The following is a 144179-nucleotide window of genomic DNA, read 5'->3' as shown; positions in this document are numbered from 1 at the left end:
TGTTACCTGATTCCTGACTTCCGGCTTGTTCTCTGATTCTGATTGACTGCTGCCTGCCCACGACTCCTGCTTGTTCGACTACGCTTTTGCCTTATCCCTCTGTACCACGCTGATCGTATCCTGCTGACCCGGCCTGTATCTGACTACCGCAGTTCCTGCTACCTACCTGAGTTCCTGTTCTACGGGACGTCTATTCACCAGCCAGTCTCCGCACAAGTGCTTACCTGCTACTGTCAAGTGTCGTTCTCTGTTCCAGCCTGTTGTCTGTGCCAGCTGACCATCTGGACCTTTACCACCTGCCAGGCACTTGTGCCCCCTGAACTGTTGAAGTACCTGTTCCCATCTCCAGGGGTTCAATAGCCAGGGGATACGAGGGGCCGCTCCCTGCATTCCGGGCTCCATCACCAGGTACGTGACAGTACCGGACAGCCATGTCCGAGCCCGCGCAGGGAGCCTCCCCCATGGACGAGCTCTGCCATCATCTGGCCGGCCTTACGCAAGCAGTTAAGAGTTTGCAGGAGGGCTACGGAAGACTGGAGGAACAAGTCCAGGCACTATCTGCTTCAGCACCGGCCGCTCCAGGGGCCCATGCTTCGCCCTCGGTAATTATGTTACCACCGGAACCCAGGGTGCCAACTCCGGAACGATTTACGGGAGTCCGAAGCAAGTTTAGGGCCTTCCGCAATTCCTGCGAGCTGTATTTTGCTTTGCAACCCCGGACCTTTTCTCTGGAAGCGACAAAGGTGGGATTCATCATTTCCTTGCTGACAGATGAACCTCAGACCTGGGCACACCGTCTGTTAGAGCGTAAAGACCCTTCTCTTGACTCCATGGACACCTTCTTTCAGGCCATGTCTAAGCTCTATGAGGACCCCCAATTAGCTGCTACCGCAGAAGCAGCCCTACGTGCCCTGCAGCAGGGTCGTAGACCAGTAGAGGACTACGTCTCGGAATTCCGGCGTTGGAGTGCAGACACGGAATGGAACAACGCGGCCCTGCGTTTTCAGTTCCGCTTGGGCCTTTCCGAGGCCTTGAAAGACGAGTTGGCCCGTGTAGGCATCCCCGGGACATTAGAAGCCCTAATAGACACCTCTATCCAGATCGACAGACGCCTGAGAGAACGCCGCCAGGAACGCTCTTCTTCGGCTACCCGTCCAATCTGGATGCTACCACGGGTGCCTAGTCACCCTACTCCTCCCGTTCCATCTGCATCCACGTTGGACACCCCAGAGCCCATGCAACTGGGCCTCCTGCGCCCGTCTTTGACACCAGAAGAGCGCCAACGTCGCCGGACCAATAACCTGTGCCTGTATTGCGGAGAACCAGGACATTTTGTTCATGCCTGCCCAGCCAAGATACGTAAGTGTCTTCCTGTTCCTCCTGTTCCCGCACCCATGCTGCCTGATAACACTTCTCATCTAGCTGTTCCTGTCCTTTTGCAGCTCCCAGGAAGGACTATCCAAACCCACGCGGTTATTGATTCCGGTGCTTGCAGTGGCTTCCTCGACTCTTCTTTCGCCCGAAGACATAGGATTCCCCTCAGACCAAGGGAAAAGGGACTCTCCGTATACTTGGCTGACGGATCTACCTTAGGCTCAGGACCAGTGACTTTGGAAACTAGTCCTCTATCTGCTGTCATAGCCGGGACTCATCAAGAACTTCTGTGCCTGGATGTTATTCAGTCCCCGCTATTTCCAATCATCCTCGGCATGCCCTGGTTGAAGGCACACAATCCGCGGATTGATTGGACCACCGGGACCATCGAGTTCCTCTCGGACTACTGTCATCTGCATTGCTGCCAGAATCCTGTCGGGGACTCCTCAATTCTCCTCTGTTCCGAATCTGATGATGATGATATTCGACTAGCGGTACCCAAGGAATACCACGCCTTCCTAGATGTTTTCAGTAAAAAGGGTGCAGAGACCCTTCCTCCTCATAGGTCATATGATTGTCCTATAGAACTACTCCCGGGGGCAGAGATCCCCTTCGGAAGAATCTTCCCTCTGTCTGAGACTGAGCTGAGTGCCCTAAAATCTTACCTAGATGACAGTTTGGAGAAGGGGTTTATTCGGCCTTCCACCTCTCCGGCAGGCGCTGGCATCTTCTTTGTCGAAAAGAAAGACCACTCGCTACGCCCTTGTGTGGACTACCGGGCTCTGAATAAGATTACCATCAAAAACCGCTATCCCCTGCCATTGGTACCTGAACTCTTCCAAAGACTGGGATCCGCTAGGTTTTTCTCGAAGTTAGATCTTCGGGGGGCCTATAATCTTGTACGCATCCGGAAGGGTGACGAGTGGAAGACTGCCTTCCGTACCCGCTTTGGGCATTACGAATATTTGGTGATGCCTTTTGGTTTATGCAATGCCCCGGCCACCTTCCAACATTTCGTTAATGATATTTTTAGGGACTATCTAGATTTGTTTGTTATAATTTACTTGGATGATATTCTAATTTTCTCCTCCACTCTAGCCATTCATCGGGAACACGTGAAGAAGGTACTGGCCCGTCTCCGTCTCCACGGTCTGTATGCCAAACCAGAAAAATGTACCTTTGAACAGCAGAGCATTCAGTTCCTTGGCTTGGTCATCTCAGTAAGAGGAGTAGAGATGGACTCCCAGAAGATCTCAGCCATCCAAGATTGGCCTGCCCCCTCAGATAAAAAGGGAGTCCAGCGTTTCATAGGCTTTGCTAATTTTTACCGCAAATTCATTAAGGATTTTTCTGCCATCATTGCTCCCATCACTGGACTGACTAAACAGAACCAAAGGTTCCAGTGGACCCCTGAGGCACAAAAAGCCTTCCAGTCACTGAAGGACCTATTCGTCTCTGCACCAGTCTTGAAACATCCCGATCCTGCTCTGCCATATACCCTTGAGGTGGACGCCTCGGAAATAGCAGTAGGAGCAATACTGTCCCAAAGGCAGGGACCCAAGTCCTTACTTCACCCAGTCGCCTTTTTCTCCCGCAAATTATCTGAGGCTGAGAGAAACTATGATGTTGGAGACCGTGAGCTCTTAGCTATCAAGTCCGCCCTTGAAGAGTGGCGTTATTTACTAGAAGGGGCTACTCATCCAATTTTGATCTACACTGATCATAAAAACCTGGAGTATCTGAAGTCAGCCAAGAGACTCAAGCCTCGTCAGGCCAGGTGGGCACTCTTCTTTTCCCGATTCGTATTCCACATAACGTACCGTCCAGGATCCAAAAACACTAAGCCGGACGCTTTGTCCCGTATGTTCAGTCAACCGGAGAACTCACCTTCTTCTGACACCATTCTCCCGGCGGGGAACTTCCTTCTTCTTCAAGGAGATGTGATCTCTCAGCTCAAGCAGGCGTCCCTAGGCACCATTCCTCCGGCTGGCATTCCGTTATCTTCCAGTGATGGCCTTCTTTGGCATGAAAGCAAGATTTTCGTCCCCCAGACAGCCCGAACTCTGGTTCTGGCCTCCTGTCATGACCACCCCTTGGCTGGCCACTTCGGATCATTCAAGACCCTGGAACTACTTAGACGCACCTTCTGGTGGCCGCGGATGAAGGACGACTGTAAAAAGTACGTACAAGCCTGCACCACTTGCATCCGAAGTAAGGGCGATAAACTAAAGACCTGGGGCCTTCTGAAACCATTACCCGTCCCCGACAGACCATGGAGAATGATCTCCATGGACTTCATTGTGGAACTCCCCCCTTCAGAGAACCATTCCACGATTTTCGTTGTGGTCGACCGACTCACCAAGATGGCGCACTTCTTGCCCATGAAGGGCACCCCTTCAGCCGCGGAGACAGCCAACATTTTTATAAAAGAAATTGTGAGGCTTCACGGCATTCCTGCCAACATCACTTCCGACAGGGGGGTGCAGTTTACCTCAAGATTTTGGAAGGCACTCTGCGAAGCTCTGAAGATTGACCTCCGCCTATCCTCAGCCTACCACCCACAGACCAACGGTCAGACTGAGCGAACAAACCAAACATTGGAACAATATCTTCGCTGCTTTTCGTCCTTCTCCCAGGACGACTGGGCTTCTCTATTACCAATGGCGGAGTTCGCATACAATAATACTGTTCATTCAGCTACCCAGCAATCCCCGTTCTACGCGAACTTTGGATTTCACCCGTTGTTCCTGTCTGGTGACCTTCCCGAGTGTTCCGTACCAGCGGTCCAGAGAAACCTGAACTTCTTCGAGGAGAACAATAAGCTTCTGCAGGAAACCCTGGCCAAGTCACAGGAACATAATAAGGTTGTATTTGATCGCAAAAGAAGAGGGGAGCTGGACCTTAAGGTTGGAGATCGGGTCTGGCTGTCTACCCGGAACCTTAAACTCTCCTGCCCTTCTAAAAAGCTGGGCCCCAAGTTCATAGGTCCTTTTCCAATCAAGAGGAAACTCAACGATGTGGCCTTCGAACTCAAACTCCCGGAGTCCTTCCGAATCCACCCAGTTTTCCATGCCTCTCTCCTCAAACCCACCGTCACGGACCTCTTCACCGACAGAATCTCTAACCCTCCGGAACCCGTACTGGTCAATGGGGAAATGGAGTTCGAGGTAGAGGCTATCCTGGATTGCAGGAAGAGGCAAAACCAGACGCAATTCTTAGTCAAATGGAAAGGGTATGGACCTGAGGAAAACTCCTGGGAGCCGGAGACCAATATCCACGCCAAAAGACTTATCCACGCCTTCAAGAGGTCCTATCCGAATAAGTGGGCTCGTTTAGGCATCCGGAGGCTGCCCCTTGGGGGGGGGCAATGTCACGACCACTCGGGCACTCCGATCGTATTCAAGGGACTCACCTGTAGAGATCCGTCGTGGAGAACTCGTCGTTTTCCGTTGACGCGCGCTAAAGCCAACGAGCGCATCCGCGTCAACACGAACGCACGCGCACACGCACGTAGGTCACGAACGGGGGCACGTCTACGTGTGAGGGCGCGCTGACCCGTCGTACGTCCGCTTGGCGCCCTAAGGCCTATTTAAGTCACCAGTTCCCTTCCACCCGTGCTGTCCGGTCTACAGCGTGTCCGTGATCCATACTATTCGTAAACCTGAACCTGTTACCTGATTCCTGACTTCCGGCTTGTTCTCTGATTCTGATTGACTGCTGCCTGCCCACGACTCCTGCTTGTTCGACTACGCTTTTGCCTTATCCCTCTGTACCACGCTGATCGTATCCTGCTGACCCGGCCTGTATCTGACTACCGCAGTTCCTGCTACCTACCTGAGTTCCTGTTCTACGGGACGTCTATTCACCAGCCAGTCTCCGCACAAGTGCTTACCTGCTACTGTCAAGTGTCGTTCTCTGTTCCAGCCTGTTGTCTGTGCCAGCTGACCATCTGGACCTTTACCACCTGCCAGGCACTTGTGCCCCCTGAACTGTTGAAGTACCTGTTCCCATCTCCAGGGGTTCAATAGCCAGGGGATACGAGGGGCCGCTCCCTGCATTCCGGGCTCCATCACCAGGTACGTGACATGCTTGAAGTTTGGTTGACGCTGGTTCCCTTATCTCAAATGAATTCTTCTAACGCGGGGGATGTAGGGTATAGACGCCATCTTGGCTCCGAACAGAAAGTCAATCTGTATATTACATAATAGGTAAGGAGCATGGGAACATGTATACACATAAGCAAATAGACATTTTCTGATTATCATTATGTACATTGGATTCCTTAACATCATGACACCCGTCATCACTGCCGACCCGAAAAAAAGAAGAAAAAACAAAACCCGCGGTCCTGAAGACAGTTCCTGCCATCTGCCAGCTCCGCTGTCTGACAGCTCTTAAATAACTTAGGGGAGGGGTCACCCAAGTATGTCACCGGATGGCACTATCCCCTTGTGATATCATTAACCCAGCATGCCCTCGGTCAATGACATTTCAAAATGGTGGATTCACCTTGTGACATCACCAAGTGGCTCCTGCTCCTTAGTTAATCAAGAGCTGTTAGATGGTGAGAGCCTTTGTCAGAACCAGAGGGTTTTTTTTACAGTCAGTGGTGACAGCGGGTGTCGTGATTGATGATGGATCTACGCGAGGGGAGATTTTTTTTTATTTTTGATTTTTTAATAAAGGACTTTTCAAAAACAAATGTTATGTTTTTATTTGCTTTTTACTCTTTTGTATAGTAAAGTATATTTTTGTTCTATTTACCGCATACTCATTCCTATAGGGGGCTTCCAGATTCTGATAAGCCCCCTGCCTGTAGACCCCCACAACCAATGTCCAAGGTTATGGAGAATAGTCCCTTCATTTTTTAAAAGTACGTGGAATAAAATTACAACTTCAAAATATTCACCACATCTCCTAAAAATAACTTTGACTGTCTATTTTCCAAAAAGAGGTAATTGTGGGGTTATTTGTACTGTCCTGGCATTTGAGGGCCTCAAGAAATATGTCCTGTTAAGTAAGCCAGCACTTCACCACGGAAAACGTTTATTACAAGACAAGGTAAAACATCACAAGTTCAGTCTGCTTACACATTTCGGCCCACAAAGGGCCTTGCTCAGATGTTTTACTCTGTCTTGCAATAAAAGTTTTTCGTACAGTCCTCTGGTGGAGTGTCGGCTTATTTAATAGGATTTATGTGTCTGTCTCTAAAAAAAATTTGTTTGGGTATAGGGTTGCATGACTGAGCCTGGGCAGGAAGGGGGTGAAAATGTCCAGTCTTGGAGTGGTTAACTTTGTCTGGATTTTACACATTAGTGAATCATAAAAAAAAAAAAAAATAAATAAACAAACCTAATACATCACAATATCATAAAGCCATTTGCTAAACAGAGACAAAATAAATGCATTTTTTAAAAGTTTTTATTAGGAAACAAAAGACAAATATACAGATAATCAATGCTTCACCTAGGCAAATATTAGTGAGTTGCATAAATCGAGAAGAACAAAAACAAGAGATAAATCTTGATACAAAAGACAATATGGGCTTGTCTAAAGAGCTGTATAAACATGAATTCTCGCCTAGTGAGGCTTTAAAAGTCATCCTAGAAAAATACTAGAGTAATATAGATCAAGAAGGAAGAGACTGGATGGATCTGTCTACAAGCCCCTGTTGTTGAAAATGGGAACAGGAGAGGGGTCATAACAGGATCGGCGGGGGAAGGGAGGGGGGGGGCTATTAGTTCCAAAATGTGATGGATCCCGAGGGCGAACAGCCATAGTAAGTCCAGCAGGGATGTAGGGTCAAGGAAAATACCAGTGTCTTTCACAGATCCTTTGAGATTGGCACATCATAAGAAAATGAAAGAAGGTCCAGAGCCGCTAGATCAGCTGTTGAAAGAGCAGAGGAAATGAAAGATTGCCATCTGTAGAAGAAGCAAGCTCTAGATCTGGGGTCATTGAAGTCTGCGAGAAACCGTTCTTTATACAAGAGGTTAAGGCAGTCCTTTTTGAGATTGATGATAGACGGACCTTGAGGGGAAATCCAGTGCCTAAGAATGAGTCTCCTTGCAATAAGTAGGCATAGCCAGATCCAGTCTTTGGAGGAAGGGTTTTTGTTGGTCCCGGAGGAGTTTGAGGCAGCTGGGGACAGAGACCAGGGCAGCAGAAGGGGGTCCCAATAGCCAAAGATTAGGGGGTAAAGTGTCCTTGGGTAGTTTCAGCAGAGTGGTCTTGAGGACGAAGGATATGACTTGGTCCACAAACTTAGATATGAAGGAGCAGGCCCAAAAACGGTGAGAGAGAGGAGGTCTGGGGACCTTGCAAAGAGGGCATGAGGCTCCATCCTTATTGGATGTGGGTGAGAGAAAGGGGATATAAGCCCGGTGGACTATTTTGAGTTGAGTTTATCTCCAGATTTCGTTGGGCGTTAAATGAAGAACCTTCTGTAGACCAAGTAGAATTTTGTCTGTTAGATTGGGGTCTGGGAAATCCGCAGCCCACTTAGCAATGGATGAGGTGGACAATAACGGGGAAAAGGCCCGTAGGAGTGGTTTGTAAATGTCCGAAATTTTGTAGTGACTGCTTTTCAGTAAAAGTTCAGAGAAGCTGGTTTAAAATCCCCGATATTCCTCCTTGCAGGAGTTAGAAAGGAACCTGATGCACTGGTTGTAGTGGAATGCGTGGGAGGGAGGTAGAGAGAACATCCTTGACACATTAGAGAAGGAAATTGGTTTCCCAGTGTTCCCATCCCGCAATGAGGAGAAATTGGATAGGCCTCATTCCTGCCAGACCGAGAATGCTTTGTAATGAAGACTGGGGAGAAAGCTAGGGTTCCCTTGGATTGGTAAATGGGGAGAGATGAAAGGAGGGAGCTTGAGGGTTTTCCTGGCTTCTCTCCAAGCCAGGGCCGTGTCCCGTAGAAATAAATGCATTTTAAACATAGGAGAAAGTGTTTTGAAGGATATATGTCATCCCCTAGAGGCCATTAGGGACCCCCAGAGGTCCAGTGAGCTGACATTTCCCCTCAGAGCTGGATTCTTGTAAAATACACAGACTCCAAACAAAGCCATACTTGCAGCCATAAAGGGAAATTAAAACCTTTAAGCTCTCACCTGTGAGGTCTCTTCTTCTGCAGCTAAAGTTTACTCTTGAGCCCCATACACACTATCAGATTTTCTGCAGATTTACCATAACCATGTAGTGCAAGGGCCTGCCTGATTGCATACAAATTGAAACTCCTAAGGTTCGACCTCATATTATATGGTTTTGATAAATCTTAAGGAAAAAATCTGCAGAAAATCTGATAGTGTGTATGGGGCTTTGGTGCTCCTGTCCAGTGCTTAGCTTCACTACTCGTGGGCAACACCTCCAGCTAAGCAATACAAGCTTTAGGCACCAGCCTTGGGCCAACCTTTGTCCTCCCCAGACAGCAGACCTGGGAGGTCAGTAACAACACCACAGTCTCCCAGGCAGAGTCTGGGAGGCAAGAACCTCCAGAAGGTTCCCCAGAATATTTATACCCTTCAGTATGAACCACTGGCAATAAACCTTCTAATGGTTGGCTGGAGAAATATAAATATTGATATCTTGAACCCTCTTACATTATTGCCGGGGACACTCCTCAGCAGGACGCAGAAGAAAACAATAACCAGAGCTTAATGAAAAATCAACAATAAGCAGAGTTTTAAATCCAGGCTGAGAGTTACTACATCCCAGCAGTACTAAATGTAGAATATGGATGATTCTGCTTTTGGAAAGATTTCTACATGTGAAAAAAAACTTTTATATACTTATCCAAAGGTCAGCTAATAAGCCTGAAACTTGTAACTCAATCAAGTTATGTCCAAACAATCCCAAGGTAGTTCACACTAACATTCGCAGAGAAAGGCATGGGTCACGTAGCTCTAATAATGGCAGGGAAGCAATCAATTCAGAAAATATGAAGCAAAGAAAGAGCACGCCAACCTTGTTTATTACAATAAAGGTACAGTATATTAATGAAATGTATTAAAAATGAACTCAAACAATTCAGAAGAAAATGGCACATCAGTGGCCCAGCAGAGACCTTCTACCTTACAATAGTGAATGGTACAGCTTTCAGCTGGACAGTGCAGGAAAGCTGGGCATCAAAAAACTTGCCATCCTTGGTAAGTTCTCTCTTTTTTCATGCTTGTTCATGTGTGTTTTCAGAATGTCTGTTAATGCATATAGATACGCTCACTGAGAAATTTATTGGGAACAACTATACCCTTTGCAATTATCTAATCAGTCAATCATGTAGCAGAAGTGCAGTGTATACAATCATGAAGATGTAGGTCAGTGATTTTGACTGTGGCATAATTGTTGATGCCAGACTGGCTGGTTTAATTGTTCCTGTAACTGCTGATTTCCTGGGATTCTCATGCACAACAGTTTCTAGAGCTCGCCCAGAGTGCTATGAAAAAAAGAAAACATACAGTGACCAGCAGTTCTATGAGGGGAAACATCTTGTTGGTGGGACAGCTCAGGGGTTGTGGAGAGCAGAAAAGCAAGGTAGAATGCACACAACACATTGAACCTTAAACCTTGAGTTGGCTACAACAGCAGAAGATTACACTGGGCTCCTCTTTTGTCCACCAAGAACAGAAAATGGAGGCTGCAGTGGGCACAGGCTGACCTAAACTGGACAGTAGAATACTGTAAAAAGGTTGATAAATCTACAGAAACTGGTTGTTGTAATCATGTAACATGGACCAGGTTCTCAAAAAATGGTTATGGAATGTGGAATCTACACAATAAACAAGTGAATCTGTTTTGAGAGCAAAGAGAGGTCCTAGACCAGGGGTAGGGAACCTCGGCTCTCCAGCTGTTTTGAAACTACAAGTCATGAGACATTGCAAGACCCTAACAATCACAGGCATGACTCCTAGAGGCAGAGGCATGATGGGATTTGTAGTTTCAAAACAGCTGGAGAGCCAAGGTTCCCTACCCCTGTCCTAGACTATCATCATAGAGATAAAAGTTCTGCCTTCAGAACAGCACACAAAATGGGGTACCCATCCATATTCAAGTAGCAACTTCTTCTTATTACTGCACATGGAACGCATTCCTCTAATCAAAGGTTCACTATGTCCTATTAAATTATTAATTAGAATTCATTCCTGAATTTATTTAATTCCGCATATTACCTTTCTCAGTGCTATCACATCATCCATCCCAATAAAAAGCTGTTTGAAGCCACAGAATATAAATACCGTGTGCAATGTTATATTTCTGAGATTGGCCAGATCAAATCCAGTACCTATCCCAAATAGGACTTTCGGTGCTCCCACTGCTTACACAGAAATCTCACGGTGCCATATGAACAATTAAGGACATGTCAACTTGCAGTGACCATCCATGTCAGTTGTTATAACTCCTACACCCCCCCCCCCCAACTGACTGACAGATTGGCTGTTTCTTTTACATCCACCATGTATTAATCCAATATTTCCAAAGCAGCAGAAAATAAGGTCACCCCCCAAGTCAATTAACTTTCAAGTCAACATCACTCACATATCTAGCACCGTTCAACAGGCACATCAATATGTGCTCTGTCCTCAGGTATATCCCTCTATCCACAAAATTCATGAAGAGTGTTGCAGACACAGATGTTGAAGCTCAGACATTTGTTGTGCGAATGTGCACTGAATCTGAAAGTTCATACAGATATTCTATCCTCAGTGCTCTTGTGCTCCCTGCCCATCACTGAACCTCTCACACAAACAACCCAATGGCTCCTGTATGTATATTGCTCAGCTGGTAATTTTGGACAAACAAGGTCTTCACATTGACATAACACTTACTGTATTTGCTTAACTGAGTTCCAATAGAGCAAACTTTAGTCCATTTCTACCTCTTCAAACAGCCATGTTCATTTCATATATTTGCATTGCTTCAAAAACAACTATAGGAAAATTAAACATTTGTGAATAGAACATAATTTTTGTATTCCTGGCAGTGTTATAGTTTGTATTAACAACTTTATCTGTTACTGTAGCTGGACAGCCAAGCCTGCAAGGAAATGTGGAGAAAGAGCATATAAAGTACAAAAAAAGTAATCGTATATTAAAGAGGATGTACACAAGAGCTGCCAGTCACAGCACACGCTGGGGAAGAAACGGCACAGAGGGCCATTTCTTCACTGCGCATGCGCCGATTACCTTATTGGTGCACTGCAAGGTAAATGCCTCCTAAACGGTGCACATTTAGGAGATATTTTCAGTACATATAAGTAAGCCTTGTTATAGGCTTACCTATATGTAAAAACATCTCAGGGGGTTTACAACCACTTTAAATGCATTAATTATGTGAATTAACTGTATACAGTAGAACTTTTCTTGCAACAGGGGTCATTTTTTTATTGAAATATTTTCAAAATATGTGAAAGGTTTATATACTGTATAATACAAAAAAAGAGTATGACATTAGACACATTATTCTAATAATGGTGTTATTATGATTTTAGCTAGATTTGGGTTTAGTCTTGATTTTTGTTTTGAAGAAATTCACATAATTGTACTTGGTCATCCTCAATGTGATTCATGGGTATCTTCTATGATAGTTCAGGATGTGCTGCTTACCAGTATTAACCAAGTGTTTTTGTTGTGGTTGTTATAAGAACACATATGGGGTTATTTACGAAAGGCAAATCCACTTTGTACTGCAAGTGCGCTTGGAAGTGCAGTCACTCTAAACCTAAGGGGACGATCTGAAATGAGTGGAAGCTCTGATGATTTTATCATCCAATCATGTGCAAGCTAAAATGCTGTTTTTTATTTTCCTTGCATGTCCCCCTCGGATCTACAGAGACTTTACTTCCAAGTGCACTTTCAGTGCAAAGTGGATTAGCCTTTAGTAAATAACCCCCATAGTCACCTCAAAAAGTGAACATTTACTAGTTCTATACGATAAATACAGTAATGTACAAAAATGTGTTCAGTGGTGAAATAAGAGCCCCCACACCCTATACTAAATAATGATGCATAACAATATATCACATGGCTTTAAAACTACATTGCATTTTACAAAGCTGTGTATTTTTGGTTGTGACTCTTAACAAGTGGCATTGTGAAGAAACATATTTTACCACTTTTTCAGTTGACATTTATGTGTGATTATAAAAGTTCTACTAATTAAACAGGAAGGCAAAACTTTTAGTTAATAGGCCCATTTATACTGCACAGTCTAGTTAATTTCTGCTTTGATGACACTTAATGTTCAATATATAATATATGCCATACTTTTATAGATTTTTTTCATGGCACAAAATCACTTTAACATCGTTGCACACTAATAAAGTCATTTACAAAGGCACAGCATATGTTTTTTTCTAGGTTTCGTTTTGACCTTTTCATATTTTAACATTTGCTAACTTTTAGAGCTATTTCATTAAAAGCTCTGTTTTCTATCCCCAATGCATACAATACATACATTGGAGTAGATTATCTTTACAATACTTAACCCTATATTTTTTATGATTTTTAATGAATTTAATGAATTAACTACAAATAAATTTTTTTGTGTAAATTAACTAGCACTGAGTAATATAGCAGCCAGACTGGAGTCTTGGCTTAACGGGAATGTCTTTTTCCCTAAAGATAATAATGTGCACTTCAGCTTCTCTAGAAATGAACAACTCTGACAAATAATGGAATTTTCAGAATATTAAAATTAATCCTATGGTATATAACTTGCCAAGTTTATTTAACTGTTTGTTTTCAGTGCAGCCAAAATTCTTTTGAATTAATGAATACATTTAAAGCAGAAATGAACTGTCCTCTCTGCCTAGGACAGTACCATTTTAGCCCCGATTTGGACCTGCAGTTGCTATAATGCTGCATACACGGCCTGCTATGACACCAGCTACTTAAGGGCTTGAAAAATGGTTGAGGGCTGATATATGATGTCTTGAATGTAGCATGCACTACACATGTGCTATTGGTCTGAATGTAAATGAAAACAATAGGAAAAACAACATTAGTAGGTTTGATTAAGAATTTAAGAGTATTTACCAAACATTTCTGAGTTGAGCTTTCTTTTAGGAAACAGATCAGTGGGTTAGGAATCGCTGCTTGCAGGGAGCAAGGTACTATGGGATATGTAGTCAACAACAGAGGAGAAGCTGCAATACATGCAGGAAATCCAGGAAGTTTTTGAATAACATGAAGGACATTTTTCAAGTAAGCTTACATTGGATTGTCCAAAATATCTGTTTATATCTGGTATTATAATGCTGATGTTATAAAATAAAAGTGCATATTGTGACTATTGATTCCCCCTTAATTTTTCATATAGGCTATTGCAAAAGAATCAGAATGTACAGATTTCTAGGAATACTCCTAGGGGCAAAAGTCTTGATTTCTATACTATATCATCATTTGTCCCTCACTCGATCCTCAGATAAATTACCTCAACTATTCAAATGGGAAGCAGACTGTGATTTACAGATTATCTAAGGTAAATCAGTCCAACTGTACTTGCAAAGTGCACAGTCTATTTGCCGTTAGTAAATCCACCCCTATATTGGAAAATGTAAGAAAATGCACTAAACCCCTTACTAATATGGGTAATATTAGATACGCACTGGTACCTCACTCCCCTAAATTACATTCTATTTATCCAATAATATTTAATTCCTTTTATAGAGGCTGCCCCACACGTGGCTCTCTAGTGCACATCTTTTGGAACTGAAATAAAATTTTACCTATTAAAAAATAACATATTTCTTCTGCTATTGCAGGTCAATTGGTTCTTTTAAATGTAATCAACAGTCTTGTATTTGTTCCAATTTCCAAAGTAACTTTTCCAATAAATGGGATTGTCAGATCTCCAATCATAAATTTTAGATGAATCTCCATGATGATTTCCTATTTATCTCTATCATTCACTTGCAAATGTTTCAGTATAACTGTTTCATGATATCTTTGATCTATGTATTATCGTTGGTAATCATGAACGACACTATGTGATGCTTCATCATTATTGGTTCTTTGTTAAATTATTTTTCTTGTCTGTATAAGATTGTGTATTTGGCAAGGCTTTGCCCTGCCAATATATCTGTTAATTGTATAACACTTCAATAAATCATCTGTAAAAAAATTAAAAAAAGGGATCAGAATTCTATCACTGGACCTATTGTGACCACAAAGAATCTTTTGTGTCCTGGGAACAATTCAAAGTAAAATAGGAAAGTTTCTGCCAGGTATCGGTGGTCAAATAAATTGTGATTCATATTTTGTGTTATCTATGTGTGTATATGTATATATATATATATATATATATATATATATATACCATATTTATCGGGGTATAACACGCACTGGCGTATAACATGCACCCCAAGTTTAGGAGGGCATTTTAAGGAAAAAAGTTTTAGGAGGGAAGTTTAAGGGAAAAAAAACTTACATTTAAATGCCCGTCAATGCAGCCTTATCAGTGTGCATCTGCAGCCTTGTCCATAATTGCAGAATGATCAGTGTCATTTGCAGCTTGCCCATCGCTGTTTGCAGCCTTGCAGAGTGTCATTTGCAGCTTGCCAGTGTCATTTCCAGCTCCCCAGCACTGTTTGCAGCCTTGCCTATGTTTAAATACCCCGCCACCGAGACAGACCGAGCGAGCAGTGCCGAAAAAGACCAAGCGGCGCCGAAAAAGCCCGAGCTGTCTGCTCAGCTCCGCTCGTAGTCCCGCCTCCCTGCTGTTTCTGGAGCGAGCACTGCCGAAAAAGACCGAGCCGACTCTACTGTGTATTCGGCTTGGCTCGGCTCGCAGTCCCACCCAGTATGGGTGGGACTGCAAGCCGAGCCGAGTCGAGCCGAGCCGAGCCGAGTACACAGTAGAGTCGGCTCAGTCTTTTTCAGCAGCGCTCGCTCCAGAAACAGCAGGGAGGCGGGACTACAAGCGGAGCCGAGCAGACGGCTCTGTCTTTTTCGGCGCCGCACGGTCTTTTTCGGCGGCGCTCAGTATTTTAGCCTCACAGACAGTGGGGATCGGCGTATAACACGCACCCACGACTTTCCCCCGATTTTAAGGGGGAAAAAGTGCGTGTTATACGCCGATAAATACGGTATATATATATATATATATATATATATATATATATATATATATATATATATATAATATATATGTTATATACGTTTTTGAGCAGTATTACACATCAAAGTCCCTTTCACAGTGAACAGTTTTTGTTCAGTTTAAAAAAAAGGCAGAAGTAAAATGCATGAAACATTTATTCCTTTAACCGCTTGTAGTGTATTTTATCCTCCTATCAATTTTCAACATAATTGTAGTTTTAATAAAACTATAATAAGTTTATAGTATTTTCATGGGATGAAATGTTTAATTTAGAGTGATGTCATTTGGGTCAATTATAACCATGGGAACCAGCTTTGCTAAGTGAGGAATGGATATCAAATGAATATTATGCGAATCAAACTATGGTAGAGGAGACAAGTTTGTCCAATTAACAAAATTGCCCACCATGAGGTATTTGATTGGCCGACTAGGGGGGGAGGTGACCATTTTCTTGTATATAAGGATGGCTCTTCTAACCGGAAATTAGTTCCTTGATGATGCCCTGTGGGAGAGTGAGACGCGTTGGCGCAATTTTTGGTTTCAAGTCCATACGGTGTCACTTTGTTTTTTTCAGTGGAACGCACACCAGCAGCGGCGCTTCCCATTGCAATCCTTTGCTAAATCCATGTTAAACCTACATTTTGTAGGTACCTTTTTTATCTGCCCAATAAATACCTTTACCAATCAGTACTTCCCTATAGTCCCCTTCCATTATGTCGTTTTGGGCAATATGATTCACACTCGATTGTCATATGCATTGGAGATCTTCCTGGTATCCTGATATGAATTTGCCATCCCTGGCCAGCATTCTAAGCGTGAACGACCCCTAGACTGAAAAGCTGGGGATCCACCATCTGGTGAGTGGGACACATGAGGGAGTGTGGGGCACTTCAAGTTTTGGAGCATGATCACACTTTATAAATTGGAGCACATCATTCACCAATATATAGACATTCATCTACTTATGAATTGATTTTATTGATATATTATTTTACTACTGCGAGCACAGTAATTTATTAATTTTAAGGCATTAAAACTAGCTTCTGTAAGTCCCTCCTTTGAAAATTGAATAGTTTTCCCAGACAGATGGGAACCTATTCTTACTACTTCCAGACACATAGTATAGTGGCATGAAATTTCTTGTATTTCTCCTTTCTGTCCTCTTGACAGTGGTCCCAGGAAAAACAGGGACAAAGACAGGAATTAAACCCTGACAGAGGGTCTAACACCTCACCCTGCAGACAATTGTGGACACCATTTTGTTGGTGGATATATGATGGATACACATGCGGAGAGAGCACAGTGGGACTCGTAATGTGTATAATATTTAGATCAAGATCTACACGGATGCTTGGCACTAATGACTGCCTGTGTGTTGGTAAATCATTTGGCCTTATATGTTTATAGATCAGGTATAATTTGGAAAGGAGTGTGGAGGGTCTTATGCTTCATATACTGTACGCAGATTCTAACTATCCAGTGTCAAAATACTCACGTGGGCTCTTGTGTATATATATATATATATATATATATATATATATATATATACACACAAGAGCCCACGTGAGTATTTTGACACTGAATAGTTAGAATCTGCGTACAGTATATGAAGCATAAGACCCTACACACATATACATACACACACATATATATCTGACATCATCAGAAGGAATCTGATCACTCAGAGCTCAACCTCATGGGAGTGCTAAAGTTTGATAGCTTGGATACTCAGCTGCCCTAATGTTCCTTTTTTTTTAAATCAGGACAATGTTTATTACAATAAACAGACATCACAACAGTCTGAACAGCACAAATTTTCCTTAAAGTGGTTGTAAACCCTTACAACACACTTTGACCTACAGTTAAGCCTAGATTAAGGCTTACCTGTAGGTCCAAGAAATATCTCCTAAACCTACACGGTTTAGGAGATATTTGCCGAAAGACAGGCACCGCTGTCTACAGTGCATCTGCCGTAGACAGCGGCGCGCAGGCACACTGAGCGCGGCACCCGTCAACGGCGATATGCCGCGCGTGGCATCTCCCGTGCGCATGTGCGGGAGTGATGTCATCGCAGCTTCGCCGAATGACAGCGGCGGAGCGGCGAGACCCACCGAGAAGATGGATGCGCCGGACTACAGGGGACAGCAGTGACATTGCTGGCTCCTGTGTCAGGTAAGTGACACATAATGGACTACTATGCGATGCATAGTAGTCCATTATGCTTTACCTTTGCAGGGAATGAAAGAGGAAGTAAACTCATCAGGGTTTACTTCCTCTTTAAAGTGGTTGCAAACCCGAGTCATAGAATGTGAGTAAAGCACATATATTTGAAGTGTTTCCTCATCTCTCTCCAAAGTTCTAAGTGTCATTTCTCTCTGGTGCTTCATTCCTCTGTTATCAGCATGAGTCAATTCTGAGATAAATTTGTACGGGGGGGGGGGGGGTAATGTCTTACTTCCAATAAGCTCTCACACACTGTAACTGCAGACTCTCAGCCCCCTCCTCTGTGCTCCTGACAGATGAAGAAAAATATTAACACTTTTCTGCCCTTTTGAAGGGATGAAGGGAAGGGGAAACTGCATAAACAAGTACAACATATGTAGGAGGATTTGTTTAATCTCTGTTACATAGTTACATAGTTACATAGTTACATAGTTACATAGTTAGTCAGGTTGAAAAAAGACACAAGTCCATCCAGTTCAACCTTAAAAACAAATAAATAAAAGAAATAAATAATCGTACAATCCAAATACCCAATTTTATGCCCACAATTGTTTCAGAGGAAGACGAAAAAAACCCCAGCAGAGCATGCTCCAATTTGCTACAGCAGGGGAAAAAAATTCCTTCCTGATCCCCCAAGAGGCAATCGGATTTTCCCTGGATCAACTTTACCTATGTTAGTACCCAGTTATATTATGTACATTCAGGAAAGTATCCAGGCCTTTCTTAAAGCAATCTACTGAGCTGGCCAGAACCACCTCTGGCGGGAGTCTATTCCACATTTTCGCAGCTCTAACTGTGAAGAAACCTTTCTGTACTTGAAGATGAAATCTCTTTTCCTCTAGACGTAAAGAGTGCCCCCTTGTCCTCTGGGTTGACCGTACAGAGAACAACTCAACACCAAGTTCACTATATGGACCCCTAATATATTTGAATATTTTGATCATATCCCCACCTTATTCTCCTCTTCTCAAGAGTGAATAAATTCAGTTCCTCTAATCTTTCCTCATAGCTGAGTTCCTTCATGCCTCTTATCAGTTTGGTTGCCCTTCTCTGCACTTTCTCCAGTTCCCCGATATCCTTTTTGAGAACTGGTGCCCAAAACTGAACTGCATATTCCAGGTGAGGTCTTACTAATGATTTGAACAGGGGCAAAATGATATCTCTCTCTCTGGAGTCCATACCTCTCTTAATACAAGAAAGGACTTTGCTCGCTTTGGAAACAGCAGCTTGGCATTACATGCTATTATTGAGCTTATGATCTACCAAAACCCCAAGATCCTTCTCCACTATGGATCCCCCCAGTTGTACTCCCCCTAGCATGTATGATGCATGCATATTCTTAGCCCCCAAGTGCATAACTTTACATTTATCAACATTAAACCTCATCTGCCACATAGTCGCCCAATTAGACAGTGTATTGAGGTCGGTTTGTAAATTGGAGACATCCTGTAAGGACATTATTCCACTGCATAGCTTGGTGTCATCTGCAAAGACAGAAATGTTACTTTTGATCCCAGACCCAATATCATTTATAAAGATGTTAAAAAGTAAGGGTCCCAGCACTGAACCTTGGGGTACACCACTGATAACCTTAGACCATTCAGAGTAAGAATCATTAATCACTACTCTGAATTCTGTCTTTTAGCCAATTTTCTATCCATTTACAAACTGATATTTCCAAACCTGTAGACTTTACCTTACACATGAGCCGTGTGTGGGGAACTGTATCGAACGCTTTTGCAAAATCCAAGCATACCACGTCCACCGCCACCCCTCTGTGTATCATCAGAGGCTGTTCACTTCACTGGGTATGTGTGAGGGTTTACATCCACTAAAGGTGGATTTTTATGAAAGACCAAACATGTTCCCTATTGTATATACCCATGGCATTCCACTGTGCTTTAGACTTGCTATTGCACCAGCAGCCAGCTCAGATACCCTCTAAGCCATGTCTATCTTTAACCATGGGGCAATAATTCTCTCTTGTTGAGGAAGGTCCTAAATCACATATGCACATCTCTGCACCATTAGAAGGAGCACCAAATACCTCCCAACATCTATGTCTTTTAATATATAAAAAATAGTCCATTCAGGGTTTCGACTGGGTTCCTACTATATAGTAACACTTCTGTCCCTTTTAACTTTAAATCAGATCTTTTCATCAGTCTACACAGTTTTTACTACTGAATGTGTAATATGAATTTCAATTTAATATGATTAAACTTACAGCATTTTCCTGACCTCTTTATTTCATATAATAGAATAATTACAAGCTTAATATCCATTATTAGTTTATTCTGTGTAATATAATACTTTAATGTAATGTCACTGCTGCTAAATTGTCCCTTTGATACCTTCTAATTGTCCTATAGTGACACCTACTGGGATTAAGGAGACTAGAAAACGTATTCCCTGATGGCACACTAAACCAGTCATTGCAAATATTTGCCTACGCAGAAAAAAGAATGTTCAAATAATTTTTATATATATATATATATATATATATATATATATGAATGAAGCTGGCAAACTATACTTAAAATGTATATAATTGTGAAAAATGTTTACATGTATACAAAATCGGATTCTGTGTATGTTACAATAATTGTTGAGTTAAAAGGACCTGTAAACATTTTCATTTGGTAGAATCAGTCAAATAAGCGTATTTTAGAACATTATCTTAATTTTAATAAGCAATTTATGCTTTTGAATTGTTTTCTTCCCATACTGTAACATATTTTCATTTTTTATTTTCATTTTTTACCTGTTTACCTATCCTTCCCTACATTGTTGTCCTTCAGTCGCTGCCCACATTTTCACATATTGTGAGCTGGCTTTGGTAAAATTTTACAAAAAAGGATGGCTATTGATGTAAATGTAACCTGATAATAATTGCCAGTCATGCATAGTTTATCAGGTCACATTTATATCAGCATTGAAGGTGAACATTTTTTTTTTTTTTTTACAATTATTGTAGCACCCTCCTAGCATAGGATACTAGGCACATTTGTTTTTTGGCTCCTTTTGTAGTCAAGGGAGCAATGATCCTTTGATTTAGTCTGTTTAGGGTTTTACAGGCTGGGAGTTTGATTGCTTCCCCTTTCTCCTGGAAGAATCTTCCAGAGCATAGGGAGGGAGATTTAAATGACTGACCCGTCTGGATATTTATCATGGCCTGGCCAATCCCTGAAGGAGGGTGTCCAGAAGCTGGTTAGCAAGGTGGTAAAAAGCCTTGAGTCCTTGGGAGATTATTCTTTCCAGGGCAAGGAGGGTTCCGTGGGGCTGCTGCTCTATGAGGCAGCCTGAGGATTCTGTAGCTGTTCAGTGAGGACTCAGCTGTGGAAGAGCTGAGGACCTGAAGTAATCTTTCTGAGGAGCTGGCTGTAGGACGTCACTATAAGGCCTCTTTCACGCCACCGGACCAAACAGGTCCACCTGTCCGTTTTTCAGGCGGAACTGATCAGACTATCCTTTGTTCTCTATGAAGTGGCAGATGTCAGTGGAAATGTGTTCACTGACACCCGCTGGCACTCATACCGATCTGGTTCACTTAAAACAGACAGATTGGGATTTGTTTGCCATCCATCTGGCAGAATTGATCAAATGATAGTCGGATGGAAATGGACAAGTAGTCTATTTCCATCCAACATCAATCCAAAAGGTAGTTGGCGCACAAATGAATGGTCCCTTTAAAAAAACGCTTATCTATCTCATGGGATATTCGTTATTTAAGTGAATGTCCTGTGGTTGGTCTCCATGTGCAGCTGTTAACCCATTATGGACTTAGCGGAAATGGATACAGAAAATAAACGATCAAAAACAGCGCATCAAAGAAACTCATAGTGTAATATGAAAAAAACATTTAAAACGTACTTTATTAAATATAAAGAGTAAACAAAGACATCTGATCCTCTCAGGATCTGGAAAGCATAAAGTACATCAATCGTAAAAAATGACGGATGTTTGGTGATGAAAGCCCCTCGGGTCTCTCAGTTGTGACTTCGGGATAGTGAGAACAAAGACAAGTCTGCACTGCTACCAGTTCCCTGTACCTGATAACTATAAACAATCTTTTCTCATAAAGAGGGGGGAACACAAAATGTATGTGAAAACCAGTGCAAATGAATGGAACTGTGTTCCTAGAGTCACTCACTTCATTGATGATCTGTTGGACTGAGGCGCCACCGTGCCGAGCCTGTGGAGTGGAGGGGAGATGTTTAATTCGACTCCATCTGATGCATTCGGCTTTGGGGCAGAGGTGTAATGCACGCTGGATGGTGTGTGTCAAAGTTGAACACCAGGTGGCGTCCGCTTGACGTGATGGAAAGCTTGGAGCGCACCGCACTGCGTGTAACGCCGCTTGTCCGAGCGGCTGTTTGTCACGTGGGGAGCTTGTCACGTGGAGGGCTGCTGGATAGGAAGGGTTGCTATGCCGACTCTCCTGCTTACATGTTTCGCGCGCCTGCGCTTTGCCAAAGTTTGTGTTCCCCCCTCTTTATGAGAAAAGATTGTTTATAGTTATCAGGTACAGGGAACTGGTAGCAGTGCAGACTTGTCTTTGTTCTCACTACCCCGAAGTCACAACTGAGAGACCCGAGTGGCTTTCATCACCAAACATCCGTCATTTTTTACGATTGATGTACTTTATGCTTTCCAGATCCTGAGAGGATCAGATGTCTTTGTTTACTCTTTATATTTAATAAATGAGGTTTTAAATGTTTTTTTCATATTACACTATGAGTTTCTTTGATGCGCTGTTTTTGATCATTTATTTTCTGTATCTATTTCCATCCGACTGCCCCATGCGGAGCAGACACGGACCTATCATCCGGCTGTTTTGCGAGGATCAGCGGAGGGACCCCCCACTGAGCAGTCGGATCCGCTTGACAGATTCTGCTCACTAAAGGGGCCTTAGGGATCGGGTCTGGAGAAGGCCATGTCCGAAGAAAGCTGGAAGGTGTGCAGCTGTCCTAAGGACTTGTGTGTACTGACCCTGATTTAGGATCCCTGGTGACTGTGTGCTTTTGGGAAGTAAGTGCCAGAGGTAGCTATGGACTGGGATGGCTCCCATAGAGTTTCAAAATACTGGCAATTTCCCTGTACTAGAATTCTGGAGTAGGAGCCCAGAAAAGATTGCCCTCTGTTACTGTGCAGCATTTTGGAGTATCCCATGCCCTAACCCCTCTCCTGTTTAAAGTTCTGAAAGCAATACATTTAAAAAAACATCTTCTAGGCTGCATTAGGAGTGCATGGACTGGTGCTTGTGGTGGTGGGCAGTCTCTGTATTATTATGGAATAACTAGCTAATGCCAGAGGCACTTGCAGTGGTAGCACAACATGGGTAATCTAATTTATCATACTGTATGTATTCTTTCTAAACTTGTGATATTTTTTAAAGACTGGACTAGAGGATAAAGTAAATTGTCAAATTTGTCATATTTCAAGTTGTCTGTTCTTTAGCACATGTATGCTTTTTTTTCTCTGACTTGTGTAGGTGAAATTATACTTTAACTTCCTTCACACCACCTGAAATGTGAAATCAGGGTGGCAGAAGTCAGACTTTTAGATGGCATGACCGTTCTTCTGGTGACACCAGGCATATAGAGACAACTAGAGAGGGGGAATATCCCCAGCAGGGACACAAACAGCAATAAAAACCTGACGGAGGCTCTAACTCCTTATCTTTACAAAACAAAAAGGCGAGGGGGGGGGGGGGGTAATCAGGCTTTCAATACACTAAGTAGGTTCTCACACCACATACTTGTTGAAAAAACTATATATAAATCTGAAACAAAACCAGGCCATATTTGACCGGCTTTAGTCTTAGTCAACTAGGAGATTCCTTTTAATTTAAAGCTATAAAAAAAATTTAGAAGAACATATTTGTTCAAGTGAACTAGTGTATGCCATTTTCTAAAAGCATCTGCTTCTTGTTAGCTGTTCGCCTACATAAAGGAATTGTCTGCAGCACATCAATAAAATAGTGAAGTAAAAAATTGAATCTTAATTTGAGGAAGAAGTAAGAGAAGAAATAATGAGGTAAAACGGCCAAGAAAAGGTGTTGAACATTTTGCTTTTCCTTACAGCCTAGAAGGATATGGGAAACTGCATGCTTCCTGTTGACCTCATTCTACGTCTGTTTTGAAATAAACACAATTTCTACAGTGCAGACAAAAACCATAGTTACATAAACTGAATTTGTATCAAGGACAATTACATTAAGGGAAACTTGTCATGACAAAAATATGTAGGCTACTGAGGGGAGGAGCAGGTGACGTGAGACATTTGGATGCATTTGTAACTCTGTGGATCATGAGCCTATATTTTAATACATAAAAGTGTTTTTAAAGGAGAATAGCATTGCTATTACAGGGATCCCATCCACAAGCTGCAGACCCTATAGGATGCACTAGGTGGTCTATTCTATACATCGGTGGTGCACAAGCCTCATGCATCTTCATTGTGAGTGTAATTCCTTTGGAGTTTTTAATTTAATAAATATTTATCAGATGGAAAGCATTACGATAGTTTTTTATTATGTTTTTTTTCTGAACTTTGCCTGTGAAATATCTGGAGCTGTGCAAATTCTTGGCCGATCTAAAGAGGAACTTGTATTAAATCAAATCCAGCAGAAAAAGTGTGTATGGCTTATTTTTCATAGGTCAAGATATAAGCTGAGAGGCTGATGGTGGTGGTATACAGCACAGAGTGTGTGTGAAATTTGATATAAGGACACATTGGGGTTGATTTACTAAAGGCAATTAGACTTTACACTTTGCAAAGTGCAGTTGCACTCCAGGACACAGTAAAAGAGGTACAGTAAAGCTTCACTTTAATACCCAATCACATGTGTAGCACTAACCCCCAAAGGAGCTGCTGGTTATTTTTGGGCTTACAGTTACCTTGTTGCATGTCTAGGGGATGTCCCGTGGTAGATGGCCCAGTAAATTGAGACTGACAATAGATCCACTTGAATGGATTTTATTTGCAAAACTCAGACAATTGAACAGCCTTTCAACTTGGGATCAGAGGGTTGGAAAGGAAGTTCAGCTACGCTTAGTGTCAAAGTCAAAATGTTAAAGAACTTTGACTGCATCCAGAGATTAGCCATTCGCAGCTGGATGGTCACCCAGGTTGGACAGTCCCTCTCCCACAAGGCCTAGCAGCCAACTTGGTGCTTACTTATTCTCTGCCACAGACGTTGTTGTAGAAACGTAAAAGATAATGTCTCTGCTACATACGTTGTTGTAAAACCTATAGGAAAACTAAGCTTTAGAACACTTGTAGCATACCTGGATCTTTCAGCCTGCTTGGCGATATCCACAAGACTGGATTCTCTCGGTTATTTCAGCCCTTCCAGGCTCTTGCTAAGAGAACCAACCCGTATGGCTAAAAATACACTTTAATATTAGTGGCTTGGAAGATTAGCAATTAGAAAGTTTAAAGAGATACTTATTGCTGGCCACCAGTATGTTATGGGTACAAGAAGATTCTATTGTCTAAATACATTCTCAGCTAAGTCTTAAAGTGGCCCTGCCCCCTTGATACTGTTGTTATTGGCTCACTGGCTGTGATTAAGAGCAGCCAATGGCTCCTGCTGTTGTGTGAGCCGATGAGGAGAGAGGGACCTAGGAGAGCAGCTGCTTTCATGCACATCGCTGGATAGAAATGGAGCTATGATAAGTATAAAGGGGGGGATCCGTGGGATAGCGCAGCGCATTAGGCAACCAGTAAGTGAAGCCGCAAAGCCAACATTGCGGGCACCCTGAGCAGGTAAGTGTCCATATGTTAAAAGTCAGTAGCTACAGTATTTGTAGCTGCTGACTTAAAAAAAAAATAAACGCCGTAACTGCACTTTAAGGTAAAAAACATTCTGCCTTTAGAACCACTTTATGATGATTGAAGATTTCAGCCAATTCAGAGTAATCAGATAACATTTTAACAGTGAGTGGAAATGCCGGCTCAGTAAAAAGTTGATTATTCAATTGACTTTTGTTGAAAGTCGAGCCATAAATTGTTGGCCAAACAGCATCTGCAGTCAATCAGCTGCAGTTTTTTGTTTATTCTGACAGACAGCGCTGGCTGCTGTCAGAATACAATAGCCCAGCAGGTGGATTTTGCCCATCTACTACACTTGTGTGGATGTAGTAATATTAAACACTTCTCTTGTTCAGCTCATCGACATTTTTCTGATAATATGCATGCAGATCTCTCCAGTCATTCATAAAATCATCAATCACGATTGCCTTCCTAAGTTTTGTGTTTCTCTTGTTCTCAGACAAATTTACAAGGCGATGTTTCATCAAGGAATGATGAATCCAGGATTCTCTCATTTACCTTTATGACTCTGATCACGACTGGCCCAAGTTCCCATCAGAACTGCTTCGCTTCTCTTATAGGTCAATGGGAATGTAAAGGGTTCTTAAAGTGTAACTAAACCCAGGACCCTGTATTCACTATATCTGGTCTCCTACAGGACACAGGACATGGAAATGCAATTATTTTAATAAATATAAACTGCTAAATACCTTTTATCATCAGCAGTATATAGCAGTCTTGTGATGTATATCAGTTCCTGGTAAAGCTTGTAGGAGGAGTTTTCATACTATAACAAGCTGTTCTATGAGGCTGAAGGGCGCCTTACCCACTGTCTGGACATGTCTGGACAGTGCTGATTGGCCCTGTGCTGATCACATGCACTCTCCCAAGAAAAAAAAAACCTTTCTAGCAATACATACCAAGCTGAGCATGTGTAGCCTGACTCCACAGGCTCTATCTTATCTGGACTTGCCCAGGGGGACAGTGCAGGGAAAGGAGGATCTGTGCATACAAGATCAAGCAGCCTTTTTTCACCATGCAGAGGATTAACCCCTTAGGTTACACTCTGAGTATAACAAGCATGCTTTACTGCATATACAAACTGATTTTACTGTTGTGGGTTTAGTAACACTTTAAAGCTGATTTCCAGCTTTACTGTCACTTTAAATAGTTTGTTTGACCCAAGTGTTGTATGTTGTATAAACTATGTAGCCTCAATTGCATACATTGTTCATCCTTATGCTCTGGATATGGGACATGCACATCCTGTTCCACACCAAGAACAATAAATGAAGATGGGCTGAGCAGCGCTCAGCCATTCATAGGCAGCTTTGTATTCTCTGATTGGCTTCAGCCAATCACAGGAAGTTTTGTATTTATTCAGAGTGCTGATCGCCACGACTCCATTTTTTTGGGTTGTGGAACGATTTATTTGTGTACCACCTGGAACATAAGGCTGTATACTGTAAATAGCTGATGATACATACAGTTTATACAGCATTCTGAGCTCTGATTGGGCAAAGCTTTGCAGGATATAATGAATAGCTGTTTGTTAAGGAGCAGGCCGGGAAGCCAGCCGCAGCGTCCTTAACAATTGATGAGTCATTAGCTGTCAATGGGCTTTTCTGCTGACAGGTGAATAAAAAAAACTTTGCTGACAATAAAAAGTGAAAAAAAATGGTGTGGGGTCCCCTTCCCAGTCCATACCAAGCCCTTCGGGTCTGGTATGGATTTAAACAAAAAAACATTACGACAATTAAAAAGTGGGGAAAAAACACGGGGGTCCCCCCAAATTCATACCAGACACTTATCCGAGCATGCATCCTGGCAGGCCAGGAAAAGGGGACAACAAGAGAGTGCCACCCTGGAACCATACCAGGCCACATGTCCTCAACATGGGGGGGTGGGAGCTTTGGGGTGAGGGGGCTCTGCCTTGTTGATGGGGACAAGGGCCTCATGCCCACAAACCTGGGCTTTGGTTGTGAGGGTCTTCAGTCAGGGCCCCTAGATCCTGTCCCCCTATTCCCCAAAATGTGTCAAAAAGTAATAAAAACACAGTTTTTTGGCAATTCCTTTATAAAAATTTTTTAAAGTGTCCCCTGATGTAGATCCATTGTCAATCACGATGACGATACCACCGCTGACCTGAAAAAAACCCCAAAATACATGGCAACCTGGCAAGTGCTTCATCCCCACAACCCTGGGCTGTGGTTGTGGGGGTCTGCAGTCAGGGGGCTTATCGGAATCATAAGCACCCTTTAACAAGGGGTCCCCCAGATCCCCCTTATGTAAACGAATGTACCATTCACCAAAAGAGTGTCAAAAAGTAATAAAAACAGAGTCATCCTATGTAGATGCCACTGCTGAAAAGAGAAAAAAAAGACTCTGCTGTCAATGAAGGCAAACTACCTGGCTTGCCTTTTGACAGTTCTTATATTGGTAAGGGATGGAGCCACCTGGCAATGTCACAAACCGCCAAATGCCTGGCTTGCCATTTGACAGTTCTTATATAGGTAAGGGGTGGAGCCACCTGGCAGCGTCACCTGGTGTCACCACTCCTTGTGATGTCACAGACTGTTGCATGCTGGGTTGGTGATGTCACAAGTGGGCAGTGCCACCAGGTGACGCCGCCAGGTCGCCCCACCCTTGCCTATATAAGAACTGTCAAACGGCAAGCCAGGAATTCGGTGGTTTGCCTTGTTGAATGGCGGAGCAAATTTTTTTCAGATACAGGGGGCTATGTGATTTACAATGAATTTACCTTGGAGGGCACTGTTTTTTAATTTTTAATTTCTTAATAAAGGAATTTTTAAAAACTGTCTCTGTGGTTTTATTACTTTTTGACACTTTTTTGGTATGTGGGTAGGGGTATGATGTACCCCATACTTATTCACATAGGGGGGCCAGGATCTGGCCTGCTAGGATGCATGCTCAGATAAGAAACTGGTAAACATTGTTTTTGTTTACATTTTGGCATGGGATGGACTGGGGTGGGACCCTACACTGTTTTCTTTTAAACATTTTTCTATTTCCGGAAATGGTATTGTATTGCCAGAAATTTAAATGTCATGTCATGCATTTTATTTCTTTAGAAATTAAATTTTTGCTGCAGCATGTTCTATACATGCTACAGATGCGCCACTTTAAAGGCAATCTTTTTTAAAAAAACTATTTGCATTTATACATGTCCCCCAGGGTAGTACCTGGACCCCCATACATTTTCTATGGCCAGTTACTTGCATATAAGGCCGCGTACACACGCGCGGACTGTTCGCCCAACTTTGTCCGCTGAACAGTGTTTGGGCGGACAGTCCGCTCGTGTGTGGGCTTTCAGCGGACAGTTTCAGCGGACAGTTGGACGGACAAGGTTTTTCGGAAATTCCGTAAAACTGTCCGCTGAAACCTTGTTTCAGCGAACAGTCCGCTCGTGTGTAGGCTTGTTCGTCAAACAAAGTTGCGCGCATGCTCAGAAAGGATTTTCCGAAAGCTATAATGCAGTGTATAGGACGTCGTATTTTTCGTCCCGTCGTACGTGCCGTTCACGTCATCGCGCACGGTTTCAGCAAACTGTTCGTCCGTCGTGTGTGGCCATGTCCGTCCATGCTAAGTTTGAGCGGACTGTTTGCCGAAACTGTTGGACGGACAAAGTTGGGCGAACAGTCCGCGCGTGTGTACGCGGCCTTAGCCTTCAAAATGCTGACTTTTGATTTTTCAACTTTGGCTCCCATAATCTTGAATAGTGTTCGCCGTTCGGGTCAGAACTTTTTTGCTGTTTGGGAGTTCTGGTGCGAACCAAACAGAGGGGGTTTTTGGCCCATCTCTAGTAGGAAATAAAACGACAGTAAAGCAGGGAAATTAGCTTTAAGCAGCATAAAAGGAAGACAAATGCACCTATAATTAAACTGCAGAAGGAGCATCTCAATCTGATCTCAAATGCAAATGAAAGCAATTTGGCTATCGACACAAACCCAAAGCCCTTCAGGACATAAATCAGGTCCTAGATGCACCTCACCCCCAATGTATCTTGCCTAGGCATTAGTTATCCAGTACAACTGCAGTCAGAACTACTTTTTTTTATTGTAACACTGATGCAGCGTACATACGACCTGACTTTCTGGCAGACTAGGTCCGAAGGGATTAGTCCGTTGGACAAGCGGATCGTGTGTGGGCTAGTCTGATCATTAAAAAAAAAAAAAATCAGACGAACCTAGAAATAGAACATGTTTCAAATCTGTACGACGGACTAAAATCGGGAAAACTGTTAGTTTGTGTGCTGGTCCGACGGACCAAATACGATGCAAGGGAAGCAATTGGTTACTGGCTATTGAACTTTCTAATTTAGTCCCGTTTACATCATCACGTTCAAAACGACTTTCGAATAGACTTAGGCTGTTCGTGTGTGGCCAAGTCCATTTGTTCGGAAAGTCCGTCGGGAGTTCACTGAAAGTCAGTCGGGAAGCCCGTCTGACCTAGTCTGCTGGAAAGTCTGGTCATGTGTACACGGCATGACACAGCATGTACACTTCACTTTTTCACTTAATCTAATTAGACAGGTTTACATTAAATAAATAACCCCACCTAAATGTTGTTCTTTCCGCTGTTGTTTTTTGATGTATTTTTTATTATTATTAATATTTTATAGTAATTATTTTACATCTAAGATACAACCTAAAAACAGCATGATGGTCCACAAAAAATAAATAAAAATAAAATACAATAATTTTGCCCTTTTTATCATACTTATATTGTATATACTGTATGTACCTACAGATTGTATCAAAACTCAGCATCATGGACTGTACAATGTGTGTAAAAGCTTTCATTTTTTTAATGTGTTTCAGGTTCTTTTTAATCTAGCTGTTTCAAAAAATATCTGAAATAGGTCAAGGGTTTCTGACAGACTTATGAGAAGGGTTAAAGTTCACAAATATTAATTAAAAAATAGCAGTAAAGAAACTGAAAGCAAAAAGAACCATTGACCTGTGTGCACTGTCTGTTTTCAAAACCCTTTTCATAACATATTTCCAACTTGCATACAATTACATCTTTCATGCTTTTTTTTCTGTGTATTTTCTTTGCATAATAATTGCCAAGCTATGTATAATGTATGATATGCAAATTCAAAACATGACATGTCATTTTGACTTCATCATCTTTTGTAGGCATACTGGTTTTTGTGTATAGCCAAAACTTTTTTTTTTTGGGCTTTAGGACCATTTAAAAATATTTAAGGTCTGCTTGGTCTGCTTGGGTTCTCAGCGGACAGGAACATAATAGCATAGGAGGATATCAATATATACAACCTGTATCCAGTTGTTTTTTTGTTTTTGTTTTTAACTCCCTGTTACTTGGAGGTTCGACATGTTTAGTAGTTGATTTAGTTTTGTTTTAAGTTTTACTGTTCAGGTTAAAAGGAACTTGTCAAAATAAAAACATGGGGGCTGTGGTTACTGACTTGTTCTTAAAGAAGTGTGCTCTGTGGTTGGATACCATGTTGTCATTACTTTACTGCTTATTCAGTAATTCACCTGGAAGAAGCACGTGGATCTGAGGTTCAATGATTGATTTGCACATTTTTTATTTTATTTCAATGACCCACCTTATCAAGAAGGATCAATAAGTTTGTTAGCCGTCTGAACATTCAGAGAATATTTACTAAAGCTGGCCAGAAAAAAACAAAAACAAAGTTACACTTACCAGCAAGGCTTTTTTTCAGCAGGAACATGGGAGAACACAGTTTCGGCACCTCCAGAACTGAATGCAATGGCAAGAGGTGCTGGGGTGTGCTAAAGGGATTCTTGATGCTGGCTGTTGGGGAATCTATTGTTGCTGGAAATTATCTATTTTTGCGAAGGAAAGGGGTTTCTTGTTGCTGGGGAGTTATTCTGTTGGGAGAGAGATATCACCGCTCCAGGTAGGTCAAGTGACCATAGAAAACCTTCTCATCCAGCTTGGAAGCCCAGGTGCCAGCAATGCATATAGCAATCAAAAACAGGAAGAAGATCTGGACAGCCACACTCAAAAAACGTTTTTTTGCCTTTTATTCAAAAATTCTTGTGAACAAAAATACAAGCCAGAACAGGAACAGATAGGAGCTTACGCGGTTCACACTTTAATTTAGTGCTTAGTCATAGCTATGACTCTCCTTTCAAAATTGAAATGGTTTGGTATGGATTTTGAAAGGGTACCCATGCAAAAAACAAGAAAAGATTCATACCAGATCCTTATCTGAGGCTGGCTGGCCTGGCAAACATGCATCTCTCCCCCTGAACTGTACTGGGCCATATGCACTCAACATAAGTTCTCTTCGTTCCTCGCAAGACCTCCTGCTCTCTAGCTCCCTCATCACCTCCTCCCATAATTGCCTCCAGGACTTTTCCAAAGCCTCCCCAATCCTATGGAATGCCCTACCCCAATCTGCCCGCTTATCTCCTACTTTATTAGCTTTTAGACGATCCCTGAAAACACTTCTCTTCAGAGAAGCCTACCCCAACCACACCTAACTGTATTTTCATTTTCTCCATCAGCTCATCCCCCACAGTTATTACCTTTTGTTTCAACTTGACCCTCCCTTCTAGATTGTAAGCTCTAACGAGCAGGGCCTTCTGATCCCTCCTGTATTGATTTGTATTGTAAGTGTACTGTCTGCCCTCATGTTGTAAAGCGCTGCGCAAACTGTTGGCGCTATATAAATCCTGAATAATAATAATAATAATAGTAATAACATAAGGATGCTATCTTGCCAGGAGGGCCCTTCTGGTCAAGCACCTTGTCCCTATGTTGATGGGGGCAAGGGCCTCTTCCCCTCATACTGGGCTCAGTAGATGGGGGGCTGCACAGGGAATTTATCATTGTCTGCAAACCCCTTTAATATAAGGGGCACCCAGATGTCCACCCACCATGTAAATGAATAGAGTTTGAAAGTTTGGTCTGAACATTGCCTGTTCACCCGTTTGGCAAACATCCAAATTTTCAGGTCGTTCAGCGGGCCTAAACATCCTCTGTCCGCCCATTCGATGAACATTTGAATTTGCAGGGTGTTCAGCCTCCCCTCCTGAACCGTGCCAGGCTACATGCCCTCAACACGAGGGGGTGGGTTGTTGTTGCTGCTGGAATCTGGAAGCCCCCTTTATTTATTTTTTTACATTGTTCTATTGCCAGTAGGGATGAGCTTCGTGTTCGAGTCAAACGTACGTTCGACTCGAACATTGGCTGTTTGTCCGTTCGGCGAAATCCGAACATTTTGGTCCGTTCGCGTCAAATTCGCGTGGCGCTCACGGCCCACAATGCACTGCGATGGCGCAGTGCATTGCTGGCTCATGATTGGCCAAGCATGCACTGTGACCCCGCATGCTTGGCCAATCGCAGCGCCAGCAGCGAGGAGAGCCATGATTGGCCACAGGCAGGATGCCTGTGGCCAATCATAGCTCAGGCTGTGTAGTGCACACCCCACACTATATAAGGCCGCCATCGCGGCGGTCTCGTGTAGTGTGTTGGCGTCTGAAGCAGTGGGTGTTCTGTGTGCCTTCAACACAGTACACACCGATCGTTTTCGGACGATTTTCTATCTTGCTGTTGTGTAGTGGTTATTGTCTGCGTGCCCTGACCGCAGTATACACCGCTATATTCACCTCACCTATATAGCTAGTGATCTATCTTTAATAATAGAGCTTGCAGTCAGTAGTGTTAGGAGATAGTGTGTGCTGTCTGCGTGCTCTGTACCCAGTACATACCGCTATATCCACCTACATAGCTGTTCTCTATTTGAGCCCACTTGCCATCTGCAGGAGTTATTGGAAGTTGTGTGTGCCTCCAGCACAGCACAGTATACATCTGTATATACCCCTTTATCTCTGGTGTTCTCTGGTTATTGTCTGCGTGCCCTGACCGCAGTATACACCGCTATATTCACCTCACCTATATAGCTAGTGATTTATCTTTAATAATAGAGCTTGCAGTCAGTAGTGTTAGGAGATAGTGTGTGCTGTCTGCGTGCTCTGTACCCAGTACATACCGCTATATCCACCTACATAGCTGTTCTCTATTTGAGCCCACTTGCCATCTGCAGGAGTTATTGGAAGTTGTATGTGCCTCCAGCACAGCACAGTATACATCTGTATATACCCCTTTATCTCTGGTGTTCTCTGGTTATTGTCTGCGTGCCCTGACCGCAGTATACACCGCTATATTCACCTCACCTATATAGCTAGTGATCTATCTTTAATAATAGAGCTTGCAGTCAGTAGTGTTAGGAGATAGTGTGTGCTGTCTGCGTGCTCTGTACCCAGTACATACCGCTATATCCACCTACATAGCTGTTCTCTATTTGAGCCCACTTGCCATCTGCAGGAGTTATTGGAAGTTGTATGTGCCTCCAGCACAGCACAGTATACATCTGTATATACCCCTTTATCTCTGGTGTTCTCTGGTTATTGTCTGCGTGCCCTGACCGCAGTATACACCGCTATATTCACCTCACCTATATAGCTAGTGATCTATCTTTAATAATAGAGCTTGCAGTCAGTAGTGTTAGGAGATAGTGTGTGCTGTCTGCGTGCTCTGTACCCAGTACATACCGCTATATCCACCTACATAGCTGTTCTCTATTTGAGCCCACTTGCCATCTGCAGGAGTTATTGGAAGTTGTGTGTGCCTCCAGCACAGCACAGTATACATCTGTATATACCCCTTTATCTCTGGTGTTCTCTGGTTATTGTCTGCGTGCCCTGACCGCAGTATACACCGCTATATTCACCTCACCTATATAGCTAGTGATCTATCTTTAATAATAGAGCTTGCAGTCAGTAGTGTTAGGAGATAGTGTGTGCTGTCTGCGTGCTCTGTACCCAGTACATACCGCTATATCTACCTACATAGCTGTTCTCTATTTGAGCCCACTTGCCATCTGCAGGAGTTATTGGAAGTTGTGTGTGCCTCCAGCACAGCACAGTATACATCTGTATATACCCCTTTATCTCTGGTGTTCTCTGGTTATTGTCTGCGTGCCCTGACCGCAGTATACACCGCTATATTCACCTCACCTATATAGCTAGTGATCTATCTTTAATAATAGAGCTTGCAGTCAGTAGTGTTAGGAGATAGTGTGTGCTGTCTGCGTGCTCTGTACCCAGTACATACCGCTATATCCACCTACATAGCTGTTCTCTATTTGAGCCCACTTGCCATCTGCAGGAGTTATTGGAAGTTGTGTGTGCCTCCAGCACAGCACAGTATACATCTGTATATACCCCTTTATCTCTGGTGTTCTCTGGTTATTGTCTGCGTGCCCTGACCGCAGTATACACCGCTATATTCACCTCACCTATATAGCTAGTGATCTATCTTTAATAATAGAGCTTGCAGTCAGTAGTATTAGGAGATAGTGCGTGCTGTCTGCGTGCTCTGTACCCAGTACATACCGCTATATCCACCTACATAGCTGTTCTCTATTTGAGCCCACTTGCCATCTGCAGGAGTTATTGGAAGTTGTGTGTGCCTCCAGCACAGCACAGTATGCATCTGTATATACCCCTTTATCTCTGGTGTTCTATAATAAAGGCATCTGCAGGAGTTAGTGGGTGTTGTGTGCCTCCAGCACAATATAAACTACCCAACTGCTGTTTTACCCAACTCCCTTCAGGCCATTACCATGTCTGGAAGGCCAGCAAGGAGAGGCAGACAGGCGCGAGCCGATAAAAGAGGGCAAGCAGGCTCTGTGTCTAGAGACAACAGTGCTGGTCGTGGACGCGGTGCATTGTCATCAGCACGTGGCCATGGGACATGCTTGTCCTTCTTTTCGGCAGCTGGACATGTTGAACCGCAACATGCCAACGACTTGGTAGAGTGGATGACCAAGCCCTCTTCATCCTCCTCATCCTCTCTCACCCAGTCTCAGGGTAGTAGCAAAGCAGCTGCCAACGCATCGTCTTCCCTCCTCTCAATGTCATCATCAGTGACTCCTTCCCTAGACCCACCACGTCCTCCTGAGGAGTCTCCTGAACTCTTTGAGCACAGTGTTGGGTACATGCTCCAGGAGGATGCCCAGTGTTTTGTGGGCTCTGATGATGACACTCAGCTAGAGGAAGGCAGTAGCGTGAGCGCAGAGAGAGGGGATGCTCAAGAAGGACAGCAATCTGGCAGTCATGTTCCACAAGCTGCAGCATACTGCCAGGTTTGCTACAGTGATGAAGAGGGAGGGGATGATGAGGGCACTGACTCCACGTGGGTGCCTGGAAGGAGGGAGGAGGAGGAGGAGGAGGCACATGTCCAACGAGGCAGGATGCCCTCCGGGGGCCAGCTTAGGGGCAGCACACCGACTGAATCACACCGCAGAGCTCGACCTGTGCAGAGCGCTGCCTCTGCGCGTTATTCTAAAAGTTCTTTGGTGTGGGCCTTTTTTGAGACGAGTGCATCAGATCGCACCGCTGCTATTTGCAACATATGTCTCAAGCGTATCTCACGTGGCCAAAACATCAGCCGCTTGGGCACCACATGCTTGACCAGACATATGTTGACCTGCCATGCAGCTCGTTGGCAAGCGTACCTCAAAGACCCACACCAAAGAACAAAGCGGACCTCTCCTTGCTCCTCATCAGCTGGCATCTCCAACCCCACTAGACCTTCAGTCCTCTCTGAAACCTGCTCTGAGAGGAATGAAGGTGTAGAATTAGGTGTGTCACAGCCAAGTGCTTCCGGGAACTCTGCTAGCGGTACACCCACGTCCCTGCCCCAGCTGCTGGACCGGCGGAAGAAGTTCACTCCCAGCCATCCACATGCCCAGCGGTTGAATGCTAGCTTGGCTAAATTGCTAGCACTTCAACTGCTGCCTTTTCAGTTGGTAGACTCGGCCCCCTTCCGTGAGTTTGTACAATGTGCGGTTCCTCAGTGGCAGGTCCCCAAACGCCACTTTTTCTCACAGGAAGGTGATTCCGGCTCTCTACCGGCATGTGGAAGGCAATGTCCTTGCCTCGCTGGACAGGGCGGTCAGCGGTAAGGTGCATATTACCGCTGACTCATGGTCCAGCAGGCATGGACAGGGACGTTACCTGTCTTTCACGGCCCATTGGGTCACTCTTCTGGCTGCTGGGAAGGATGCAGGACAAGGTGCAGTAGTGTTGGAGGTTGTTCCGCCATCACGCCTCCAAAATGCTACTATTGGTTGTGACACACCTCTCTCCTCCACCCCCTCCTCTTCTTCTTCCTCCATGGCCTCTTCCAGTGCTCTGTCCTCAGAACCAGCGGTGCTCCGTAGGCATTCCAGGGGCTACGCAAGTACGCAGGCAAAACGATGCCATGCCGTGCTTGCGCTGGTTTGTTTGGGGGACAGGAGCCACACTGGGGCGGATGTTTTGTCAGCTCTGCAGGGGCAGGCCGAGAGGTGGTTGACGCCACGCCAGCTTAAGCCAGGAATGGTGGTTTGCGACAATGGCACCAACCTCCTCTCCGCCCTCCGACAGGGACAACTGAACCATGTGCCCTGTGTAGCTCACGTCCTTAACCTGGTGGTGCAGCGGTTCTTGGGCAGGTACCCCGGCTTACAGGATGTCCTGAAGCAGGCCAGGAAAGTCTGTGTGCATTTCCGCCGATCATTTAATGCCTGTGCTCGGCTGGCTGAGCTCCAAAAGGAGTTGAACCTGCCCAAGAACCGCCTTATATGTGACATGCCCACCAGATGGAACTCAACATTGGCCATGCTGCAGCGGCTGCACACGCAGCAGAGGGCCATCAATGAGTACCTGTGCGACTACGGCACCAGGACAGGGTCAGGGGAGCTTGGTTTTTTCTCACCACGCCAGTGGGGCATGATCAGGGATGCATGCACTGTCCTGTCACCGTTTGAGGAGGCCACAAGGATGGTGAGCAGTGACAGTGCATGCATCAGTGACACTGTACCTCTTGTCCACCTATTGGAGCATACGCTGCGTGGAATAATGGACAGGGCACTTGAGGTAGAACAGAGGCAGGAAGAGGAGGACTTCCTTGCCTCTCAAGGCCCCCTTTATCCAGACAGTGTTCCTGCTGTGCCACCCATCACACAGGAAGAGGATGAGGAGGAGGAAGAGGGGGAGGAGGATGATTGTGTCAGCATGGAGGTGGAGGCTGGCACTCAGCATCAGCATCAGCAGCAGCAGCAGTCTTGTAGGGATGATTTACAGTCCCAAGAAACACGTGGACTTGTACGTGGCTGGGAGGAGGTAGCTGCGGATCATGTTGTCCTTAGTGACCCAGAGGACTCCGGACCGAATGCCTCAGCTAACCTACGCTGCATGGCCTCCCTGATCCTGCAAAGCCTGCGGAAGGATCCTCGTATTCTTCGGATCAAGGAGAGGGACCATTACTGGCTGGCCACTCTCCTTGATCCACGGTACAAGGGTAAGGTTGCCGACCTTATCTTGCCATCGCAGAGGGAGCAGAGGATGAGACATCTCCGGGAGGCCTTGCAGAAAGGTCTGTGCAACGCGTTCCCAGAGACTGGGAGGTTACAAACTCCTGGTCCTGGACAACGTGTTGCTGAGGCATCGGTCAGAAGGAGTGGTGGAGAAGGTGGCCGTCTGACTGATGCTTTCAGACAATTTTTTAGTCCGCAGCCCCAAGGTATGATCGGTTCCAGCACCCATCGCCAGCGTCTGATTTACATGGTGCAGGAATACCTAGGGGCAAGGTCAGACTTGGACACCTTTCCCACCGAAAATCCTCTGGCTTACTGGGTCTTGAGGATGGATCACTGGCCAGAGCTTGCACAGTATGCAATTGAGCTACTGGCCTGTCCTGCATCCAGCGTTCTTTCGGAACGCACCTTCAGTGCTGCTGGTGGCTTTGTTACCGATCACAGGGTGCGCCTGTCCACCGAATCAGTTGATCGACTGACCTTCATCAAGATGAATCAGTTTTGGATCACCCACAGCTACCAAGCACCTGAAGCTGATGTAACCGAATAATTTTTTTTGAAATACCACATCCCTTCAAGACTGCCTATGCTGATGCTGAGTGACTGTCCTGTTATGTTGATTGTCTATCCTCTTCCTCCTCCGCTGATATGTTGGAAGAACATTTCTGGTTCTGGTTGATGCCATCAGCCCAATTTTTCTGCCCCTGTTTAACAGGGGCGTTTAAGTACAATTTTTGATGCAATGCTTTGCAGCAGGGCTAATTCCTGCATTAAAACTAGAGTATATGGCAGAGGTTGCAGTGTGGTGGCACCAGCACCAGTGCCTAAGGCCCAATTTTTCTGCCCCTGTTTAACACGGGCGTTTAAGTACAATTTTTGATGCAATGCTTTGCAGCAGGGCTAATTCCTGCAATAAAACTAGAGTATATGGCAGAGGTTGCAGTGTGGTGGCACCAGCACCAGTGCCTAAGGCCCAATTTTTCTGCCCCTGTTTAACAGGGGCGTTTAAGTACAATTTTTGATGCAATGCTTTGCAGCAGGGCTAATTCCTGCAATAAAACTAGAGTATATGGCAGAGGTTGCAGTGTGGTGGCACCAGCACCAGTGCCTAAGGCCCAATTTTTCTGCCCCTGTTTAACAGGGGCGTTTAATTACAATTTTTGATGCAATGCTTTGCAGCAGGGCTAATTCCTGCATTAAAACTAGAGTATATGGCAGAGGTTGCAGTGTGGTGGCACCAGCACCAGTGCCTAAGGCCCAATTTTTCTGCCCCTGTTTAACAGGGGCGTTTAAGTACAATTTTTAAAGGAATGCTTTGCAGCAGGGCTAATTCCTGCAATAAAACTAGAGTACAGTGGGGTGAAAAAGTGTTTGCCCCCTTCCTCATTTCCTGTTCCTTTGCGTGTTTCGTAACATCAAACCAATTTAAACAATAGTCAAGGACAACACAAGTAAACACAAAATGCAATTTGTAAATGAAGGTGTTTATTATTAAAGGTGAAAAAAAATCCAAACCATCATGGCCCTGTGTGAAAAAGTGATTGCCCCCTTGTTAAAACATACTATAACTGTGGTTGTCCACACCTGAGTTCAATTTCTCTAGCCACACCCAGGCCTGATTATTGCCACACCTGTTCACAATCAAGGCATCACTTAAATAGGAGCTGCTTGACACAGTAAGGTCCACCAGAAGATCCTTAAAAGCTACACATCATGCCGAGACCCAAAGAAATTCAGGAACAATTGAGAAAGAAAGTAATTGAGATCTATCAGTCTGGAAAGGGTTATAAAGCCATTTCCAAAGCTTTGGGAATCCAGCGAACCACAGTGAGAGCCATTATCCACAAATGGCGAAGACATGGAACAGTGGTGAACCTTCCCAGGAGTGGCCGGCCGCCCAAAATTACCCCAAGAGCGCAGCGACAACTCATCCAAGAGGTCACAAAAGACCCCACAACAACGTCCAAGGAACTGCAGGCCTCACTTGCCTCAGTTAAGGTCAGCGTTCATGCCTCCACCATCAGGAAAAGACTGGGCAAAAATGGCCTGCATGGCAGAGTTCCAAGGAGAAAACCACTGCTGAGCAAAAAGAACATCAAAGCTCGTCTCAATTTCTCCACAACACATCTTGATGATCCCCAAGACTTTTGGGACAACATTCTGTGGACCGATGAGACAAAAGTGGAACTCTTTGGAAGGTGTGTGTCCAAGTATATCTGGCGTAGAAGGAACACTGCATTTCATAAAAAGAACATTATACCAACCGTAAAATATGGTGGTGGTAGTGTGATGGTCTGGGGCTGTTTTTCTGCTTCAGGACCTGGAAGACTTGCCGTGATAAAAGGAACTATGAATTCTGCTGTCTACCAAGAGATCCTGAAGGAGAATGTCCGACCATCTGTTCGTGTACTCAAGCTGAAACGAACTTGGGTTCTGCAGCAGGACAATGATCCTAAACACACCAGCAAGTCCACCACCGAATGGCTGAAGAAAAACAAAATGAAGACTTTGGAGTGGCCTAGCCAAAGTCCTGACCTGAATCCTATTGAGATGTTGTGGTATGACCTTAAAAAGGCCGTTCATGCTCGAAAACCCTCTAATGTAACTGAATTAGGACAATTCTGCAAAGATGAGTGGGCCAAAATTCCTCCAGGACGCTGTAAAAGCCTCATTGCACGTTATCGCAAACGCTTGGTTGCAGTTGTTGCTGCTAAGGGTGGCCCAACCAGTTATTAGGTTTAGGGGGCAATCACTTTTTCACACATGGCCATGATGGTTTGGATTTTTTTCACCTTTAATAATAAACACCTTCATTTACAAATTGCATTATGTGTTTACTTGTGTTGTCCTTGTCTATTGTTTAAATTGGTTTGATGTTCTGAAACACTTAAGTGTGACAAACATGCAAAGGAACAGGAAATGAGGAAGGGGGCAAACACTTTTTCACACCACTGTATATGGCAGAGGTTGCAGTGTGGTGGCATCAGCACCAGTGCCTAAGGCCCAATTTTTCTGCCCCTGTTTAACAGGGGCGTTCAAGTACAATTTTTTATGCAATGCTTTGCAGCAGGGCTAATTCCTGCAATAAAACTAGAGTATATGGAAGAGGTTGCAGTGTGGTGGCACCAGCAGCAGTGCCTAAGGCCAAATTTTTCTGCCCCTGTTTAACAGGGACATGTAATTACAATTCTTGATATAATATTTCACAGGAGGGCCCCTTCCTGTGCCCACCCAGAGTAACGGTGAGGACTTATAGTGTTGTGGCACCAGCACCACAACCACCAAAGGTCAATTTTTCTACCACTGTTCAACAATGGCATGTAATTACAATTCTTGATATAATCGTTCACAGCAGGGTGCTCCAGCGCCCACCAAGAGTCACTTTGAGGGCTTACAATGTTGTGGCAAAACCAACACCTTGTTCCGCCATTTCTGCAGAGCATATAGGGCAGGCCCCTACTTTCAAACATCCAATTTACAAACATCTCCTACTTGCAAACGGAAGGAGACAACAGCAAGTGAGATGAAAAAAGATGGACGACAAAACAAATTATACATCCCTATGTTTTCCAAAAAGCTTAAAAATAGTTTTTTTGACTGGAGCTACACTTTAAAAATGTACCAGTTGAAAATTACAAACAGATTCAACTTAACACAACAAACCTACACAGTCCCTGTCTTGTTTGCACCGCCTGTATACTGCTGTTCTGAGTATATAGGGCCTGGGGCCACACGCATTTCCTTTTTTTAATATGGGTACGGGGTTCCCCTTAATATGCGACCAAGACCTAAAGGGGCTGTTAATGGGCAGGGAGGGCTATCCATGCCATTTTTCTCAATGATTTTCAACCATATTGCAGGAACCAGATATAACATTAAAACCGCAAGCAGTTTTAAATGGTGTTATTTCCGTTTAATGTCATTTTGTGCAGGGACTGTTCTAAACACGGGAAACACGTGGCACTTCACAGGCATACTACAGACACTCCCCAGGCACCATATTTAAAGGAATATTTCACTTTTTTTTTCACTTTAATCGTCATTAAAATCAGTGCTCCCGCCAAAACGGCTATTTTAAAAAACATTTTAGGCATTGACCCATGTCCCCTGGGGCAGGAGCCAGGTCCCCAAACCCTTTTTAGGACAGTATCTTGCATATTAGCCGTTAAAATTAGCACTTTTCATTTCGAACGTTCGAGTCCCATAGACTTCAATGGGGTTCTAACGTTCGTTCGAATTTGGGGTCCGTTCGAAAGTTCTGGTGCGAACCGAACCGGGGGGTGTTCGGCTCATCCCTAATTGCCAGGAATGATATTGTATTGTCAGCAATTTAAATGTGATTTGACAATTTTTTTCCCTTTAGAAATGTCAGTTTTGCTGCAGTAGGTTATATCCACTGTACAGATACATCACTTTACAGGCAGACTAAGGGGACCCCCCAGGCACTATATTTAAAGGAATTTTCATTTGTATTGTTGCACTTTGAGCATCAATAAAATCAACACTGCTGTAAACTATCATTTTTAAAAACCTTTTTGCATTGATATCCCCAGAGCAGTACCCGTACCCCATACCCTTTTTATGGCCAATTACTTGCATTTAAGCCTTCAAAATGGGGACTTTTTTTTCCAAGTTCAGGTCTCATAGACTTTAATAGAGTTCCCCATTCGGATAAGATCTTTTTCTCTGTTCGGGAGTTTTGGTGTGATATGAACAGGGGGGTGTTTGGCCCATCTCTATAAATTAATAAGGTGTACCCTGCATTACAGCAAACATGAACCTGATCAGCACACTCATGTTCCATTGATAACTACATGTCTTTATGCTGCAGTAGGAGACGGGACTTGTAGTTCATTCATTCATATATCTCTCACACAGCACAACACAATTCAAATATGACAGCTGCTGCAGGGAAGTAGAATCCCTGAACACTGTTAGGGTATGTTGGGGGTAAGGGGGGGGGGTCACCTTGCAACTATGTCATATGTTACACTCTAAATATGGGTGTAACATGTAACAAGGTCTGAAAGATGGAGTTAGCCTTTGACACTCTAGCTAACTCCCAGCTCCTCAGCCCAACCTTCTCTTGACCTAATGCAATAGACACACATGTCTACTGACTCTGATGGCAACACAGTTGACCTTGTCTTCTCCCACCACTGTTTTCCTTGCAACCTCTCCAACACTCCTATTATTCTCTGTGATCACAGTTATATTAACTTCATGCTTTCCCTGTGTTCAACCTCCTGTCCCTCCAGTTAATAAACAGGTATCCATAGAAATCCTCACCACTTTACCACTTCTCTTCTCTAATCTGCAACAGACTACTTATATGACAAAATCTAACCCCTGTCCTGCCACTTGCTTGCTTTCATCATTCCTGGACACATTCCCTCCCCTTACTATACACAAAACTAGGCCTGACCATTACACCTTGACAGACAGCACGCTTGAGCAACTCTGGTGTAAAACAAAATCCTGTCAAGACTTTGTCCTTCATAAATCTGCCCTCCAAAATATATTTGCAGCTTCTACATTGCCAAGTGATATTTATCACTCTCATTAACACCCTCTCATCTAGTCCTCGTCGACTCTTTTCTATCTTTAACTATCTACTTGATCCTGTAATATAATAATAATAATTTTACAGAAAATTCTCAATTGTATTTGGAGCTTACGCAGATCCACATAATCTTAACTGAAATTAATCTACAGTACAAAGGCTGAAAGAGAAATTTTGATCATATTTAGAAGTTTTCTTGTGTATGATTTTCAGCTGCATTCATCTACGGTACAATACCTTATAAAGTAATAAAAAAAATAATGTGATAACTGACAACACAAGGGGGCTGTGATTCACATGACAATCATTTTACCAGGGAACAATAAGGGGTCAAAAGCAAATTTCAATATTCAAAATACTGTCATTTGCTCTGAATTTTTAGAGCAAAAAGAGAGGAATTTGTCCCCACCTTAAATTAGCCTAATTAGTGGGATCCAACATATAAAAATAAGTGATATAGCATAAGTTGTACATTTATAGTCACACCATATGTCTATTTGAAAAACACATTTTATGAAGTACATAGTTTATAATTATGATTTACTGCTTAATGGAATTTTGTTATTTATAATTATACATTCAAATGTGATTTTAGGAGGGACTCCACTAATACAGACATAAAAGACATTAAAGAAGCTCTCTATTCTTGAATATATATTATTACATCTATTTGTAAAAGCAAATCAGGCAAGTGCTTGAGCTTAACTTGGTATCAGCATCTTGCAATTTCTGTACAGAAAAGCTTAGACTGGAAGAGGGAAGTGTAGCACAAGAAACAACAAGTCAGTTGTGTTGCAGGGCTCATGTGTTAAAAAAAAGGAACATGCTGATTAGAGTAAGAGAGAGGTGAGCTTATCAGTCTTCTGTTTCTCTCTTCCAAACCACAGGTCTGATGGTGTACATCGCCTGTAAGGTAATTAACTGCAGCAGACAAAAATCAAGTATTTTTACTTGCCTCAGGTGGGTAATACAGCTCCCATACTCCCATATACTGTATGCATTTCATCTGTGCGTTTAGCTGCCGGATGTTTAGTTTTAATTATACGTGGAGGATAAAATATGTGGAAGCTGGAACCACTTTTATATATTATTTTAGCCATTAGTGCTGTATTACCAGGCACTATAGCCAGTTGCCTAGCTTGGGGGTGTTGCGTACCTTGTGGTGGAGTCTGACTTATAGGAGCAGACCTCTCTTACAGCCCTGGCTCAGGAGGCACTGGAGTGGGAACAGTGGCCTTGAGAATGCAGCGAGTAGTCAGGCAGAGTAGGGCTGTAAGCAGGGGCAGGGTCAGATAAATAGGCAGGGGTTGGCAACAGGATATCAAGCAAGGAAGTCTCTTTAGCAAGGTCAGGCAAGCCAAGGTCAGGATTTGAGATATCAGGTAGGTCAACAGAGCCGGGTCAATACAGATGATCAGATGGCAGGTACAGATATCAGGACTCATAAGCTGCAGCTCAAACAGCACTGCACTTGTGCAGTTACTGTCCTTTTAAAGGCACATTAGCGCCAAACACTGTCTAGAACACACATGCGTCCGGCACATTCCCTCGCACACACGCTGCTAACCAGCTTGTTGAAGGCAGTGAATGAGGCAGTGAATTTTTTTCACTGCTTCATAAATGGACACCTGAATGATCACTCTTACAGACAATCTGAGTAAGAATTCAATGTAACATTTTAAGCCAAAACAAAACAAACACGTATCATAGTAGCTATCTTATCTCCTGGATTCCCTGTCAGACAGATTTGTGAGTGAGAGAGCTGCAGCTGACAGAGTAAAGTGTTTATTGTGAGCACAGGGAGTAGGGATGAGCCGAACAACCATCCCCTCCCCCCAGTTAAGTTCACAGCAGAACATGCGAACAGGCAAAAAAATGTGTTCAACACGCAAACACCATTAAAGTCTATGGGACACAAACGTGAAAAATCAAAAGTGCTAATTTTAAAGGCTTAAACGCGAGTTATTGCCGTAAAAAAGTCTTTGGGGACCTGGGTCCTGCCCCAAGGGACATGTATCAATGCAAAAAAAAAGTTTTAAAAAGGTCAGTTTTTCAGGAAGAGTGATTTTAATAATGCTTAAAGTAAGACAATAAAAATGAAAAATTCCTTTAAATATCACGGCTGGGGTGTGTCCTTAATTTGCCTGTAAAGTAGCAACTTTAGAACAATACCACAGCAAAATGAAATTTTTAAAGGAAAAAATTTAATTTAAAACTATTTGCGGCTGTAATGTATTGTCGGGTCCCGGCAATATAGATGAAAATCATTGCAAAAAACGGCATGGGTCCCCCCCAGTCCATTACCAGGCCCTTTGGGTCTGGTATGGATATTAACCACTTTCAGACCGGACCATTTTGCTGGCTTAAGACCAGACCACTTTTTGCAATTCGGCACTGAGTCGCTTTAACTGACAAAATTGACGTCCTTTTTTTCCCACAAATACAGCTTTTTTTTGATGGGATTAAATCACCCCTGCGGTTTTTATTTTTGGGGTGATAAACAAAAATAGAGCGACAATTTTGAAAAAAAAATCCTTATTTTTTACTTTTTGTTATAAGAGATATATAAAAAATATATAAAAAAAAACATTTTTTTTCCCTCAGTTTAGGCCGATACGTATTCTTCTACATATTTTTGGTTAAAAAAATCCCAATAAGTGATTATTGATTGGTTTGCACAAAATTTATAGCGGTTACAAAATAGGGAATAGTTTTATGGCATTTATTATTTTATTAATATTTTTTTTACTATTAATGGCGGTGATCAGCAATTTTTATTGGGACTGCGACATTATGGCGGACACATTGGACATTTTTGACACATTTTTGGGACCATTGTCATTTATACAGCAATCAGTGCTATACAAATGCACTGATTCCTGTGTAAATGACACTGGCAGTGAAGGGGTTAACCAGGGGGTGGCAGTGTAGGGGTTAAGTGTTCCTAGGGGCGTGTTACTAACTGTGGGGGGCTGGGCTGTGTGTTAGTGAACACTAATCTCTGCTCCAATCACATGGAGCAGAGATCAGTGTCACTTGTTGCTAGGCAGAACGAGGAGATGCTGTTTACAACGGCATCTCCCCGTTCAGCCTTCCTGTGAGATGATCGCGGGTATCCCCGGACTCACGGGGTCCGACTGTCATGTGAGCGCGCTGCCGGCGGCGCACACGCGATGGCAGGGAGGCAAATAGAAATGGACGTACTTGTACACCAATTTGCCTGCCAGTGCCATTCTGCCGACGTGCGCCAGTCGGGAAGTGGTTAAGGGGAACCCCCCACTCAAATAAAAAAAATGGCGTTGGGGTCTCCTGCATTGAAATATTATATCAAAAATTGTAATTACATGCCCCTGAACAAAGCTTCAGCAACACATTGTTCAGCACCAGGAAATTGTAACCTCCCAGGGTCTGGAAATACATGGCACAAACCTTTCTTCAAGTCCTCCTGAAGATGTTTCATCCTCTGCTCCCTCTGCGAAGGCAGGAAGAGTTCTGCAACCTTACCCTTGTAACATGGATCAAGAAGGGTTGCAAGCCAGTAATGATTCCTCTCCTTGATAACATGAATCCTAGGGTCCTTTTGCAAGCTTTTCAGAATCAGGGAGGCCATGCAGCATACGTTTGCAGAGGCATTCACTTCTGAGTCCTCTGGGTCTCTAAGGATCACATGATCTGTAACTACCTCCTCCCAGCCATGTACAACTCCTGGAGTTTCTGGGAACTGAAAACCATCCCTTGAAGACTGCTGCTGAGTGTTATGCTCTACATCCATGCTGACACCATCCTCCTCTTCCTCCTCTTCTTCATGTGTGTTTGGCGGGCCCGCAGGAATGCTATCTGGATAAAGGGAGCCTTAATAGGTAATAAGTCATCCTCTTTCTCCCGCTGTTCTGCCTACACTGTATTAGATACTGTGTACACCACCTGCACTGTATTAGAAACTGCATTATGGCTGCACTGTATTGTGTACTGTGTACGTCACCAGAAGTATATATATATATATATATATATCTCACTCAATATTGAACCCTACGGACTAAGACTTGGATGTCATTAAAGTTCATGTGCGTGTAAAGGCAGGCGTCCCAATACTTCTGGCAATATAGTGTATTTTCAGGCCTCTCCAGTCTTATCAGGCTACACTGATGGGTACTGATAGGCTGCACTGACAGGTACTGATGGGTACTGATAGGTGGCACTGATAGGCAGCACTGATGGGCACTGATAGGCAGCACCGATAGGTGACACTTATGAGTAGGCACTGATAGGCAGCACTGATAGGAGACACTGATCAGTAGGCACTGATTGGCAGCACTGATGATCACTGATTGGCGGCACTCTTGGGACTGCACTGATAATCAGGACATTGATAATCACTGCCCTGATTATCTGTGCCGATGTCCCTTTAATACAAGCCATTTATCAGCTTTCTTCTTTTATTTTTCTTATTTTCTTCTCACACTGACAACAGAGGAAGAGTTGTAAGAAATCACTTAATTGATAGGGATACCAGATTTGTATAGTTTGAAGTGAAGGGGCAGGGGCTTTGTATTTTTATTTTTTTTATTTTACTAAAATAAAACTGCTTCCAATTAGTCTGATCTACTGTATTTCTTGATAGAATAAAACATTAATATCTACTATTTGTTACAGAAGAAATGTGTTCTCACTTGTTAACCTCCCTAGCGGTAATCCCGAGTCTGGCTTGGGTTGGGATTTTAGTACTACGAGCGGTAACCCCGAGCCAGACTCGGGATCGCATCGCTGGATACAGGCAGGACACAGGGAGAAGTTACTTACCTTCTTCCCTGAATCCAGCGATGTCCTCCATGCTGTGTGATCGAGCTGTCCTCCGCTCGATTCACACAGTGCCCGAGTGCCGCTGAGCTCCGTTCCCTGCGACGTTACGGCGCACAGGAGCAGAAATCGGCGCCAAATTAAAAAAAGTAAAAACACACACAGTACTGTAATCTTACAGATTCTTAAAGATTCTTAAAGATCTTAAAGATTACAGTACTGTATAAAAAAAATACACACCCCCTTTGTCCCTAGTGGTCTGTCCGGTGCCCTGCATGCACTTTTATATTATAAATACTGTTTTTTCTGCCTGGAATTTGGAGATTGTCCACAGCAACCAAAAAGTGTCCCTTTATGTCAAAAGTGATTTTAGACCAACTAGAAAACAGCGATAATAAATTAGAATCACTTGCAGAATTGAGCGATAGCGATTTGTGGGGAAATTCGTCATCAAACACTAAATCTAATGACAGCGACAATTCTGCAAATGAGCAAATTTCAGTGTTTTTGGATTTGATTACATTATTGAACAATTTTTATTATTATTTATTATATTATAAACTTTATCATACCCGGGATATCTGCTAGACTCTGGTTTGAACAGATTTAAGAGAGTTATTCCTAAGAATTATAGGACTACAATATAAAACGCCAAATTTCCATGCAAAATAATTGTACCACTTTCAGCACCTAAAACCAGAACTAATCATACCGCCATGGAGGTTAAAGGGGTTGTAAAGGTAAATGTTTTTTCACCTTAATGCATTCTATCTAGCTCCCTCGCATGAACGTGAGAAGCACCTGCAGGAGGAAGCCGAGACAGCCGCCGAGGGACCCCAGAAGACCAGGTTCGGGGCCACTCTGTGCAAAACGAGCTGCACAGTGGAGGTAAGTATAACATGTTTGTTATTTTTTTTTTTTTATTCACTTTACAATCCCTTTAAGCACCAAACAATTTGTTGCATGGCCAACATGACCAATGTCAGCTTTTTAAAATAATTCTGTGTATTATATGATTACTCAGAGTTCATCTTGTCAGTTAATTTGGCTATTTATCTATCTTCTTGATACCAGATGCTTTTCAGTTCCCACTGTACTTTCTATACATTTACCACGTGGAAACCATATGGGGGAAAATAACAGAAACTATTCCAGAGACTCAGTTGTCAATTTGCCACGCACAAGACCTCTGGCATTTCAGCAGCATTTACATAGCTGAATTAAATGACCCACAAAACATTATGTTGCTAATCAATGCTGTAGGGAAAGTGACAGCAGACATATTTGTAACCCCCGAAACATTAATGAATGTACATGACTAAATTAGTCTGTGCCACTCCATCTTTATAAACTGCTGATTCAATATATCACACTGCAGAAACAGCTGAGTAATTACAGGATGGCGCTTCAAGCTGTATTACCTTCATTTGCATATTAACAAGCATTTGTCACAATAATTTCTGTTGCAGTCTACAAAATGCTAAACATGATTAATTCCACAAGCAATCTAGGGTAAATTACGAACAACCCAGTAAAAAGACATTTTAAGGCGACAAATGTAATGTTTCCACATGACAATTAAGCATATGAGAGCAAGAAAAATTATTTTGGTTGTTAAAGTTGGAAGGCACTCAAAGCAGCAAATTAAATTAAAGTTTTGTTACAAACTTTATGTACATAATTATGCATAGCAAACATATTATTTCAGTCTGAATCCAATTAGTAATCTACCTTTATGTTCATCTATAAGATGTCATGATAATGTTGTTGTTCATAGCTCTCAATTATGAATCTGCTTTACTAAAATGACTAACCAATTATACAAGTAAATTCTTTGTGCTAATAATTAAAATTGTGAAGTTAGTAGGGTATGAGCCTACCACATCAAAATCTAATATCACAAAATCTAATAACACAATAGCCTGATTGTCTAGTCTACTCTGGCCACTTTTGTGGGAACAACACTCAAAATAAAAACACAAAACGGGGATTCGCCACACCCAAGTATCTAACCCACTCAGGCCTATAATATAACCTTTATTCTACTTTCAATAAAAAAAATAAAAAAAACATGTATCATCTGTCTACATTGTATTTATAAACTACCATGTGTCTATTTTACTTACAAAGAGAGCACCAAGCCCTATCAAGGATATAGTTTCATATAGCAAAAAGACCTACCATCATGAGGCCACTCCAAAATTTCATCCAAGAAAAGGGATCTTAAAGTGGTTGTAAACCTTTACAAACCACTTTGACCTACAGGTAAGCCTAGATTAAGGCTTACCTGTAGGTCCAAGAAATATCTCCTAAACCTATACGGTTTAGGAGATATTTACCTAAAGACAGCCTGCGCCGTAGATAGCGGTGCGCAGGCGCACTGGGTAAGCTGCAGATCGCGCCGATATGCCGCGAGTGTCGGCTCCCGTGCGCATGCGCGGGAGTGACGTCATCGCTGCTCCGGCGAATCCCAGCGCCGGAGCAGTGGGACCCACGGAGACCCACCAAGAAGATGGACGCTCGGAACTACAGGGGACAGCGGTGACTTTGCTGGCTCCTGTGTCAGGTAAGTGACACATAATGGACTACTATGCGATGCATAGTAGTCCATTATGCTTTACCTTTGCAGGTAATCAAAGAGGAAGTAAACCCATCAGGGTTTACTTAGTCTTTAATTCAGATATGATGACTCTGAGGAAAGAAAAATATTCCCAATATGTGTTAAGAAGTTGTTCAATGGGTCTCCTTCACATATAGGTTATATGACTGAGCTTTACTGAAATCACTATAGTGATAGCTCACTAGTAACTATAAGATTGGACCAAGATATTTCTTGGCAGGTACCAATGCTCTCCCTGATAACTTGATAAAGCCCTATTAAATGTGCAAATATTCTCCCAAATCCAAGATGTTTCACCTCGTATTTAGAGGCTTGATGTCATCACACCCACCAGGTGCATGCACCATTGCATAGTGTTGTGCACGACTACATCACACACACACACGATGGTGTCATAACATCTTCTCTGTGCATGTGCCATTACGTGACACCATCTGGGGCCCCAGATGACGACCGTGGAGTTGGAACGGGTTGGGTGGACCTCCTGTTTGCATCGCTCTTTGTTTTATACATGCTTTTTTCTAATCTTCCAAATATGAATGTTTTATCCAATTTTTAATAAATTGGCTTTTACAAAACAAGTATTTGAAAGGCTTATTACATGAACATAAAAATCAAATGACTATTAGAAAATTAAGTTAAAAACACTCATGAATGATACAGATACAATTGTCATGGGATACAGGTAAAGCATATTCATTGGCCCTAAAGTTCTAACGAGTGTAAATCATGGGTTTTAAATAACCCACAGTTGCTGGAAAGGGGGGGTGTGGAGAGGGTAAACTAGGGACAGGGAAGGAGGAACAACGAAAGTGGTGACAGCGTAACCTTTAATGGATGAAAGACTAAAATCACATATTCCATTGGGATAACTATGAACATCTACTTATGTACTATAATAACGTACAATACAACCTCCTCAAAAAAAAAAATCAAAATTCAAAATAAAGATGACCGTAGGGTCCGCTGTAAAAAAAAAGCAAAATAGAAAAGGAGAAGACTGATGTGAAGCGATACAACCTAACTGTGTATTATAGTAAAAAATGCACCTCTATTTCTTAATTGAGTCACCCTGGTGTGAGGGTATTCAAAGAATATATCCAGTAGGTCTCCTGCTGATATAAACATTTTAAAACGTTCTGCAGCAGGGAGACCCCTGGGAATAGCCTCAATGACCTAGACTTGAAGGTTCAGCAAATTCCGCAGCCAAACATGCGCTGAGTCTGTCTGTAAAATTGTACTGTTCTGTAATACCATGTGCAGCTTTAGGGCATCTCCAAGCATGCTGATTAAAAGACACACATGAAAAGACCCTCTCCCCACTGTGCTGCTTATTTTTTTTGCTTTGTTAAATCTTTCCCATGCACAAAAGGCACACCATTTTTATTGGCAAAACTTTGATTATTAGGCTGGAAATTGGCCAGCATGTAAGATATTCCCACCAGTCTTTAATGGACTTTGAGTCTTAATTCTGGTTTTGTGGACTTTGCACAGGAGAAATTCTCTGTCACAGTTGTTAAAGAAACTCGTGATCCCATTGCAAGAATTCCCCTCTATTCCTGTCATGGTGGCAACTCAAAATTTGACATTTACCCTCACTTCCCAGTGACATTGGTGATTAAGACAATTAGAAAAAGTGAATCTCCCTAATGGAGCCATAGACAGCAATAAAAACTTGATAGTGTTTATTACCATTCACACCACTATATCCACATCTAAAATAAAATATGCCCTTAGGTATGCTTTAATTCCAGGCAAATGTATTTCCTTTGGTGGAGATTTCTCCAGACTTCATGTCCTTAGGACAGAGGTCCTAACAATTCCTTGTAATTTCCAAAACTTAAAAAGAAAAAAGTCCTAGTTTGAACATTTGTTTAGATAGACTGTTATTATGCAATATTATATAATATGGTTATTTTACTAAAGGCAATGAGACTATTCACTTTGCAAGGGAAGTTACATTCTGCATGGGAAATTGCTCCAGAGTTTGGCAAATGAGATGAAGCTGTGCTGACTTCTACCATCCAATCATGTGCAAATAAAAATGTTGTTTTAAAAACAAATTGACTTGCAAATGATTAAGTATTCTTTGCAAAGTGAAATTTAAGCCCTGGGGAAAATTCTCTTGCAAAGTGCAACTTCCCTTGCAAAATGAACCACCTATTTGCCTTTAGTAAATCAACTTCATTAGCACAATGTTATTGATTGGTTAATTTGTTACAATGGTGTTTTTATTTTGGCTCAAACTATGTTTAGTCTGAATTTAGATTTCAATCCACATGTCCCTAGGTCTGCTGTTGTTTATCCTGTTAGTGAAGAATACAAGGGAATATCCATTTTAAAGTATTTGTATGCGGAGTGGGTCAATACTAGATGGTTACTCTGTGTAAGTTGTTTATTCTTGAAAACAAATATAACGCAGAAGAAATTGACAAACGGTTATTGCAACAATGCTGAAAATAATGTTACCAACTTTATTTATTTCTGCAAGTTTTCCACACATCTGTACCAAGTACCCATAAATGGTAATTCATTTCATAAAGGCAGAACACATTTTCTACCAACAGAATTATTTCATGATTAATATAGAAAGGAAATGCTCTACAAGACCATGTTACAGTCTATTATCAATTATTGCAATGAAATGTTAACCCGATTAGCTGCATCCATGTGCTCCCTGTCTGACCTAACCCCAAAATTAGCAAGAATATACTATTTTCATGCACATCAATCTAAAGATAAATTATAGTGTATCTTTAAGGGGGGCCATTTCTTGAGTTATTATTGCATTGTTTACCTGAGGTGGCTATCACACCACACGCTTACTCTTCCATATTTTGCCATTGGACTGTATGTAAAAGTCTGTAGCCATCAAAGAAAAAATAAGAATAATTTGCAATAACTCTGCTTTCCTCTGTAACAACTGTTGAAATGGTGGGGTGATTTGCTAAAAGAGCTGAGAATCTTCATGCAATAACTTAAAACTCATTGTAAATATCCAATCATATGCTGATGAAAGATGAAAAGAAGTAAATAGGAATTAGCTTTTTACATTACTGGATAATCAAATAAATGTTCATTGAATATATTGATCGAAGATTCTCAACTCTTTTGGTAAATCAGCCACACTGAAGGTGGGTCTGATTTACTAAAGGCGAATTGGCTGTTTACTTTGCATGGAAAATTTCTTTTAACCTACTGAATTTAAGGAAAATTGTAATGAACAACTTCTCACATGCAAGAAAAAAAAAACCCTTGCCCTCTGAATGATTTACCCCCCCCCCCCCTTCATGACCAGGCAATTGTTTGCAATACAGCATTACTTTATTTTAACTGACTATTGCGTGGTGGTGTGACGCTGTACTCAAATAAAATTGATGTCTATGGGAAAATTGACTTGAAAAATAAACAGCCTATATGCCTTCAGTAAATCAATTACACATTTCCCAGTAGAATAGTGCCCTTTTACAACAGGCTGGTCTGCTGTGGTGCAGTAAACACTTGCTAGCTTGCATTGTGTTAGGGCTGCCTATTCATTTGAATGGGCTGCCCAACAAGTCACAAATGTACAAACTTTGTGCATGCTGCATTTGCGACAGTGTGGACCATTACAAAGCTTTTGCTGTGCTTCCCATTGCTGGACATTGTATTACATCAATGCACGTAACACACGTTTTTCCACATTACTGCCAAATTATGTTTATGTTCAAAACGCAACATGTTTATCAGTTTCTTTATTTATCTGCTGTCTATCTGCAAAATGTGCATATTCTTTTAACCAGGTTGATGACCACTGCTATAAGCTCTTCTCCAGTTGAGCTGTACTTTTCCTAACTGAACATTCTGTTAAATACAGTCCACCAAAAATGTAACAAATAAAAATGCATATAAAAATTGTATAACATAATTTAGCTTCTGACTAACCAATGGCAAATTGAATATTAAATTGTAGGAGCTCTGTTGTGGACTGAAAAGTCAGCCCCTTCATTTTGGTATGTTTCAGGCTTGTCTATGTAAGGTCAAGCTGAGAGAGATGCAATTACCATATACATTGTTCTATTTACATACTTACTTACTTACTTCTTTGGGCCTTGTTTCATAGTTTCATAGCAGAAAAAATGCTTCCCCCGTAATCATACATTCATTGAGGCATTTATTTATTATACATACATTGTGCATGATCTACATCTAACAGAGTTAATGCCCCTTTCCATTTTTTTGTACACACGCAAGCTCTAAGTGTTTGCAGATCATTGATGAGAACCAGGAATGTTTAAAACATTTTAAAGTAAACAGCTGACTAAAGTAATAAAGTGAGATTCTAAGGTTAGTCAGATAATTGAGAAGGTGAGGATTACAAATGGTCATTTTACTGGCATTATGTGTAAAATACTGTATATGAAAATTGTGTTCTTCTGCTTTAAGGACTATATTATATTTTTGAATATATACAGTATATATATAAACATTGCACATGACACCAAGGGTGGGTCCTGGATGGGTGCTATGTGGCACCGATATTTGGGTTGTGGACCTTTTTAAGTCAGAGGTCTCAAACTGGCGGCCCTCCAGCTGTTGCAAAACTACAAGTTCCACCTTGCCTCTGACTGTGGGAGTCATGCTTGTAACTGTCAGCTGGAGGGCTTCCAGTTTGAGACCCTTGTTTTAAGGGGTTAGGTTGGTGTACTCAGGAGTCTCACCCGTACAGGGTGATGGATTCCAAGACAGGATTCACAGTCCTTTCGGCATTAGTAGTGGCTTATTTGGGACCCAGAATTTTGGAGGCCCCGAGTGACATTCGGGTGGGAAAAGGACCTCCGCAACTGACTTCAGGCACTCTGGTCTATACAGGGTAAAAGCAGAGGTCCGCCCAGCACTGCAAAAATTAAAAGCCAGCGGCTGCACATACTGCAGCTGCTGACTTTTAATAATCAGACACTTACCTGTCCTGGAGTCCAGCGATGTTGGCACCGCAGCTGATGTTTCCATTAGCTGTCGGGTGCATGCCGCTTCCATTGCAAGTAAGGGAACCTGGCAGTGAAGCCTTACGGCTTCACGCCAGGAACCCTGCTGCACATGCCTGAGGCTCCGCTCCTCTCTCCTACTAGCCCGGCAGCCCAGGGAAAGAGGAGGAGGGAGCCTGGACGGTGACATCAATACTCGTGGCTGAGGCTCCCGGAAGTGGGAACAGGATCCTTGTGAAAGACAGGTATCCTGTCCCCCCTCCCCCCGAAAGGTACCAAATGTGGCACCTGAGGGGGAAAGGAGTACAGGAGTGGCAGTCCTACTTTTGGGTAGAACTCCGCTTTAAGCAGCCTCCAAGAAGCAGCACATAAGGCAGGAAACTCCCAGTGTTGGTGGGTGAAGTAGGAGTTGGGAGGAGACCTTGCTCCTGCTGCATGTGTGCTACAAAATGTCTGATGCGGGAAACTGCTAAACCTGGAGTAAAAAACCCTATTTGACTCTTGCATGTTTAACAGCGTGAGTTGTGCTGAAGATAAGCAGACCTTTGTGTTGCATTTCCTGAAGTTTTATTTTGCTGCTCAAAACTCCTTTGTGTCTGCTTAAGAAAAATAAAGTCTTTTATGTTTAAGATAACTGGCTGTTGCACTGTCACAAATGTCACATCTACCTCACTACAGGTGGTCAGACACTATAGCTAGTTACTGTGTGCTTCACCTGTAGCAGCCCCCTTTCCCTACCGGTATTCGATTGCCTCCAGGGCTTATACACAATGCTACAGTGCCTGGCCACCACACTAGAGCATACGCGAGCAGAGCAAACAGCAGGCTACTTGCAGTTTAGCAGATAGCGTGGTTCTAAGACAGTCCAGGTAATAAGGTAGGCTGAGTTCAGGGAATAGTCCAATATCCAATCCAATAACAGTCTAGGTAATAAGGCAGGTTGAGTTCAGGGAATAGTCCAATAGCCGATCCAGGTCATACACTGGGTAATCCAACAGGATAACTGTAACTGTCTCTATCACAAGCAAGTGTTTGGTTTGCTTATATCAGGTGACTGATCAGATCAATCATCTTGCAGGTGAACACAAACAGGGGAAAAGCAACAGCCAACACCCGGGTGCTGGAATAAAGGAACAGGGGCACTAAGTGATCATGACATGCACGTGGTCCCAAGGCTCTAGATTATTATCATTATTATTATTATATAGGATTTATATAGCGCCAACAGTTTGCTCAGCGCTTTGCAACATGAGGGCAGACAGTACAGTTACAATACAATTCAATACAGAGATCCCTGAACTTTAATATATATATATATATATATATATATATATATATATATATATATATATATATATATATATATATATATATATATATATATACCTACAGTGCCTTGAAAAGGTATTCACACCCCTTGAAATTTTCCACATTTAGTCATGTTACAACCAAAAACAAAAATGTATTTTATTGGGATTTTATGTGATAGCCCAACACAAAGTGGCATATAATTGTGAAGTGGAAGGGAATGATCAATGGTTTTCAATTTTTTTTTTTTTACAAATAAATATGTGAAAAGTGTGGTGTGCATTTGTATTCAGCCCCTCTGAGTCAATACTTTGTAGAACCACCTTTCGCTGCAATTACAGCTGCAAGTTATTTTGGGGATGTCTCCACCAGGTTTGCACATCTAGACAGTGACATTTTTGCCTATTCTTCTTTGCAAAATAGATCAAGTTCTGTCAGATTGAATGTGAACAGCAATTTTCAAGTCTTGTCACAGATTCTGAATTGGATTTAGGCCTGGACTTGGACTGTGGCCATTTTAACACAAGAATGTGCTTTGATCTAAACTATTCCATTGTAGCTCGGGTTGTATATTTAGGGTTGTTGTCCTGCTGCAAGGTGAACCTCTGCCCCAGTCTCAAGTCTTTTGCAGACTCAAACAGGTTTTATTCTAAGATTGACCTGTATATGGCCCCATCCATCTTCCCATCAACTCTGACCTGTTTCTTTGTCCCTGTTGAAGAAAATCATCCCCCCAACATGATACTGCTACCACCATGTTTCATGGTGGGGATGGTGTGTTCAGGGTGATGTGCAGTGTTGGTTTTCTGCAACATATAGAATTTAGCTTTTAGACCAAAAGATTACATTTTGGTCTCATCTGACCAGAGCACCTTCTTCCAAATGTTTGTTGTGTCCCCACATGGCTTCTCGTAAACTGCAAATGGGACTTCTTATGACTTTCTTTCAACAATGGCTTTTTTCTTGCCACTCTTCCATAAAGGCGAGATTTGTGGAGTACACGACTAATAGTTGTCCTGTGGACAGATTCTCCCACCTGAGCTGTGGATCTCTGCAGTTCCTCCAGAGTTAATCTGGGCCTCTTGGCTGCTTCTCTGATTAATGTTCTCCTTGCTCGGCCTGTCAGTTTAGATGGACGGCCATGTCTTGGTAGGTGTGCAGTTGTGCCATACTCTTTCGATTTTTGGATGATGGAGTGAACAGTGTTGCGTGAGATGTTCAAAGTTTGGGATTTTTTTTATAACCTAATCCTGCTTTAAACTTCTCCACGACTTTATCCATGACCTGTCTGGTGTGTTCCTTGGTCTTCATGATGCTGTTTGTTTACTAAGGTTCTCTGACAAACCTTTGAGGGCTTCACAGAACTGCTGTATTTATACTGAGATTAAATTACACAGGTGGACTATATTTACTAATTAGGTGATTTTTTTATTTATTTTTTAAAAGATACATTTTTATTGAGTTTACAAACACTACAAAAATCGCATGAAATGCATTGACATATAGTTATACAACAGTCTTGACATACAGAATATCTCTGAAGTATTGCAGCGGAATAAGCATTATGCGTAGGTCGGTGGAGGCAACCTTATGTCGCCACCTTGTGTGATCCCCTCTTGGAGACGGAGCCTGATAGCTCCATCTAAGTTGGGCAGGGTTCTCCTCTCCACCCAGACACCCCTTACGGGATCAATTCTGTGTCCGGGAGGAGAGCAGCCCCCCTGAGGAGTGGCTTGTGACCCCACTAGTTGCGAGAAACATCATGTTTTCAAACCATTTTAAAACCAACTACAACAACTTAACATACTGTAAGTGGAGAGGATATCAACTATCAAGTTGCCTATCAGCAATTAAACAAACAAACCAAGGCGAGGGAGGCTATTTCTCCAATGGTAGATTATTGGTGTTTGCAATCCATGTTGCCCATGGGCTCCATGTTTGGATAGCATGGGTTCTCTTGGTATTGCTACGTGCAATTGTTAGTTCATATACATGGTGTAGATGAGTGGTGCTCACTACTTCTGATAGGGTTGGAGGAGAGGGGTTTTTCCACCGTCTGGTTATGCACAGTCTAGCTGCCATCAGGATATGGGATATGGTGTGTCTCAGTGTTTTCGGGTATTGGTCTAGGTTCAGGGATAGGAGTGCCAATTCAGGATGCAGAGTTATTACAGTGTGGGATATTGCAGATAACAACTGAAATGTTGATTCCCAGAAGGATGTCAGGGTGGGGCAGCTCCAGAAGATGTGGAGCATGTCTCCTTTTTTCCCGCACTGCCTCCAGCAATTCGCGTTATGCTGTTCAGAGAACTTTGACATCCTGTCTGGGGTCAAGTACCACCGTTGAACTATTTTAACGGTCAATTCCCATAACGTAGAGAATCTGGTGTTCTGGTAGGTGGCCTGGATAGCGTTAGCCCATTGTTCAGGAGTGTACGTGTGGCCAAGATCCTTTTCCCATTTAAGCATAGGAGCGGATTTGACAAATATGTTTTTTTGTTGGAGCAGGGTATAGAAGAGGGAGATGACTTTATGTTTGCATGACGGGTTTGTAAGAAAGATCCAAGCTGGGTGGGGGATTTTGCATGACCAGTTAGGGGAGGCATGGAGGTAATGTTTGGTCCTAAGATATAGATAGAGGTCTGAGTCGGGTAATTGATATTCTCTTTGTAGGTCAGGGAAGGATTTGAATTGACCTAATTTGAATAGATTGTCAACATGCGATATACCCTTATCCTGCCATTTTTTAAAGGAAACTAGATCTACTTTCTTTTGAAGAACGAGTAGCGGTGTTTTAAGTGTGGCCCTGTTGTTGTATTTGTTGGTGAGGTGCAGGAATCTGTTCCAGACCCGGAATGTGGCCGTCATCGTAGGGGGGAATTGTGGATTTTTGGTGGGAGGATGAGTAGTGGAGAGTAGCCAGATAAGTAGGTGCTTCTCCGGGGGGGTGTTTCTAACTGTCCCCATAAAGTGTTTTGTGCGGGAACAATCCATTCTCGCATTTGTGTCAGTATGGAGGCCATGTAATAGTCTTGGAAGTCAATATAACCCGCCCCGCCAGCTAGACGAAGTTTGATAAGATGTTTATGCGCACTTCTAGCCTTTTTACCTTGCCATATAAAGGCGGAAAGGATAGTTTGTAATGATCTGAAATAGTTGTGGGGTATGATGATTGGTAGAGTTCTAAAAAGGTACAGTACCTGGGGTAGGTGGAGCATTTTGAAGGCTGCAAGGCGGCCCATCCACAACAGTTCAAAGGTCGCTAGCTTGCGGAGGTCAGTTTGTAGCTTGTTGCGAAGGGGGATGTAGTTGGGGTAGAATAGATCTTCGGTGTTTTTGGTTAGTTGAACCCCTAGGTAAGTAATGCTCTCCTCTGCCCATGGATACGGGAGATGGCTTTGTAGCATGGAGCTGGTGGGGGCATCAAGGCCTAGGTTCAAAATGTATGATTTTGTATCATTTACTTTGTAGAATGACACTCTGCTGAATCTCGCAAGGGTTCTCTGAACTGCCAGGAGGGAGGTGGTGGGATTAGATAACATAAGAATGACGTCATCTGCAAATAGACTTATCTTATGAACGCTCTTGCCTATGGGTATGCCCGTAATTTGATCATTCATTCGAATAGACTGTGCGAGAGGCTCCATTACTAGATTGAAGATTAGGGGGGAAAGGGGACATCCCTGCCTAGTGCCATTGGAGATGTCAAACGGAGATGAGAGCGTATCTGCCGAGTACACTCGGGCGGAGGGGGAAGAGTATAGATCCCATGATAGCACTGTAAATGGGCCCCGTAAAACCAAATTTTCCCAGTACTGCTGAGAGGTACCCCCAATGTACTCTGTCAAATGCTTTTTCAGCATCTAGGGACAGGAGTACAGAGGGGGTACCAGTGTGCGTTGCATGGTGAATGATGTCCACCATACGCCTGGTGGCATCAGAGGCTTGACGGCCTTTTGTGAACCCTGATTGGTCTTTATGTACCAGGTCTGGGATAATATCCAATAATCTATTGGCGATCAGTTTTGCGTATATTTTGATGTTTACATTGAGTAAGGAAATGGGGCGGAAGTTTTGGGGTGAGTTTGGCTCTTTACCGGGTTTTGGCAGAGTTATTACTATTGCGCTAAGCATTTCTTGGGAGAATGTGGAGGACTTCGCTGCCGAATTGTAAACCTTGCAAAGTGCAGGGGCTAACAGTTTATGGAATTTTTTGTAATATTCCCCATTGAATCCATTTGGGCCTGGGGATTTAGCGCTCGGGAGTTTATTTATCGTGTGTTCTATTTCAGGAACCGTGAAGGGCTCGTTGAGGCTATCTAGTTGGGTAGGGGATAGGGCGGGAAGGTCTATTTGAGTGAGGAACTCAAGTATGTCTTCTTGGGTAGGATGGATGGTGTCATTGTCTTTCCTTAAGTTGTAAAGGTCGCTATAGTACACGCTAAATGCATCTGCAATTTCATTAGGTTTTAGAACTTTCACCTTAGTGTGAGGGTGGTATATATAGGGTATTTTGGATTTGGTTCTGTGGCCTTTTACTCTCAGGGCCATTAGTTTACCCGCCTTGTTGCCCGTGGAGTAAGTGGTCGCTTTTAATTTAGTGTATGATTTTTCAAATGACTCTAGTAACAAAGACCGTAACTCGTGGCGGAGTTTAAATATTGTTGTTTGGGTAGCAGGGGAAGGGTTGTGTTTGTTGAGGGATTCAGCAGCCGCGATATCGGCTGTAAGTTTATCTAGATGCTGAGATCTCTTTTTCTTTGCTCTGGCCCCTGCCTGAATGAGGACACCTCTAATAACCACCTTGTGGACGCTCCACACTACCCCCGGGTCAGACACTGACTGTGAATTGATAGAAAAGAAGTCTTCTAAAGCCGCGTACACACGGGCAGACTGTCTGGCCAACTAAGTCCGTCAGACAATCCGACGGACAGTCCGTCCTACTTTTGAATGAACGGACTTGACCACACACGATGAACAGACAGTCCGTTGAAAGCTTGCACGATGACGTGTACAGCACGTACGACGGGACTAGAAATACGACGTCCAATACACTGCAATGCAACCTTCGGCCGTGTAAATCCTTTCTGAGCATGCGCCATACTTAGTCCGTCCAACTTGCCTACTCACGAGCGGACTGTCCGCTGAAACCAAAGTTGGACGGACAATATTACGGAAATTCCGAAAGACTTAGTCCGCCAGACTGTCCGCTGAAAAAGTCAGCTGAAGCCCACACACGAGCGGACTGTCCGCTGAAATGTGTTTCAGCGGACTAAGTTGAACAGACAGTCCGCCCGTGTGTACGCGGCTTAAGTGTTGTTGAATATGCTTGGCTGTGGACGGATCATGAAGGAGGTAGCTATTAAGCCTCCATAAATTGGAGATAGGATGATGCGATTTAGTGTCAATAGTGAGACTAATAGGAGCGTGGTCCGACCAGGTGGTAGTGTGAATCACTGAGGCTGAGATCCTTTGAAGCAAACATTTATCAGTTAGAAACAAGTCAATACGCGAGTAAGTGTTGTGACGTGGTGAGAGATACGTATAATCTCCTTCACTCGCATGGCAACACCTCCATACATCAAACAAGTCATTTGAGAGTAGAAATCCACTTAGTGGCGATGCATGTCTCTTACAATCTGCTGTAGAGTCCATGTGGAAATTTGGGACAAGGTTAAACTCTCCACACCAGAGGACATGCCCCTGTTGGAGGGTCTTAACTTTCTTCCATAGGGACTTGAGAAACGCCATTTGGCAATGATTAGGAGCATACAGGGACACTAAGGTATACACTGTGTTGTTAATCTTGCAAATCAAGATGATGTAGCGACCTTCGGTGTCCGTGATGCATTGCTGAAGTTGAAAGTCAACAGTGTCACATATCGCAATTAATACTCCTCTTTGTTTCTTCGTGAAGGATGATTTAAAAATATGGGGGAATAGCCTATGCTGGCACAGGGGAGGGGAGACTGTGGTAAAGTGCGTTTCTTGCACACAGAGCACATCGCTCTTAAGCGACAGGGCTGTTTTCCATAGGGATGAGCGTTTAGCTGGGTGATTTAAACCCTTTGCATTCAGGGATAGTATTGTAAATGACATGGTAGTGTTTGTCCGTGAGTGGAGTATTTGTTGCACTTACAGTTGGGAGATGTTGGGACCAGCGACCGCTAGATGTTGTTGTACCTTACTCGTATTTGAAGTTGCGAAGATTTTGCAGTTGCGAGGGTCACGGTGGGTTTGTCAGGTTTCTGAGGTTCGGTGCTGGCAGGGTGGAGGATCACCGAGAGTTCGCGTTGCTTCTGGGACCGAATTAACTGAGAGAAAGAAACAAAAGGTATAACCTGGAAAAAAAAATATAGCAAGTGAAGACACAGCCACCAGTGGCTGAGTAACGAGGCAAAAACAGGTCAGCAAATATCCACCGTGAGTGGAAGCTGACTAAACTGGAGGTCTAGGCTCGAGTTGAAGCAATCCTAAGGCCGGACCGGATTATGCGAGGTAGCTCACATTGAGAACGGGCAAGGGCTCTCACTTCGCTTTAGATTGAAGATGACCCCTGTGGCGGCCATGGGGTGGGGAGGTAAGCCTGTTAGGGCCTGGCTGGTTGATCTGAGGTGAGTCCTGAGTTATGCCCCAGGAATGTAGCAATTTTAGTCCACCTTCCAGGGTAGATATTGTATGTGGGATGCCGTTGTACGCCACCATAATAGTGGCCGGGTGTCGCCATTTGTAGATCACTTTATGATTCGTGAGGACTTTTGTAATTGGTTTCAGTTGTCTCCTTAATTGCAGCGTGTATTGCGATAAGTTGGCAAACAACTGTATGTCTGCATAGGGTGCAGGGAGTGTGACCAGCGCCCTAGCTTTTGAAAGGATCTGCTCTTTTGCTTGAAAAAATTGGATCCTTAGGAGCACGTCCCGTGGGACTGAATCCGCCAGGTGTTTTGGCTTGGGGATCCTGTGAATGCGGTCAATAGTCAGTTCTATAGGAGAAAGTTCAGGCAGCATGGCAGCGAACCTGGTGCTAGCAAAGTTGTGGAGATCTGCGGGGGGCACCGTTTCCGGTATTCCGCGTATTTTTACATTGTTGCGGCGAGAGCGGTCCTCGAGGTCCGCTAATTTGGATTTGATCCATTCCGTGTCCTCCTTTTGGGCCATACATGAATCAACTAGGTCATTGACAGTCTCTGTACATTCCTCCATTTTGTCCTCCATACACTGCACCCTGTCTCCCATATGTCTCATATCAGCTGAAAATTTGTGGATCAGTGAGGACAGGTTGGACATGAGGAATGATTGGAGGGATAACAGCATATCTTTCATGGTTGTGTCCAGTACCGGTTGTCCTGATGTGGGAAAGGGCGCTATGGAGGACTGTAGTGAGGATATTGCATGAGCATTATGGAGGTCAGTACTCACTGTGGTTCTGGCCTGGTAAGCCTCATCCAGGCGCATCCGCGCTTTGGCTGGGCTCTGGGAGTTCGGGGTGAGCGGAGGTGAATCCGCCCGGGGTGAGGATGGACATTCTCTGGGTAGTTCCCCCGGATCTCCATCAGGAAGGTCGATGTATGCCGTCGAGTTCCGCGCTGTTGCTCCAGCGGTGCCATCTTGCCTGAGCCCTCCGTGCTGAAAGGAGAGGGCCGTTAGCTTTTGCAGGTTCCATTCGTCCTTGCGCTTGCGGGACGACATACTGGCATGTTGTGTGGATCGTCCGGAGGACGGTTAGGGTAACGATGGGGCTTAAACTTGCCCGTTTAGCGGTGGATGTCCAGTCGGCGTGAGGGAGCTTCAGGCACAAGCCATCCGGATTGCGCGCAAGCCACGCCCCCTAATTAGGTGATTTTTGAAGGCAATTGGTTCCACTAGATTTTAGTTAGGGGTATCAGAGAAACCATTTATCATTTTCCTTCCACTTAACAATTATGTGCCATTTGTGTTGGTCTATCACATAAAATCCAAATAAAATACACACATATATATATATATATATATATATATATATATATATATATATATATATATGTAGATCAACATAACTTTATGACCACTGACAGGTTAAGTGACTGACATTGATTATCTTATTACAATGCCGATATATTACACTGCAAGTAAACGTATTGTCTATGTTTGTTGTGTGTGGGGTTGCATAGCCGCAGATCAGCCAGGGTGCCCATAATGAACCATGTGCCTAGCCAATAGTGTCTACAATGGACATGTGATCATCAGAACTGGATCACAAAGCAATGAGGGAAAGTGGCCTGGTACATTAGTTGGAAGGTTGGGTGCATATGCATCACTTTCCCATAGAAGTGATGGCACTAGGATGCAGTATGGGAAGAAGGTAAGCCAACAGAGGCAACATGATGCTTTGGACGATGTTCTGCTGGGAATCCTTGGTCCTACCTAAACATTGTTGCTGATCAGTTACACCGCTTCATTAAAACAATATTCCCTGGAACTAGACCACCTATATAAAAATACGGACTCATTGTCTTCAGAGTCCACCAGAAATTCTATTAACCAAAAACGCTTAGAATTAGATACCCTCTTATCCACTAAAGTAGAAAAACCCCTCAGATGGTCTAAGGCCAAATTCTTACTGCACAGCAATACTTCCTTGACTTCATTTGCAAGAAAGTAGAACCAGTCTACTCGGCCCCCTCATGTTTACAAACTAACCACTGAGATGGGCCTCACCACTTCACACCCAAAAGAGGTCCTAAAAATTTTTGAACACTTTTACTCGACCTTACTAGCCCCAGAGCAGTCACTACTTACTTCAGACGATGAATCCTGGTTCCAGGATATCCCTTTACCTGCTCTCTCTCCCCTACATCTTGAGAAACTCAATGCCCCCATCGCAATCTCAGAAGTCTTGAATGTAATTAAATCCCTAAAAGTCGGTTCAGCCCCAGGCCCAGACGGCTTCTCTGCTATATATTATAAGAAATGTTCTGCTTCCTTGTCCCCTAGACTGGTTCAACTTTTCAACTGGGTATTGCAGGGTGGTAGTTTCCCCAAGGAGATGCTATTAGCCAATATGTCCCTTATACCAAAACCCAACAAAAACCATACACTTCTTCAGAAATACAGGCCAATTTCTGTTATAAGCAATAATATTTAGCAGAATCCTGGCAGACAGATTAACAGGTATAATTCCTTCCCTGATATCCCCTTTTAAATCTGGCTTCATTCCCCATAGATTCATCACGGATAACATACGCCTAGCGGTAGACGTTATCCAGGACGCCAACCTATCCGCCAAGAAACTCCTCCTGCTTAGCCTAGATATACAAAAGGCTTTCGACAGCATCTCCTGGAGCTATATTTCCTTTCTCCTGCGATGTATGGGATTCCAAGGAGAATTTTTGCAAGCCTTCCAGGCCCTTTATCAAAATCCGAAAACCCAAATTAGGATCCCAGGCTGTAACTCTGACTTCTTTAAGTTAGGAAGGGGTGCTAGACAGGGCTGTCCACTCTCCCCTTTGATTTTCACCCTTGCATTAGAACCCCTAGCTATTGCTATATTAAAGAACCCAAATATATCCAGCTACTTCAAAGGTCCCTCAACCTACAAATTTTGCATGTACGCTGACGATGTTCTAATGTTCATTTCTAACCCCCTAATCTCTCTGCCAAATGTATTGCAGACCCTGTCAAATTTTGCTAGAATCTCCGGAACTCTCGATATTTCAAAATCCAAAGCCCTTCCAATAGGTTTTCTACCTGCCGAACTTAATCACCTTCGATGTAATTATCCCTTCACATGGGCTGAATCCCATCTTCCATATCTGGGCATCAATCTTATGAGCGACTTTGCTAACCTCTTTAAAGCTAATTATCCTCTGATGACAACAAAATTGAAGAAAACCCTCAAACTCTGGTCCCCACTCCACATTCCTTTCATAGGCAGGATTACCGCCCTCAAAATGACTATCCTTCCCAGGTTATTGTACCTGTTCTGTTCCCTTCCAATCGGACTCGCTAAAATGTATCTGCTTAACATACAAGCCCACCTTAACAGATTTATCTGGCAGGATAAGTCCCCGAGATTTGCAAAAGAGGTGTTATACGGCTCATCAAAGAGAGGTGGTTTAGGAGTCCCACAAATATGGCTCTACGATTTAGCCAGTAGATTTACACAACAAGCCCAGTGGAACATTAGGAACTCCAGAGTCCCCTGGGCCAGATTCGAGAGTGAATCTATCACTCCCCTATACCTCCCTGGGCTGATGTGGTCCTCTAACTCATCTAACCCAGAACTCTCCCTCCAAAATCAAGTTGTTGCAACAGGCCTGAAACTGTGGAATCAATATGCATGGGCAGCACAGTGGTGTAGTGGTTAGCACTCTCACCTAGCAGTAAGAAGGGTCACTGGTTCAAATCCCAACCATGACACTACCTGCTTGGAGTTTGCATGTTCTCCCTGTGCCTGCGTGGGTTTCCTCCGGGTACTCTGGTTTCCTCCCACAATCCAAAGACATGCAGGTAGGTTAATTGGCTTCTGTCTAAAATTGTCCCTAGTATATGAATGGGGACCTTGGATTGTGGGCTCCTTGAGGGTAGGGACCAATGTGAGTGTGCAATGTACAGGGATAGGGGCAATTGTAGACACTCACTCAGGTTGAACTGGATGGACTGGTGTCTATATTCAACCTAACAAACTATGAATATACGAGTAAATACAACCTTATTTCCCAAACTCCTTTAGGGGCCTCGTTTCTTGGTGACCCCAGATTCCCCCCATCATTTGATCACCCAGAAACCTTCCGTGTCTGGACTGAATGTAACCTAACCACACTGGAAGATTTTCTGGTGGGATTGAAATTTTCCACATTCTAGACCTGCAGTCTGTCAGGTCACCTTGAGGCGAGGTGACAGATGCACACCGTAGGGATCAGGAGTGCACCGCAAGGTTGTGGACCCTACGGCTGACTGCTGCAGACCGGGGACAGATCCCACTGGGGTTAGAGCGTAAGATTCCCTGGGGCGCGGAGTCTAAGAGCCAGCAGGTGTTCACCAGCGCCTCTAGTGGTGAGGATGGACTTGGCTGCAACTGGCTCCAGGTCGCGACCCCCAGGGTCCCCCAGCTCACACCCACAGTAGGCAACAGGAGGATAGGGATGGTGAGGGACAAAGCCAAGGTCGGGGCCACAAGCAGACAAGAATAGTCGGGGACACGCCAAAAGGTCAGGATCACAGGCAAACAGGGATAGTCAAAAACACGCCAAAGTCGGTAACGGAAAACAGTAGAAGAGCACACGGCAGGAAACAGGAAGCTAACACACAAAGGTATACACAATGGTTGATCAGCACTGATGGCCTGCAGTGCACAGGCTAATATAGGGCTCCCTGATAGGGCCTGGGGTAGAGCCATGCTTAGAGGAGAGGTTATAAAAACCACCAGGTGGAAGTGGCTGGCCTCTAGTCCGAACACATGAGGGGAGGTAAGCAAACACAGGAAGATCACTGCATAACCATGACACAGTCTCGATACCATATACCGGATAGGGAATACTATCAATTTCTACAAATCCGCCACTTTTTCCAACAACACTATTTCGGCCCCCCGTCAGAGTCCAGATAATTTTTTGAAGATCTATGTCACACTTCCCCTCGTCAAAAAGGCTTCATCTCAGGAGTCTATAAGATTTTAGAATCAATCAATGAGAAAGCCTAATTGAATTACAGATCTCATTGGGAACCAGAACTGGGTCTGGGAGAAGAGGACTTGGACTGGGAGAAAGGTTGGCAGAACATGTGCAAATGTACGAAATCTTTAACCATCAAAAAGACTGCCATTAAATTGACGACACGTTGGTATTACACCCCCGTACCCCTCAACAAAATTTTTCCACAAACCTCCCCTAGGTGTTTTAGGGGCTGCACCCACTTAGTCACATATCTACACATATTTTGGGACTGTGAAAAACTGCAACCCGCTTGGAAGGAAGTGCTTGAAATGATTGATAAAATAGCAGGTAGACCCATGGCCTTATCTTATCAGCATTGCCTCCTAGTTAAAGTTCTTCCTGACACCCCCAGACCCATGATGAGATGAATTAATTCAATCTGTATTGCCATGCATTGGACTATTGCGCTACATTGGAAGTCATCCTCGATCCCAGGTTGTGTCACGCATTGACCTTATGATGATTGCAGAATTTTTTTTCCATACTCTACATGATTCCTGCCCCCCATTTGAGGCAAAATGGAACCCTTGGTTTTTGTTAAGACTTCAAGACTGACCATATTTTGTTCTGTTCTTCTGATGTTTTACCCTTTTCTGTTTCCCTTTTATTTCATATTGCTTCCCTTTTGATTAACAAAACTATCCTTCAAGATGCCTTGCACAATCTATATATGACTACGTATTATTGTCAATCTGGACACTACCTTTACTGTTGGTGATTTAGATCTCTGGCAAGATTATATATCATTCATATGCAGCTTGATATTATATTGAAGGATATTGTTTCCTTATTTGTATGTTAATTTCATTAACCTCAATAAAAAAAACTTTTTGAAAACAAAAAAACGATATTTCCTGATGGCAGTGGCCTCTTTCAACAGGATAATGTACCCTGCCACACTGTAAAAATGGTTCAAGAATGGTTTGGGGAATACAACAATGAGCTTGAGATGGTAACTTTGCCTCCAAATTCTCCAGATTTCAGTCCACTTGAGCATCTATGGGATGGGCAAAAAAAAAAGGCTAATCCATGGAGGCCCCATCTCCAATTTATAGAACTTAAAGGATCTGCTACTGACAGATTGGTGCCACCAGATACCACAGCATACATTCATAGGTCTAGTGGCATCCACTACTTGACAGGTCAGGGCTGTTTTCGCAGCAGTAAGGGCTGTTTCAGCATCAAAAGAGGGGCCTACTCAATATTAGGTGGGTGGTCATAAAGTTATGGCTGATAGGTGTACATAATGTATATATATATATATATATATATATATATATATATATATATATATATATATATATATATATATATATATATATATATATATATATATATATATATATATTGTATACTAATTATCAGTATCAGTATAAAAATAAGCTTTTCAGGACCTAAATGAAGCCAGAGAAAAACTGTTCCATTAGTTATCATATTTTCACCCATCTGAACAACTTGTAAAGATATCTATTGTGCACTCTGTTTGAGGATGAACATTAAAGCTCTTTATGGAAATAAAATCTTTGAGACTTCCGCACCATGACAATTCTTTGTTTGTTCAGTGCTTCTCTAAGTGACTCATTCTTCTATGAGATTAAATGAAAATAAGCCTCTGTCATTGATTAAGACAGTAAAAATCACGTCACGGTACAATGATGATATCTTTGTTTCTCTGAATTTATAAAAAGAGGATCATGTAAAATATTGTGCATTTTTTTATATTTTTTCCTTCTGTTCCTTATCTGAATTTATTCATTCCTGTGATAAATATAGTAATAAATTACACATACATTTATGTAAATTATTAAAATAAAATAAAAAACTCTGCACGTGTAGTGGTAATAAGAAAAAGCTGGTCAGAGGCTGCATGATATATCTCTGAACAACTCATACCTTGACCTTATCATGCCTGTTGTCTCAGGCTGGTCAGCACAAGTCATATTTTCAGTGCTCATTATTCCTTATGGCAACCTACAGAAAAATATGACATTTATACAACTTAGATCTCTATTTTTGTTAGAAGCAGATTACACAATTCCTTTTTTATAGTGAGTAGAAGTTGTAGCCGCAACCTAGTCATACAGGCTGATGGAGTAGGAGAGTGCAAAGGTTAATTTGGGTATACAAAGTTTGATGACCCATATCAACAATCAGATTTTTATGTTATTGTAGCCTAAGCAGTAAACAGGCAATGTATTGTATTTCTCATACTATTTTGGGTTGCTTCTGATTCATAGACATTTTACTTTGGACTGGCTTATTTTGTTTATTGCAGAATTATATTATTATTGTTATATTATTGCAGAATTATATACATTTTTTATAAGATCATTTTTACTTCTCATATGTCAGGTGTGATATTTCTTGACCATACTGTTGAATTCCAGGTATATATATAAAACACTAATTGGTTTAGTTATGTATTCATTAACCACTTTCAGACCGGACCATTTTACTGGCTTAAGACCAGACCACTTTTTGCGATTCAGCACTGCGGTGATTTAACTGACAATTGCGCGGTCGTGCGACGTAGCTCCCAAATAAAATTGATGTCCTTTTTTCCCACAAATAGAGCTTTCTTTTGGTGGTATTTGATCACCCTTGCGGCTTTTATTTTTTGCGCTATAAACAAAAAAGAGCGAAAATTTAGAAAAAAACACATTTTTTTTCACTTTTTGCTATAATAAATATCCCCCAAAATATATAAAAAAAAATATGTTTCCTCAGTTTAGGCTGATACATATTCTTCTACATATTTTTGTCAAAAAAAATCACAATAAGCGATTATTGATTGGTTTGTGCAAAATTTATAGCATTTACAAAATAGGGGATAGTTTTATGGCATTTGTATTAATATTTTTTTTTAGTTGTAATGGCGGATGAATTTTTATTGTGATTGCAACATTATGGTGGACGAATTGGACATTTTTGACACATTTTTGGGACCATTGTCATTTATACAGCAATCAGTGCTATAGAAATGCACTAATTCCTGTGTAAATGGCACTGGCAGTGAAGGGGTTAACCAGGAAGTGGCAGTGTAGGGGTTAAGTGTGTCATAGGGGCATGTTACTAACTGTGGGGGGTGTGGCTGTATGTTAGTGAACACTGATCTCTGCTCCAATCACAGGGAGCAGAGATCAGTGTCACTTGTGGCTAGGCAGAACAGGGAGATGCTGTTTACTTCGGCATCTCCCCGTTCAGCCTCTCTGTGAGACAATTGCGGGTATTCCCATGGCGATCGAGTCTGCGGGACCCACGACCGGACTCACAGGGGTCCCGACCAGCACACGTGATGGCATGGCGGCAATTTCAAATGGACGTACCTGTACGCCAATTTGCCTGCCCGTGCCATTCTGCCAAAGTACATCATCGTGCGCCGGTCAGGAAGTGGTTAAAATAGTGATGGCATCTGGGTTTTATTCAAGCAGTGTTTGCCTAAAATTTCTAAAGTTTCCTAAACATTTACTATTACCCAAAGAGGCAAACAAGTGACCTTTTCTGACACAGGCATGACAGTATACGTGTATGGGTACAGGTTCCGCCTCCAGCCAAGCCACAGGACTGGCTATGCTATATAAATGAGTCACTTCCCACCAGAAGGGCATTCTCCTTTTTTTCACTGCTCAGCTGGGTATGGAGCTTTTAAAGCAAGAATTTCTACCCTCACCTTGCCAGATTCATCTTGCCATATCCGCACAGGTTCAGCCTCGCTTGTGGCGAAGCTCTTTCTGTTTGGATGTAAAATACCTCAATGCCGCGTACACGCAGTCGGACTTCCGGCAGAAAAAGTCTGATGGGATCTTTTCATCTGATATTCTGATCGTGTGTGGGCCTCATCAGACTTTTATTTTCAAAAATTCTGACAGACCTAGAAACAGAACATGTGTCATGAAAAGGTCCACCCATTGGTGGCGCTGTTGATCTTTTGAATTGCAGTACCAGTGTCCACCAGCGGGTGCCTTCTAACACCCAGGGCCTGTAATAAGAGGACCTACCTCCTGGTGGCACTATTGGATCCCTGGACTGTAGTACCAGCGCCCACCAACGGGTGTACTCCGGCAGTGTGGAGCAGACAGCATCTGCTGCGATCAGCTGTTACGTGAGGGTAATCAGTAGTCTTATAAATACCCAACAAGCCCTAACATGCTTGTCTTGGTATCACTCTCTCCATGTGCCCTGGAACCTGAACCTTGGGACCTGAACCTTGGGACCTGAACCTTGGGACCTGAACCTTGGAAACCTGAACCTTGGAAACCTGAACCTTGGAACCTGAACCTTGGAACCTGAACCTTGGAACCTGAACCTTGGAACCTGAACCTTGGAACCTGAACCTTGGAACCTGAACCTTGGAACCTGAACCTTGGAACCTGGACTTTGTATCTACCTGACCTGTTCCTTCCAGATTCTGAGCCCATCCTGGACCTGTCCCTCTTGTCTCCTGCTACCTAGATCCCTGCTCTGCAGCCCATCCATCCGTCCTTACCCTTCCACTGATTCCCCGGTGTTTGACCTCGTTCTGGCTTTCGTTGACGTCTCTGGTAGTTCCCATTTATTGTGTGTGTGTATATATATATATATATATATATATATATATATATATATATATATATATATATATATATTACTTGTTGTTGCGGTTGGTAGTGCACTGTTTGTTTTCACTTTCCTTTTAATTATAATAAACACATTGTTATTTCATTCACATGCGTTTTGGGTTTCCTCTGTGCAGTCCACACAGTCTGGTCTAATCACTTCCTGACAACATGTTTTAAATCTTTTTGACAGAATCAATTCCTATCGGGAAAACCGTTCATCTGTATGCTGTTCCCATGGACCAAAAATGATGCATGGGCAGCTATTGGCTACTGGCTATTGAACTTCCTTTTTCTAGCCTCGACGTACGTGTTGTACGTTACCGAGTTCTAGACAATCAGACTTTTGTGTGATTGCGTGTAGGCAAAACCGTTTCAGAGGAACTCCGTCGGAAAAACCGCCAGAGTTTATTCTGACGGAAAAACTAGTTGTCTGTATGTGGCATTAGAAGGAAGCCTACCCCGTGTTCAGGTACTGGGGTTGTAGGATGCTGGTCTCTGGATGCAGGTAAAACAATTCTGCCTTGTTTGCTTGTCGGTGGTGATCCAGTCTCTCCTCCCTGGAGAGTTGTGGCCCCACATACATATTGATTATTCTGGTATTGTGTGTATGTTGCTGTTTCCCTTTCAAGAGCGCTGCCATTGTGTTTGCAGTACTGCTAATGCATGGACTGATATTGCAGGTGTTTGCTGTTGCAGAGTTGAGTCTTTCCTATTAACTCTGCAATGCCTGTCTCTGCAGGTTTAGCTTACTGTGTATAATCCTCTAATGCTTGGTTTGTTGTATTAACCTTTGCAATGCATTTGTCTACTGTAAGATAACCTGACAGTGCTATTTGTCTAATGTCTATTAACTCTTCATTCCTTTGTCTCTAATATATTAACTATTTAGTACTAATGAGAGCTATGTGTTTAATGACTACTATGCATTAACATGTAAGTTCTAATGCCTGAGTGAAGTTCACTGCTCTGCTTAATTCACATTACAGTAGTTTGTCTGTTAGAAATCAATCTGTAATAGCTTCTGTCGGATGTGTCAGACCTCGCTCACACTTGCATATAGGTCTATTTGCTGCTTCAATGTTCTGCAAATGAATGTGTGGATTGCCACTGATACTGTATTAATGCTAATGTCCTGGCCAGTACTTTCAGGTATTCATTATGCTTACAGTCCTTCAACTCAACTATGAGCCAGTAATCGTGAGCTTACCTAGAGACCAACCATAATCATTATAGTCAGGGTCATGTAGGTATTTACTAACCTAAAAAAAGAGTGCATGGGCATAATGGATGGAAAATCTCTCCAGCCCTCAACACCATCCTCACTTCTCAAGAGGAAGGAAGGCAACTTGTTCCTTCAACAGTGACCTGTTCTCTTTAGCCTTGAAGGAACCACTATGCATTTAAGGCACTGTCAGGAAAGGCAGACTAAATGAAGTCTCACTACAGTGATCATCCTGGGCTTGTGGTTAGCTGGCTTGTCTGCCATGATGCTATGCCAAGTTGCATGTCAGAGGCAACAGTGAATAAGGAGGCAAAGAAGGCAGTTGTTTTGACCTTGGTCAGACTGAATGTGAAGATCTATAGTCACTAGTTGTTGTCAGATACTAAGCTTAATCAAACAGCTATGTTTGTTTAAATGCAACCTCTAGGTTACTGTTATGCTACTTACTTTTTTGTCCATATATGGACCAATCTTTGTTAGTATCACTATTCTCCTTCCTGACTAATACTTGAATAAGAAATTATGACCTAAAAGATTAAAAGGGAAAATAAAGTTTGTCTGTTACTTGTTACTTGTCAGAGTCATGGACTCTCATAAATGACCCTTAAGCCCCGTACACACGAGAGGACTTATGTCCGACAGACATCCGAAGGAGTTCTGCCGGAGTTCTGCCGGAGTTCCGACAGAGTTCTGACGGACTTTTCGACTGAGCGGACTTGGCCACACACAATCACACCAAACTCCGACAGATTCGAACGTGATGACGTACGACTGGACTCGAATAAGGAAGTTCATAGCCAGTAGCCAATAGCTGCCCTAGCGTCGGTTTTAGTCCGTCGGAATAGCATACACACGAGCGAATTTTTCGGAGGAACTGGGTCCGGCGGAGTTCCGTCGGAAAAATTTGAAGCATGTTCCATTTTCTAAAGTCCGTCAGACTTTTGCGAATCAAAAGTCCGTTGCAGCCCACACACGATCGAATAGTCTGACGGAATCATTCCGTCGGACTTTGGATGTTGAAAAGTCCGCTCGTGTGTACGGGGCTTAAGAATTCCCAATGATAAAGTTTTACAATTAGGCAACTAACATATTATAGAACAAAATGGAATTACGATTTGATGACACCAAATATGATATGCATCAGATGCATATATCACAAAGGAGATTCAAGTCTCATATATGTAATCAAAGTTTATTAATTGAATTCACTCACACTGGAATCACACAGGAAGGCGTACCTCAAACCTATGTAATTTCATTCTGTCTGGTGTGATTTTGCAGTCCATTTGAAAATGGGCAGAAATCCCACCAGAACATGGAGAAAATAGTAGATGTACTACTTTTAAAAAAATGAATCATACCAAATTACATGGTACTGCAGTACCATGCAAGTTGGTGCCTGCAAATGCACTATGTTTGCAATCTGTGTTTGGGAGGTCATTAAAAATGCATTAGCACCTGCAGTAGATCACAAAGGGAGTGCGTATCCAACACAGTGTGTAAAAAATGCATGGATCACATCTTTGCTACATTGCACTCCGGTGTGAACCAGCCCCCACAGTGTAATGTAAATGATGGGAATTGAATATAATTTGGCTCTAGTATTCCACTGTTAGGTTAAAATAAAACAGACCCTGCTCTGGAAGTGGTTTACAAGCTGGAAAAAAAAACAATTAATTTTGATCTATTTTGATGTTTTGCCTCTAATTTCTTGAGGCCCAAAATTGTCAGGACAGTACAAATATCCCCCAAATTACCCCTTTTTGGGAAGTAGACAGTCAAAGGTATTTACTAAGTGACATGGCAAGTTTTTTGAAGTTGTAATTTTTTTGTCAGAATTTTTCTGAAAAATTAAGGAAAAAAATGCAGGTTTTTTAAAATATTGTCACCAGTGCAATATAGCATAATCATATAACTGGTGCCATGGTGATGAAAAAAACTGACTAGTGACTTTACAGAAAAAAAAAGTTATTTACAAATTTTTTAACACACTGTGACCAGAGAAATATAATGTTACCATAGTAAGATCGATTCAATCAGTTTGTTTTGTTGTCATTAGATGTGATTGGCCACAGCTAATCACATGGTACAGATGAGCTGTGATTCACCCTGTCTGCGCCATGTGGTCACTGTGACCAATCACAGCAAGCATCACAATTGTTCACAATGGATGGCATGAAAGGAAGCCATCCATTGTTTACAATTGTCATGTGATCTGCTGTGATTGGTCAGGAATTTTCTAGGGGTGACCTCACACTTTTTATCCTTGATTTTTTTATGGCACTACCCCTTAAACCAATCAATACCCAAAGAGTCTGGTATTTACATTGGGAGGACTTCATAATGTTTTTTGTGTTTGTTGTCCCCTATAAAATTCATACCAGACCTAAAGGAACTTGCATGAATTGTGGGATGTGGGTGGTCCATGCCTTTTTTTAACTATCTTGGCTCAATTAATTACTTGGCTGGAGATTCCTAGCTAGGGATGAGCCGAACACCCCCCGGTTCGGTTCGCACCAGAGCTCTCGAACGGACCCCGCGTTCGTAACGAACGTTAGAACCCCATTGAAGTCTATGGGACTCGAACGTTTGAAATGGAAAGTGCTAATTTTAACGGCTAATATGCAAGATATTGTCCTAAAAAGGGTTTGGGGACCTGACTCCTGCCTCAGGGGACATGGATCAATGCAAAAAAAAGTTTTAAAAATGCCTGTTTTGGCGGGAGCACTGATTTTAATGACGATTAAAGTGAAAAAAAAAAAGTGAAATATTCCTTTAAATATGGTGCCTGGGGGGTGTCTGTAGTATGCCTGTGAAGTGCCACGTGTTTCCCGTGTTTAGAAATAGTCCCTGCACAAAATGACATTAAACGGAAATAACACCATTTAAAACTGCTTGCGGTTTTAATGTTATATCTGGTTCCTGCAATATGGTTGAAAATCATTCAGAAAAATGGCATGGGTAGCCCTCCCTGCCCATTACCAGCCTATTTGGGTCTTGTACGCATATTAAGGGGAACCCCGTACCCATATTAAAAAAAGGAAATGCGTGTGGCCCCCAGGCCCTATATACTCAGAACAGCAGTATACAGGCGGTGCAAACAAGACAGGGACTGTGTAGGTTTGTTGTGTTAAGTTGAATCTGTTTGTAATTTTCAACTGGTACATTTTTAAAGTGTAGCTCCAGTCAAAAAAACGATTTTTAAGCTTTTTGGAAAACATAGGGAAGGGTTATCACCCCTGTATAATTTGTTTTGTCGTCCATCTTTTTTCATCTCACTTGCTGCTGTCTGATGTTTGTAAGTTGGATGTTTGAAAGTAGGGGCCTGCCCTATATTCTCTGCAGAAATGGCGGAACAAGGTGTTGGTTTTGCCACAACATTGTAAGCCCTCAAAGTGACTCTTGGTGGGCGCTGGAGCGCCCTGCTGTGAACGATTATATCAAGAATTGTAATTACATGCCATTGTTGAACAGTGGTAGAAAAATTTACCTTTGGTGGTTGTGGTGCTGGTGCCACAACACTATAAGTCCTCACCGTTACTCTGGGTGGGCACAGGAAGGGGCCCTCCTGTGAAATATTATATCAAGAATTGTAATTACATGTCCCTGTTAAACAGGGGCAGAAAAATTGGGCCTTAGGCACTGGTGCCATCACACTGCAACCTCTGCCATATACTCTAGTTTTATTGCAGGAATTAGCCCTGCTGCAAAGCATTGCATCAAAAATTGTACTTAAACGCCCCTGTTAAACAGGGGCAGAAAAATTGGGCCTTAGGCACTGGTGCTGGTGCCATCACACTGCAACCTCTGCCATATACTCTAGTTTTATTGCAGGAATTAGCCCTGCTGCAAAGCATTGCATCAAAAATTGTACTTAAACGCCCCTGTTAAACAGGGGCAGAAAAATTGGGCCTTACGCACTGGTGCTATTGCCACCACACTCCAACCTCTGCCATATACTCTAGTTTTATTGCAGGAATTAGCCCTGCTGCAAAGCATTGCATCAAAAATTGTAATTAAACGCCCCTGTTAAACAGGGGCAGAAAAATTGGGCTGCTGGCATCACCCAGAACCAAAAATGTTCTTCCAACATATCAGCGGAGGAGGAAGAGGATAGACAATCAACATAACAGGACAGTCACTCAGCATCAGCATAGGCAGTCTTGAAGGGATGTGGTATTTCAAAAAAAATTATTCGGTTACATCAGCTTCAGGTGCTTGGTAGCTGTGGGTGATCCAAGACTGATTCATCTTGATGAAGGTCAGTCGATCAACTGATTCGGTGGACAGGCGCACCCTGTGATCGGTAACAAAGCCACCAGCAGCACTGAAGGTGCGTTCCGAAAGAACGCTGGATGCAGGACAGGCCAGTAGCTCAATTGCATACTGTGCAAGCTCTGGCCAGTGATTCATCCTCAAGACCCAGTAAGCCAGAGGATTTTCAGTGGGAAAGGTGTCCAAGTCTGACCTTGCCCCTAGGTATTCCTGCACCATGTAAATTAGACGCTGGCGATGGGTGCTGGAACCAATCATACCTTGGGGCTGCGGACTAAAAAATTGTCTGAAAGCATCAGTCAGACGGCCACCTTCTCCACCGCTCCTTCTGACTGATGCCTCAGCAACACGTTGTCCAGGACCAGGAGTTTGTGACCTCCCAGTCTCTTTGAACGCGTTGCACAGAGCTTTCTGCAAGGCCTCCCGGAGCTGTCTCATCCTCTGCTCCCTCTGCGATGGCAAGATAAGGTCGGCAACCTTACCCTTGTACCGTGGATCAAGGAGAGTGGCCAGCCAGTAATGGTCCCTCTCCTTGATCCGAAGAATACGAGGATCCTTACGCAGGCTTTGCAGGATCAGGGAGGCCATGCAGCGTAGGTTAGCTGAGGCATTCGGTCCGGAGTCCTCTGGGTCACTAAGGACAACATGATCCGCAGCTACCTCCTCCCAGCCACGTACAAGTCCACGTGTTTCTTGGGACTGTAAATCATCCCTATAAGACTGCTGCTGCTGATGCTGATGCTGAGTGCCAGCCTCCACCTCCATGCTGACACAATCATCCTTCTCCTCCTCTTCCTCCTCCTCACCCTCTTCCTGTGTGATGGGTGGCACAGCAGGAACACTGTCTGGATAAAGGGGGCCTTGAGAGGCAAGGAAGTCCTCCTCTTCCTGCCTCTGTTCTGCCTCAAGTGCCCTGTCCATTATTCCACGCAGCGTATGCTCCAAGAGGTGGACAAGAGGTACAGTGTCACTGATGCATGCACTGTCACTGCTCACCATCCTTGTGGCCTCCTCAAACGGTGACAGGACAGTGCATGCATCCCTGATCATGCCCCACTGGTGTGGTGAGAAAAAACCAAGCTCCCCTGACCCTGTCCTGGTGCCGTAGTCGCACAGGTACTCATTGTTGGCCCTCTGCTGCGTGTGCAGCCGCTGCAGCATGGCCAATGTTGAGTTCCATCTGGTGGGCATGTCACATATAAGGCGGTTCTTGGGCAGGTTCAACTCCTTTTGGAGCTCAGCCAGCCAAGCACAGGCATTAAATGATCGGCGGAAATGCACACAGACTTTCCTGGCCTGCTTCAGGACATCATGTAAGCCGGGGTACCTGCCCAAGAACCGCTGCACCACCAGGTTAAGGACGTGAGCTACACAGGGCACATGGGTCAGTTGTCCCTGTCGGAGGGCGGAGAGGAGGTTGGTGCCATTGTCGCAAACCACCATTCCTGGCTTAAGCTGGCGTGGCGTCAACCACCTCTCGGCCTGCCCCTGCAGAGCTGACAAAACATCCGCCCCAGTGTGGCTCCTGTCCCCCAAACAAACCAGCGCAAGCACGGCATGGCATCGTTTTGCCTGCGTACTTGCGTAGCCCCTGGAACGCCTACGGAGCACCGCTGGTTCTGAGGACAGAGCACTGGAAGAGGCCATGGAGGAAGAAGAAGAGGAGGGGGTGGAGGAGAGAGGTGTGTCACAACCAATAGTAGCATTTTGGAGGTGTGGTGGCGGAACAACCTCCAACACTACTGCACCTTTTCCTGCATCCTTCCCAGCAGCCAGAAGAGTGACCCAATGGGCCGTGAAAGACAGGTAACGTCCCTGTCCATGCCTGCTGGACCATGAGTCAGCGGTAATATGCACCTTACCGCTGACCACCCTGTCCAGCGAGGCAAGGACATTGCCTTCCACATGCCGGTAGAGAGCCGGAATCGACTTCTGTGAGAAAAAGTGGCGTTTGGGGACCTGCCACTGAGGAACCGCACATTGTACAAACTCACGGAAGGGGGCCGAGTCTACCAACTGAAAAGGCAGCAGTTGAAGTGCTAGCAATTTAGCCAAGCTAGCATTCAACCGCTGGGCATGTGGATGGCTGGGAGTAAATTTCTTCCGCCGGTCCAGCAGCTGGGGCAGGGACATTTGCCTGCTATAATCGGACGTGGATGTACCACTAGCAGAGTTCCTGGAAGCACTTGGCTGTGACACACCTAATTCTACACCTTCATTCCTCTCAGAGCAGGTTTCAGAGAGGACTGAAGGTCTAGTGGGGTTGGAGATGCCAGCTGATGAGGAGCAAGGAGAGGTCCGCTTTGTTCTTTGGTGTGGGTCTTTGAGGTACGCTTGCCAACGAGCTGCATGGTAGGTCAACATATGTCTGGTCAAGCATGTGGTGCCCCAGCGGCTGATGTTTTGGCCACGTGAGATACGCTTGAGACATATGTTGCAAATAGCAGCGGTGCGATCTGATGCACTCGTCTCAAAAAAGGCCCACACCAAAGAACTTTTAGAATAACACGCAGAGGAAGCGCTCTGTGCAGGCGGAGCTCTGCGGTGTGATTCAGTCGGTGTGCTGCCCCTAAGCTGGCCCCCAGAGGGCATCCTGCCTCGTTGGACATGTGCCTCCTCCTCCTCCTCCTCCTCCTCCTCCTCCTCCCTCCTTCCAGGCACCCACGTGGAGTCAGTGCCCTCATCATCCCCTCCCTCTTCATCGCTGTAGCAAACCTGGCAGTATGCTGCAGCTTGTGGAACATGACTGCCAGATTGCTGTGCTTCTTGAGCATCCTCTCTCTCTGCGCTCACGCTACTGCCTTCCTCTAGCTGAGTGTCATCATCAGAGCCCACCAAACACTGGGCATCCTCCTGGAGCATGTACCCAACACTGTGCTCAAAGAGTTCAGGAGACTCCTCAGGAGGACGTGGTGGGTCTAGGGAAGGAGTCACTGATGATGACATTGAGAGGAGGGAAGACGATGCGTTGGCAGCTGCTTTGCTACTACCCTGAGACTGGGTGAGAGAGGATGAGGAGGATGAAGAGGGCTTGGTCATCCACTCTACCAAGTCGTTGGCATGTTGCGGTTCAACATGTCCAGCTGCAGAAAAGAAGGACAAGCATGTCCCATGGCCACGTGCTGATGACAATGCACCGCGTCCACGACCAGCACTGTTGTCTCTAGACACAGAGCCTGCTTGCCCTCTTTTATCGGCTCGCGCCTGTCTGCCTCTCCTTGCTGGCCTTCCAGACATGGTAATGGCCTGAAGGGAGTTGGGTAAAACAGTAGTTGGGTAGTTTATATTGTGCTGTAGGCACACAACACCCACTAACTCCTGCAGATGCCTTTTTTATAGAACAGCAGAGTTAAAGGGGTATATACAGATGTATACTGTGCTGTGCTGGAAGCACACACAACTTCCAATAACTCCTGCAGATGACAATTGGGCCCAAATAGAGAACAGCTATGTAGGTGGATTATAGCGGTATGTACTGGGTACAGAGCACGCAGACAGCACGCACTATCTCCTGAGTGACACTACTGACTGCAAGCGCTATTATTAAAGATGGACCACTAGCTATATAGGTGAGGTGAATATCACGGTGTATACTGCGGTCAGGGCACGCAGACAATAACCAGAAAACAGCAGAGTTAAAGGGGTATATACAGATGTATACTGTGCTGTGCTGGAAGCACACACAACTTCCAATAACTCCTGCAGATGACAATTGGGCCCAAATAGAGAACAGCTATGTAGGTGGATTATAGCGGTATGTACTGGGTACAGAGCACACAGACAGCACGCACTATCTCCTGAGTGACACTACTGACTGCAAGCGCTATTATTAAAGATGGACCACTAGCTATATAGGTGAGGTGAATATCACGGTGTATACTGCGGTCAGGGCACGCAGACAATAACCAGAAAACAGCAGAGTTAAAGGGGTATATACAGATGTATACTGTGCTGTGCTGGAAGCACACACAACTTCCAATAACTCCTGCAGATGACAATTGGGCCCAAATAGAGAACAGTTATGTAGGTGGATTATAGCGGTATGTACTGGGTACAGAGCACACAGACAGCACGCACTATCTCCTGAGTGACACTACTGACTGCAAGCTCTATTGTTAAAGATGGACCACTAGCTATATAGGTGAGGTGAATATCACGGTGTATACTGCGGTCAGGGCACGCAGACAATAACCAGAAAACAGCAGAGTTAAAGGGGTATATACAGATGTATACTGTGCTGTGCTGTGCTGTGCTGGAAGCACACACAACTTCCAATAACTCCTGCAGATGACAATTGGGCCCAAATAGAGAACAGCTATGTAGGTGGATTATAGCGGTATGTACTGGGTAAAGAGCACGCAGACAGCACGCACTATCTCCTGAGTGACACTACTGACTGCAAGCTCTATTGTTAAAGATGGACCACTAGCTATATAGGTGAGGTGAATATCACGGTGTATACTGCGGTCAGGGCACGCAGACAATAACCAGAAAACAGCAGAGTTAAAGGGGTATATACAGATGTATACTGTGCTGTGCTGTGCTGGAAGCACACACAACTTCCAATAACTCCTGCAGATGGCAATTGGGCTCAAATAGAGAACAGCTATGTAGGTGGATATAGTGGTATGTACTGGGTACAGAGCACGCAGACAGCACGCACTAACACTACTGACTGCAAGCTCTATTATTAAAGCTAGATCACTAGCTATATAGGTGAGGTGAATATAGTGGTGTATACTGCGGTCAGGGCACAGACAGTAACCACTACACAAGGGCAAGATAGTAAATCAGCCAAAAACGATTGGTGTGTAACTGTGTTGAAGGCACACAGAACACCCACTGCTTCAGATGCTAACTAACACACTACACGAGGCCGCCTCAAAGGCGGCCTTATTTAGTGTGGGGCGTGCACTACACAGCCTGAGCTATGATTGGCCACAGGCAGGATGCCTGTGGCCAACCATGGCTCTCCTCGCTGCTGGCGCTGCGATTGGCCAAGCATGCGGGGTCACAGTGCATGCTTGGCCAATCGTGAGCCAGCAATGCATTGCGCCATCGCAGTGCATTGTGGGCCACACGAATTTTGCCGTGAACGGCCCAAACGTTCGGAATTTGGCGAACGCACGAACGACCAATGTTCGAGTCGAACTTACGTTTGACTCGAACACGAAGCTCATCCCTATTCCTAGCTATGTGAGTGAATGGAGCCTTTGAAGTCACTGGTTATTAGAAACCAGCTGGTGACCTTGGCAGCTAAAAGTTGTCATGCATAATAGTGGAAGTAATAGCACTATCATACTCTACCCATCAAAAGTTTTAGAACACCAACATTTTTCAAGTTTTTATTGAGATTTAAACAGTTCAAGTTCAGTGAAAAGCAGAAATATTACAATGGTATGTAGTAAACTAACAGAGGTGGAAAAAAGTGTAGGTTACCAAAAACTAAAAAATTATGTATATTTTAGAGATATACAAAGAGGCCTTTACCAGGGAACAAGTAATGGGTTTACAACTCACAGTTGTTCTGCAGCAACTTAAATAAATTAAGCCTTGAAAGTTTATGTAACACTTCCTACATTGAATGTTTCTCCCCTCTTTTGTGTCCCTGCCCTCTTATGTGCCCTCTGGAATGCCTGCTCAGTCTCTAATAAACGTGCCTCTGTCAATTACCTTTTCTACTTCAAGTGTCTCAAATTACTGGCTGCTACTAAAGCCTTGCTCTGGGAATCTGACTCTGCCTCTCCAGTTGCCCTCTCCCATGGTGGACTCCACTGAACTCATTAACCCAGACCCAGTGGATGAAATGGAGTTGGAGAGTTGGAGTCAAAGTTCTCTTTTCCCTGCAAAGTACCTTCCTACACCAACCCTTCTGTCCCTTGGCTCTTTTGAAGGGCACTGTATTCATATTTTCTTCTAGTTAGTCTGAGGACTGTAGTCACTTATTGGCCTCCTGGGTCAGTGTCATGCTTTCTTGATGACTTATCTGCATGCCTACCTTACTTTCCTACCTTTGAAGTACCCACCATCATCCTCCTGAGACTTTAACATTCCAGTTAATGTCACACCTCAGCCACCTTGTATTTCCCCACCTCTGCACTCCCTGCAACTTCTCTAACACCCTTTTTCCTCTCTCTGATCACAACCTTATCAGTTTCACACTCTCCAACTTTCTATGCCGCAAACCATAAAAACCTTCTCCATTTCAACCCTTCCTTTCTTCACTCTGCTATTGACTGCCTTTATGACAATGTTTCACTGCTATCCTGCCCAGACCTGGCCGCTTTTGTCTACAACAGCTTCTCTCATTCTCCCTGGACAAAGTACAGGAGATGTACTTTACATGAAGAGGCAGGCCTCACCATCTATAACCCTTGCATACAGTCAACACCAGAAGTCTCAAAAGACACGTCTGTGCTCTTGAATGAGTGTGGCATAATACAAATCCCCTCAAGACTTCACACACTACAAATCTGTACAAATCTTCTGTTCAGGGAAGGTATGGATTTTAGGTGGGGCCCTGCACAGGCATACTATAGACACCCCCCATGTATTAAATTTAAAGGGATATTTCACTTTTATTGTTTCGCTTTAAGCATTGTTAAAATCACTGCTCCAGAAAAAACTGCAGTTTTTAAAACTTTTTTGCATTGATACATGTCCCCTGGGGCAGGACCCGGGTCCCCAAACACTTTTTATGACAATAGCTTGCATATAAGCCTTTATTCATGTTTGTGTCCCATAGACTTTAACAGTGTTCGTGTGTTCTGCTGAATTTTTTGCCTGTTCTGTATGTTCTGGTGAAAACTGAACCAGGGGCTGTTCAGCCCATCCCTAGTCACCGTTGAGAGGGTTGTCATGTTCCCCCGGTCTTTTTTCCGCATTTGTACACTCCAGCTATCTGATTGGCTGGTGCCACGATGAGGTCACGAATGCATGCAGAAGACCTCAGTTTTGGCACAAAGCTCTGAATTTCTGACAAGGAATGGCAGACCTTCAGAGCATATGCACCAGTGATATCACTGGCTGCATGCAGGTTGAATATCTGTTTAACGGTGCACATTTAAGAGATATTGATTTTACAAATAGGTAAGTCTTATTATAGGCCTTATAGGCTTACCGGTAGGTAAAAATTAACAAACCAGATTTACAAATGCTTTAATAAAAGTTTTCTGATTAATCTAGTGGTAATAACGTGGTATTTCAGGAAAATACTGCGTTATTACCACTAGATTAATCAGAAAACTTATGGCCACATAGCAAATAAAAAAATTGCATAGCATTTTTTTTTTAGAATTGAAACACAAAGAGTTGATGAATATGTTTAAAACTTTAATGAGGGGAAAAAAATGTTAATGCCTAATTTTGCACTTTTGACATGTGTTAGTAAAACAAAATATATCATCACAACTCCTTTGTGTATCCAGGTTGATTATACCTTTTTTCAGGATGAATTTGGCTTTCTTTAGGTAGTAAAGGATAATGGATATCTCCTGATTTATTTTTTGGGGCCAAAATAGTAAAAAAAAATATATACAGAGTATATATTTTTTTAATTTAACTAATGTCTAAAAAATGGGAGCGGTGGACTGTCTGTATTCCCCATGATGCTCACCCAGCCATGCTTTATGGAAAAGGCAATCCAAAATAGAGTGACAATGGTTATCTAGCATTGTATTTTAGGAAAAACAATGTGTGACTGAATATTGAAGTGCAGAATTATTTTTCTTTGGTGTTGTTTGTGTTTTTTAGTGATCACAGCTTAGTTCCTTTTATGCAAAATAAAACCTAACTATAGAGTTTATTCACTATCACACAAATTCAGCCAATTTGCAGATAAAACAATAGAGCACTTAAAGGGGTTGTAAATCCTCGTGTTTTTTCACCTTAATGCATCCTATCTTTGGGGAAAGCGTATGTAGATGGGCCTTTCTCGCATCATTCACATCTGAATCCTCTGTCACACTGAAACGGCTTTGCCCTACGCGATGGTTTTATAGACATGATTCCCTGCTTGCACTTCGTTTTCTAGACAGCATGCAAGCTTTGTCAAAAATAATCCTTCTTTCATCAAAACCAAAAGAAAGAGATGTGACACTGCAATTCTAAAAAAGAAAATGGAATAGTTTGAGTTTGTGCTTCTTGTCGCCCTGCAAACTAAAATCTTAAACCATGTGAATGCAATTTCAAAAGCCTTGCAATCAAAAGACATGGAACTGTATGGAGCAGTGCAGCTCATTCAGAATGCTGTTACAGCCCTTTCCAGCTACATGCATCAGTTAAAGGAAGCCAAAGAAACCGCAGTGACACTTGCAGAAAAGTGGGGGATTGAAGTAAAGTTTTCAAATAAAAGATTTAAAAAAGTAAAGTGCCAGTTTGATGAGCTGTGCATAGATGAAAGATTATCTGATCCAGAGGAACGCTTTAAAACAACTGTATTTTATAGATGTTGGAATATGATTATAAACTAGCTGTCAGACCGATTTACAGGAATGAATTCAGTCCTACATAGATTTGAGATAGTTCAGCCTGCCATTCTTGCTTCTCAATCTCATGATAATCTGATTGCAGCAGCATCAAAACTGCATGAATTTTACAAGAGGATCTATCACAAGATTTTCCTGGGCAGCGTCTTTTATTCCGTTGTTCCACTGTAAATGATCTTGCTCACCTACTACTTGTAGAAAACATTGCACATTGCACATTGTCTTCTACTGTCCAGATATCTGCATAGCAACTGCAGGAAAATATTTTTCAAAATTAAAACTAATTAAAAGTTATTTGAGAAACACATGTCAAAAATAAAGACTCACTGGATTTGCTTTGTTAAAGCGGGAGTAACCCCGCTTACTTTTTTTTTTTTTTTCTTTACACCTGTAAGGGAAAAGGTATAATGAGCTAGTATACACCGCATACTCGCTCATTATGAAATACTTACCTTAGAACGAGGTGTGTCTTCCAGGTATCGCGGCTCCGGAGCTGTGAGTGGCCAGAGCCACAATGTCATCACTCCCGCAGTTTTCTTCCAGACAGGGTCTGGCGTCTGCCAGACTTTCAGCCAAGAATCCCTGAGAATCCCCGGTGTACACGCGCAGCTTCAGCGGCTCATTGCGAGGGGAATATCTTCAAAACCATACAGGCTTAGGAGATATTCTTTTTACCTAAAGGTAAGCCTTATTATAGGCTTACATGTAGATAAAAGTTACAAAAATTACTATACAACCACTTTAAGCATAGAAAATGAGAGAGCGAGAAGACTCAAAATCGAAACTATTGTAGATGACTTTGCTGAAGCAAAAGCGAGGCATCTTAATTTTTAATAACCGTAGTAAGTTTGCATTTATATATGTTCTGTTACAAGTTACACTAAACCATCCTTTCTCAACCATTTTAACCCAGAGGAATGCTTTAACCACTTCACCCCCGGACCATTTGGCTGGCCAAAGACCAGAGCACTTTTTGTGATTCGGCACTGCGTCGCTTTAACTGACAATTGCAGTCGTGCGACGTGGCTCCCAAACAAAACCGATGTCCTTTTTTTCCCACAAATAGAGCTTTCTTTTGGTGGTATTTTATCACCTCTGCGGTTTTTAAATTTTTGCGCTATAAACAAAAAAAGAGCGGGCATTTTGAAAAAAACTCATTATTTTTTACTTTTTGCTATAATAAATATCCCCCAAAAATATATAAAAAAAAATGTCTACATATTTTTGGTAATAAGTGTCTATTGATTGGTTTGCGCAAAAGTTATAGCGTCTACAAAATAGGGGATAGTTTTATGGCATTTTTATTAATAATTATTTTTTTTACTAGTAATGGTGGTGATCAATGATTTTTATCATGACTGTGACATTATGGTGGACACATCGGACAATGACATGCAATGGCATGGTGGCAAATTCAAAGAGACGTACAGGTCAGGTACGCCCATTTGCGCAGCCGTGCCATTCTGTAGACGTATATCTACATGCAGCAGTCGGGAATCGGTTAATATATTTTCAGGTCTTGGGGAACTTTTACTAAAACCTATCTATTAGGGGTCAATAGTAGGGATGAGCCTGAATCGAACATCGGCCGTTCGTCCGTTCGTCGAAACTAGAACTTTGTGGGCCGTTCGCATCAAATCTGCTTGATACGAATGGCCCACAATGCACTGCGCTAGTCGCAGTGCGTTGCTGGCTGATGATTGGCCAAGCATGCACTGTGACCCCGCATGCTTGGCCAATCACAGCGCCGGCAGTGAGGAGAGCCATAATTGGCCACAGGTTGGATGCCTGTGGCCAATTATAGCTCAGGGGGTTTAGTACACGCCCCACACTATATAAGGCCGCCAGCGTGTCGGCCTTGTGTAGTGTGTTGCGGCGTTCATAGAGAGAAGGATAGGCAGGGACAGTGTCAGCTGTGCTTTACTTCTTTAGATAGCTCTGTTACAGTGAGTGTAGTGTTCAGGGAGAGAGCAGGATAGGCAGGGACAGTGTCAGCTTTGCTTTGCTTCCTAACCTAGCGCTGTTACAGTGGGTGTAGTGTGCCTCCTGCACAGCATACACCTGAATCTACCCCCCCCCATTGCTGGTGTTGTGTAGTTGATTTGTGCAACACAGGCATCTGCCTAATATTCAGTCAGTGTAGTGTGTCTCCTGCACAGCATACACCTGAATCTACCCCCTCGTTGCTGGTGTTGTGTAGTTCATTTGTGCAACACAGGCATCTGCCTAACATTAACATAACATATTTTGGGTGCGGGGTTCCCCTTAATATCCACACAAGACCCAAAGGGGCTGGTAATAGGCTGGGGTAGAGGGGGGGATTGATGGGGTAGCCATGCCATTTTTCGCAAAGATTTTCATCCATATTGCCAGGACAAGACATTACATTAACCGGTTCCCAACCAGCGCACACTGATGTACGTCGGCAGAATGGCACGTGCAGGCATATTGGCATACAGGTACGTCCAATCTTCAATGCCGCCCTGCCATCGCGAGCGCGCCGCCGGTCGGGACCCCCGTGAGTCCGGTCGCGGGTCCCGCGGACACGATCGCCGCGGGCATACCCGCGATCGTCTCACGGGACGGCTGAATGGAGGAAATGCAGTGTAAACAGCATTTCTCCATTCTGCCTAGCAACTGGTGACGCTGATCTCTACTCCATGTGATTGGAGCAGAGATCAGTGTTCACTAAATGAAAGCCCAACCCCCCCACAGTTAGTACCGTTTCCCCTAAAATAAGACCTAGCCTGATTGTCGGTGTTGGCTGCAATATAAGCCCTACCACCCAAATAAGCCCTACCCTGTTTCCCCAAAAATAAGCCCTACCCTGAAAAGAAGACCTTCAAGGACTTTAACTAGGGCTTATTTGGGGGGTGGGGCTTTTATTGCAGCTATCACCGACAATCACACTAGGTCTTATTTTAGGGGAAACAGGGTAACACACCCCTAGGAACACTTAACCCCTACACTGCCACCCACTGGTTAACCCCTTCACTGCCAGTGTCATTTACACAGGAATCACTGCATTTATATAGCAGTGATTAATGTATAAATGACAATGGTCCCAAAAATGTGTCAAAAATGTCCGATGTGTCCGCCATAATGTCGCAGTCACAATAAAAATCGCTGATCGCCGCCATTACTAGTAAAAAAAAATAATAAAAAATTATTAATAAAAATGCCATAAAACTATCCCTATTTTGTAAACTTTTGCGCAAACCAATCAATAATCGCTTATTGCGATTTTTTTACCAAAAATATGTAGAAGAATACGTATCGGCCTAAACTGAGGGAAAAAAATGTTTTTAGGGGTGATCAAATACCACCAAAAGAAAGCTCTATTTGTGGGAAAAAAAGAACGTCAATTTTGTTTGGGAGCCACGTCGCACGACCGCGCAATTGTCAGTTAAAGCGACGCAGTGCCGAATCGAAAAAAGTGGTCTGGTCTTTGACCAGCAAAATGGTCCGGTCTGTAAGTGGTTAAAGCCGCGAGCAGTTTTAAATGGCTTTTTTTCCTTTACAAATGTCATTTTGTGCAGGGACTGTTCTAAACATGGGAAACACATGCCACTTCACAGGCATACTTTAGACAGCCCCCAGGTACAATATTTAAAGGAATATTTCACTTTTTTTTTCACTTTATGCATCATTAAAATGACTGCTCCAGAAAAAACGTCAGTTTTTAAAACTTCTTTTTGCATTGATACATGTCCCTTGGGGCAGGACCCAGGTCCCCAAACCCTTTTTAGGACAATGACATGCATATTGGCCGTTATAATTAGCACTTTAGATTTTGAACGTTCGCGTCCATTGTAATTAATAGGGTTCTAACGTTCGTGCAAACTTTCGGTCCATTCGCAGGTTCTGATGTGAACCGAACCGGGGGGTGTTCGGCTCATCCCTAGTCAATAGGAGGAATGAAGCCTACATTGGCGGTCAGTAGGGATGGGTGAACAGTTTGGCCCGAGCATAAGATGAGTTGAATGCATGCTAGTTTCAATAAACCATGCTAATATATATGCATTTCTATTTTACAGGTCTTTCTTCACAGAAACAAAGTTAAATGTATGAAAAAGTTTTAAGTTCTAAAAAAGTTGGAAGTTATTGTTGGCCCGGTTGTGGATCCTTTTTTGAAGATTTTCTCATCATTGTGACCTGTCATGTGACCATGTCCTATTCTGAAGCTTCCTCTCTTGACAGTTACAGTAAGTTAAAATCAGAAACAGAAATGTTTTACTTTGTTGTACAGTGGAAAAAAATATTCATGATTTCTTGCACCAGGGCCCTGAGGTTTCTAGTTATGCCTCTGGTTCAAGAACAAGCCGAGTCAGTAACAGGAGACACAGGAACATTAATATCACAGAGATAACACACTGGAGGAGCTGAAGATCAACCAGCAACTGCAATCACTGACAGGCTTCCTTAAAAGGCCCATGTGAAGTGCTGGTAGAGATGCTGTGTCCTAGACCCCTTCTTCTACTGTTGGTTAGGGATGGGCCAAACACAGCGAAAGTTCGGACCCGAATAATGCACCCCATTAAGTCAGTGGGACCGGAAAGTCAAAAATCAAAAGTGCCCATTTTGAAGGCCTATAAGTCATTGGGCAAACAATAGATATAGGGGTCTGGGTCTTGCCTGGGAGACATGTATCAATAAAAAAAGTTTGTGAAAAAAGAAAATTTTCCCTGCAAGCTGCCTTTATTTTGCTCAGCAACATCTGGGGGCCCAGTGTTTATGATGAGGTCACAATGTAGTGCACTGGGAACAAGATTAGAGATTTTTTGGATACATTCTGGTGTCACTTTGACTTTGGATAGAAGTATAGGGTGCATAAAAATTGGTCTTTGGGTGTCGGTGGCACCTTCCCATCGTAACCCTATAGAGGTAATCTTGATGAAAGCAAGAATTGGCCTTGCTGTAAAAAATTGCAATGATATGCACCTATCAAACAGGTGCTGAAAATGGTCTTTGGGTGTTAATTTTGCCCATGAAATCTATACCAAAAACATTCTTCCAGATGAAATGGTTGAACACCCTCAAAGCTAGGCAGCCTCAAAGTCCTGCAGAGATTCTACATCCTAAAAAGACTTAATCAGTGACATCGGCATCGAGGGCTTCGTAGCTGGTAATCCAGGACTGATTCATTTTTATAAAAGTCAAACGGTCCATGGAGTCTGTGTGGCGTTTTATGATCAGTAAAGAAACTTCCTGCAGCACTGAATGCCTGTTCTGAAAGCATGCTGGATGCAGTGCAGCCCAACAACTCAATAGCATACTGGGCAAGTTCTGGCCAGTGGTTTATTCTCATGACCCAGTAAGTCAGTGGATCGTCAGCTGGAAAGCTCTCCATCTCTGCTTTGGCAATCGTCCACCATGTGATGCAGACACTGTCAATGGAATCTGACATCCCTGGGTGGTGAGGACTAAAAAAATCTGAAATGCCTCACTTAGGCAGACGCCTTCTCCAACGCTCCTTTCTTGAACAACAGAAGACTCAAAACTACGTTTTCCACGACTCTGTAACCTACTGGAGTCAGGAAAAACGTTCAATGAAATCCTCTTTAATGCGTCCTCAAGAGATTTTATTTTCTGCACTCTCTGTGGACCCCCTTCCATTCTTGTTACAGCCGCCTGTCTTCTACCCAATGAAAAGTGTCCAGTGAACAGTGATTATCCCTTTGATTGATAAGGGTGTTATTCAGCAGGGCCTGGTAAGTGGATTACCTACAGGGCTGTGGCACAAGTGGTGTGGTGAAGGAGACTTGGGATCGCTGCTAATATTTTCTTCCACAATCGTCTAGTTTATACTCACCTGCCTTTTCTTAATGGACTTTCACTGAGTGGATCACCATTTGATACTTTGTTTAAGTTGAATCTTAAGCAATTTCATTGATATTTTTTAATATTTGCTATTTTTGGACTGGTGCTGCTAATGTTTTAGAAATATTTCTTTGACATATATTTGATGCCTCTCATTTTAGTATAGCAGCTGCTGACTATTGTTTTATCAATATTTTTTTCTGTGTGTGCTGAGGGAGAGATACTGAACATACTGTAGTTTTTTTATCTCTCATTCTTTGACATATCCAGAAGTTGTCTTTGGGAATTAGATGCATGAGGATTGCCAGCATTGTTGCAAAGGTTGAAGGGGTGGGGGGTCAGCTTGTTAGTGCTCAGACCATACGCCACACGCTGCATCAAATTGATCTGCATGCCTCTCATCCCTGAAGGAAGCCTCTTGTAAAGATGATGCACAAGAAATCACGCAAACAGTTTGCTGAAGTCAAGTGGACTAAGGGCATGGAGTACTGGAACCATGTCCTGTGGTCTGATGAGACCAAGATAAACTTATTTGGTTCAGATGGTGTCAAGAGTGTGTGGCAGCAACTAGGTGAGGTGTACAAAGACAAGTGTGTCCTGCCTACAGTTAAGCATGGGGGTGGGAGTTTCATGGTCTGGGGCTGCATGAGTGCTACCGACACTGGGGAGCTACAGTTCATTGAAGGAACCCTGAATGCCAACATGTACTGTGACATACTAAAGCAAAGCATGATCCCCTCCCTTCAAAGACTGGGCCGCAGGGCAGTATTTCAACATGATACTGACCCCAAACACACCTCAACATGACTGCTAGTTGAAAGATAAACAGTGAGGAGTTTGAGTGGAGAGTGCACAAATCTTGTTTTTTGACTGCTGGGTTGCAATTTTTATTTTTTTGGGGGCTTTTCTTCCTTCAGCCTACTAATTAAGGGGAGTGGTTAATTGCTCACAGGTGCTTGAGGCCTATATAACCTTGTGTATAGTACATCTGAAATTGCCAGACTGCTGGTTGAAAGCTAAACAGTGGGGACCTTGAGTGAGAGTCTTGCTTTTTGACTACTGGTGATTGCTGGGTTGCATTTTTAGGTTCTTTTGGGGCTTTTCCTCGTAGCTTTTTAACACCTTTTTCTGACACTTTTTAAACAGCTTTTTTTTTCTTTGCTTCCTTCAGCTTACTAATTAAGGGGGGTGGTTAAGTGCTCACAGGTGCTTGAGGCCTATATAACCTTGTGTAGAACTCATTGTGAGCCTGCTCATCTTTGAGCTTGCTGGAAGTGGTGGAAGTTAAAAAACAGAGTTTCAAATAGAGGGGTCATAGTACCTGTGTAGTGTGAGTACCCGAGTGTTTAAGTTGTGTGTGTGGATCGTTAGTACTTTTGTATTGTGCACTGTGTACTTGTGTATTGTGAGTGCATGTAGGTCTGCAAGTTCATGTAGTTCTACGAGTGCACATTGATCTACGAGTGCACGTAGTTCTGCAAGTCCATGTAGGTCTGCAAGTGCAGTTAGTTCTGCGAGTGCATGTAGGTCTGTGAGTGCCTGTGTATTGTCTTGTTGAGTGCCTGTATATTTTCTTGTTGAGTATTAGTGTCAGGAAGCTAGTCGTTAGGTAATTTGAACAAGGTTTAATCCCCAATCCTCATTAAATTTAATAGGTACAATACCCGGCGGGTGTGGAGAGGCGACATCTTGCGGCATGTATGCGTTGTTTGCTCATCCGATTGAGGGTGAATACTGCTGTGCAAAATGAAAGTGCATTATTTCCCTGGAAGCCCAGGTTCTGAATCTGGGGAAGCAACTGTCAGCACTGAGAAGTCCCTACTTATTAAAGGAGATCCAGGAATGTACATGGCAGGTGCCGGCAGGGGCCAGCACAGAGGCGGGTGGAGACAAAGAGGTGCAGGTACTAGAAAAGAGTAGATGGGTGACAGTCAGGAAGGGTAGAGGGGGAAGTGACAGGGAGGCCGAACCAGGGCTGGAGCATCCCAATAAGTACACTCCATTGAGAGACATTGGTGAAACCAGTCAGGGACTGCTGGAGCTGAGGGACTCTCCTAGCTGCCGGGGGAAGAACTCCTCCAGCGAGAGTGGGGGGAAAATGAAGGAAAACGAAGGGAAATGAAAGACAGATTCTGGTGGTAGGGGACTGAACTGTATGTTGTCTACCGGGTGCTTGGGTTCAGCACATCATGGATCTGGTGGACAGATTACTGGGAGGGGCTGAGAAAGACCCAGCTGTCATGGTGCATGTTGGCACCAATGACAAAGTCAGAGGCAGAAGGAGTGTCTTAAAGAACTATTTTAGGGACTTGGCAGTTAAATTGAGGAAAAGGACCTCCAAGGTAGTATTCTCTGGGATACTACCAGTACATTGAGCCATACCAGTAAGGCAGAGGGAGACTAGGGAAGTAAACAAGTGACTGAAGAGCTGGTGTTGTTAGGAGGGGTTTGGGTTCCTGGAGGACTGGGCCGACTTCTCAGTCGATAACCAGAACTATAGAAGGGTTGGACTGTATCTAAATAGGGTGTAGATCAGCTGGGAATGAAGATGGACAAAAGGTTAAAGGGGTTTTTAAACTAGGCGATGGGGGGGTCCAGAGGTAGAGATAGTCAGCACGGAACATATTCCAGAGGGTATTATTGGGGGCATTAGTGCTAGGTTGACCAAAGCACATAAGCCCACGGTAAGTATAGTAGCAAGTCCTAGTTGTAATCTCGGAACACCCAATAAGAGGATAATATGCAACCAGTCTAAACTACGTGGCATGTTCGCCAATGCCAGAAGTCTGGCGGACAAAATGGGTGAACTAGAGATACTGTTGTACGAGGAGGATTTGGATTTTGTGGTAATTTAAGAGACCTGGTTCAACAGCTCCCATGATTGGCTGGCAAACATTCAAGGGTATACCCTTTATTGCAAGGATAGGGAGGATAAAAAAGGTACAAGTGAGAATAGAGAAAAAGTGGCAGTAAGGTCCGTTTTGGATAAGGCACCTCATCCCAGAAAATCAGTTCAAGAAATTTTGGAGTAAGGGAAGGGATTATTGCAGTGCCAAGCAATTCACATATGCAACAATATTATAAAAAATGATCAAAACATTATTATACAAAACATTTGGCTCAAAGGACCATTATATGTACCAGGCACCAAGGGCCAACATGGCCTCACTACCTACCCAATAAATTGATAAAAACAAATAGGGAACAGGGGCGCTGAATAGGTGGGTGTCAAGGCAATCAAATGATGGTAGCTTGAGTGTTCCAAAAGGAGGCAAAAAATCGCAAAAATAATAAAAGCACACAGAAAAAACAATAAGAATGAAGCCAGTTAATACAAAAAAATGTATTATATGTATATATATATATATATATATATATATATATATATCAATGTTTGTCTGAAATATGTATTGATATTTTATCTGTATGTTTTTCAATGCTTATTTTCTTTATTCTGTAGAGCTTTCCTTCAATTAACGGTCTGTCCTATTCCCCGGAGGAAGCCAATGGTTTGGTGAAACATGTAGGGAAGACTTGACCTGTAAATTGTACCAAAGGCCGTGTACCAACCTGGCCTTTCATTGTTTGTGTATCGCTCCCTAAAAACTTATTGTTTTTATTATCTTTATTCTGTATTCATTTGTGATGTAATAAAATAAATCATTTTTTATAATATTGTTGTATATGTGAATTGCTTGGCACCGCAATAATCTCTTCCCTTACTCCCAAATTGAATGCACAAGTGAATGTGAGAGATGACATCACTAAAGGAGCTAGGGAGGAGGTGGAATCCTTATGGGTAGAGCTCCAAAGGGATGAAGCTAAGGGGAAAATAATATTGGGAGTATGCTATAGGCCCCCTAACCTGAGGGAGGAAAGGGAGACAGATCCCCTATCACAATTTGGATTAGCAGCAATGATGGGAAGTGTTATCATAATGGGGGATTTTAATTATCCAGACATAGACTGGGCTGAGGGAACCACACATTCATCTAAGGCCGCGTACACACGGGCGGACTGTTCGCCCAACTTTGTCCGCTGAACAGTGTTTCAGCGGACAGTCCGCTCGTGTGTGGGCTTCAGCGGACAGTTTCAGCGGACAGTCTGACGAACAAAGTTTTTCGGAATTCCCGTAAGACAGTCCGCTGAAACTTGGTTTGAGCGGACAGTCCGCTCGTGTGTAGGCTTGTTCGACAAACTAAGTGTCGCGCATGCTCAGAAAGGATTTACACGGCGAAGGTTGCATTGCAGTGTATTGGACTTCGTATTTTTCGACCTGTCGTACGTGCCGTTCACGTCATCGCGCACGGTTTCAGCGGACTGTTCGTTCATCGTGTGTGGTCAAGTCCGCTCATGCAAATTTTGAGCGGACTGTTTGTCGGATTGTTTGACAAACTAAGTTGGGCGAACAGTCCGCCCGTGTGTACGCGGCCTAAGGCTTGCCAGTTCCTAAATGTCTTGCAGATGGTAGGTCAGATGGTAGACGCACCAACTAGAAATAAAGTGTTACTGGATCTACTGATTACAAACAATACAGACCTGATCATGGATGTGGAAATACGGGGCAATTTACATCGATCATAGGTCAATTGGCTTCCGTATAAATCACACAAATAGAAAAAATAAGAGGAAAACAAAGACACAGAATTTCAAAAGAGCCAACTTCCCTAAACTACAAACCTTGCTAGAAGGCATAAATTGGGATACAATCTTATGCCGCGTACACACGATCATACTATCCGGCGGACTTAGTCTGGCAGACAAACCGGCGGAAAGTCCGCCAGACTTTCCGAACGAGCGGACCTGCCCACACACAACCGGACTTTTGAAATCAACGGACTTCCCCACACATGGAGGAAAGTCCTTTCATTTTGGATCGAGGCTCCAGGTAGAATAAAATAATTTAATGCACAGCTCCGGGGGTCTTCTTCTGGACTCCTCCGCTATCTTCTGCTCTTTTGCTATCTCTTTTACTAGCAGAGGAGCCCGGCTTTCTTCTTCGTCGCCGTCCGGGGGGTCTTCTTCCGACTTCGGGGGTCTTGTCCCCCTCTTCAGGGGTCTTGTCCCCCTCTTCGGTTCTTCTTTCCGGGCCTCTGCTTTCTTCCTTTAGCTCTTTTACTAGCGGTGGCCCGGTCTTCTGTCACCGCCGCCTCTTCTTCCGACTTCGGGGGTCTTGTCCCCCTCTTCGATTCTTCTTGCCGGGCCTCTGCTCCTTCTTCCAGCTCTTTTATTAGCGGTGTCCCAATCTTCTGTCGTCACCGCTGCCTTCTCTTCTTCTTCTCTTCTTCTTCTTCTTCTTCTTCTTCTGCCTTGTGATGTTGACTCAACGCTCTCTCTGGCCGCAATGACAGGGACGTAGTGTGCGGCGACTTTTATAGAGACAACGGGTCACCTGTGATGTCCCCGGCCCTTATGATGTCACAGTCCCTGACGTTTTTTCAGGAGCATTGATTTTAATAATGCTTAAAGTGAAACAATAAAAGTTAAATATTCCTTTAAATTTCATACCTAGGGGGTGTGTATAGTATGCCTGTAAAGTAGCACATGTTTCCCATACTTAGAACTGTTCCTGCACAAATTGTCATCTCTGAAGGAAAAAAAGTAATTTAAAAGCAGTCATTGAAACCCTTTAGGTCTGGTATGGATTTTAAGGGGAACTCCACGCCAAATTTAAATAAAATGGCGTGGAGTTCCCCCCAAAAATCCATACCAGACCCTTTATCCGAGCACGCAACCTGGCAGGCCGCAGGAAAAGAGGGGGGGACGAGAGAGCGCTCCCCCTCCTGAACCATACTAGGCCACATGCCCTCAATATTGGGAGGGTGCTTTGGGGGTAGCCCCCCAAAGCACCTTGTCCCCATGCTGATGGGGACAAGGGCCTTATCCCCACAACCCTTGCTCGGTGGTTGTGGGGGTCTGCGGTACCGATAAGCGGTACCGATAAGCTCCTTTTAACAAGGGGACCCCCAGATCCCGCCCCCCCATTTGAAATAGTAATGGCTACATTGTACCCCTAAGCATATAGAAAAAGTGGTTGAAGATCAGTACTCACTATTAGTTACCACAACACTGGGTGTTCACTGGGTGTTCAATATACCCGTGTGGTGTCCCAAAATTTGCAGGCTCACCAATAATAGGTGCGGTCTCTGTGCCTAAATACTATAGAGAGAGAAGGTTTACAGGGGAAGGATTCCCACTGAAAAGAGACACAGACGGACCATTCTCCCTAATAAGGGATACATTTTATTAGAAAAATATATTTAATACAAAACTTGACTCAATCAACCACCCTTCAACAGGGGTTCTTTATGTTAAAAGGGTTTCCAATTAAACCTAGTGACAGGATGGACTTTGTTACGCATTGTGCATGTCACTAAGATCAATAGTCTGATCCACAAATATTACCCACTCTAATTAACAATAGCCTTGTTATAGGTGTGTGCATGCATGGTTGATGCAGCTGCTTTTAAACAGACAACGTTGTCTATTTGTCTATTTTTAAAATGATCTTGGTGTTGGTGGTGAGTACCTGGTCTTGACCTTTTTTGTATTAAATATATTTTTCTAATAAAATGTATCCCTTATTAAGCAGCATGGTCCACCTGTGTCTCTTTTCAATGGGAATTCTTCTCCTGTAAATCTTTAAAAAAAATGTTTGCATTGATACATGTTCCCGGGAGCAGAACCCGGGTCCCCACACACTTTTTTATGACAATAACTTGCATATAAGCCTTTAAAATTAGCACTTTAGATTATTCCCATAGGCTTTTACAGGGTGTTCCATGGATTTTTGAATTTGTTGCGAACACCCCAAATTGTTTTCTGTTTGGCGGACAGGCAATGTTCGAGTCGAAACATGAGTTCGACTCAAACTCAAAGCTCATCCCTGCTAGAGACACTCCCCTGTGTTCCTGTTAAAGACTTGCTTGGCTGACATTCCTACTGACTCCAGATCCTGCTTGCTCTTCTACTACGCTCATCTCTGGCTCCCTGACGTTTCGGCTTGTCTGACTATCCATTCCGATTTCTGAATTCTGGCTATGTTATCACTACATTTACTCTATTTACCTTTTTTATTATTATTAAACAAGTGTGATTTACCTGTACTTCTGTCTCAGTCTGATTCATGGTTTCTGATAAACTGATCCCACAAACTGTAAATGCTACAATAGGTGTGGATATTTTAAGGTACCATGGACCAGTCAGAGCACAGGTATGTGTCTATCTGGTGGGTGTATACTCAACCACACCCCAATTTTATGGTTCACCCAGGAGGATAAAACAATGTGTGTACACATGAAACAAGCCTGTAGTATGGAGGCACCAAGTGCAAGCATTAGGAGTGGCAACAGGGAGAGTAGCAGGAGATCCAGCAAGATGCATTACCATTTCCCAATGAACATACTGCAGATACTTGTCAGTTGCTCAGACTACAAGGCAGGTAGTTACATATAAATTGCCTGTAAATGATCAGGAAATGGTTCACACAATCCGCATGGTAGGAACTGAACACATTTTTTGTATATTAGGAAAATTTTCAGAAAGAAAAAAATAAGGAAAAAAGAGAATTTCTTCCTATAACTTTCATCTATATACTTCCTACGGATTATCCCAAAGGCCAATGTGTTGGAAACCTGATCCTCTTTTTCTAGAGTTTTATTACACTGAAGAAAGGCTTTGTTTGATGTAAATAAAGCTGTATTGAACAATATAAAAGCCAGTGCTGTTAAAATCATATTACTATGCCTCGGAGTAACCTTACAGCATTTACACAATTTTATTTATTATTGTCATTGACCTTTTTTTAAAGCAACAACTTTCTGGACAGCTGAAGGAATGGATGTAGTGAAAACAAATTGTTGAATAAGACTGATGTGGCATCCCTTTCAAAAATACACGCCACAGACTCCTGAAGCAGAAATACAGATACATCAATGAAAAGCACTTAAAGGAGCTATGACAGCATTTAGTGCATTTATAACTGGGAAAATAATGGGGGGCTGTGCTCAAAAGGTACCTTCAAAATCTTCAATACAAACCAGACCTTTGTAGAGATATTAATGTCCTGCCAGGGACGTGTTCCAGGGAAGGCTAATAATGTTACCTGCAGCAAAGCTAAATGATTTTACCAGTCCTGGAATGAATATATATAATATTTTGTCTGGTTCACTTGCAGATTTTTCATTAGCAGATAACAGAAAGGAGTCCATAAAAGCTCTATATTTCCCCTGATTACACAGTGCATGAAGCACTGCACAAAAGACCAAAAACATATATACATCAACAATACAAAATGTTGTATCTTCTTTCCTTTGCATAATCATTATAAGCAATTAAGCCACTAGAAGCCAATAGATAATAATAACAATAATTAGATGAAAGATAATTTCTGCTTGACTGTCTGCTATGAAACACTGATCCATTAGCCATAAAGTAAACCAAAAACCACTCTTTAAAATTGATATTATAATAAACACAATGCAGTGAAGAGAAGAGTACAAAAAGTAAATTTTATTCTCTGGATTTTGTTTTGTTTTTTCCAGTGGTGTTATTTGTTTTTGTTTTTTTTGTATTTAGGAAATGTCTTGTTTATAGTCTAGTCTGGTGCTTCTTTGTTTCCAAGTATTCAAAGAGAGAGATAGATGTCACAGGCACGTCTCCTGTTCTGGAAAGAGGTATTGATGCTCTTGGGAGAAATCAAGTTAAAGAAAGTGATATATGTTTTGTCATTGAGTTTTGACTTGCATTCCTCTTTGTGGCTTGCAATATTGACTATGTTACATCTCAGAACTATTCTGTAAAAAAATGTTTGTATTATTCTCTGTGATTCCATTGGGAAATATTATGTCACTTCTTGTCACTGTGATGGCCATAAGAGAAATGGAGGATGCAGTCTTCACTGAAACAGGAAAGCTAAGAAAGTAATAAAACTATTGTCAGAAGTTCTAACCCTTCCTCATTCTGCTTGTTTTGTGGGTAACTCTCCCAAACAGTGATATGGATGGTAGTAAACCCTTGACAAAGACACTAATCCTCTCATACATTCAATCTCATAAAATGTTACTGGAATTGGGCTGAAAGCTACATAAGCTGTCAATGTAATATGCATGTATGAAAGGAAATCTTTACTTCATGGTATGTAGGAGTTGGGGCCAAATAGATAAATTTACACAACTCCTTATGTTCAATTTAGCATGACTGCTGGCAAGTTGAACTTCTTGAGAACCTTAGTGCTGAGATATTACTATAAAAATATTATAGTAAGTAAATCTCTCTAATGAAGTCTATGAGATGTTAAAAATACTGACAGGTGATAAAAAATACCCTTGCTCACCCAAAAATTTTCAATTTTTGGATAGAAATTACATTTAAAACCATGCTTTTTAAAATGCCTCAACAGGATTTCTATTGTCCTAAAATTTGATAAAACCTTCATAAATAGAAGAAACAAGTGTTTACCTTCCCTATCGTTCTCCTTTACAATATACTATTTTCTAACGTAAAATGTTCACTTTAAAAATGATATAAGGGCGTAGAGAGATAAAAACATAGAATGAGTATAGTTAACAAATAAAACCAGTATATATATCATAAACACTTTCTAAAGTTCTGATTATTCTTATATTTAACACAAAAAACACAAAAAAACTGAAATGACATTGTAACAGGTATTTGGAGACAAACTTAAAACCAGACTTGATTGCATATTTTCTGTTGCTGCAACACTAATGAGCAAAAGCAATTTGGAAACTAATATATTCCAGAAGACTGAGGAGGTGTGAAACATGCCCAACAATTTATAAGATAACTCAGGGCCATGTCTATGGCAATGGCCAGCACACAATGTTTGCTACCATGGCAACCAGTTTAGCAAATTTACTGTATTTGTATCAACATGGTCCCAAGGGACCAATGTCGAAGGCAAGAATTCTCTTTTCTTCTTCCCCATATAATTTCTATGCTTTATTACATTGCCCTACAGATATGTAAGTGACAATAGGATGTGTGTTTCAAGGTTTATTTCTTTATCAGTAGAAATCCCTGTGCGCCTCTGCTGAACAACATTTTATACTTTACATTCCTGTAAAAAATATAATAATATGTGTATATGTGTTATATACAGTATTTATATAACAATTGCATTTTCAAATACATGTGGAAGCCACAATGCCATGCCAACATACCTTTGACCCATTTAAAATTGGCCAATACCATTCTGATCTGTTTGAAATTAGAAAAAAAAGAAAAGGTGCACACAGCACAGACCTGTCCCTCCGTGCATAGAGGACTGTTGATCTATAGGCTGCTTGTCATGTAGACAATGATCTGTATATCCTTTAACATCAGGCAGGTGCTTCCAGCTTAGTAGTATCCAGCTTGATACACCAAAAGGTAATGTGAAAATGCCGGGAGCTTATATGCAACTCAATTGCTACCTGTTGGAGTAAATATATTGTATCTATCCATATTGAACTAGTAAAGGGAGTAATTAAAAGCCAAAAAAGGACTTTAACCTGCAATGTAAGAAACTGCTAGAAAATCAATATTTTTTGGTAAATTGAACTGCATGTCTTTTCTGCTTTAAAATCTTCATCTGCCTACTAGCAGTTTTTTAATGAAAGTATGTAGCAGTACCCTTGTAGGGTTGCTGAGAGTTGTAGTCCGTCTGTCACCCTGCCCAGCCAGGCACGTGATTTCAGTCGCTCTCAGACATTAAACAGTCCATGTACTTTGTTTTGTATTTTTATTGAGGGGATTAAACTTGGATGGGGATAGGGTAGTTATGAGATGCCCAATTGATTGCAGAAATTGTTAGGGACTGTGAAAACAATATACACCTCTGGTATATACAACTCCTCTCTTCTCTCCAGCAGAACATTTGCTTGCAGACTATCTCTCCTTAACACCTCCAGCACATCACTTGCTTGCTCTTTCAGGATCAGCTAGCACTGATTTGCAGGCCTGACACTGGCTTAGCCAGGCCTAAAGTGATTGCCCTTTGCACTGCCCCCTATGGTGTAGCAAGAATATTGTAGTCCTTGGTGCTAGCTGTCCTACATGTGGCTACTTCTCCCAGTACCTCATCTTTAGGCCCTGCCAGACTTCCTGGCTGCAGCTACTTCTCTCCACTGCCCATGCCACCTCATTCTACTCAACTGGCTCTGCACCCATCCCAGACTGCAATCTCCCAGTCCTCTCAGGCATGCCTCCCAGACCTCCCGACTGTGTGGCACTCACCAGCCCTCTTGGCTGCGACTTGTAGTTCCTCCAGGAGACTTTGCCTGGCAGTGCTCTCCCACTCTCCTCTACTTGCTCCTGTGCCACCTGTCCAGGACACCTCAGTGTGTTGTAAGAGGGTCCTGTCCGCACCCAAGCCCAGGCCCAAGGTCCCCCCCCCAGACTGTGGAGCTCCCTTAAAGGCAACAGCCTAGCACTTCATCAACAGCTTCCACCCAAACAACTTCTTCTCAGCTGGGCTGACCCTGAGTATTTAAGAAGGCATGCCCCCTGCCAATCCAAGTTGGGGATTGGTCAGGGCTCCTCAGAATACCCCAGGCAGCTTCACCTTTCCTCTCCTCCTTCCTCTCCAGAAAACACCAGAACATTCTGGAAAGAAGTGGGAGGTGTTGGTGATGCTGCCTGTGAGTCACCAGCTCTTCCTGAGTCACGCAACCCTGACCCAGAAGAAAAACACATAGACTTGGCTGCCAGCCAAACTTGACAATTTACCTACACTAGCAAAAAATGCTATCTCCATCTAGCACACTAACTAGAGGGTGCTACATGTAGTTACAACTTAAGGTACAATTCTGGCATCTATAGGATGCTACTGGTAAATGTCAGATGCCAGATGTCAGGACGAATGAACTCCCATGCACATGTGTTGTGTGAGTTTTATCCTCCTGTCTTGTCCAATCAAGATGGCTGAAGACAGTAAAACCCTCAAGATGACAGGGAAAGATTAAATCTTCAGAGATGGACGAAGTGATTTGAGGACACAGCAGTGTTGAAAAGGAACACTTTACAATATAATGGTGCCATGATGCATGCCATGTACAAACATGCTGTGCATACTTGCATGTTATGGTTAATGCTCCAAGGAGGTCAAAACATTTGCTTCCAGTTTAAATGGCCCCATAGGTGCAAACATTCCAAGAAAGGCAATTTTTTAGAAAATTAACAAGACATAAATCCTTATTTTTCTACATAAATTTGGGCCAAAATGTATACTGCTACATATCTTTGGTAAAAATAACTCAAATAGGTGTATATTATTTGGTCTGTGTGAACATTATAGCGTCTACAAGCTATGGTGCTAATCATTGAATATTGATCACACCCGATGTACTGATGGCCTATTTCATTTCCTGAGGCCCTGACATGTCAGGAAAGCACAAATGCCCCCCACATTACCCCTTTTTGAAAAGTACAGTCCAAGGTATTTATCAAGAGGCATCATAACAAGTTATTTCTCACACACAGCATATGTATACTTTCAATTACACCAAAAATACATTCTACAACTCCTCCCAAGTATGGCAATACCACATGTGTGTGACTTTTTCACAGCCCGGCTGCATAGAGAGGTCCAACATGCAGGGAGCACCGTCAGCTGTCCTAGGATCATAAATTACACTTCTAATTTCCTAACACTCTATTACACCTTTGAAGGCCCTGGAGTACCAGGACAATGGAATTACCCACAAAATTATCCCTTTTTGTAAAGCAAACACCCCAAAGTATATTCTATGAGACATAATGAGTCTTTTGAGTGATTTATTTGGAAAACATGTAAATAAAATGAAAACATTTTTTTTTTTTTATAGAAAGTTATCAATGTATATGCTATTTCTAACACATACAGTAGCATGTACATTGCAAAAAGTACCCACTCAAAATACATTCTTCTACTGAGTATGGCGATACCACATGTGTGGGACTTTTACACAGCCTGGCCACATACAGGGGCCCAACATTGAAGTATTCTATTCAGGCATTCTAGGAGCATAAATTACACATCTAATTTCATTCCCACGTATCACAATTTTGAAGCTCCTGGTACACCGGGACAATGGAATTACCCACAAAATGACCCAATTTTGGAAAGCAAACACCACAACCTTTTTGCTGCAAAAAATTACATTTACAGCCTATTATGCATTTGTAGAACAGGAATAAAATAAAATTATGGGAGCATTGGAACTACTAAAATAAATACTGTTAAAATTTGTGAGTGATATCTGATTTGAAATATTTAAAGGGGTTTTAAACCTTTGCAGTTTTTCACCTTAATGCATCCTATGCATTAAGGTGAAAAAAAAAACACCTGGCAGTCACCAGCCCCCCAACCCCCCTTTTACTTACCTGAGCCACTTCATCTCCTCGGCGGGGACGCGCTGTCCTCCTCTCCATGGAGTCTGGCTTTGATTGGATAGATTGATATTAATTGATTATTATTATTATTATCTATGAGGCCAGGGGCATACCTAGACTATTTGGCACCCCCCCCCCCAGGTGGGCAGTCGGCACACTGCACATTGACATCAATTTACGTCATGTGTAGTGCCTCCATGCTCTGTGGCTTGTGCTGCTGCCAGTGGAGTTACTAGGGCTGGTGTCACCTGGTGCAGTAAAACATGGTGTCACCCCCCACAAAATATTTATTTTCCTGTTTTATGAAAGTGCGCCAAAGATGCAGACTTTTGGTGCATTTTTAGAAAATGCAGAAAAAAAATATGCAACCTAAGAGAAGTCTACAGCACTGCATCCATAACTGCTGGTAAAATGTAGGAAGACCCCCTATACATTACATAGCCCTGTACCTCTGGACCCCTTCACATTACACAGCCCCCACACCTCTGGACACCTTTAGGCCCCTTGTACACTGAGGCGGTGGGTGCGTGGGCGGTAAAACGCCGCTAATTTTAGCGGCGCTTTACGGTCAATTTCGCGGCGCTATTTGGCCACTAGCGGGGCGCTTTTACCCCCCACTAGCAGCCGAGAAAGGGTTACAACCACAGCAAAATGCTGCTGCAGCAGCGCTTTGCCGGCGGTATAGCCACACTGCCCCATTGATTTCAATGGGCAGGAGTGGTGTATACATCACTCCAAAGATGCTGCTAGCAGGACTGCCCTGCCAGCGCACCGCTCCAGTGTGATAGCCCCCATTGACACCAATGCTGTGGGGGTAATTATAACATCCACTGACATCATTGCTTGGGGTTATTAACAAATGAGCTTATTTTACTCCTGCTCTGCCTTGCTGCAAAAAAAATTACATTTATAGTCTATTATGCATTTGTAGAACAGAAATAAAATAAAATTATGGGAGCATTGGAACTACTAAAATAAATACTGTTAAAATTTGTGAGTGATATCTGATTTGAAATATTTAAAGGGGTTTTAAACCTTTGCAGTTTTTCACCTTAATGCATCCTATGCATTAAGGTGAAAAAAAAACACCTGGCAGTCACCAGCCCCCCAACCCCCCTTTTACTTACCTGAGCCACTTCATCTCCTCGGCGGGGACGCGCTGTCCTCCTCTCCATGGAGTCCGGCTTTGATTGGATAGATTGATAGCAGCACAGCCATTGTCTCCCGCTGCTGTCAATCAAATCCAATGACGTGGATGCTGGGGAGTGGAGCAGAGTCATAAACTTGGGGTATATGGACGCCAAATTAATGAATCAGGAGCGAGTCAGTAAAATAACCCCCTCGGGAGAGTGCTTCTCCTAGGGCGTTATCTAATTCGGGGAGGAGCCGAGAGAGCCACCGAGGGACCCCAGAAGACGAGGTTCAGGGTCACTCTGTGCAAAATGAGCTGCACAGTGGGGGTAAGTATGATATGTTTGTTATTTTTTATTTTTTTTTAAACAAACCTTTAGTATCACTTTAAGGGCTCGTTTATACCAGACGGTGGTGCAGGAAATCCATGCTCTGTGTGCGTTTCCCACAATGTGTTCAAAAAGCACTGGGTACGTGATCTCCTGCAGGTGTATATATATTTTTCTAAGGACACCTCTAACACAGATCACAATTACAGTGCTTTTGCCTGCTCCAGATTTCATGGTACCGTAGTATCATGCAATTTCGTGCAGTACACTTTTGAAAAAGTAGTGTTTGCATTAAATTTTTGTGTGATTCTATGTGATTTCATCCCAGTTAAATGAATGAGTTGAAAATTGCAGCGCATGGAGTTGAACAGGAATCCAGCAGGCATTTCCAAAGCTGTATTTGAAAAACAACAAGCAAAATATGGAACAGCATGCAAGTAAAGTCCAATCAAAAAATTACTCTCAGGTAAAATTTTATTGAAAATGATTGCACTCCAATCACTGAATCACCCTTTAAACTAAAAGCAGTGAGTTAGCACATTAGTCAGTGGTGGACACAGCAGCCTCCCCCATCCCCCCTTATTAGACCAGTTCAGGGAGGCAGAAACAAACACCCCACCCTCTTCTCACAGCACACCAGCTGAGGGCGACAAACACCATGCCAACCCACACCCCCTTATAACAAGCTCACCTCAGAGGACACTGGCAGGGAGGGCAGCTGGCTCAGCCTCAGGTACACCAGGTAAGCAGCTAGGGAGGTCTGGAAAACACAGTGTGCGGTAGCAACTGCACTGCTCAGGCAGAGAATAGTAACAGCTTGGCTCGGCAGCGCAGCAGTGGTGGGAGGAGCAAGGAGGAAAGCACAGACCAGACCACTGCTGCCGCAGCATGGGGGTGATCTGGCTGGGAAAAAAATGGCCATAGAGAGCTGCCAGGGCTCTCCCCATCCTCAGTAAGTGGTGTCACCCGACCCGGGTGTGGACTGCACCTCCATTAGATACGCCACTGACACCCTCCCAATGTGTGGCACCCAGGGCGGACCGCACTCCCCGCCCCACCATTAGTACGCCCCTGTATGAGCTGCAAATAGGTACTCGGGTACTCTGATGGGCTTGTGACAGGTTCTTCGGGTACTCTGATGGGCTGGTGACAGGTGCTCAGATGGGCTGGTGACAGGTACTCTGGTAATCTGAGGGGTTGTCACAGGTACTCGGGTACTCTGATGAGCTGGCAACAGGTACTCCGTTACTCTGATGGGCTGGTGACAAGTATTCAGATGGGCTGGTGGCAGGTACTCAGTTACTCAGATGGGCTGGTGACAGGTACTCGGGTACTCAGATGGGAGATGGGCTGGTGACAGGTACTCAGGTACTCGGAGGGGTTGTCACAGGTACTCGGGTACTCTGTTGGGCTGGTGACAGGTACTCAGATACTCAGGCTGGTGACAGGTACTTTGGTACTCTGAGGGGCTGGTGACAGGTACTCGGTAACTCAGGCTGGTGACAGGTACTCGGGTACTCAGATGGGCTGGTGACAGTTACTGGGGTACTCAGATGGGATGGTGACAGCTACTCAGGTAATTGGACTGGTGAGAGGTACTCGGGTACACTTATGGGCTGGTGACAGGTACTGGGATACTCAGATGGGATGGTGACAGCTACGCAGGTAATTGGACTGGTGACAGGTATTCACTTACTCAGATGGGCTGTGACAGGTACTCGGGTAATCTGATGGACAGATACTCGGGTACTCAGATGGGCTGGTGACAGGTACTCAGGTACTCTGATGGGCTGGTGATAGGTACTCAGGTACTCAGATGGGCTGGTGACAGGTACTCTATTACTGGGGGGGAAATAAGTGATTGGTGTGCACTGTAGGTGGTAACAAGCTGTTACCGCAATCTTCTGCTCGCACACAATCGGTGTGTGAGGAGGAGGACCCGGTAACAGCTCGTTATCACAGTTTGTTTACATTCTGTTACCGGCTGTGATTAGACACAGCCGGTTACGTGGTAAAGAAGCAATTTCATTGGCTCTTTACTGTGATCCAGGATGGGCTGTGTTGGGGTGAGCATGTTTTAGTATACTCATATTTTAGTATTTAAATATTACATCACAATAACTATAGCTGTCTAAGCTCAAGCAATTACTTTAACTCCAACATAACATCCCATAAGCCAGGCTCATGATTAATGAGACTGACAAACACCCCCCCCCAGATGACAGCCAATTCCACACAGGTCTGCATGTCAAGAATAAAGATATCTAAAGCCATTTCTGATAAGTGAACATTATCGGGTCTGTAGAAACCTGATAACCCTTCTTTCCAGTTCCACGTGTCAGAAAGATAAACCGTGTATAGAAGGCATGAACTTTGCTAAGGTTCTATTGCTATGTTTGTGTATCTTTTCAATGTATTTAAATTTGGAGTACAACAACCAATGTAAACAAAGAACTATTTCTGAAAAAATCAAAACTGTGTCAGGTAAATACAATAACACAATAAATGCAATTTAATTTGAGCCATTAATTTCAAAGTATTACATTTGCCAATGTCATTGCCTGACTAATGTAAGATGACAACTTGTGGCATGCCTTGTCCTTGTCCATGCAAATAGGACATTGTTTTGTGTAACTCTTTCCATTGCATTCCACGTTTCTGTACAAATTAATTTTATATAATTCATTCAACAAACCCAGATTGGTACCATAAATCCCAGCTCTTTTCTTAGCCCAGAATATGAATGAGTGGTCGGTAATCCAGATGTTAATTATATTTCTTTATAAAAAAGGAAGAATTAGGCCAAACATACGATCTAAAACAGTTAGACTTCCATCTACCAATGGTTTTTATAACAGTTTCATTAAATCCAAGCATAGCAGCATCAGTGGCTGCCCCTATTCGGAAAGAGTGTAAAGAAATGTTCAACTTTCAAGCTTCATGTGTATCAGACATTTCTTCAATACTGCTTTAAATTGATAAACTGTCATAGGTTTCCCATCCATATGTATTAGAAAGTGACAAAAAAATTCTGCCTTACATCCAAATACTGTTGCACCAGAGTGAAAACACACAGTTTAGAACCCATTTTTTTCCAAAAGTGATCCAGCTACCATGACCTAAAAAATCTGTTTTACCCCTTCTCAACAGAATATGAACAGAATCTAGTCCCAAAATAACAGCCTTAAACAATAGACCGAAGTTGTCTCCTTGCTTATGAGGAATCAATTCAGATACCCTAAAAGCTCCAAAAAAACACCAATTTAAACAACAAAGCCTCATAAAGGGAGGAACACAGATTGCTAGTAGTGGCACCAATAGATGCCAATAACTCCCTAGAGATAGGCAATGATGAATCTGTCACCATATGTTGTTTGCAGTATCCTTTCAAAGCACTTTTCAGTGCAAAAAATTGACGCTGGACAAAACCGAGTTTCCCATATAGAACAACCATTATAACTTATTAAAAATCTATGCCAAATTATTACGTTTCCTTTGATGCCCTTTAGTAATTCTCACAAAACGATAAGGAGAAGAGAAACCCGAGATTGCAAGATAATGGCTTTTGGAGAATATTCTACTGATCGGCATAACTCTGGAAGCAAAATCCAGAAATTCCAATAACGATTGCAATATCTTCAATCGCACTTTATCCTTAGCAAGAGCCAAGTCTAACAATTTCTGCATTCACACAATTTTCTCCAGAGGTAAGCAAAATTCCATTGAAACAGTATAAATTTGTATTCCCAAAAATTCCGAACATGAAGCCAGATAAACAGATTTCTCAGGGGCCAATGGTATACTGAATTCCCTACTTACAATCTTGAATTCAGGGAAGAGATATAAGTAATCATATGAATCTGCTTTACCTATAAAAAAAAAAGTCATCAAGAGAATGTAATAAATTATCCGAATTAGTACGATGCCAACCACCCATTGGACAAAAGAAAAGAATCCTTCAAAGTAATTACAGGAAAGTGAGCACTCCATAGGCAGACACTTATCAAAGTAAAATTTATTTTGCGAGTGAAAACCCAAGGAATTAAATGCGGATGGATTTATCTGCAATAGCCGGAGCGCAGATTTGGCTAGTAACGCTGAATTACCTACCCGTCTAATTTTTAGTAATGCGTCATCAAATGATCAATATTGAACTAAACAAAGGTCAGGATTCATGTCATAATTTAAAGAAAGTAATTTAGTGTACGATAGGTGGTGTATTAGCCAAAATGTATTTGGTTCCTTCTTGCCCAAAAGGGAAACTAAAATTAGGAAAAGGAGGCACGTCAAAAGGACCAGCAATTCTACCTTCCTTAACTTGAACAATCACAGTATGAAGCGAGATAGAAGGAAGATTATCAAAAACTTCTCAACCAATACCTGTAGAAGAAGAAGGCATCACAAATCCAAATGTAAAACTTTCATGCAAAATGATTGCTTTCCGATGTTATGGATACTGCTGGAGCCATGGTAACATGCTTATTAGAATCACTGGTGTGGCTGCTTTTGAGAAAAGTCTCTTTCGAAGAAACTGAAGCACCAGCTGAAAATCTTTTAAAACAGTGTGAAGCCGGGTGCAGACCAGCACAACAATAATTGCATTCATGTTTGTATTTACATGAGTTGGGCCATTTACATTGGCCATCGTTAAAGTGAAAATATATGCCACATCTGTACAGACTAGGATTTGCCAATATTTGCTGTTTTTGGAATTGTTTTTGTGGTAATAAAAAAATTTAGCCACAATCCCACATCCTTTATGCTCCATTTCATGGATTTATGAACAGATCATTTTTAACAAAAGGACTCATCATAAGCAAATCATGAAAGTTCAGAGGAATTTCTGTATGCTTCCAGTATTGTTTTGACATGTTGAAGTAGTAAACCACAACATAAATCAGGATGCTTTTCCCCTAAAACACAAGCATAAACGCAGAATGCTTGGAAACAGTTGTTAAAAGACCTAGGCGCTGATCTGAGTTTTTTTTATCATCAAATTTATCACTTTGCTTATAAGCTCTATAATCCTTAGTTGAAGGGAATGATGTTAGAATTTCGATGTAATAACCTTTCTATATTTTTTCTTTAACGGTACTGGTCAAATGGTATCCTAAAGGTGATAATTCACATGTATTCAGGCAAGATTCTGGAACAAGCGAAGAATTCAGTATATTAGGAGCATCAGCAATTATCGTGCCCAATGAAAGTAGAAATGAGAAGACCCCGGATTGAGGAGCAAGCCACACTGGAGCAACGCACTAATCCAATTGGGGCTGTGTCTTAAAGTAAAAAAAAAATAGCTTAAAATTCATAAAAAAAATCAATAAATAAATAATTGGAAAAAAAATGTTTTTACTCAACTCTAAATGCCTGTTGTTAGGGGTGGTGACATCACTTCCCCTCAGCGCCGCAACAGACATCTGGGACCTGTCACATGTCCCAGATGACTGTGCGGAGTATCACGGCACGCAACACCACTCGCGCATGCACAGTGGGTGCCCGGCTGTGAAGCCACAGCCGGGTGCCCACAGTAAGAATGCTGGTGCCGCGAGTGGAGGGGGGAACGAGGGGGGGCTTCGTTCCCCCGCATCGCTGGACCCTGGGACAGGTAAGTGTCCGATTATTAAAAGTCAGCAGCTGCTGACTTTTAATTTTTTTTTAGGGGGCACCCCACTTTAACACTATTAACGTTAGATGAAAATTTTGACATTAAATTACTAAATGAAGAAAAACATTTTTTTAAACTGCTTCAACTCATGTGACTCACCTTTGGTAGCCGTAACAACTGGGGTTCATTATTAGTCTCCATCGGCAGCTGTTGCAATGCTATCTCATCCACTTCAACTGATTTGCATCCAATATCTGAAATGATAGCAACTTCAGGGTGGGTAAAATCATTATCAACAACAAACATTTGAAACTTAGATACATTTTCAGGTCTAATTTTGTCAACAATTAAAGTATGTAAATCTGACAAATGTATATCCAGGCTGTGAGACACTAGAGCTTTAAGAATATTATCTCTGTGTTTTACTTTTTTTCCAGCCACTCGACGGAATGGGGAATCAAACCGGGCCTCTTATGCTATCTCTTATTCTGTCTTCCAGTCTCCCTACGTCACTACCTTGTCCATTAAAAGGAGTCGAGGGATGGGCGATATCCAGCTCCAGAGGCAGGACCGGAATGACGCTAGCTGAAGGCAGATCTGGCGGCGGAAACAGACACCGAATGTTTGACCCGGAATTCATTCCTGAAACAGAGGGGTAGTGGAAAGAAACCGATCCCGCTAACAATGAACCGGCCCTGCATTCCTCATCACACACCCTTGCAGAACAGGATGGTGGAATCCATGAACCGTGAGCTGGCGCCGGCATCGATGAAGACAGGCAGGGCCGCATCCACTCATACCCATCTTCAGCATTGGCCTGATCCATCATCCTAGGTGAGGGCTCCATTACAAGTGACATGGATTGCTTTCTTTCAAATTTTCTTTCCGTCTGCCTGCTAGATGAAGCATCTTCTTCTTTATATAGGTACCTGCTCGTGACAGAAGAGCGTTTGTTGGATAGCTGTCAGCGCATCTCTCCAATCCGTGGTAAGTATTATTATTAGTTTTTTACTATTATTTAACTGTTAGCAATATCATTTATTTGTCTGTCACAATCCCATATGTGGTGGGAGTGGGGACATTTGTGTATGTGTTGAGTATTGATCACTAAGGGAAGCGCACCTGTCTATTTTAGAAAAATCGATTTTTAACATTGCATTTATATTTTCTTCTGTCTACACATATTCAATATGGTAGATCAAATGTCTTTTGGCTTAAAATCTTATTATGAGGCTGAGATTATTTGGATTCTAACCTCTACTGGGGGACATAATCTTCTGAATGAATTTCAGAACAGCATCTGTTGACACAATAGATATTCATTACCATAACATTTATTTTCATGCTGAATATCTTTGAATAAAACAGCAAGTCAATATAATCATATAGGTAAACTGCTTGGTGTTTTGTAAATAATTTTGCTTTCATCTTTTGTTTTATTATGAACAAGTAAAACACAATTTAATGTGATTGTAATGTATTTTTTTTTTTGCAAAATAACAAACTCTGTGCAAAGGTTAGGCACAGAGCGGCCCGATCCTCCTTTTCTGGGGTACCCATGTGCTCCTGGCTCCTCCTCTTCATTGGGTGCCACCACGGAGAGATGCTTTCCATGGGGCACCCATGCGGGCACGCTCCTGAGTCCTGCTGCTGCATCCATTGACAGAGACAACAGTACTGGAATTCACCCACGGCTCCCGTGTCACTGGATTTGATTAACAGCAATGGGAGCCAATGGCTCCTGCTGCTATCAATCTATCCAATGAGGACCCGAGACAGCGGCTGGAGCTGTGGGGCTTGTGATCGTCGACGTAACGATCGGGTTCAGGTAAGAAAAAGGGGGGGGGTCTGGGGGACAGCTGCAGCGCAGAAGGTTTTTCACCTTAATGCATTAAGGTGAAAAACCTTGAGGGTTTACAACTCCTTTAACTTTTTCTCACATAACAGTGTACATTTTATGATATATTAGATCAGACTTTGAAACTATTAAATATACTTTTAATAAGATAAAAAAATGACACCTTAACAGCATTTTTTTTTCTAACATACTTGCAAATAATTAGGATCTGTTTAGAAAAACTAAAGTTGCAATGACATATCAAAAAATGTCAGTTTATGTGCAATACAACTCCTAAATAGCAGAAAAGCAACAGCAGACAAAAGACAAAGCAATTATAGTGTGGTATAAGTTTCAGCTTCGGTACAGCACTGATGAGAAGTAGACATGACTTATATGAAGCGGTTTCCATGGTAATATATATTCAGTGTATCTGACAATTAGATAGTTACTTGTAAAAACAAACCACACTGAACACGGTATTATTCTGCAGTATATTTAAAGATAGAATATAATCTACCAGCCTGGGACTTTTTCTTTCATTCACATAAAGCTTCAGTCTGAAGGTCACTGAACTGCTTAGAATTACCTGGTCTTCTGGTGTTCAAGTTGAACTTTCAATCTGTGTGTTAAATTAAAAATGTGTTGTAAAAAACGCCATGCTGCTAAAAATTGAATTCAAATACAACAACAAAACCCAAAAGCAGCTGTTCACATTTACTCCACTAGAAGTTATCATACAAATTGAAAAAATAAAAACTTTATTGAACAGCGCTTGCTCTGAACCCAATGAAAAAGTTGTCTGAAGTATGTATATACACTGTAAATGTGTGTGCCACCAAACAAAATGGATTAAGTGTAGACCATCGCCTAAAGAGATTCTAAACGATCACCTTATAAAACAAACCATTCAGTTTAAAATAGAAACAAAAGGCAAAACATTTGTGTAAATATATAAGAAAACATAAATACTAATTTTCCCTTTTTCTAGAAGTGATATCAGAGTCTCTGTTCTCAGTTGCATAAGAGCTGGGGAGAGAAGAAGCAGCAGTACACTGATCTTCCCAGTGAAAGGCTGTGCAGGGAAAGATGTCTCAGGGCAAAGCTGATCATTGGAGGAGAGCACACTGAGTTCCCAACACAGCTATAGAACTGACCATGGTATGTTCTCCTGCTTAGTGTGGTCAGTTTTTAACAGAAAAGCAGAGGAACTGTCAGGAACACCAGGGATTTCCCATAAAGGAAGCAATACAAAGAGAACAGGATACTTTTTCATAAAAGTACATTGTACAACAGGCACATATCAGGAATATGAAATGTTGACTTTATATATTTTTTGCTCACCTTCTTGGAAATTGGCATACTGCAGGTGAGATGGTGGATTCACATTGGATGTTGTTTTACATGTTGTTTATCATAATTCTGTGTTTTGCTTCTTTAAAGTAAGTGTATTTGGAATGTTTGGCTGCATTCTGCTGGTGACACAAATACTACACTATTATGCCCCATACACATGGTCGGAAATTCCGATGGAAAAAGTCTGATCGTGTGTGGGCTCTACCAGACTTTTTTTTGGAGAATCTCAAAAATATAGAGTTAGGACCACAGTATACAGAGGAGCCTTACCGTGGGTATTGCAGCTTTCACATATATTTGCAAACATGTGCAACAATATGCAATGACCCTCTGTTTTTAACGTGAATTGTTAGATAGGGTCAGTTCGGATTGTTTTCAAGCTAGCTGGTAAGTGTGCTGGAAAATATGTCTTTTTTTGTAAAGTCTCAAGGTAGCGCCTAGTTCCTGAGAGTGCTGTCAATTATATTTTTATGGCCAATTATCTATTTGTCTCGTTGCTAGATGTGTTGTTGGAAAGCAGTGGGAGGACCACACTATCTCAGCAAGGAAATAAGCAAGAAAGACAGAATTTATTGCCACATTCACGTTCTCACCTTGGCAGTAGAGATGGGCTGAACACCCACTGTTTGGTTCGCACCAGAACTCCCGAACAGGGAAAAAAATCTGGTCCGAGCCATGAATGTTATTAAAGTCTATGGAACCGAACATGAAAAATCTAAATCATTGCTTATATGCAAGTTATGCCACGTACACACGACCGGACTTTCCAGCAGACTAGGTCCGAAGGGATTAGTCCGTCGGACAATACGATCATGTGTGGGCCAATCCATTTATTTTTCGAAAAATAAATCTGACAGACCTAGAAATAGAATATGTTTCAAATCTATCCGATGGACACAATTCCGACGGACTAAAATCAGGAAAACCGTTCGTCTGTGTGCTGGTCCGATGGACCAAATACGACGCAAGGGAACCTATTGGCTACTGGCTATTGAACTTCCTTGTTTAGTCCCGTTTACACCATCACGTTCAAAACAAACAGACTTTCGAACGGACAGTCAGTTCGGGTGTGGCCAAGTCCATTCGTTCGGAAAGTCTGTCGGAACTCTGCCGAAAGTCCGTTGGGAAGATCGTCGGACCTAGTCTGTCGGTAGGTCCGGTCGTGTCTATGCAACATCATTGGCCATAAAAAGGCTATGTGGGCCCAGGTACTGCCCTGTGGGGACATGTATCAGTGCAGAATTTTTTTTCAAAAACAATAATTTTTAATGATGCTTAAAGTGAAAGAATAAAAAAGAAAAATTCCTTTAACTATAGTGTCGGAGAGGTTCCCTTCATCTGCCTGTAAAGTGGAACATTTTGATAATAATAAAGAATTCAACTATATCAAATAGAATATGGCAGTGACAACTGTAAAGCACCTTTACCTTTTATGTCATCCATATTTTTCTGAAGTCAATTTGTTCTTTTTGCTATACAATCAGAGAATTATCAAATTGACCATCTCCTCTGTCCCCTGTAGAACTCTTTCTGAGGCCTGGTTATTCTCCCATGGGCTGGCAGGGCTATACTACATGGGGACATCCACAGTTCACACTGCCATATTCTGTTTGATATAGATAAATTCTTTATTATTTTTATATCAAGGTAACTATGTTGATTTTTACTTCTTACCTCCACTCCACTCCGATATGAATGTAGTATATGATATTCTTGAATACATATATACAAAAATAGACTATTTTAAACATATTGAGGGTTATTGTGTTGTGTGTTTTTTTTTTTTATTGTCTTTTCTGCTGACCCCTGGGGATTTAGTTAATACATTTACTAAATGTTATGTACCTTATTTAAACTGCGTAAGATGTTGCTTATAATATTTGTATTTTCTATTCTTAGACAATTTTTTTATCTTGACTAGGGATGAGCTTCGTGTTCGAGTCGAACGCATGTTCGACTCGAACATTGGTCGTTCGTGCGTTCGCCGAATTCCGAACGTTTGGGCCGTTCGCGGCAAAATTCGTGTGGCCCACAATGCACTGCGATGGCGCAATGCATTGCTGTCTCACGATTGGCCAAGCATGCACTGTGACCCCGCATGCTTGGCCAATCGCAGCGCCAGTAGCGGGAAGAGCAATGGTTGGCCACAGGCATCCTGCCTGTGGCCAATCATAGCTCAGACTGTGTAGTGCACGCCCCACACTATATAAAGCTGCCTTTCAGGCGGCCTCGTGTAGTGTTTGTTAGCATCTGAAGCAGTGGGTGTTCTGTGTACCTTCAACACAGTTACACACCAATCGTTTTTGGCTGATTTACTATTTTGCTCTTGTGTAGTGGTTACTGTCTGTGCCCTGACCGCAGTATACACCACTATATTCACCTCACCTATATAGCTAGTGATCTAGCTTTAATAATAGAGCTTGCAGTCAGTAGTGTTAGTGCGTGCTGTCTGCGTGCTCTGTACCCAGTACATACCACTATATACACCTACATAGCTGTTCTCTATTTGAGCCCGATTGTCATTTGCTGGAGTTATTGGAAGTTGTGTGTGCCTCCAGCACAGCACAGTATACATCTGTATATACCCCTTTAACTCTGCTGTTTTCTTGTTATTGTCTGCGTGCCCTGACCGCAGTATACACCGTGATATTCACCTCACCTATATAGCTAGTGGTCCATCTTTAACAATAGAGCTTGCAGTCAGCAGTGTCACTCAGGAGATAGTGCGTGCTGTGTGCCTGCTCTGTACCCAGTACATACCGCTATTATCCACCTACATAGCTGTTCTGTATTTGGGCCCGATTGGCATCTGCTGGAGTTATTGGAAGTTGTGTGTGCTTCCAGCACAGCACAGTATACATCTGTATATACCCCTTTAACTCTGCTGTTTTCTTGTTATTGTCTGCGTGCCCTGACCGCAGTATACACCGTGATATTCACCTCACCTATATAGCTAGTGGTCCATCTTTAACAATAGAGCTTGCAGTCAGCAGTGTCACTCAGGAGATAGTGCGTGCTGTGTGCCTGCTCTGTACCCAGTACATACCGCTATTATCCACCTACATAGCTGTTCTGTATTTGGGCCCGATTGACATCTGCTGGAGTTATTGGAAGTTGTGTGTGCTTCCAGCACAGCACAGTATACATCTGTATATACCCCTTTAACTCTGCTGTTTTCTTGTTATTGTCTGCGTGCCCTGACCGCAGTATACACCGTGATATTCACCTCACCTATATAGCTAGTGGTCCATCTTTAACAATAGAGCTTGCAGTCAGCAGTGTCACTCAGGAGATAGTGCGTGCTGTGTGCCTGCTCTGTACCCAGTACATACCGCTATTATCCACCTACATAGCTGTTCTGTATTTGGGCCCGATTGGCATCTGCTGGAGTTATTGGAAGTTGTGTGTGCTTCCAGCACAGCACAGTATACATCTGTATATACCCCTTTAACTCTGCTGTTCTATAAAAAAGGCATCTGCAGGAGTTAGTGGGTGTTGTGTGCCTCCAGCACAATATAAACTACCCAACTACTGTTTTACCCAACTCCCTTCAGGCCATTACCATGTCTGGAAGGCCAGCAAGGAGAGGCAGACAGGCGCGAGCCGATAAAAGAGGGCAAGCAGGCTCTGTGTCTAGAGACAACAGTGCTGGTCGGGGACGCGGTGCATTGTCATCAGCACGTGGCCATGGGACATGCTTGTCCTTCTTTTCTGCAGCTGGACATGTTGAACCGCAACATGCCAACGACTTGGTAGAGTGGATGACCAAGCCCTCTTCATCCTCCTCATCCTCTCTCACCCAGTCTCAGGGTAGTAGAAAAGCAGCTGCCAACACATCGTCGTCCCTCCTCTCAATGTCATCATCAGTGACTCCTTCCCTAGACCCACCACGTCCTCCTGAGGAGTCTCCTGAACTCTTTGAGCACAGTGTTGGGTACATGCTCCAGGAGGATGCCCAGTGTTTGGTGGGCTCTGATGATGACACTCAGCTAGAGGAAGGCAGTAGCGTGAGCACAGAGAGAGGGGATGCTCAAGAAGGACAGCAATCTGGCAGTAATGTTCCACAAGCTGCAGCATACTGCCAGGTTTGCTACAGCGATGAAGAGGGAGGGGATGATGAGGGCACTGACTCCACGTGGGTGCCTGGAAGGAGGGAGGAGGAGGAGGAGGAGGAGGAGGCACATGTCCAACGAGGCAGGATGCCCTCCGGGGGCCAGCTTAGGGGCAGCACACCGACTGAATCACACCGCAGAGCTCCGCCTGCGCAGAGCGCTTCCTCTGCGCAGAGCGCTTCCTCTGCGCGTTATTCTAAAAGTTCTTTGGTGTGGGCCTTTTTTGAGACGAGTGCATCAGATCGCACCGCTGCTATTTGCAACATATGTCTCAAGCATATCTCACGTGGCCAAAACATCAGCCGCTTGGGCACCACATGCTTGACCAGACATATGTTGACCTGCCATGCAGCTCGTTGGCAAGCATACCTCAAAGACCCACACCAAAGAACAAAGCGGACCTCTCCTTGCTCCTCATCAGCTGGCATCTCCAACCCCACTAGACCTTCAGTCCTCTCTGAAACCTGCTCTGAGAGGAATGAAGGTGTAGAATTAGGTGTGTCACAGCCAAGTGCTTCCGGGAACTCTGCTAGTGGTACATCCACGTCCGATTATAGCAGACAAATGTCCCTGCCCCAGCTGCTGGACCGGCGGAAGAAATTTACTCCCAGCCATCCACATGCCCAGCGGTTGAATGCTAGCTTGGCTAAATTGCTAGCACTTCAACTGCTGCCTTTTCAGTTGGTAGATTCGGCCCCCTTCTGTGAGTTTGTACAATGTGCGGTTCCTCAGTGGCAGGTCCCCAAACGCCACTTTTTCTCACGGAAGGCAATTCCGGCTCTCTACCGGCATGTGGAAGGCAATGTCCTTGCCTCGCTGGACAGGGCGGTCAGCGATAAGGTGCATATTACCGCTGACTCATGGTCCAGCAGGCATGGACAGGGACGTTACCTGTCTTTCACGGCCCATTGGGTCACTCTTCTGGCTGCTGGGAAGGATGCAGGACAAGGTGCAGTAGTATTGGAGATTGTTCCGCCACCACGCCTCCAAAATGCTACTATTGGTTGTGACACACCTCTCTCCTCCACCCCCTCCTCTTCTTCTTCCTCCACGGCCTCTTCCAGTGCTCTGTCCTCAGAACCAGCGGTGCTCCGTAGGCGTTGCAGGGGCTACGCAAGTACGCAGGCAAAACGATGCCATGCCGTGCTTGCGCTGGTTTGTTTGGGGGACAGGAGCCACACTGGGGCGGATGTTTTGTCAGCTCTGCAGGGGCAGGCCGAGAGGTGGTTGACGCCACGCCAGCTTAAGCCAGGAATGGTGGTTTGCGACAATGGCACCAACCTCCTCTCCGCCCTCCGACAGGGACAACTGACCCATGTGCCCTGTGTAGCTCACGTCCTTAACCTGGTGGTGCAGCGGTTCTTGGGCAGGTACCCCGGCTTACAGGATGTCCTGAAACAGGCCAGGAGAGTCTGTGTGCATTTCCGCCGATCATTTAATGCCTGTGCTCGGCTGGCTGAGCTCCAAAAGGAGTTGAACCTGCCCAAGAACCGCCTTATATGTGACATGCCCACCAGATGGAACTCAACATTGGCCATGCTGCAGCGGCTGCACACGCAGCAGAGGGCCATCAATGAGTACCTGTGCGACTACGGCACCAGGACAGGGTCAGGAGAGCTTGGTTTTTTCTCACCACGCCAGTGGGGCATGATCAGGGATGCATGCACTGTCCTGTCACCGTTTGAGGAGGCCACAAGGATGGTGAGCAGTGACAGTGCATGCATCAGTGACACTATACCTCTTGTCCACCTCTTGGAGCATACGCTGCGTGGAATAATGGACAGGGCACTTGAGGCAGAACAGAGGCAGGAAGAGGAGGACTTCCTTGCCTCTCAAGGCCCCCTTTATCCAGACAGTGTTCCTGCTGTGCCACCCATCACACAGGAAGAGGGTGAGGAGGAGGAAGAGGAGGAGGAGGATGATTGTGTCAGCATGGAGGTGGAGGCTGGCACTCAGCATCAGCAGCAGCAGTCTTATAGGGATGATTTACAGTCCCAAGAAACACGTGGACTTGTACGTGGCTGGGAGGAGGTAGCTGCGGATTATGTTGTCCTTAGTGACCCAGAGGACTCCGGACCGAATGCCTCAGCTAACCTACGCTGCATGGCCTCCCTGATCCTGCAAAGCCTGCGGAAGGATCCTCGTATTCTTCGGATCAAGGAGAGGGACCATTACTGGCTGGCCACTCTCCTTGATCCACGGTACAAGGGTAAGGTTGCCGACCTTATCTTGCCATCGCAGAGGGAGCAGAGGATGAGACATCTCCGGGAGGCCTTGCAGAAAGCTCTGTGCAACGCGTTCCCAGAGACTGGGAGGTCACAAACTCCTGGTCCTGGACAACGTGTTGCTGAGGCATCAGTCAGAAGGAGCGGTGGAGAAGGTGGCCGTCTGACTGATGCGTTCAGACAATTTTTTAGTCCGCAGCCCCAAGGTATGATTGGTTCCAGCACCCATCGCCAGCGTCTAATTTACATGGTGCAGGAATACCTAGGGGCAAGGTCAGACTTGGACACCTTTCCCACTGAAAATCCTCTGGCTTACTGGGTCTTGAGGATGGATCACTGGCCAGAGCTTGCACAGTATGCAATTGAGCTACTGGCCTGTCCTGCATCCAGCGTTCTTTCGGAACGCACCTTCAGTGCTGCTGGTGGCTTCGTTACCGATCACAGGGTGCGCCTGTCCACCGAATCAGTTGATCGACTGACCTTCATCAAGATGAATCAGTCTTGGATCACCCACAGCTACCAAGCACCTGAAGCTGATGTAACCGAATAATTTTTTTGAAATACCACATCCCTTCAAGACTGCCTATGCTGATGCTGAGTGACTGTCCTGTTATGTTGATTGTCTATCCTCTTCCTCCTCCGCTGATATGTTGGAAGAACATTTTTGGTTCTGGGTGATGCCAGCAGCCCAATTTTTCTGCCCCTGTTTAACAGGGGCGTTTAAGTACAATTTTTGATGCAATGCTTTGCAGCAGGGCTAATTCCTGCAAAAAAACTAGAGTGTATGGCAGAGGTTGCAGTGTGATGGCACCAGTGCCTAAGGCCCAATTTTTCTGCCCCTGTTTAACAGGGGTGTTTAAGTACAATTTTTGATGCAATGCTTTGCAGCAGGGCTAATTCCTGCAATAAAACTAGAGTGTATGGCAGAGGTTGCAGTGTGATGGCACCAGTGCCTAAGGCCCAATTTTTCTGCCCCTGTTTAACAGGGGCGTTTAAGTACAATTTTTGATGCAATGCTTTGCAGCAGGGCTAATTCCTGCAATAAAACTAGAGTGTATGGCAGAGGTTGCAGTGTGATGGCACCAGTGCCTAAGGCCCAATTTTTCTGCCCCTGTTTAACAGGGGTGTTTAAGTACAATTTTTGATGCAATGCTTTGCAGCAGGGCTAATTCCTGCAATAAAACTAGAGTGTATGGCAGAGGTTGCAGTGTGATGGCACCAGTGCCTAAGGCCCAATTTTTCTGCCCCTGTTTAACAGGGACATGTAATTACAATTCTTGATATAATATTTCACAGGAGGGCCCCTTCCTGTGCCCACCCAGAGTAACGGTGAGGACTTATAGTGTTGTGGCACCAGCACCACAACCACCAAAGGTCAATTTTTCTACCACTGTTCAACAATGGCATGTAATTACAATTCTTGATATAATCGTTCACAGCAGGGCGCTCCAGCGGCCACCAAGAGTCACTTTGAAGGCTTACAATGTTGTTGCAAAACCAACACCTTGTTCCGCCATTTCTGCAGAGCATATAGGGCAGGCCCCTACTTTCAAACATCCAATTTACAAACATCTCCTACTTGCAAACGGAAGGAGACAACAGCAAGTGAGATGAAAAAAGATGGACGACAAAACAAATTATACAGGGGTGATAACCCTTCCCTATGTTTTCCAAAAAGCTTAAAGATATTTTTTTTGACTGGAGCTACACTTTAAAAATGTACCGGTTGAAAATGACAAACAGATTCAACTTAACACAACAAACCTACACAGTCCCTGTCTTGTTTGCACCGCCTGTATACTGCTGTTCTGAGTATATAGGGCCTGGGGGCCACACGCATTTCCTTTTTTTAATATGGGTACGGGGTTCCCCTTAATATGCGTACAAGACCCAAATAGGCTGGTAATGGGCAGGGAGGGCTACCCATGCCATTTTTCTGAATGATTTTCAACCATATTGCAGGAACCAGATATAACATTAAAACCGCAAGCAGTTTTAAATGGTGTTATTTCCGTTTAATGTCATTTTGTGCAGGGACTGTTCTAAACACGGGAAACACGTGGCACTTCACAGGCATACTATAGACACCCCCCAGGCACCATATTTAAAGGAATATTTCACTTTTTTTTTCACTTTAATTGTCATTAAAATCAGTGCTCCCGCCAAAACGGTAGTTTTTAAAACTTTTTTTTGTAGTGACCCATGTCCCCTGAGGCAGGAGGCAGATCGCCAAACCCTTTTTAGCACACTATCTTGCATATTAGCCGTTAAAATTAGCACTTTCCAATTCGAACGTTCGAGTCCCATAGACTTCAATGGGGTTCTAACGTTCGTGCCGAACGCGGGGGTCGTTCGCAAGTTCTGGTGCGAACCGAACCGGGGGGTGTTCGGCTCATCCCTAATCTTGACCATTTACACCTGTTCAAGAGATAAGAGGTCCTGAGAAAGTGGGAACTCCCATAAAACACGCCAACCCCATCTCTCAACTCTGTTCAATAACTGTACATGCTGGCAGTAGATGTTGATTGCTGATATTAATATGAAAACAGCCACAGGAAATATGTGATTTTATATATCTTTTTATTGTTAGAACTACAATTTGTAGTTTTATAATTTTCCTGAATCAATTTGTGTTCACTGGAGGAGTATATACATTTGAAATTAAGCATGATACTCTCCATTGATACATACTTAAAATAAAAACTTGGGCTGTGATCTGGGGGCCCCCTTGTTAAAGAGTGGTCCAGATTCCGATAAGTCCCCTGCCCGCAGACCCCCACAAACACAACCAAGTGTTGTGGGGAAGAGGCTCTTGTCCCCATCAACATGGGGACACAGTGCTTTGAGTTTGGCGGGCAGTTGCCCCCTGCCCCAAAGCACCTTCCCCTATTACTGAGAGCATGTGGCCTGGTATGGTTCAGGAGGGGGGCACTCGCTCACCCCCCTTTTCGTGGCCTGCCAAGCTGCGTGCTTGGATAAGGGTCTGGTATGGGTTTTGGGGGGCCCCATGCCATTTTCTTTATTTTTATTTTGGCATGGGGTTCCCCTTAAAATCCATACCAGACCCAATGGGACTGGTGTGTGCTGGGGGGACCCCATGCCATTTTTTTTACAGCTTTTTTTCATTCAGTTGTCAGTGGGGAAGCCCACTCCCCAACAACAGCTATTCACCGTGCCCTGATTGGGTAAAGCTTTGCCCAATCCGGGCTTAGAATGCACTCTGCAGCACACAGCGCATTGTGGGGCACTTGCCGGGTGAACATCCCGCCGTGTCCCCTGCAAATTTGGGTGTTTACCGAATAGGTGAACAGGTGAGGTTCTGGCTGAACTTTTGCCCGGCTCGAAAAATTCTCCCATCTCTACTGAGCAGCAGGAGGAATGAGAATTCTTCTTTAACAATAACTTTCACCTTATAATAATACATTTTCAAACCTTCAAATTTAAAATGATTTAAATGAGAGAGCTTCTTGGCTAAGCATCTTCTATCTTCTATCCATCTTCTATTGAGCTGTGATTAATAGCTACAATATTTTTCATTCTCCTGGGCCCAAAGTTCTGACCTCCTTAATGTGGTCTCCACATTTTGTCAAACTTCAAGTACATTCTGTATATGAAAGCAATGTATTATACATTTTAAATCTCTTTCTAAAAGTCCAGATATTAGATTTAATTTTATATATATATATATATATATATATATATATATATATATTTTTTTTTTTTTTTTTTTTAAGAATGCAAAACCTATCCAGGAAGTTAATATGGTTAACTTTATAAATGGTAACAATCATCTGTTGCAGTTTTCAGAATACAAACTTAAAAAAAATGATTATTATAAATAGTGATAAGCCAAACAAACCCTTGCACGGTTTGGCAAATGCTATTAAATTTTAAGATTAAAAATCCAAGGCTGCGACTTATAGCTGGACTGAGATATTGCGGCAGAAAAATCAAACACCTAACTGACACTTTGGAGGAACATATTTAATCCTTTGATCGTACCTGATGTTAACCCCTTCCCTGCCAGTGTCATTAGTACAGTGGCAATGCATATTTTTTGTACCGATCACTGTATTAGTGTCACTGGTCCCCAAAAAGTGTCAAAAGTGTCAGTTAGGTGTCTGATTTGTCCTCTGCAATATTGCAGTATAAGTTTCTGCTGTTTCTATTACTAGTAAAAAAATAAAAATTAAAAATAAATAAAAATATCATATAATTTGTAGACTATAACTTTTGCACAAACCAATATACGCTTATTGGGATTTATTTTACAAAAATATATTGCAGAATCCATATTGGCTTAGATTAATGAAGAACTTCAATTTTTTTATTTTTTTATTAGGTATGTTTTATAGCAGAAATTAAAAAAAAAGCTCAGTGGTGATCAAATACCTCAAAAAGAAAGCTCTATTTGTGTGGAAAAAAAGGACAAACATTTTATTTGGGCACAGTATCGCACGACCACGCAATTGTCAGTTAAAATAATCCAGTGTCATATCGCAAAAAATGGCCTGCTCATGAAGAGGGGGTGATGTGATTGAATAGTCGCTCAAGCCAAATAGCCAGTATAGATACTGTATAGAAACTATGGGAGCTAAGTCGATGCTCTGGAGCTTAGGTTTATATAATAGCTATGTTTTATACCTTGTGTTACCTGCTCTGTAATACTGATATCAGTTTATATTATATTTTCCCAGAGCAAGTTTACTTTAAGACACAAGTCATACGGATCAGACTGTATAAATAGCTTCATACTAACTGTTCCATTAGTTCTGTATCAGTTCTTCCTGTAACAGTGTCAATGTAGCAGATGTTGCGCTTATAATGAGACATATATTGCCTTGTTGTATTTCATGTTCTTGTACACAAGTAAATACCAGCCTTGATGTCTTCCTTATATAAGTGTTACATTAGGAGGTCAGCCAAGTCAGACTCACATATAATTCTTTGGCTATCGGGCCAAAGATAATTTTTTCCTAGGTGGTTAACCTTGGGTACCCAGAGGAGAACAATTTACCACAGCAAACATGACAGAAAACATGACAGGAAGCCAGACAAGGCTGTTTGGATACGAAGAAAGATGGAGTGTACAAAATGCATTGACATTTAAGTAAATTTAACACATCACTAAAAATACAAAATTAAGTAAAAATATAATGAAAATTGCCTTAGTACAGAGGAGATAAAATCCGACAGTAATATTTGTGAGTCATATATGATGGCTTCCCAAAATAAAAAGGAGCAAAACTGTGCCATCTCTATAAATGAGTCAAACATGGTTTATGTTGTAACAAGACATTCCAGTGTGTCCAGAAGAATTTCCACTTGTCATTTTTAATAACGAAAATAAGTTTAAATTGAATATCAAATACACAAAATACAGAGCTAAAAACAAATATTTCATTAATAAATCAGTGCTAACATAATCCGCTCGTCAAATGTGCATATCAAAATGACAAAAGAACCCATTGTGAAAAAATGAATGAAAAAAAATTCAACAAATGTTGAATTTAACAAATGTTTAAAGCAATACATAGGGAATGATTTACTAAAGTCAAATAGACTGTGCATTTTGCAAGTGCAGTTGCTCCAGAGCTCAGTAAACTAGGCAAAACTTCACTTTTTGCAGAGAATACCCAATCACGTGCAAGGAAAATGTAAAAAAAAATAAAAAAATTGTTTTGCTTCCACATGATTGGATCGTGAAAGTCAGCAGAGCTTTTGCTCATTTACTAAGCTATGGAGTAACCGTTCTTGAAAAGGGCAACTGCACATTGCAAAGTGCGCAGTCTATTTGCCTTTAGTAGCCCAACTCCAAAGTTAAATGCAATGGTGTCTAAAATTTTCCTCCAGCAGGTATTTCTTCCCAGGTACTTGAGTAAGTTACATAAAAAAAAGCTCCCTCCACCACAACCAAGGGTTGCACTTACTAAACCCATATACCTATCTAGGAACAGTTCAAATAAATGAATGCATTCAAACTGAGTTTGAGTCTTCAGATTAATGAAAAAGATGCAAGAGCCGGGGGGGGGGGGGGGGGGGGGGGGGGGTGCCGGGTTTGTCTTTTGCTTCAAGGCTGCCTAAATAGTTTTTCTGTAAGTGATTATGCAGTGAATAATAAAAGGTTGGTGATTTTTGGGCCAGGGCTCATAATTTAACAGTAGAAGGCCCATAGCTGGTTTCAGTGGGATGCAAAGCATCAATTAGATGCATTTGAAAATGTTGTCTCTGAAAGAAGAGATGTTGGGGCATAACCACAAGATGTGCATGAGCATGCCTATAGCACCACAGTCTCTCAAATAGATAGAGGATAAAGAGCAGAAGATTTTTGATAGTCATGCTGGAGTATTAACTGGTCAAATTTTGATGCATCTGTGGAACTTTTATTTTATCTGTGGACTTGGGGGTGTTGGATGAGTGATATAACGTTAGTTTTTTAGGGCCATTCTGTTTTAAGTTTTATTTTTCTTTCAAACAATGCATCTGAAGAAAATAAAGTGACTAAAAAAGACTAGAGAAAATACTAAAGAAATTAAAAACCCCAAACACCACCCCTCCCCCACATTTTTTTTAAGTGAAGCATTGTAATAAAGAAAATGCAGTTTAACCCAAAAATTCCTATCAATACAAAATAAAAATCAATATATCCCCCAAATAAATTAAATCCCCCATATAATACCCACTGAAACAAAAGCCCCTTTTAAAGGGAAGCATTGCAGAAAAAAAATAGCTCATATAAATGTCACAGCATACTAAAAGTGACCTTTGACCTACACTAAAAAAGCCTCCAATAAATAAATAATAAATAATAAAAGGGTTAATTGGCCAAAGAGCTAGCAATCAAAACTAAAGTATAGTGCCCTAACTGAACCTGAATCTTTCCTTATGCAGTTTGACAGCTTTCCCTATCTTTTCATGGGAACAGATTCCAACACTCCGTGACCCTCTTTTATAGTAAGGGGACTGGCACATAACAAATAATGGCCCATTGTTGGTCATCCCAAGGCAACAGAATAATGTTCAAAGGTACTTACAGTGCCTTATCATTAACATTAATAGAGGTTGGATAAATTGCTGCATTAATTTGCTTGAAAACTGTGAATGGCTAGGCTCACCTCAAACCATCCCTGACATGAATGCAAAGCTCACCATTGATGAAATTAAGAGTTCATTAGGGTTAAACGGAAACTTTTAAAATATTTTTTCAAAGGTTATTAAAATCGACCTTGGGGTCAATTTACTAGGGGTAAGGGGTAGAAATGTTCCACTTAGCAAAGTGAATGTTATTATTATTATTATTCAGGATTTATATAGCGCCAACAGTTTGCACAGCCCTTTATAATGTTCTTTGACCTTTTTGTAGATAATATATAATAATATATAGAAATGTTCACTTCAAACATTAAGTTACCTCATTTTATCTGCATTTTAAAGAACTAACCACAGAAACAATATTATTCTTGCAATTTATTTATAAATGAAGCCAGCAAACTGGATTGCTGTAAGGTGACAGGCTCATAAATGAGCACTAAAATGTAGTGCCATAATACTATTCCTGGCATACATGAAGTGATGAATGTTAGGTGACAGGATGTAAAAGTAAGTATTAACTACAATGGCAGGTAGCATCGTGACAAGAGGTGGAGTGTTTTTAAAAACAAATGAATGTATCTCTTTCAGGCGTCATCAATCACTGGGCAATTGTCATCATATTAGCTCTTATGCTCTTATGCTGCCTTGTTCGCTTAAATTCATGTGTCACATGTATTAAAGGGGTTGTAAAGTCAGAAGGTTCTTTATCTTAATGCATTGTATGCATTACGATAAAAAGCCTTCTGTGTGCAGCAGCCCCCCTCAGCCCCCATAACACTTACCCAAGGTCCATCTCATTCCAGTGATGTCCATGAATGTATCAGCTGTCCGAGATTCTCCTTCCTGATTGGCTGAAACATACCAGTGGTGCCATTGGCTCCTGCTGCTGTCAATCAAATCAGCTAGCCAATCGGGGGGGGGGGGGGGCTGTGTCAGGGCTCCATGTGTAAATGGACACAGGGAGCTGTGACTCAGCTTGAGTGCCCCCATAGCAAGCTGTTTGCTGTGGGGGCACTCACCAGGAGGGAGGGGTCAGGAGAACAGAAGAGGGACCCAAGAAGAAGAGGATTGGGCTGCTCTGTGCAAGTCCACAGTAACAGAGCAGGTAGAATTGCCACCTCATCCCTTTAAACCTGAACACATATGAATTACACATGTTTTGGGGCTAATTTAATGGAGATAAGGCACCAAGTGAGTTTCATTACCACCTTAATCAGCCACAGAACCTGTGTAAATAATATGTGTTCAGTTTTAAAGGGATGAGGTGGCACCTCTAAGAGCAGGTAAGTATAGCATGTTTATTATTTTTATAGAAAAAAAACAGCACTTTACAATCACTTTTAGTTTTTCCAAAGCAGTAAAATAGTGTTTGCATTAAAAATATGTCAATATAAGAAAGAGAATTATAATATTTTTATAAATACAATTCATGTGTTTGATTTATTGAAGCAAATCCAACCTCTTTAATCACTGAAATTCATCATATAATTCTTTGATTACATTTCAGCTAAACATACATGCACAGAGAAATCTGACATCAGTGAACACGTTGCTTATGAAAAAGTTATCCTTCTAATTATGTACAAAAGTTATGAGCTGGTTTGACATTTTAGTCTTTTACAATCACTAATTAGATATTTAAACTGCATATGTCATAATGAACTGAACTTCTCTCCCGTTCATTAAGCTTTAAAATGATGGCAATTTGGCATTTCCTAGATGCTCATAACATGTATTTATACCTTACGAAGAATGTAAATTGCATTGACCCATAAACGAATTTGTTACCTGCCAGCAATATATTGCAAGTTGGTATTTGGAAGATAGCTAGTTTGTTATATGTCTCATGGTAAATGTAGCCTTGCATTTACTAGTGTTCATAACACTGCATAACAGGATTTGTAAAGAAACCATACTGAGACATGAAGGGGCTGCCCTTGTTGACCTTATTTAAAAAATGCTAGTTGCCTGGATATCTTTGGCCTCAGTGCTTTGAGAATCCAAACCCCAATGAAGTCAATAGAAAAATCAATCTTAGAAATTATTACTGCCTATTTTCTAGTCTAATCTGCAATGGGTCTTCTTTGAGGGCATGTGCCAAGGTAAATAAAAAAAAAAAAAAATCTGTTTGGATGATAGTAGCAATTTTAAAAACCCTTAAGGTAGAGGATGCCCTGAACCTGCCTCAGAAGTAGTGCATATGTACATTGTATACAACCTACTACAGCAAAACTGACATTTACAAAGAAAAATAATGCAGTTTAAATCTGCCAGTAAATGACAGCTCAGCTTGAAAATTAACTGACCAATAATTCCTTTCATCTATGCCAGACCCTTAACCTATACCGAGGCTTGTATAGATTTTAACTAGTGTGGAATCCCCATAAACATACTGTATATACCAGGCCCTTATCATTGATTAAGGATTGCTATGAATGTCAAGAAAGACACCAAGTAAAATAAATAAATAAATAAAGCTCCATCCCAGGTTCCATACCAAAATATTTGGGTACCAATCCTGGGAGATCAGGAAAGGGGGATGAGCATATGGCCCCTCCTGTACAAAACCAGGCCACATGTCCACAACATGGAGAGGGTGACTTGCCAGGAGGGACCTCCCGTGGCAAAGTATCTTGACTCCATACTGATGAGGACAAGAGCCCCTTCTCTAAAGCCTTGGCTCATTGGTTGTGGGGGTCTACAGTTAGGGGGCTTTTTGGAATCTTAAAGCCTCTTTAAAAATAAGAGTTTCTCTCAGATACCGACCCCCAGTCCTCCATGTGAATGCATAATAGGTACATGCCCCCACTCATTTACAAAAAAGTAAATAATTAAAAAAACACACTGACACTTTTTGATGTCTTTTATTAAAAAAATAAAGTTCTGCGATGTAAATCAATTTTTAGTCACGTCATCCAGCAATGCAGATCCTTATCAATCATGATAAACAATCACTGCCGACCCATCACAACGTGTCTGATACTGTTGCTCACTAAGAATGAAGAGTCTCTGGTTCTGCAACTAAATGCAAATAAAAGGGTTTGGTATTCCAGGTAATGCCATTGGCTAAATATGAACATGACCATATTTGGTGAATTATGTCATTCGGGTTCCCCCCATGATGTCCCTGACCAAATATGTCCATGTCCATAGTAAGTGTGTAACTTACTCAAAAAATCTTTAATTGGTTAACATAAATATATTGCACAAACAAAACTGATGTAAAGACACACTTCATATATCATTTTCATAAGGAACATCTCACTGACCAATGAATGCACTTATCTAGCCATTAATGCTTAATTTGAAGACCAACCTTCAATAGCACAGTATGCATACATTTTTACTATAGGCATGTCACAGCTTATCTGGCATACAGTACATATACTGTAACTGCTGGAGAGTACATTTCATAGCACTCCATATTTACAATTTGTGTTTCCTCAAACATCTCAATTTTTGGTATGCACCTGATGATTTGATCTAATTGTCTGTGTATGATGATTGCACTTATATCTTTTAGTAACCCATCCCCACTGTCTGTTTCCATTCTACTGTGTTCAGTTGTTACTTTGTATAATTTGTGGCAATTTATTTTTTTATTGTTTCATATCAATTCTAGACTTTTATAAAAAGCAACCAATGTTTATAAACGTGCACATTATAAGTAAAAAACATTAATTATTAACTATACGACGTGTGTAGCAAAACAATATTACCATTGTGAGGAAATAACTCTTGAATGAATGCCCAGTTCTGAAAGGTCAGAAGGGTCACGTTGATTAACAGTAGCTTCAGCAGCATAGTATACAGACTTTCATGAATGGAGAAGTCTAAGAATATTAGAACCATATTTAAAAAAAACATAAATGGCACATGCAGGAAATATGTTTTAGAATTACTAAGTAAAACAGCTAGAAAGGGCAGTAGGGCAGAATACAGGTTAAAGATTATATTATGTTTCTGTAAAATTCTGTGAGGATTACAAACCTTAAATCAATTCCGGAAAATAAATAGAAACAATATTAGGAAAACATTTTTTGCATTATATGTATAGTTAATTGAAATTAAAATTGTTATGGCTTCTACAATATTTAGATTACCCTTTTTTGTTATTTTATATATTTTTTTCATGTAAAAACACACATTTTAAACCTGAAGATTACTTAAAACCCCCTAAAAATTAAACATGTTCTGAAAGTAGACACTCTGTACAACAAAATGGTGGCAGTTGCATTTTTTATGTCACATTCCAAATATTTTAGTGCACATAAATAAAATATAATACCCAATTTTTTGTTGCATTTACAGTTAAAGTGGTTGTAAACCCCTGAAAACCCCCGTGAAATTTGAACTAAGCTGATATATCTGTAATGTTGACTTATCTCTCTCCAAATCTGTCGTTTCTTTCTGGTGCTTTGTTCCTCTGTTATGCATGAGTCCCTTCTGAGAGGTTTTGTGGACACATGAGATAAAATTAGTGTTGGGTAGGGAGATAAGCATGGAGCTTTTCTATTCAGAATACAGCTCTGTATGTTCATTTGTTCCTCTGCACTCAGCCCTCACATAGTGTATAAGAGCTGTAACTGCAGTTCTCCACCCCTCCTCTTTACTCCTGCCAGATGCATAATGGTTTTATCCCAAATCTGCACTTTTGAAGGGTTGTAGACAAGAGGAGACTCCAAACAAACAAGTAAAAATTATGCAGGAGAATTTGCTGCATTCCTGTGTATCATCTGAGGCCATTCACTTCACTGGGTATATGTGAGGGTTTACAACCACTTTAACCACTTCAGCTCCAGAAGGATTTACCGCCTTAATAACCAAGCCATTTTTTGCAATACGACACTGTGTTACTTTAACTGACGATTGTAACATTGTACCCAAACAAAATTGATATCCTTTTTTTCCCACAAATAGAGCTTTCTTTTGGTGGTATTTGATCATCTCTGCAGTTTTTATTTTTTGTGCTTTAAACAAAAAACAGAGCAACACTTTTGAAAAAAAAAACAACAATATTTTTTTACTTTCTGCTATAAAACATATCCCAAAAAATTTTAAAAATATAATTTCTTCATAAATTACGTTCCTCCGTATCTCCTGTAAACAATTGCAGGGTCATGGCGGCCAGTGGGATCTGCTGACAGTGGAAGCGTTGCACCCCTAAACCGTGTGCACGAAATCACATACAGCTACATGATTTTGAGCAACTGGGCTGCCATGCCACAGTAAGGCCGCGTACACACGGGCGTACTGTTCGCCCAACTTTGTCCGCTGAACAGTGTTTCAGCGGACAGTCCGCTCGTGTGTGGGCTTCAGCGGACAGTTTCAGCGGACAGTCTGACGAACAAAGTTTTTCGGAATTTCCGTAAAACTGTCCGCTAAAACTTGGTTTGAGCGGACAGTCCGCTCGTGTGTAGGCTTGTTCGTCAAACTAAGTTCCGCGCATACTCAGAAAGGATTTACACGCCGAAGGTTGCATTGCAGTGTATAGGACGTCGTTTTCTAGTCCCGTCGTACGTGCCGTTCACGTCATCGCGCACGGTTTCAGCGGACTGTTCGTTCATCGTGTGTGGTCAAGTCCGTTCATGCTAATTTTGAGTGGACTGTTTGTCAAACTGTTTGACGAACAAGGTTGGGCGAACAGTCCGCGCGTGTGTACGCGGCCTTAATATATGTGGGGCGGTCCAGAAGTGGTTAAGAAAGGAGCTTGTAGTGTGCTGCTAATGTGTCCTTTTCCTCCTCATACTTCTCAAAGGCACATAGCAGCAATTTTGTTGGGCCTATGAATGCACCTTTTTTCTCTTCCTCTTTCTTTTCATGGCTGCATAGCAGCCATCTTTTTAATTTGACAATTTATTTGAACTGCAACCTCTCTGATTTAATGTAGCAGAAAATTCCTCATCCTTTTCCTGCTCCTACTCCATATTGGTGCATATTATCCATGTTATATGGGCCCTTGATGGATCATTTCAATTCTCCTCCCTCAAGGCACTAATATCAATATTAAATTCAGATTACAAATTTTTTATGAAAGTTCTAGCAAACAGACTCTCATTAATATTGCCATCATTGATTCATAGAGATCAAGTGGGCTTTGTCCCTATGAAACATGCAGGCAACAATACATGACATGCAATAGACCTTATCAACATATTGAGGAAATCTAAACGCCCCGCTTTAATACTTAGTTTAGATGCCCAAAAAGTGTTCTCAGTTGGCCTTTTATGTTAGCAATCTTATCAAAATACGGTTTATCTGGCCCCTTTAGTCAAGCCCTTCAGGATCTATACTCACATCCCATTTCTCAGGTTCAGCTCCATCTATCGCCGACATTTTCCCTTAGCAACGGTATGAGGCAGGGCTGCCCTTTGTCACCTTTACTTTACATGCTTAGGAGTTAAGATAACGTCATCATATTCCACCTTGTACCAGGCTAATTTCCCTCCCCTTTCACGGAAACGAATTGCCTAGTGACCCATTGGACCACCCTCCCCCTTTCTCTTCTGGGACGTATTAATGTCCTCAAAATGTCAATACTTTCTAAACCGCTGTATCTGTTTTAGACGCTCCCAGCTCCCACAATTGAAAGCTCTTCAGAGCAGAAGTTTCTGATTCATCTGATACAATGTCTCCCACCCGGTGGTGGGGTCGGTGGTGGTGGCTCGTAAAACTAGGGGGGGGTTAGGAGCTCCAGATTTTATTAAATACTATTATGCCTCGCACTTAAGAGCACTCACCTCCTGGACTGCTAGGAGGGTGGTTGAGTAGGTAGGTGGAGATTGAAATGAGTGTTACCACACCGGTACACCCGTGTTATATGCTCTGGCCATCTAACAACAAACATATGCCTAGCCCCGATAAGAGATGCTCTGAGGGTTACTCAATATCCTCCCCATGCATGCCACATGTTAATGTTCTCTTCAATCCAGACATCTCAGATAGTTTAAATTATTAAAGATACACACACACCGAACCCTTTACCTAGTGTATCACCACAGCGCTTAAATGACACAAATTCTACACCTTAGCTGCCACTTGTTACAAACTGTCACAATATATAAAGGTGCATACAAAACTAGTGCTAAAAATATAATTAACTAATTAGTTGCACGTGGCGCTGTTACCTGTGTGCCTTTCAATCAACACTCCCTAATCTTCTAGAAAATCATATCCCACATCATGCAAAATGTGATAAATAATAAACACTTAGGTAAATACCCAAATTTACATTTAGATTAAATATACAGTGACATAAATGAACAAACGTGAATATAGTCCATCCGCCAAATACCAAAAAAATCTAAAATGTATAAAATATGTATTATCTATAAAAATAAACCAAAAAAATTTTATATATAATATCCGAATAATAAAGAGTCTTTTTATAGAAGCGTGAGCAGATCTCCAGTGTTTAAATCTCCTTATACACGTGACTCCTTCACCACACCATCCGTGCTTAATGACCCCCCTTCGTGAAAAAACTCACCAAATGCTAAGCCTTACACTCTCGTGTGAGGCAAAAGGGCTTGCAACAGATCTCTCAAGATGTAATTTAGATATCAGCACATCCGATTTTATCTTCTCCAATTGCGTACTTCAATGTGTATATATGAATACCTCAAAGAAAAATCACAGAGGGAGACCCCAATAGTGTAATACTGCAATCACTCTTTAATGTAAAAAATCGCACTCTTTATGCACTCACATGAACTTAAAAGGGTAAAATCACTTCAAAAGGATAAAGAAACTTGCTTCACAAATCCACTCCACAACAGCACTCTGAATACGTCGGGGCATTGGTGGTCACAGCGGACTTATTAGATACGGTACTGGATCACCTAATCTCACCCCTCCTCGTGCGTCCCGCCTGGTCCCACACAGCAGGTCCGTTCGAAAAAGGCGCCTTCAGATCAGATGATTCAGTTCACTTAGTCCTGTACCTCCTTCCCAGCTCCGTGTATGTCAGCTCAATGTTCACCAGATAGCCACGCCCCCGACATGTTTCGTCATATCAGACTTATTCATGGGATTGGCTATCTGGCCTAGCACCCCACCTTATATTCCCCCATCGTCCAATCAGCTCATCTCACTATCAGTCTCACATCCATATTGCTGGGATGTGTCCTGTCGTACACATTAAGCGTCGAAGCCAGACATATGATTCGCGCATGCTCAAATCGCAGTATTCGATATCCCCCTCTTTCGAAAACTGGTGGTCGAAATATTCGATCCGCCAATACGCTACGGTCTCCGGTGCGTGTATCAAAGTATACTAGGTACGTCGAAACATTCGACCATAGTTGTAATATTCGACATACGGTAAATTCCGCTCAGATGTCCACACAGGCTGCGTCCCACCAGGTAGCGCATGCGCCGAGAGCGAAACCGCATGTCCCCGTCTCCACAATACTCAAGTGTGAGAATCCGTGTCACCGTCTTCTGGAACCAAATAAAGTGCGAAACCAATCACAATACCTATGGTGGTGTCAGTCCCCATCTATAGTATCTCTCCATCTATGAGGCGGTATCTTTCTAAATAACACCCTGTACCCAGTACACACTGCTTAATCGATGTGTTCTCACACAGTAGATGAACCAGTCTGTCTACAAATACAGACTGTTACACTTATCCACCGCTGTGTCACCAATGCGCCAATGTTTACACCAATGATTAACATATAATATAAACTAACCCATTAGTGCACATTTTCATTATTAACCTGGAACATTCGATATACAGCTCCAATTAAAAATCAAAATGGAGATGTATATATATCTGAAGCAACATCTAAAGTGTAAATACACAAATAAACCTCCAAATAAAAATCGTTTTAAAACAAATAGAACATCGCTTTAAAACAAATAGAACAGGAAACTACTACTATTAGCCCTAAAAGAGACATAATAGGTATTCTCATAATAATCTCAGAACTCCCCCATCAATAACTTCACACCTATTATACAGACATGAAGATTAATGATCGGCAGCCTCATAAACACTTCCATATCGGAGTGACACCCTTCCCTCTATAATGTTTAAAAGACAATACTTATGGCCTATTAGTGACTAAAAGTCACTAATATAGCAGTTCAGGTCCAGTTCTACATTCATACCCCTCGGATGAAGGCTCTTCAGCGAGAAGATCCACCTGGTTTCCCTCTGCGACAAATCTCTAACTCGATTAGAGCCCCTCCAAGAGGGATGAACATGGTCTATTCCACAGAACTGCAGTAAATTCGGATTTTGTTGGTGATATTCTTTGAAATGTAATGATACGCTATGATACTGGTAACCTTTACGGATATTAGTCAAATGTTCTGAGATTCGTACTCTCAATAATCTCTTGGTGCGTCCTACATACAGTAAGTTACAGGGGCACCACAGTAGGTACACGACATGTGTCATATTACACGTCATGAACTCCTTAATGTCAAATGTTTCACCCTCACTGTTCGTTATTGAGGTGATTCCCCTGTTTACCTGCTGTACAGTCCTACAACAGATACACCTCCTACAAGCATAAAAGCCTTTCAGTTCCCCCGAAATAGTTGCTCGCTGAGGAGGGTCCAGGATCTTTTTTACGACTCGGTCACCGATGTTAGGTGCCCGTCTGTAGATGAACCCCGGAGTTTTGGGTATCACACTCCCCAGATGTTTGTCCCTTCCCAAAATATGCCAATGTGTCCTGAAAATTTGCTCTACCTCTCTAAATTGATGATGGAAATTGGATAGGAATCTTAGTTGATGTTGTGTCCCCCCTTCTCCCTTTCTCCTCCCCTCCAGGCAAGCTTCCCTTGGAATATTCGCAACTGTCCCAATGGTTTCATCCAAGGTGGTCTCTGAATACCCTTTCTGTATGAACCTTTCTTTCAAAATTTGGGATTGGGCCACGAAATCTTCTCTAGTTGTACAGTTCCTGCGGACCCTTAAAAATTGTCCCTTAGGGATATTTCTAATCCAAGATGGATGATGTCCGCTCTTCGTTGTTAGATAGCTGTTCCTGTCTGTATTTTTAAAGTACACTGTGGTGTTAAATCTATCATCCTTTCTCTCTATCAAGAGGTCAAGGAAATTTACCACCGTGGGATTAATATTGAACTCCAACTTAATGTCGTTCGAGTTGGAGTTCAATCTCTCCAAAAAGTTTAAAACAGAAGCCTTAGTGCCCCCCCATATGAAAAACAGGTCATCTATGAATCTGCGATAGAAAATTAGCTGTGGGCATTCAATACCAAACACATATCTATCCTCCCACTCGGCCATAAATAAGTTGGCAAGGCTAGGGGCATATTTAGCCCCCATTGCCACGCCAACTCTCTGGGCATAGAAGGTCCCATCAAACCAGAAGTAGCTGTGGGTCATGCAAAACTCAATTGCCTGGCCCACAAACACCTTCCGGGCATGTGGGATATCCTCCCTTCTGCTCATAGCCCAGTTAAGTGCTAATAGGGCATCTTGATGTTGAATGATAGTGTATAGGCTAGCTACATCAGCCGTAACCAAATACACTTCCATAGACGAGGGGATGGAGATCATATTGAGGGATTTCAGCAAATCTGTTGTGTCCTTCAGATATGCTCTTGTGTTTTTCACACTGGGTTGGAGTGATCTATCTAAATATTCTCCCAGTCTGGAGGTGACCGATCCTATCCCATTCACGATAGGGCGTGGTGGAGGAGCCACCACATCCTTGTGAATTTTGGGCAAGGTGTAGATCACCGGTATCCTGCAGCTGCTAGGGACCAGATATTTCTCTGACCGAGTCGTAAAAAAGATCCTGGACCCTCCTCAGCGAGCAACTATTTCGGGGGAACTGAAAGGCTTTTATGCTTGTAGGAGGTGTATCTGTTGTAGGACTGTACAGCAGGTAAACAGGGGAATCACCTCAATAACGAACAGTGAGGGTGAAACATTTGACATTAAGGAGTTCATGACGTGTAATATGACACATGTCGTGTACCTACTGTGGTGCCCCTGTAACTTACTGTATGTAGGACGCACCAAGAGATTATTGAGAGTACGAATCTCAGAACATTTGACTAATATCCGTAAAGGTTACCAGTATCATAGCGTATCATTACATTTCAAAGAATATCACCAACAAAATCCGAATTTACTGCAGTTCTGTGGAATAGACCATGTTCATCCCTCTTGGAGGGGCTCTAATCGAGTTAGAGATTTGTCGCAGAGGGAAACCAGGTGGATCTTCTCGCTGAAGAGCCTTCATCCGAGGGGTATGAATGTAGAACTGGACCTGAACTGCTATATTAGTGACTTTTAGTCACTAATAGGCCATAAGTATTGTCTTTTAAACATTATAGAGGGAAGGGTGTCACTCCGATATGGAAGTGTTTATGAGGCTGCCGATCATTAATCTTCATGTCTGTATAATAGGTGTGAAGTTATTGATGGGGGAGTTCTGAGATTATTATGAGAATACCTATTATGTCTCTTTTAGGGCTAATAGTAGTAGTTTCCTGTTCTATTTGTTTTAAAGCGATGTTCTATTTGTTTTAAAACGATTTTTATTTGGAGGTTTATTTGTGTATTTACACTTTAGATGTTGCTTCAGATATATATACATCTCCATTTTGATTTTTAATTGGAGCTGTATATCGAATGTTCCAGGTTAATAATGAAAATGTGCACTAATGGGTTAGTTTATATTATATGTTAATCATTGGTGTAAACGTTGGCGCATTGGTGACACAGCGGTGGATAAGTGTAACAGTCTGTATTTGTAGACAGACTGGTTCATCTACTGTGTGAGAACACATCGATTAAGCAGTGTGTACTGGGTACAGGGTGTTATTTAGAAAGATACCGCCTCATAGATGGAGAGATACTATAGATGGGGACTGACACCACCATAGGTATTGTGATTGGTTTCGCACTTTATTTGGTTCCAGAAGACGGTGACACGGATTCTCACACTTGAGTATTGTGGAGACAGGGACATGCGGTTTCGATCTCGGCGCATGCGCTACCTGGTGGGACGCAGCCTGTGTGGACATCTGAGCGGAATTTACCGTATGTCGAATATTACAACTATGGTCGAATGTTTCGACGTACCTAGTATACTTTGATACACGCACCGGAGACCGTAGCGTATTGGCGGATCGAATATTTCGACCACCAGTTTTCGAAAGAGGGGGATATCGAATACTGCGATTTGAGCATGCGCGAATCATATGTCTGGCTTCGACGCTTAATGTGTACGACAGGACACATCCCAGCAATATGGATGTGAGACTGATAGTGAGATGAGCTGATTGGACGATGGGGGAATATAAGGTGGGGTGCTAGGCCAGATAGCCAATCCCATGAATAAGTCTGATATGACGAAACATGTCGGGGGCGTGGCTATCTGGTGAACATTGAGCTGACATACACGGAGCTGGGAAGGAGGTACAGGACTAAGTGAACTGAATCATCTGATCTGAAGGCGCCTTTTTCGAACGGACCTGCTGTGTGGGACCAGGCGGGACGCACGAGGAGGGGTGAGATTAGGTGATCCAGTACCGTATCTAATAAGTCCGCTGTGACCACCAATGCCCCGACGTATTCAGAGTGCTGTTGTGGAGTGGATTTGTGAAGCAAGTTTCTTTATCCTTTTGAAGTGATTTTACCCTTTTAAGTTCATGTGAGTGCATAAAGAGTGCGATTTTTTACATTAAAGAGTGATTGCAGTATTACACTATTGGGGTCTCCCTCTGTGATTTTTCTTTGAGGTATTCATATATACACATTGAAGTACGCAATTGGAGAAGATAAAATCGGATGTGCTGATATCTAAATTACATCTTGAGAGATCTGTTGCAAGCCCTTTTGCCTCACACGAGAGTGTAAGGCTTAGCATTTGGTGAGTTTTTTCACGAAGGGGGGTCATTAAGCACGGATGGTGTGGTGAAGGAGTCACGTGTATAAGGAGATTTAAACACTGGAGATCTGCTCACGCTTCTATAAAAAGACTCTTTATTATTCGGATATTATATATAAATTTTTTTTGGTTTATTTTTATAGATAATACATATTTTATACATTTTAGATTTTTTTGGTATTTGGCGGATGGACTATATTCACGTTTGTTCATTTATGTCACTGTATATTTAATCTAAATGTAAATTTGGGTATTTACCTAAGTGTTTATTATTTATCACATTTTGCATGATGTGGGATATGATTTTCTAGAAGATTAGGGAGTGTTGATTGAAAGGCACACAGGTAACAGCGCCACGTGCAACTAATTAGTTAATTATATTTTTAGCACTAGTTTTGTATGCACCTTTATATATTATCTCAGATAGTTTGTCTTAAGAACGTATGTTACCTTGGACTCAGGCAGTGATTTTTCATTTGCACCGTCTTGTCAATCTGGTGACGTGACATCTTTTGACCTTCTCTGACTTGCAAAAACAACACCAATTCCCCAAGACACTTTTCTATTCTTCCCTGCAGATCAGACACTTCTTTTCCACCAGATCTCCTTCCCTATCCCTAGGGAAACAATCGGAATTTGAAACGCCCTGCGCCAAGGGCCCTTATGAACCCCAATTAATATCCACCATTTACAAAATCTCACATGAAGCCACCCCCTTAACCTTCCTAGCGGTAATCCCGAGTCTGGCTCGGGCTGGGATTTCAGTACCATAAGCGGTAACCCCAAGCCAGACTCGGGATCGCAACGCTGGATACAGGGAGGACACGGAGAAGTTACTTACCTTATCCCCTGGATCCAGCGATGTCCTCCGTGCTGTGGGATCGAGCTGTCCTCCGCTCGATTCACACAGTGCCCGAATGCCGCCGAGCTCTGTTCCCTGCGACGTTACGGCGCACGGGAGCGGAGATCGGCGCCAAATTCAAAAAAG

This window comes from Lithobates pipiens, unplaced genomic scaffold (genome assembly GCF_037356315.1).
Source record: "Lithobates pipiens isolate NorthernLeopardFrog02 unplaced genomic scaffold, aLitPip1_a1.2 Scaffold_19, whole genome shotgun sequence".
In the NCBI taxonomy this organism is placed as follows: Eukaryota; Metazoa; Chordata; class Amphibia; order Anura; family Ranidae; genus Lithobates; species Lithobates pipiens.
This window is presented reverse-complemented; position numbering follows the sequence as displayed.